At 45.2% G+C, this 136,881-nt stretch overlaps 6 protein-coding genes and 1 long non-coding RNA gene across 11 annotated transcripts; 4 read left to right on the top strand and 3 right to left on the bottom strand.

Annotated features, from left to right (window-relative positions):
• Positions 1-1,525: 1,525 nt before the first annotated feature.
• Positions 1,526-13,122, top strand: LOC112571586 (F-box only protein 7-like). Of its 2 annotated transcripts, XM_025250678.1 has the most exons (11): positions 1,528-1,675; positions 1,857-2,112; positions 2,282-3,014; positions 4,282-4,417; positions 4,926-5,012; positions 6,780-6,869; positions 7,510-7,562; positions 7,952-8,081; positions 9,516-9,553; positions 9,764-9,941; positions 10,997-13,122. In XM_025250678.1, exons 2-11 carry the CDS (start codon positions 1,994-1,996, stop codon positions 11,212-11,214), a joined length of 1,782 nt encoding a protein of 593 aa, XP_025106463.1. In that variant the 5' UTR covers positions 1,528-1,675; positions 1,857-1,993; the 3' UTR covers positions 11,215-13,122. The 2 variants fall into 2 exon arrangements, with proteins under 2 accessions (XP_025106464.1, XP_025106463.1); XM_025250679.1 differs by lacking the exon at positions 9,516-9,553 and having other exon boundaries at positions 1,526-1,675; positions 10,997-11,134.
• A 108-nt stretch (positions 13,123-13,230) lies between these two features.
• On the bottom strand, positions 13,231-28,187 carry LOC112571589 (NEDD8-activating enzyme E1 catalytic subunit-like). The gene is given in 17 exon segments (XM_025250683.1): positions 13,231-13,831; positions 14,280-14,398; positions 16,035-16,115; positions 16,118-16,134; positions 19,462-19,543; positions 20,021-20,057; positions 20,721-20,774; positions 21,178-21,291; positions 21,786-21,888; positions 22,207-22,362; positions 23,320-23,384; positions 24,072-24,115; positions 24,287-24,367; positions 24,806-24,888; positions 26,047-26,127; positions 27,056-27,170; positions 28,060-28,187. Coding segments are annotated over 16 exon segments (1,350 nt in total). The 5' UTR covers positions 27,158-27,170; positions 28,060-28,187; the 3' UTR covers positions 13,231-13,700.
• Positions 28,171-37,659, top strand: LOC112571587 (tRNA-splicing ligase RtcB homolog). 3 transcript variants are annotated; one of them, XM_025250681.1, is made up of 14 exons: positions 28,171-28,191; positions 29,349-29,460; positions 30,017-30,163; positions 30,402-30,450; positions 30,981-31,188; positions 31,848-31,897; positions 33,084-33,190; positions 33,456-33,615; positions 34,077-34,252; positions 34,488-34,676; positions 35,263-35,373; positions 35,824-35,943; positions 36,359-36,401; positions 37,077-37,659. In XM_025250681.1, exons 2-14 carry the CDS (start codon positions 29,371-29,373, stop codon positions 37,139-37,141), a joined length of 1,515 nt encoding a protein of 504 aa, XP_025106466.1. In that variant the 5' UTR covers positions 28,171-28,191; positions 29,349-29,370; the 3' UTR covers positions 37,142-37,659. The 3 variants fall into 3 exon arrangements, with proteins under 3 accessions (XP_025106466.1, XP_025106465.1, XP_025106467.1); XM_025250680.1 differs by lacking the exon at positions 28,171-28,191 and adding an exon at positions 28,393-28,445; XM_025250682.1 differs by lacking the exon at positions 28,171-28,191 and adding an exon at positions 28,486-28,646.
• A 9,753-nt stretch (positions 37,660-47,412) lies between these two features.
• LOC112571836 lies at positions 47,413-56,836 on the top strand. Of its 2 annotated transcripts, none has more exons than XM_025251163.1 (4): positions 47,413-48,015; positions 54,221-54,701; positions 55,950-56,088; positions 56,473-56,836. In XM_025251163.1, the coding sequence occupies exons 2-4, from the start codon at positions 54,228-54,230 to the stop codon at positions 56,682-56,684; spliced, it is 825 nt and encodes a 274-aa protein (XP_025106948.1). In that variant the 5' UTR covers positions 47,413-48,015; positions 54,221-54,227; the 3' UTR covers positions 56,685-56,836. The 2 variants fall into 2 exon arrangements, with proteins under 2 accessions (XP_025106948.1, XP_025106947.1); XM_025251162.1 differs by having other exon boundaries at positions 47,418-48,015; positions 55,947-56,088.
• A 3,716-nt stretch (positions 56,837-60,552) lies between these two features.
• On the bottom strand, positions 60,553-99,796 carry LOC112572083 (major facilitator superfamily domain-containing protein 4A-like). Its single transcript, XM_025251610.1, has 12 exons — positions 98,128-99,796; positions 71,510-71,705; positions 70,968-71,234; positions 69,866-69,983; positions 69,382-69,441; positions 68,767-68,999; positions 67,234-67,329; positions 66,784-66,864; positions 66,384-66,531; positions 64,992-65,062; positions 63,359-63,476; positions 60,553-62,346 (listed from the first exon to the last, which is right to left on the bottom strand). The coding sequence occupies exons 1-12, from the start codon at positions 98,472-98,474 to the stop codon at positions 62,138-62,140; spliced, it is 1,944 nt and encodes a 647-aa protein (XP_025107395.1). The 5' UTR covers positions 98,475-99,796; the 3' UTR covers positions 60,553-62,137.
• An 8,690-nt stretch (positions 99,797-108,486) lies between these two features.
• On the top strand, positions 108,487-118,748 carry LOC112571632. The gene is made up of 4 exons (XM_025250770.1): positions 108,487-108,894; positions 114,161-115,349; positions 117,018-117,311; positions 117,520-118,748. Exons 2-4 carry the CDS (start codon positions 115,029-115,031, stop codon positions 117,736-117,738), a joined length of 834 nt encoding a protein of 277 aa, XP_025106555.1. The 5' UTR covers positions 108,487-108,894; positions 114,161-115,028; the 3' UTR covers positions 117,739-118,748.
• A 1,208-nt stretch (positions 118,749-119,956) lies between these two features.
• Positions 119,957-121,135, bottom strand: LOC112571633. The gene is made up of 2 exons (XR_003100857.1): positions 120,862-121,135; positions 119,957-120,523 (listed from the first exon to the last, which is right to left on the bottom strand). It is a non-coding gene; the product is annotated as an uncharacterized LOC112571633 (long non-coding RNA).
• Positions 121,136-136,881: the final 15,746 nt, after the last annotated feature.

Raw genomic sequence — 136,881 nt, 5'->3', positions numbered from 1 at the left:
TCATCTTGTCGACAGCAGTTGAAGCAGCGAATGTCTGTTAAGTGTATGGCTTCGTCATTCAGGCCAACATCAATGAGGACATTGAATGCAGCGTTTAGTAAATATGGTGAGCGCGGAATGCGGGTCGCTATAGGATTCCACACTTGAAAAGCATACTTTATTATTGTTAATAAATTGTTTGCTGTTTGTATTTAGCTAGTCGAAATGCCTCACTTGGCTTGCGATCACAATGGGCTTTCGTAATGGCAGTCGCTCCTACGGTCATGTGAATGTGATGCTGCACCGACTGACTGCAGCTTGCACAGCGTTTAATTCATGTTTGCACAAATGGCGATTTCACCAGCTATACATCCCCACCCAACCTCCAACACCACCAAAGTTCCACATCACGCACGTAGCTTTCCAGGAAATAAAAGCTTTGGCAGCGTCTCAGTGTGATAAAACTGCTGGCCTCAGTCCTCGTGGAGGTTCACCTGACAAGTATGTATAGCCAAGTTAGTCGATCTGAGTCTGGACCCCACGCAACTTCCATGGGCGGAGCAATTAAGAGGGGAGGAGGGTAGTAGCAGTCGTATTTGAATCAACCGGTAGGCGTGCAGGCAAGTTTGCCCTAAAAAAGGCCTAAATAATCGGCGTCCAGCGGCACTGTGACAACAAAGGTGTCCAGCGTGACGAGAATGTATAGCTACCTATACTGCCTCAACGCCAGTCCGTCTTTTCCCCTTCTACTCGGCCTGGGACCGCACACTGTACTGCCTTGAAACTCGACGTCATCGTCTAATGTTTTAATTGATTGGTATTTTCCCTCAACAGATACAAAAAATAAGTTTAAAACATATTCCTATCCCCACCCTCAAATAAGTCGCACAAAGGTTGGGCCCCCTCTACGGCCGCGGGTCTGGGTACAGTCGACCTTCCTTGCGTACTGTCTGGTATACATTTGTGTGTGCGTGAGTTGAAAAGCAAAAATTTTTAAAGGATTAGAGTTTACCTGTTACCCAAAAAGACTGTGCCCACCCCTGGTCTAGAATCTATAGATCGACGAGAGGGAGGGGAAGACATGGGGGTCTAAAAGGGAACTTTTTAAAAATATATATACATGTATAAAGGTTGACTAACGTTCTTTACTCTGGGGATTTTTTTATGTCGAGCCAGGGGTACTAAAATTTTCATCCGTAACCATTATTTTCCCTCATTTACTAACCACTCACGTGTAAATAGCTCTATATGTTTAAGTATATTTGTTAGCTAAGACAACGAACTTGTATTACTGGACTGCTGACTGCTGTCAGACTATTTTTTTCCCCCTAAAACGAGTGGGGGGGGGGGGATTTAAAAAAAACTAAAACGAAGCATGAGACTACAAAGCTTCCGGTTTATTCACAGTCTTTTAATACGGCTCGCCGAGACTAACAGTGGAGAACTGCGCAAGAGGCTAAGCGTTGGTCTTGGCAGACAGACAGCAATCCACCTATACACATCCATATGCTAAGACAATGTATATTTATCGCTTTCATTTAGTTGAATCATCGTCTAAATTCTAAAATACTCAGGGAGCGTGCTGTAGAAATGTAATAGCCTCTCTCTGACATCCCTGAACTGCTTTCGACTTCACTTACCAAAATACATGGAAGAAAATCAGACGAGGCCTCTAGAGATACTGTCCAACTCCATTGTAAATATCTGTTTTTCTTAATCACCACTTTTGTACATATTCACCTTCCACTTACTTTGATATTTTACCTAATGTTTACTTCTAATTATTCTTATAGTACTTAATTACTTAATCATAAAAAAATTGTCATTGAGTGCTAGACCAGCATTTGAGAGTGCTCTCCCTGTTGCTCCATCTCTAGAGGCAGAAACCACAGAAGTCAGCGGCCAGCTCGTTCAGCATCTGACGACAACACTTTGAGTTCATGGTACATCTTATCACAAAGGTCTGCCATAATAAGATTCCAAAACAGACAGCGATGATAGAATAATTTACGTCATGAAACTGAAAGTAAAGTATTTGGGGGATGTCCGAACTCTTGAAGTGGCAGGAGAACCACAAGATATTATTCTGGCAGACCTTACAAACATCACAACAGACCTATTTCATCTCCAAAGGTGAGACGACAAATTTCACAGACATAAGAATTTTATATATTAACTGTTGTTTTGTTTAAATTATTGGAGATGTTCAGTTCTGTTTTAAATTGTTTGTTCTAGTATATGATTGAAAATATAAAAGAACGCTTATTTGATAATGAAACGATTTTTTTTAAAAAAATGGCAGGTCAGTTGTACTGAGTCTCAATAAAAAGGACGCACTGAGAGGAGATGAACTTACGCTGGCCCAGCTAGGCATTGTATCTGGTGATCTGCTTTTTGTTCTTGAAGCAGAAAGTCCATCAACATCTCCAGGTATTAGTTCTGAAGAACTCCGTAACATTGATGCTGGCGCTCAAGCAGACAAGCAGGGTTTACCTGCATCAGCATCCTCCTCAGCCTGTGAATCCATTTCCTCCGGCTGTTCTGGTGGTCACAGTTCATCTTTTCTTAGTCCTATAGGCTTGTTACATAGTCACTCTTATGAAAATGCTGGTGTGGGGAGAGAGAACACAGACAACTGCAGTACAGTTGCTAATGGAGGAATCCCAAGGAAGAATACAGAGAGTGACAGCCAAGCAGGGAGAAATGGACAGAGTAAGGATGAAGGAGGACCAGATAACCTCCATCGGCAGCATTTTGTAGATGAGGAGGATGCTAATGTTCCTGGCCCCAGTGCAGCTTCTGCCAGCCTTGAGGGACAGAATGACCCTGCATTTTTAGTACAGTCCCTGCCAGCTCAAGACCCAGAGGTTAATCGATGTCTACAAGAGCCTCTGTTGTGCAGAGAGTCTTCACCCATTGCTGTGCCAGTCATGCTAAGGGACCTTTATGCAGGCGCCCAATGTTGCAAGGTTGCTGATGCATTGTGGGTAGCTGTCCATGCTCTGATGATGGAGGTTGGCCTGAGACCCCAAGAGGTAATGCTTCCAAGCAGTTGCTTTCTTTTTTTAGGCTTAGATACATAATAATGTGTAACTTTTGTAACTTCAGGTTGGAATAAAGAGAGCTTATTTTGTAGATAATTTTTCATTTGTCTTAAGCTCTCTCTCACTTGTTTTCTGTGTGTATATAAAATGATTCATGAATATCTACATTTATGTGGATTCAGTCAAGAACACAAGTTAATGTCTTTATTGACTTAGTGGCTGATTTGATAAAAATCCAGCAACACAAATAATTTTGCTGAAGGCGGCTCTATTTATATCTTCAGGTTGAATATCTGAATTGTATATGAGCCTCAGCTTCAGTGCCAAAAAAAAAAAAAATTCTACACTTATTAGCCAGTTTTTTAAAAACTGCTTTGTAGCTTATTTATCATCTGAGAAGGAAATTAAGCATATATATATTGGGGGACCTGACACTTTCAGTTTTAAATACAGTGTGTTTAGGCTGTCTTATAATCTATTTAACAATAGGGTAAATTGAGAATGATGATTTAGAAACAGTTCATATGAATTTAACCATGTTGCCATAAAAACAGTCCAAATGACAACCAAATTTCAAAATATAGTCGCATCTATGTAGTACAAATTTATTTGCTCCCTTCAATGCCCTCTGTGGCATAAAATTTTCCTATAACATTTATTAATGAATTTTCCATTTTTAATGAATAAAATTGCAAAAAGATAGTAATCAAAACATCACAACTTAGTATCTGGACACATTAGAACAGTTTATAAGCAGTCTGGAAATCTTTATTGGTAAGGGAGTTAATTAAATTTCAAAATAACAGCAAGTAAAATTGAGAAAACTGGCTGAGTAGTCTCTCCTTGTTTTTAAAAAAGCAGAATATTGGAAAAAGTGGAAAACTAAAATGTCACTGTCTTTTAATTCAATTCAATTTCAGCTTTTCCCCACTTATATGGAGGTCTAGAGTAGTCAAAGCCCACATCTTATGAAAATGTAAAAAATTAGCTAGAGAAGTAGGTCACTAGGTAACTTTCAAGCTGTTTTTGCTCTGCCCTTTGAAGGAAGGACCCAATAGAAATATCAAGAGCACTTGGTTTATATTTTTATACAATTTTAATCACAAGTAAGCGTTCACAAGTAAGGACGTAAAAGCCTTCAGTAACTTTAGTTTACAATAAGAGCAATAAATTTAAACTTTTTGTAGCCGATTTTAGTCGTAGTATAAATAGCTTTTATGTAAAACACTGAGATGCTCACCGACTCTGGCATGTTTAGGATGCGAGTCTTTCTATGGGAGAACATTGGAATACAGAGGGATTTTACAAACGCACCTATAGACATACCATTGCTGATGCCAGATATAGCTGCGCTGTGGTTGGCATTCCAATGGGAGGCAGCCTAATTCTTCATGGTCAGTTGTGCAGTATTTTATTAACTTCAGCTCAGGATAGTCATAGTCCTTTTGAGCATTTTATCATATCCTCCTAACAAATTGGAATAAAAAAGATAAATTTAGAAGAAACTCAAAGAAGGTAAGTAGATGTGGAACAAATCAAGGAAAGTAATAGAAAACTAACAATGTCACAGCAAGCTGAAAGTCCTTGAACTGTGGTTGCTAGATCAGCATTACAGAATCCGATCTGTAAATTTTTCTTATTTTAATACCATCTTTTAGAAAACTTTAAAGTATTAAAACTGTTGCAGTGATATTCTGATCACTGATACCCATGAAATTTTTTGTATCAACTGACAGAGAATACTTAGAAGTAAGAAATAGCAAGTGTACTGTTTCCCCCACTTGTTTGGTAGAGTCAGAATATACCTTGTAAAATGTTGATGTTGCATTATAAACTCACTCAGGTGCATGTGTATGTAATGACTGTAGTGTAATGTAAGGATAATTGTGTTGTGCTTTATAGGGGTCATCTCAGGAGACCCTCCTTTCACAACAGAGAAGGTCCAGCTTAGAGTGGCTGACTTTGTATGTGGGAGTGGAGTCAGTAATGGTAAGTGGAACTTGACAAGTTTGCTTTTTGATTTAATACCTTTGTCATGAATGACTGATGTAAGTACTGGGACTGTTCTTTTTTAAATAGTAATGATGGAATAAGATCATTCTTTAAATGAAAATATTAGCTCTTGAATATTATTCCCTTATTTGTTATTGTCATGGTCAGGGCAGGTAGAAGGGGGATAGGGGTAGTGTTCCTCTGTCTTCTTACCCTTCTGCCGTGTGGGTCCACAAATTTTTGGACCTCACATGCAGTTTGGGCCATGCTCACCCCTTGTCCAGAGTCAAAGAGGCTGGTATTTAAGCATGACTGTGAACAGCCAGGGGGCTGTTAGCTGAATAGATTTTTGCTGAGACTCAGTCCCCATGAGAGCTCTGTTTGCCATGGCGAGGAGAGTGGAACACTGTGCTCAAGGGAGGCTGAGACACAGGATAGCTAGAGCAGATGTGAGGAAGGCGACCCGGGACCAGCAAGATGGGTATCGAAAAAAGGTTCTCCACCGCCAACTCGATAGTGGCCACGGAAGAGTACTGTGGAATGGCCACCTACTTACTGAGGGGAAGGAACATTGCTGCAAGGACTAACATCCAGTCGGTGTGGTTTTCGCTTCTCCAGCCGGAGCTGTTAGCCATTCCGTCCCAAGGATCACTGACTTGGAGCAGAAGCGTGAGATGTCATGGGACTTACTATATAAGGGCAAAATCTTACAGCAAGATGTTTCCAGCTTGTTTGTGGTTTTTCTTTTCCCCACTTCGACTGTGTGTTGGGAAGAAACGTTGGGCAGTGCTCTCAGTACATGTGTCATATGGAGTCATAACTGTTCATGCTCTGGTTAGTCAATGCTGGTGCTCAGTGTACGGTGCCATGTGACATTTGAGAAAAGTGATGGATAACTGTGTTATTACATTTATGTTTGTGCACATGAACAGAACTTCATATACATTTTGGGGAGGTTGACTGTATGTGCTTGCATGCATTGCTGGTATTAGTACTTGTGCCTGGATAATTTGTTTTGTATGTGCCTTTTGAAAACATAATTGTTTAATGTTCGTGTAAGAAGTGTCATAAGATTGTTGTTGCTGTTGATACCCTCTTAAATAATTATTTGTTTCTTTGGGAAGGGACACCCAAGCTAAAGCAATCTTGTGTTTTGAAAAGAATGAACATGTCCACGTGTGGTGTGTGACAGTTATTTAGTGCCTAAATTCCATATGTGTGCATGAAACAGTTTGAGTTTTGTTGTAACATGTGAAATAGATAAAATTGTCTGATACAATTTCAGAATTGACATAACTCAGTAGCATAATGATTAGTACATGATCTAGTGTAATGGAAAAAAGTAGAAGGTGGGACTTATTTCACTTACACCAGAAAATTGTGTGCAGTATATATATATATATACCCACACACTTCAGTGATATATGCAATTTATATATGTAATATTATACACCAAATAGGGTAATATTCACTGTAGTATTTGAAATGTGAAAACCACATTTTTAAGAATTGTTGATTTTGATCACATGATCCAATGAGTTATGAACTAGGATGCAAGGCAGAAGGTATGCCTATTTTTAGTTGTGCAGGTGCAAAAAGCAGATATATAGGGTGTACTTTTGTGCATATCATGTCTAGAAGAGTAAGCATAAGCAATTACATAGCCTTTGTCCAGATGTACACAGTGTATATACTATACAATGACCTTTATGGCCTTCATCCAGACGTATGCAGTGCATAATAACCCACATGGCTTGTATCTAGATGTATGCAGTGTGTACCGTAACCTGGAGCGCCTGTCACGCCTGGTAAAAGACATGATATGTCAGCCATTGCTGGCCCAGCTAGCAGAAGGTTGGTAAGCCAATATAGACTAGTTTATCAACATTTGTACAACCTCTTTCCCCTTCCCATGCATACAGTAAACTCATTGCTGTGTGAGGCCTGTCATGCCTCATAAAAGACATGGTCTGTTAACCATTGCTGGCCAGGTTAGCAGAAAGTTCATTAATTGGTATTGGTGACTTTTGGTAACCAAGCCCTTCCTTCATACTTACCCACAGACACAATCAGTTTATTTGATATGTGAGGTCCTTCATAGGTTTAGCTGGATTGTGAGTAAAGTGCTGTATAGGGTTATATCCATGATTGTGAGTAATGTGTCATTAAAAAATACAACTGTAACAAACAAACAACATTTTGATAATATACAGCTATAACAAGCAACATTTTGATAAGAACATACACCTATAGCTAACAAGTTTTGTCACCCAGTCATGTTTTCAAAAGTTTGCTTATAGGACCCTTCTAGACATCACTGGCATAGAATAGCACACAGCAACACTACCTCTGCACCAAATACATGTTGCAATATTTCTGAATGTGCGTTTGTCTATGCGCTGTTACTGTATATATGAATGCTATACATCATATATAGAAAGCCTCTATGTGCTACTATTGATTGTGAAATGCAGGTATGTGATGTTTGTTGCAGAGTGTGGCTATCCAGTCAGTCTTGGACTGCTGTGTTTATCACATGAACTCAAGGTAACCTAAGATGTTATGTTTGTAGGAAGACATGATGGATATGTAGATATGTAAGTCAGACAGTTGATTGGGTGACCAAGCAAACTTTCTTCATTTCTAATGTTCATACATTGTGGCATTTGAATGATTGCTCTGTTGTCTGTGTGGCAGCTGAATGATTGGCAGTATTTCTGATGTTTGTACTCTGTGGCAGCTGAATGATTGACAATATTTGTCATTATTGTGGCAGCTGAATGATTGACAATATTTGTTGTCTTTTTGGCAGCTTTGTGATTGATATTTGTTGCTGATGTTTATACCTTGTGGTAGCTGAGTGATTGATATCTGTTGCTACTGTTTATACCTTGTGGCAGCGGAATGATTGACAATATCCATTGTCTTTGTGGCAGCTGAAGGTACTGAGCTACCTGCCTGCCTGCAGTTTGGTGCGAATGGGGCAGGTGTGTCAGTTGTTTGCCAGCATGTATTGCGACCCCTGGCTTTGGCGTCGACTGTACCTCAGGGAATTTGGCCGTCCAGGTGGGTGGCTGACCAGCGTATGATTTCAAATGAATGATTGTGATTGCGTGCACTCTGCCACAAAAAGGCCAGGGCATGCTGAGCCATGAAGGTAAAAAGGAGACTCTGTCAGTGAGATGAGAATATTGACAATTTTATAATAGCTTTTTCCCCACATTTCTTTTAACTCAAAGATTTTATTTTTTGCTAAATCGGTTAAAAATATTAGCTCCTATACCTTACCTGGATTTTATGGTCATCAGTCACTTTTATCCCCAGTTCCCTATCATGCAGTGAAAGATTTTTAAAATAGTTTTTTTTGAACCAGTCTTTTTACATGTGTCCCTGGACACTCCACAGACTAAGGACACAAGCAAACGTTGTGTCCCACATGTGTTCTTTCTCACAACAAATTACCAAGACCTCTACATGGCCTTTACTTTTTCTGTTAATCGGGAGCTTTGAATATCTTTTAGGGGAAGGCTGGAACTTTTCTAGGAGCACACAAGAAACTCAAATGAATACCTCTCTGCTCTAATAAATACTTCTCTAATAACAACCGATCATGTATAACACATCAGTCACATAAGCTACTCTCAACCTTTCAGTCATAGAACTTCTACATACAAAAGTTCATCCTCCTATTCCATACGAATTCAAATCTCCAAAGTCTACAGTTTCTTGAATAATAAAAGATCACACTTATGTACAAGCAAAGTCCATGTCTGATCACACGTCAACACACACTTGAATAATATCCTGCACAGCTGGTGCTAACTGGGCAGACATATGGGACTGAGAAGGGTGATGTTACAACTTTTATAATCCTCTTTGTGTCCTCAAGTGGTTCCTGGAATCCTTACCATTCAGTGAATACTCTTATCAAATATAACTTCTTCTCTTTGTCACAAAAAGGAAAAAAAACAAGACCAATAACCAATATCCAATAACCAACTTTATTTGTCCCAATGGGCAGTTGAAATGGGAGGTGTGCTCTGTTTTCAAAATATATATATAAAAGTCATTACAATCACAATGCAACGGTATAGAGCTACAGACTTCTTTACAATTACAAAATTTCCTACCAAATATTAAGATTTCACATTATTCTCTCCCTGTATCTTTCTACTTCAACGACTTGCTTGGGAATGACAAAAACCGAGTTCACATGAACACTTCATTTTGTCATGCTTTCTTTCATAATTCATGCTTACTATCATTCATTCCTAATAGCATACAGCCAAGGGTGACAATCCATGCTTCTTTTTAAAAAAAAGAAAGAAAAAAAAAAGGTGGTAACCCACATTTCTAACAAAATGTGTACATTTTAGCTTGAGGCATCAAAATATCGGTATTTTTGTCATGCGCGCAGCTTTCAAGCATCTAATCTATCTCATTGTGTCTTGGACATTGTTATATGGATATGTGGTCTTCAGAAATTGTTCTTATTTTCAGCTGAAGGTACCACTAGTCTGGCCAACGACTGGTATACCGTAAGTATCAGCATCTTTGCCATGTGGGCTGTAGGTGTTGCATGCCACCATCTGTATGAATGGATATAATAGAGACTTTTATAAAGCATTTCAGGACCGGATGCATGAATAATAACGTTTCCAGTCCTTATAATCTAGTGTTTCAGGTTATCCACATACTCCATATTGATACTAACCAGTTAGACATCTACACTTTTATCTTCTGCGCAGCTCTTCAAGCAAAAATGGCGAGAAAGACTTCAGCGGTCAAGGGCCATGACACGAACACATCCAATCCGGCCATACTGGGTGGGTCCTTACCCAGTGCCCTTCACTCCACTTGTGCCACCACCTTATGCTGAGGGGATCATAGGGGGTGACTATGACCTTAATCCTGAATACTCTTCTGGTAAGTATAGGGTATTTGCTTACTTGTGTAAATAAGGATACAGTTACGGTAACTGTAATTCATACATTTTAAAATGCATTTCTTAAACTATTAAATCTTGTATTCTGCAGAAAATATTCTGTTTGTTCTTTGGTAGCAAATCTGAGTCAAAGAGGAGAAGTGGGTGGAATGGAGAAACCTTTTATTTTGGGTCACAAGACTCTCCCCCAAAATTAAATCTTTACGTATACAAGGTTGCAAAAATAAGTCAAATATACATAGAAGAAATCTGTAGGGAATTAAAAATATTACCAGTGACGTATATGTGAACAAATGAAAGCTGTCCACATCATGATGTTAGACTGAATGTGCATATTTTTCAATGCAACAAAACCCTGATGGTTAGTTATTTTTCTATTAAAATAATTCATGGCAGAATAATTCCTGGGCAGTCTAAGGCTTTCTTCTTTTATGTAATTATTCTTGCACAGCATGATGCACTGTGCAATACAACTGTATGGTAATCTTGTGGAAAGGTTTTAAAATTTACAGAGGAGCATAGTTAGGACTCAAATGCATGAAGAAAAATTGTTGGGTGGTTATCAGAAGTGCTACAACCATGTTTTTAGAACTTGAGGAGTGGAAAGCCTACTGATCAGAGGATCAGTCCGAAACAGAACTTGGGGAGTGGAAAGCCTCTTGATCAGAGGATCAGTTTGAAACTGAAAGTGCACACTAGCCAGTTTGATATCCTTGTGTCCCAGCATACTACCCCAGGTAGCCAGATGTAGACACCTGACATCAAAGAATGTTGGGGAAGGCAGCAAAGAGCGATGGGACACTGATAAAAGCTGGTCCTAATATGAGGGCTGCAACATCCAGTCATGAAACTCCCTTTTCCTTATAGGGCCTTTTGTTTCCATCATTCTGTTTATATTACATCAGTTAAGCATGTACCTTTATGAACATGATAATACTTGTAAGGTTGTTGCCAATAGCACCGTCCATTCCCTGCAAAGCCAGTCTGTACCTTTTGTTCATGTCTTCTTAACTCAAGTTGCATCATTTTTTTCCAGGTATTCCACATCCTCTCTTTGGCCGACTAGGCAGTAGGATGCCATTTATACCTCACCCTCGCTTCGATGATCCGTTTGGATTTGGTCCACCCCCTGACCAGCCACCAGGTTTTGGGCAGCATTGTGATGAGGCACTTGGGTTCGGGCAATTAGCCAGGTCAGCGTTCGGACCTCGCCGAAACCGTGTGTTCAACCTGCCCAGAATGTCACGGTTCTGAGCTGATAGAGTTCGATGTACATAATGGTGTAGAGGCATGAAGTTTGGGCTTGTAGACTGGTAGTCAACATCCCAGAGATTTGAATTCTGCAGGCTATTATTTACATTTCACGTGCTTTCTCACACATACCTTGTATATGTCAAGGCAAATATTTGTTCATAATTTTAGTCACTCTCCACAGTGCTTTGTCGGGTGCTGTTACTGTCTAGGTGATGTGACAATTGTAGTAGGTCTGTGTGGCACCCTTCCTTCTATAGCTGGTGTGACCTGGATGCATGCTGATGGGTATGAGCACTTGTTCAGATGTAAGAAGTGTATTGTTACCTTATGTGCATCTGATCAATGTCACTGGCCGGACGAGTTGATTTTGTAGAAAGCAGCGTTCAAGCTATAGGCCAAAATTAATCTGGCAGATGCTGGATCTTGGAAAGACAAGGTCAACACTGCTGCTTTTGTGCTGTCTACCCTTAGTGCAATGCATGTAATGTGAACTTAATATTCCTTTAAATTGTTAAGTGTTTTAAGTATTTAAAAGTAAATTTTGTTTTATCAAAAGAAAATTGTACAGGCAGTGAAGGATACACTGGGACAATTGTCACTAGTGGATGAGCAGCAACTTCAATAAACAAAATGATTGTACCTTTCTGGAAATGTAAAAAATTGTGCTCTTATATCAAACTGCCTTAATAATATGCACAAGATTGGGCATAAGTGTTACTATATAAGTGTTATGAAGTACCTAACCTGTGAGAGCTTATGTTTAGCTGATGCCAAAACTTTTGTATTTGATATCTGCATTTATTGAGGTATAGGTTTATTCAGAATACTGTAAAGTTACTCCCAAGTAGCCAAGCATGAGGCACATGCTCTGACAAGGGTCGTGAACAGAGAGCGCAACACCATCATTCTCTTGCAGGAGTCTTGCGAAACACAGCACATCCAAATGTTGTTTATCCTTCAAAGTGACCAACACAGAACTTATCGATGCTTTTATAATTATACAATAGGTTAAAAAAAAATAGGAGGAATATCTACTAACAGGATACAGAGATAATGACATCCAGCAATGTCAGACCAGAGGGGAGAGACTAAAATCCTTTAAAAGAAGAGCAACTGAATAACAGCATTTTGATCTGGGTGTACAGTGTAATACTAGCTGAATGGCTAAAGATTAGCTGAACTGCCGTGCTGCTATTTTATAAGCATTTAACCCTTTGAGTAATTTTGAGCCTTCTGCCCGAGCTCCTGGGCCAAAATTTTGACTGTGCAGACTGGTTCATTTTCAAAATGAATGTCTGTGGCCGAATCATCCGATTCAAATTACTGTCAGTGAGATAGAATCATTATCATACTCTACTTCTGACAACTCATCCAGCATATTATTTGCTGCATTGTATACACTTAATTTTGTGCATGTTTTGTCCCTGATTTCACCCCCGATGGGCCAGGGTGAGGCTCTGTACACTGCATGCTATAAAAAAAAAAATTGATCCAATATTATCCAAAACACAGTGAAAGGGAGCAGCCACACTGCACTAAATGTACTGATGTCAGAATGGTATGGCTTCTCTTCAAGGTGCAAAACACAAGTGTTACACACTATTGTACCAGTGGCTAGGCAATAAGTCATTTCTCTCTACCACCGGTAAAGTGGTGAGAGCTCAAAGGGTTAAGGCGAGAGACAGCTAGTAGTGTACTATGTACCTGCCCACTGGTCAGAAACAAATCTGCATGTGACGTTTGGTGACATGATGGATATATAGTCAATTTTTTTGAAACGAAGTGAAAATTAACTCTTGCTAGACAATAGTAAATGCAAGGTGAAAAAGAAAAGACAAGAGAAATCTGAGCTCTCCTATCTTGTCTATGCTTGTATTCATTGTAAACAATACATGCTGCTGCAAAGTCCATCCTGTAATTGTTAGCTATTTGTTACTGTCTGTTGCATCTGAAAATGTGCTCATCTGTGCAAACATAGGTGTGATACACACCAATTTATGAAAAATATGAACATGAAATATGTCCTTCATTTAATGAACATAGTCACATAAAAAATATTTAGGAATAGTTAACTATAAGCAAAGTGGAACATAGTTTCAATCTGACAATTCAGATGCAGGTTTGTAATAACTCTTTGCGAAACAATTTGCTTTGGCTTTGATGCTCCATCCTTTCACACAACTGACTTGGTTCAGAGAAATCACAAGATTCAGGAAGAGATTTCCTTAGCTTGACGGGTGATGCGAACCCAATATCAGATGTAAAATAGCTGTTTCTGACATTTAGTACAGTGTTGACTTTATGATCAGACATCAGGGGCAATCAGCCACCATCTATTCATACAAAGCTTGCAAAACACAGCATTCCCATCCACAACAGCTCACCAATGCCCTAATTTTGCTGGCTTTTTGTTTTTTTTTTTTTTATATATATATGTAAACAGAATTCATCTCCAAACTTCCATCAACAGTCACCACCCTATTCTCTTAGTTGGCAGCATTTAGTGAATTCTCAGCACTGGTGTCCATAGAAGTGCTAAGTGCCAGACGGAATATCAAGGAACTAGGTGTTGTGATGTCAGCTACGTACAGCTCCTGACCACTGGTTAGACCCAATTCTGGGACACAAGAACAACTAAATAAAAACCATAGAGATATAAATATAGATAAAATAGGGTGATGAAAAATGATGCTTAAGTTTTATATTTTCGTCCATCTGTCGCTTAAGTATTTTGGCTTGCTATATTAAGAGTCCTGCCATGCTGATCTCTTGCCCTCGTCTTTGAAATGAACATTTCTCCAAAAAACAAAAACAAAACTGGAAGCAGTCTATGGTTTGTATAAAACATAATACATCCATATAATGCTGATAATAACAAAATGTACACAATGCACACGAGCCTACAGCATGATTTACAAACCATGCATCTATGTAACAATGCACATGAGTCTAAATAAGGTACATAACATGTCTATATGTACAAAACACACACATCTATATGTACATCATGCAGACAAATCTACATCACAAAACTGCTGGCCTCGCACCCAGAAAAGAATACAAACCTTTAAGTGTCTTCTTAAGGTTACCACGTGTTTTCTCTTCAATGGATTTTACTGTCTGCATATACAAGGTGCGGTTTTTGCCATCTATGGACGTAGTAATGCCTGGGGATTTCATCTGGCTGTCAACAAAGAATGGTACACCAGTCTTAAGCGGCAGATATTTAGCAGTCATCTACCTCTTCAGGAATTTTAAATGGGAAGAAAAATGCTGGTACTTTGGAGTTATCTACCAAATACAAGATTTAGCATGAGTAGCAGGAAATGCCTATGGTAAATATTTTGCTAAACAAAACTTTAAAAAAAAAGTTTAAAAGAAAAATGCTTTAAGAGCCTGATTATAAACATGGCTAAAGTAACAAGATGACACAAAGCACAGATGGTGTTCTCTGTTAATAATAATAATAAAATATTAAGCATTTCTCACCAGATAGTGCTCTGGTAAGTAATAATAATAAAATATTTATTATTATTAAGCACATCTCACTAGACAGTGGTAAGTAAAAATAATGAAAATAAAATAGTTGGACCTCACTAAGTTGACCTTCCCTATCTCGAAAACCTCCCTATGTCGAATTACTTGTTAGTCCCCAGCTAAATTCCCACAAGACCAATGTATTTTAGATCTCAACTCAAAGACTTTTTGGCTCCCAACTTCTGTTAGTCAAATTTTCTTAGGCCTTTAGGCTATTTTGGGGCTACATGTGTTCCGGAAAACCAAGAAAATGGACACAAATTCTTACATTAATGCATTCCACACAGGATTAAGTGACTCTCTGCAGCAGGACCTCTATTTTGAGACCAAAAATGATCTGGACAAAAAAAAAAAAAAAAAGGAGTGGCTGGAAGAAGGGGAACTCATCAGCATCCTTTCCGGGCTCTGACTCGAGTCATAACCAACTGGGTGGCATCTAACATTTCTATATAGTCTCAAGAAAGACCTTTTTAACACATTTTACTTTCAACTTTGTCAGTCTCTTATTAGGACTACTGGTGCCAATGTGTCCTTTAAAGACTTTGTCGAAGTTGACAGTGCGGGGAATGTTTGTGGAGAGCTAATGGACGCTGATATTATTGTTGAGGTAGCAAACAAGGAATAAAACGAAAAAGAGAGTGGGGATGAGGAAGAAGATGGCAACAATGTTTATACTCAGCCAGTCCCTCAAGTCGAAAAGCCAGCAAGGCAGGCTATTGACACACAGTGCAGACCTTTTGGAATCTAGGCCAGATCTTGAGGAAAATGTGCTTCGGTCCTTGACGAGATTGTCAAGCGAGATACCAAACAAAGTTAACAGACATTTTTCTCTAAAGGCAAGATGTTTCATTGCACTGTTCGATAGTACATATTGTAGATACATAAAATGGTATGTAACCTACATGTATACAAATAAAACGACAATGGTTATAATAAAATAGGAAAAATACTGTCCTTGATTAACCCATGCCAATCACACCATTTTCCCCAACTCAAAAACTCCGTAAGTTGATTTTTTTTTTTGGTGGGGGCTCCTCTTTTAGTTTGACTTAGCGAGGTCCAACTGTATTATTATTAAGCACATCTTATAAGACAGAGCTCTGTTAAAAAATAATAGTAAAATTATTATTATTAATCACAACTCACCAGACAGTGCTCTCTCCTAAGAAAGTAAAATATTTATTAATATTAATGCTATTATCAATCACAACTCACTAGACAGTGCTCTCTCTTTAATAACAATAAAATAAAATATTTATTAATTATTATCGAGGACATCTTACTAGACAGTGCTCTCTGTTAAGTATGTGATGACATCCTGTAGCTTGTCCTCCTCGCAGAAGCACAATGCTTGGGGCTGAAGACTACACCTAGACAATCCTCCTGAAAATGACTCATGCACATGAGCATCCGTTGCCAGTAAATGATTAGGTAACTCAGAATCCTGTTCTGCATCTTACAAAGCAGAAGTTTTTTGTATGGTGTGTTCTCTACATGTAAGCATTACAATGTGCCGTCCCTTTTTTCTGGTCAATAGATTATTTTTAAAATAAAACTTTATAGCAACTCTTCAAAATCACTCTTGTCACATATTATTTGCAATGAAAACTTTGTCCTCTTATGACGCATTAAATAACATTTGTGATAGTTTCATGCCAGTTCTAACAAAAGTTTAAAAGTCCTACTCCATGGGAAGCTGTTGAAAACAGTATCTAATATCAAAGTATCATAGCATAGATTGTCTGTGGCTTTCTGCCTTGTTCCTTAAGAAATGGACATACAAGATCAAAGCTTTTGTTGACTAAAGGTGTCCATATTTGGCTACATTTTTTTTAGCAGTCTGTGAATTTTGTACTATTCACTTCTACGGTTGTTATGCCTCTAGGAAATTCGCTTTGTAAACACTTGTTTACATGATTTAATAGTTTAGTTCTGCTTGAACTTCTTTACCAGGATGCCTCAATGAAAAAATCGTACAATAAAAGATCATATTTTGCATCCATATTCTGACACCATTGATTGGGGTGATTTCCCTTTTGCTAACTGGCTGAAGATGACTTTTTTCCCATAAGCTGATCTCCACCTGGCTTAATCGTCTATTCTTCCTAAGAGAAACTGGCTATTTGCTACACTGTGTGCAGTTGTGTCGCATAACTGCTTTACTTTTGTCTTTTGTTTCTTCATTGGACTGTTATTTGATCTTCCTGTGCAGTGCACTGAGCTCGTCTTGTTGACAGGGAAGCACTCTATACAAGTACACTCTTATTACTGTAAAGCACTTTGAGTCCTGCTAGGGCAGAAGAAAGGTGACATATAAATGTGCTTATTACCAAAGATGGTCATCCATTTGTCCATAAAATATTTGCTGCATGGATAAAGTTTTACTTTCAGAAAATTTAGTGAATCTTCTTCTTCTTCTTGTCCTCTTCGTGCATCAGGTTGCACATAAGGCCTCGACCAGAGTCCGCCACTGATGATGATCGGCTGAAACCCGCTCTAGGTGACCCCATGTCCAGCCCTTTCCTTTTATCTCCCTTTCCACTGTTCGCCTCCAAGTTTCCTTTGGGCGGCCTCTTTTTCTTCGGCCGTCTGGAGTCCATCGCAGGGCGACTCTGGAGAGGTCTGCTGTCTGCTGGTGGAGCACATGTCCAATCCATCGCCAATGCCTTCGTTGAACTTGTGTGGTGATGGACTCAGTTCCAGCCCTTCGGTGGAGTTCTTCGTTGGTGATCTTATTTGGCCAAAAGATGTTAAGCAGGCGCCTGAGGCATCTGTTTTGGAAGACATCAAGACTCTTACAGATGGATTTAGTCATCTTCCATGATTCGGATCCGTAAAGGAGGGTGCTGATCACAGTTGACTGGAAGATTCTCAGCTTGATCTTCTTACTGATGTTTGTTGCCTTCCATGTGCTCCCGAGTGAGGCGAAGGCGTGGCTGGCTTTTGCCAGTCTGGCTCGAATCTCCACCTCCGCATCCCCGGTATTTGACATTTTGGACCCAAGATATGTGAAACTGTCAACTTCCTCAATCTCTTCTCCATTTAGTTTGATGCTGTCTTGGACTCTGGCGTTCACTCTCATACTTTTCGTTTTCCTTGCACTGACCTTCAAGCCAAGGTTCTGAGAAGGCATTTGTTTTTTCTTGCATGTCTTGGTGGCGATGCGACAACAGGGCAATGTCATCAGCAAAGTCCAAGTCTTCCAGCATTGTTGTTGCTGTCATAGTCATGGACCATTTGATCCCTCTCTTCTCACTGTCGGTGGAAGTCTTCATGATCCAGTCCATGGCCAGGATGAAGAGGAACGGCGACAGAATGCAGCCCTGCTTCACCCCAGTACTGACGTTGAAGGGGTCTGTGAGCTCCGTGTCACAGACAACCTGGGCTTTGAAGTCGCTGAACAGCATTGCAATGACATGAACAAGTTTTGCAGGGACTCCGTAATGCCTCAGGATCTTCCATAAAGACTCTCGGTGAATGCTGTCAAAAGCCTTCTCCAGGTCTATGAAATTGATGTACAGCGGTGTGTTCCACTCGTTGCTCTGCTCTAGAATCTGTCGCAGAATGAAGATGTGTTCGGAGCAGGATCGTCCAGGACGAAATCCTGCTTGCTGTGGTCGGAGGTCTTTCTCAAAAGTTGTCGTCAGTCTTGACAAAACAATCTTGCTGAAGACCTTGCTGGTGAGGGAAAGAGTAGTGTTATGCCCCTCCAATTATTGCAGTCACCAAGATCTCCTTTCTTGGGTAATTTGAAGATGAGCCCTGTCTTCCACGCAGCAGGGAGCTGCCCTGATTCCCAAATTTGCCTGAAGATTTCAGTCAGTATGGGAGCTGTCACATTCACATCTGCTTTCAACATCTCTGCTGTTATTCCATCTGCCCCTGGTGCTTTTCCGCTCTTCATTGTCTTGATTGCTGCTGTCACTTCTTCCAGGCTTGGCGGGTCTGTGCAGATGTCGAGGTTTATAGCTGCTGGCTGGATGTCTGCAAGCTGAGGGGGATCTGGTCTGTTCAGAACTGACTCAAAATGCTCCCTCCAGCGCTGTAGTTTTTCTGCCTCTCCCTCGATAACATTACCACAAATTTAGTGAATAGAACCCAGTTTTCTCCTATGTGAGAGATAGAAAAGGATTTCAATAACACCAACAGGAAACCCTAAAAAAATAAAAAAGAAATGTGGTGTTAATTTCATGTTGGTGAAGAAGACAGAGGAAGCTTTTGCACATTTTTTTCCACAAAGTACTATCTCTGAAATACTACCATTAACTCTCTTGGAATACTGTCACGTTAACCATCAAGTATGGCTCCAACTGTTTACAGTATCCTTCATCCACTGCTTTACGTTCTGTGCCTGTACATATCTCACCATCCACTATCTGTTCATTTATCATTGCTGGCCTGCACAGCAAGTGCGATCTTGGTCATGGTGCTGTGCATTACAAATACCCATTATTATTATTACGTAGAACTGTCAAAAACTGTATGCAGTTTTTCATCAGAACAATCCTGTAAGAGTTGTAAAAGTGACCAAGGCAGATTTCCATCAGAACAATCCTGCGTCCTTTTCCTGAGTGCATGTTGAGCTGTAAGATGTTACATGTACTTTTTCATCAAAACAATTTCATGATACCCATATGACCATTACACAGAGATGAAATAAGAACAGGTTGCATTGCATCAGAGAGAAGTTCACACCTCGTGTAAACTTACCCGTTTCTGTGCCTCAAATGTGTAAGTGTATACACCCTCTATGTCATTGAAGTTCATGTAGTTGTTCAGCGGCTGACAACAACTGTTGTGGAAAACACATGAGGTCAAGCACACTCAACAGCCCTCCAACATAGAAATCAGCTTCTGTACAGAGGCAGGCAAGCAGACAGGTGACTACATAAAGGCTACAGGAGTAGGTTTGACCTTTAGTCTGGTAGGAAAAATACTTCTGGTCGGGAAACTTTTGGAAAGCTGCATTTTTCTTTGAGCTATGGTAAGATATCTATGTGAATTCATAATTAAAGCATGCAAACAACAAACTACAGTCTTGAAGGAGATGCTTCTCTTCAAGACTAACATAAAGGGAACTGAATCCAATTTTTATAATAGCTTTCAGACACTGGACATTTACAAATCCTTATGTCACAGATATTTACATGATAAACAACTGAATTGATTTGGTGGGAAAGGGTGGTTATAGGTAGTAAAAACAATACTATAACTACTGTTCTCAGGGCTAAAAATTAGTGAAAAGAAATGTAAGAATCACCAAGACTACCTTGTGGCCAGCTTGAAGACCTCTGTAGCACAAGCCGCTGAAACAGCAATGGGTAAACAAATTCTAGCAAACCACTTTAAAGGTTTCACAAAAATGGGCTATAGTTTTAGTACTAGAACTAAAATTTTTAAGCTTACAGAAAGGACCATGTTTAGACAATGCATAACATAGCAGTCGATTCCTATATCTTTGTCAGCTGTTTGGTTTCTTACTCTTTCTTGCCACTGAACACCCTCCTACAGGATGGTAAGAGTGTTGTGCTGGATCACATAGCCAGACTAGACATGCTTGTGCTGCATCACTCTTGCCAGAAGGGGTTTTAGTGACCAACCAGGATGGCACTCTTGAACTTTTTCAAAACATGCCATAACACTTTGTGAAAGACTGTCAATGCTATATACAAAGAAGAGATCCCACTGACATTACAGGGGCTTTATCAGGATGCAACAGTTGAAGACTTGTTCACAATTGTGCTCCTGATTGGTCTGCAACTGGTCTGTTTTTCTTCTAACAGTTCCTCGGCAATGATCTTGAGGTGGTTTAGGATGCCTTTGATCATCCCTTTCTTCCCAATATCTGCAGGTCTTCATAGACAATGATTAGTTGTTAAAGACTAATTCTCCCCTTCGACTCAACTGAGACATTTGAAATATATAAGTAACTACAGCTCATATAAGCAAAGTCAAAGTCATCAGCCTACCTGCAATCACAGCATTGGTAGATGCTACAGCTGGTATAATTCTCTTCACCACACCTGTTTAGAGCCAAACAGTTTTGCTATTATGTCTCAATTATTGATCATAAAAAAAGAAAACCCAGACTGTGATAAAACTTCAATAAACTCTGCTCATATTCCACCCGACCTTCAAATAAAATTTAGAAGCAATTGCCATAAGACAGTAGAGATATAAAGATTATTAGGGTCTGAGGCTGTAGGAATGATATCCACGAGCCACTTTTAACACAATGAAAAAATTAATATATCAGAAGAAAAGAAACACGTAAATAATGGCAATATCTCCAGAAGTGGGAAGGCACATTCTAACACCATAAGTGGTTAAATCTTATTCATTTACTATTATGCTATGCTAAGTCTTTTCCTATTACGATGATACTGTGCTCAATCTAATTCGATCACTATGATCCTATTCAGGTACCTTGAGTAAGTCGGTATGTGATGCCAGTTATTCCATACTCTTCTGCTCTCTCCTCTGCCTTTTTCATGATCCAACTGACATGCAACGGATTGTCACCATCAATGGCCACACCTGCTGTTTGTGCACACATATTGATATATGAGGTGAATAATCTTAGAACCGTGTACTTTAAAAAGCATCTCAAAAGAAACACATTGTCAGCATTCTCCATGTCTGTTGTTTTCTCAGCACTACTTAATAAGAACCTACTTAATTCTGTGAAGTCACAGAATGTTATTAAAAGACAACAGTAAAAGCAAAACCTCTTTGCATTGTCTATATGTGTATTTAATTAGTCCTCTTTTATCAGTCATCAGTACTGTTGTTTATCCTTCCGTCCTCCTATGGTGTTCATGTCTCATTCTTGTCATGTCTATCAGCCTAGGGGTTAGGGAGATCAAAACAAATCAATAAAAAAGTTGTGTATTTCAGCTTTTTAACTTATAAAAGGCATTCATTTTAAATTTTATGCAGCTTGCCTAAAAGCTTGCGAACAAAATGAAGAGAATACATACTTAATTAAAATTTCTAAATACGCTGCAAGTGCTAGCTGATAACTGCTTACTTACCTCCAAATGGCTCTTCTTTTGGCCATAGTAAAATGCGGGCATACTCAATGCAGTGCTCTGGAAGACGTGGTGTATGTGCAATGGTACACAATGGGAAGTTAATCTTACAAAAACAAATGAAAAAAATGCAGATACATTCTAGAGAGCATAAAACATTTTGCTACTGACTAGGGGATAAATTTCTGCATCTAAATAGATTAACATCTCCCCAAAGCCAGAACTACCTATAAAAAGTAAGGAAACAGCTTTTCTTGGCCCATGCAGGTTTAATTAAAAAAAAAAAAAAATCATGTGAAAGTGTGTGAAGATGTAAGGTGAATCACCCCCTGGAGCAGGGAATAGGTCTACAATATAACAGTCCACATTACTGGAAAAAGGCTTGCAGTCTCACTTCGTAACTGCAGCAACATCGCATCTTTACCTGAGGTGGATAAAGGTCTAGTGTGCACTCTATGCAGGCTGTGATGCCAGGCAGAATGACACGAGCATTGCCTTTGAGACCTTCAGTTCCGCCATCCACCAAGGGGATTACACTGGTCTGATCCACCTCACCATTCTCGTACTTCAGCAGGCTGAACTGCTCAAAGATATCACCATTAAAATCCCTAGTAGTACAAGCATGATATTGCAATATAATGTCATCACTAAAAGTCAGTCAACAGCAGTGCTCACATGGAATTTCTATATAATATATATTGTCATCCAGACATGGAGATCAGTCCACAGAGAGGCGGAGACATCTGGCATGACATGGTCGCAACTGGAAAGGGACGCCAAGAACCGGGTCCGATGGCGGGGTGTGGTTGCGGCCCTATGCTCCACTGGGGGCGAATAGGATCAAGAAGAAGAAGAAGGTATATTGCCATCACTAAAAATTGGTCAAAATCAGTGAACTTGTCATCACTCTGCACGTCATCAATAGAAGTCCAAAGTGAACTCTGTATAATGTCAACACTCCAAGTTAAAAAGTCACATGCCTTCAAAATAATAATTACTACATTAAGGTCACAGGATAAGTACAGGTAAGTTTATACAGTAAGGCCCTGCACACATGATCAACACATACTAACATTTTTTGTGTAAACTTAACTGTGTGTTTAATAGTATGCCCCACATTTCTATAATGCTTCCTTTACACACATACTTATCACATATTTTCTAATTAAAAAAAAAAAAGGTTCAACAAGAGACTAGTAAATAAAGCAGTAATATTAGCATCAATTTGTCTTTTTCCTGATTAAGAAGGAACACAGAAACACAACTATCAGAAAGAGTCGCAATGAGTCATAAACAAAGGAACTATTTATGCAAAAGCATCTCACAGTGAGATGCCATGTAATGGGGTCACATGCTGCAAAATATAACATTCATTAAAATGGTAGATTTAGTGCAAAATTGGAATTCACATTTTAAAATATTTAGTAGTTTTTCAGACGATGATCATATAAGTGAATTCACAAAATGTAGGTGTATGGTGGGACCTCATTATATAATGTAAACATGAAACTGAATATTTAATGTAGAAACTGCCTACCAGCATCCCATTGATCCATCGCCGCGCCACAATTGAGTCCAATCCACACACCACTATATGGAACCCTATATATGATAAAAACAACATACTCTGAAGACAACGTTAGTAGGGCTGTACACTTACCTCCCCTGACATCCACAGAGGAAACCCCATGGGAAATAATTTACAATGGCCATTATGACAATCTTTACTGTGCAATTTATAAATTTTTCCTAAACAATCCAAGCTGGGAAAGAACTGTCAAGAGTATTATGTTCCCTGCATCTACTGATGATAGAGATAAGCCAGTCTTTAGGATGCAAACAAAAATACTTTAATAACAGCACAATCCCACTAAAATCAAGCTGCAATTGTAGCATAAATTTGACCAGACAAAATTGACATTAAGAAAAGGTGGTGATGCCATCTCTTTGTCAATACTTGTGCTTCTTACATTGTTGTCGGTTTGTTTTTGGCCTTTTTTTATGCAGCACACTGAGCATGCATCCCCACCAAAAAAAAAAAAAAGTGCTTCTTACAAATTATTATGCTTGGTATTGCGCCAATAGCACCTGACTAGGCTTCCATCAGAGAATGTTTGTGATCTTACATAATCTGTATGGACTGGCCATCCCTAAGAGAATGATCACAATCTTACATAATCTGTACTGACCTAAACTAGCTGGGGGATCACATGCAACAGCAAGCCACTTTCTTGAGGAAAAAAAAAAGCAAGAACAAATCAAATAAAACAGAAGGGAGTGATAACGTACCTCTGTAGAATGACTCATCAAAATCCTGAATCTTGGCATGATGTCTAGGGCAGGTTAAGAACAGGTCCAGCTTTAGTAAAATATGTTTGAACATGGAAAGAAAGTCTATTTCAAAATTGTTTTCACCCAATATCCCACTCACTGATCTGAACATGCTAACAAAAAACTGACCCGTCCACCCACTTACACTCTACAGTGTCAGGAGATAAGGATACGGTGTCACTTTACAGCCTGGAACACGAGTGTTGATGAACCTTGCTGCAACATCAGCCTTAGAGCTTCCCACATCTTTTGGCCTTTGAACAGAGATAATCTTGGCTGACTAAAATATTAGAGTACTTAGTCTCATCATCTACCAAGCACTAAGTAGAGCATTGCAATCAATATCCTGAGGTAAAGTGCACAATGTTAAGCCTACTGATCTACAAACAGCAGCACTGACCAACATCTACCATACTGTTCAGTCTGTTTAACCACAGCACATCCAACACTTCACTTTACTGATGCAACAAACTTAACATACTGATCAGTCCAGACAACCCTTGTACATATAGAAAAGTTTGCTGTGCTGCACAGCTAAGACAAAAGGAAAATGGAAGAAGGAAATACAAATGGCACTTTCAAGTGACATCTGATGCCACCAATTATAAGACATACAGTAAAACACACACACACAGGTCTCCAGCCCCAACTAACAAGTGCTAGCCTCGCTCACTCTCTGTACACCAACTCACCGAAAAAGAAACTGCCGATTTAGATTTGAGACGTCAATTGTATCCATATCAATGACGTGGACATCACGGAAGCCAAGCAAAGCCTGCAAAATAAAAAAAAAAACCCACAGCACATACACATCACTTATAATTTTTATGATACTTCACTCATTCTCCATCTTTGTAACACTGAAGCAGTGCTAGCTTTTCTTGTTCAACCAACACTGTTGGAAACCATCCCTGGGGTATACCTTGAAAGTGGGTAGGGGAGGAGTTCAGGTGGATGATGGAAGAACCAGAAAACATGAAGGAATGAACTGGTTGCTCCATGCAGGACCTGTTTAAGGCTTGCTCAAGACAGGCATAGGTGGTGCATTTTGTCAGCAGCTTTCTTTATTTTTTCTGACAAGCAGTAATAATGAATCGGTGTAATCTCTCATCAGTATGTCAAGGGATGTTTGTTTGTAAGTAGATTTTCTATTGTCAGTAGATACAATATACATTTAATGACAGGCAGGTCACAACAGCCACAAGGACCTACACTCTGCGAGCATTATCATCATGAATGAATCTGTACACATATATATAATCTTTATAATGTCATTAGCATAAACTTAGCAGGTAAGCTAAAATGAAGTGGCTGAAAGTTAAACCCACCAAAATAAAGTGGCTGAAAGAAGAGTAGACCAACCTCCCTCACTTACTCCCCCCCAATTCTTTCTCTCACAAAGGTACATATACCTTCATAACAGTGTGCAAAACATGGAAAAACAATAAACAGCATCCCAGTAAAAAAAGAACTTATGTTATGAGAAAACCAAGTTGAAAAGATTAAAAGCTGATGACAAAAAAGCAGCTAAAGAAATGAGGGAAATTATGTTTTACATGACTACACAGGCACTTCACCCTATCAGTTTCAAAGTAGAAGGTAATATTAGTTTTACATGACTATACAGAATATTAACAATGGTTTAATTTTAATTTGCACCATTAATATAGTGATAAGATTATTTTTTCTTCTCCCAGAACAGTGACTGCTTGGAGTGATACTAAAGAAACTAAAATATAATAATAAAGAATGCAATGATGGTTATACTGTGACCTAAATAAGGGGGAATTTTATATCTTAAGCATGCATACCTTTTTTTTTTTTTTTTTTTAGTAATTTACTGTTTTGTAAACTTGCCATTATAAAGCATTTAAGATAAATTATTGTCAATAAAATATTAATAACTTAACCAATGGCTGTAAGAGTAACTTACCAAGTTTTTTAGTAATTCACAACCCAGTCCACCAGCACCAATCACGAGAATGCGACAGGTTTCTTGGATGAATGTTAAGTTCTGTGTGAGGAAGACAGAACTAAAGTTTCCAAAAGCCTTCCACTTCCATCAACTACTTTTGTATTTCTGATGTTTAGCTTGGTAATGTGAAAGACACAGCCTGGCCATAGGCTGCAATTCCACTTTACATGCATCTTACTTTTTAACATCACATATATATATATATAAAGGAAAAAAAATCAGAAAACACAAATATAGTAAAACTGATATACAGTAGTAATAATAATAAAGGTTATTTTTATAGTGCCATGTTCCAGCCTTATGACCAATTTGTTTTTTGCTTGTGTTTAATTCGATGCCAGCGTTATGACCAAACTCACAACATTTTACAAATGATACTAACAGTAATAGTAATAATTATTATATGGAAAAAGTGAAGAAACCAGTCGACAGGAAAGAAAGGGTATAACATGTGGAAACAGGAATAATAAAAAGTGTAATGCAATATGAAGAATAACTGAGTGAATACAGTAGTCAATTAAAATAAATTCATAAATTATGGGGATAAAGAAATCTTGAAGATAGAAGAAAATGGAGGACCAGATTTGTCTGAGCAGCCTGGCAACACATTTCACCATCAAAGATTTCAGGTTTAAATCTGCAATTGTCATTGGAGAAGTCATTATAAAGAACAGATCAAGAATGCTGAGGATAAACCTGTGAAGGTCACACAAGCTATAGACAGTTTTGCTGCTCCAAGTTATCAAGAAGTTTAGCCACACTACATGTTTCATCTTGTTGTACAATGTGAATTTTGGTCTTTCTTCTGTACAGCATACTGATTCTTTTGTACAGCAGTGAAATGTGTTACATAATTTTCTTTATTATTAAATTATTATATTAAACTAGCTATGAAAGCTAATAGATTTATAATTACACATTTTAAAATCTGAAATTAAGACTTGCAGCATTTTCCCATGTTCCTTACATCAGAACTAGGTTCAAAATCTGGATGTGCAAATGGTCCTCCTCTCTCTAATAGACGTCTGATATGGTTCCATCGTCCTGAGCACTCTGTATCTGTTCCCATCACAGCTGATTACCTGGAAATGTTGCATAACAGTCAAATTAAAATAAAACATGTATTTTAGTTAGGGTTGGAACTGACTTGAAGCTTATTTAACCAACTTAGGCTGACTTGTGCCTAATCTGAGTAACCTTTTTGTGTAGGGTAAGGTCAAGCATTTTAGAATACAACACAGCAAGATAGATCACAAGAGAGACTGTGTATAAGGTATGCTGTTGGTTTTTTCCATGAAATGATAAAAATGGTAAAAATGGGTTTCATACCCCTTTAAGTAAAAGGTTCATTTTAATGGCGTTGGTTCATAATGTCAGTATTTCTGAATCAACTCCAACTTACCATTTCATTTGCTTTTTTCCTTTAAACAATTAATTTAATGTACAATTTGCCCAAGAAATGTTTCTCAATTAGTATTTGTTAAAATACTTTTTATATTTTGGCCTGTAAAATGTTAAAACTAATAAAAATCTCACCCAAGTTACACGAAAAATTAATAATGGTTAACAAGGCACGCCCAAAAAACAAAAAAAAAACCCCAAAAGAAACAAAAAAAAAAAAAAAAAAAAAAAAAAAACAACTTCTCGCATTTGACCTGCAGTAATGTGTACAGAGCTTGATGTCGTATTTAGCCACTCTTATTATTCCGTTTATCCAATGATGCTGAGGACGAATTCTTGGACAGACTCCAACTAAATAATTATAAATAAACAAAAAACACCAAACTCGTTCTTTTAAGACAATACTTTGTATGAACAGCTTTATGGTAAGCTGAAACTGACAGCAAGTGTTAAATAGTGAAATTATATTTTCTTCGTTGCAAATTCGTAAGATTCTAGAAAATGGCTGTGATTATTTAAATCCGTAATACCGGTAGAAGTGATAGGTAAAAAAAAAAAATAAAGCATAACCTGATACTTTCGTCGTTTTACTCGTTCCTGGCTAAAATAAGACTGGCGTAACAAGCCAAGCGGATGCTTCTCTGGTCCTGAGAGACGACAGGCCAACGAAACATGGACTGGACAAACTGATGTTTGGGCTGAGTAAGAGCGAAATAAATAAAGTGTAGTACTAAAACCTCTTGAAAAAATAAGTTTATCTCGTTGCTAGTATTGCTTTTTATTTCATGATAACTTTCAATAATCTCTCCACTAATATTAAAGTAAATACCAATTTCGAAGTATGTTTTTAAAGTGATCATCTCCATTTATTTCTATTCTCATTATCTTCAATACTTGAACTTGCCACGAACGGCAACTCTATTCATTTTAGCTGACGACGCAGACTGTTTCCACAGGTATTGAGAATAAGAAAGTCCACGTCTTTTATTGTAGTTATTGTATTCTAACCTGTAACAGTTTTTCTACCTCTATTATTTTCTTGATATTATCTGGTTGTTTACGTGGTGGTGTTAAGCGATTTTGATGAGAATTTGAAGCAAAACTGACATATGCCGTATAGATTTACCACCAAATTATTCAGCAGAAATCGGAAAAAAGTACGCGGCATTATTCATACTTTAAATCTTATTTTGCGTTTAAGTAATTGATTGAATGAAAAGTTAAGGGATAAATGTAGGAGTAATTTGGGGTGTATGCATATATATATATATAGCTGGTAAAGAGATTTGAAAAGATACTATTAATATCAGTATTCTTCTATGGAAGACGAAATGGGCCTTAAAGGTGCTAGGACTTACAGAAACCATGACTAACATATGGTTTGGCCACACTATTTAGCTTGCAATCTAAAGCGGCTACGGTATTATAAAATCTCATTCAAAGTGGAGTAGCTCGTACTTTGCAGTCCTTTTTACTAGACCATTATCTCTGCAGAAGAAACCACCCCTCAAGCTGTGCACCTTACGTACTCCAAGGTGTAGCAAGAGCGTAAGACTTAAAGCAGCTTTCAGTATGTCAGAAAAGAAATATAGTCATAGATTTTCCATCTCTGGGACAGGCTTATTGATTGTTATAAAAGACTGTCACATTTGCAGTAAGGAATGTAAGTGTAGCCAAATAAAGGCAGAAATACAGTGAAATACAGCACTAACAGAACTGGATTTTCACATTTGTTAAAAACTACTGTAGATTCTTTTATCATTAACTTCATAGTAACAATAATCAGCATTTGTTAAATGTGTGTGTGTATTCATGTGTGCCTGTATATGTCCATGCATATGTGACACTACATATTTCAGGTAACAAAAATAATCAACCAAAATGAGAACTTACAACGAGGAACTGAAATATATAGAGAAAATTTCACCAGTCTGCTGGAAAATCAACAAGGGATTTGTTGAAAACATGAATGTATGTGATCCTTTCTATTAAAAGATTAATAAAAGTAAGAAGAACTAGAGATATTACTAAAAACAACAAAAATAAAAAATTAAAACCATGAAATGTGTATGTTGGGGAACCAACTCAATTTTTATTGTTAACACAATGGTATATTCTCATTATTTCCTGGTAAAGTATAATGTTACATTTAATACCAGGTTTGAAAAATTTAACCTTTATTTAAAATCTGAAAAAAAGTTTCAGTTTTCTATTTTTTGGTACGTATTTATAATTATTGTTGCCTGCTGTGATAGATCCGCCATTAACATCTCAAGTGAGAAATCAAGCTAATTTAAAGTTTTTAATTGATCACTTCAAATTATGGCTTCTTTAGTAATGTGTACATTATAGTGGTCAGTTAATTGTAAAAATACAAAGTAGACAGTCATTTATTTAGTTTTATGTCTGCATCTTTGTCACTGCGCATTAAGTCAAACTGTGACTAAAAAATGGAAAAATATGACTACTGAAGAAGTCACTTTAATTGTGCTTGCATTTGTGTACACATATATATGTGTTTGAATAGGTTGATGGCTATTTTTATGTCAATCAACGCTTGGAGAAACTAATGTTTGATGAGCTCAAGCAGTCCTGTAATGCCAAAGGTTTTGGAGGCTTTTTGCCAGGCATGAAGCAGATTGCTAATGTAGCAGCATTGCCTGGTATTGTAGGGGTAAGCAGATTTTTTGTATTAATGAGAAATGATTCACATCTTAAAGCTTGATAAGTAATGTTGTAATTCAACACAGTCGTATAAACTCCATTTAAACAGGATTTATAAATAACATGAATATGAATGAGCGTGTATGGTTCTTTATTACGAGACAGGTAGAAGTGGTGACAAGTTTGTGAAAGGCAAATATTGCATATTATTTGATTTTGTACAACCATCTGATACTTTTGTCTTCTAGAGATCAGTTGGTTTGCCTGATGTCCACTCTGGATATGGATTTGCAATTGGTAAGAGCATTTGGTGCATTATGTAATTAGCATTTGATACATTTAGAATGTGGCATTTGATGCTTTGATAAGCTCCTTACTTTTAGTCATTCTGTCTGATGGTGGTGACAGTGACTCTCTTTCTTTCTAAAAAGGTTGATGTAATAAATGTGTTTCAAAATATTTTTTCCAATGATTGTTGAGTGCTATATTTTTGATGATTTTAACAAGGAGGTGAATCTTATTAAGAATTATTTATCAGTCTAATAATTGTGTAGAGTTGTCAATATATAGCATGCACCTAGACAGCTTGGAATCATTCACATGTAAATACTGTAATAAAGTGAAGCCCAGTAAGTGCATTGCAGGCACAAAGTGGTTTGATTGGTTCTGACATGACAGTAAGCCATCTTTGATATAGCAAGAAGAATGTGATTGTTCTGACATGACGGTAGGATTTCCCTAATTTAGCAGGATGTGATTGGTAGAGGATGAAGTGCCAGCAAGATTGATACAGAGAGTCCAGGATAAAGAGTGAGTTTCATTTTTAGGCAACCTTGCAGCCTTTGATATGAGTAACCCCAAAGCAGTTGTTTCACCTGGCGGTGTTGGGTTTGATATCAACTGTGGTGTGCGCCTGCTCCGCACAAACCTTCATGAGAAAGATATTCAGCCCATAAAAGAACAGCTGGCTCAGTGTCTTTTTGATCACATCCCTGTTGGTGTTGGCTCCAAGGGCATAATCCCCATGACAGCACAGTGAGAAAGATTAATCTTCTTAATTTTTAGTCTTTTTTTATTTTGTTGCTGTCTTACTAATGTTGTTATCAGAATAGTCTGTCTCTGTCTTGTATCTGAAGAGTCTGCAAGTTGTTTTCTTATTAACAGAAAGACATGTGTCAGGAACTTTCAGCCTATGTTTCTAATCTGTGATCTGACAGTGTGTGTCCTGTCTTGTCATGGATTTACATATTTAGATGTTTTACATGAGTTGCATGACAGCCCACATTTTCAGTGCTTTATTGACATATTTCCAACTTGTTATAATTGTATAGTATAAATCACTGGCATATACTCAATTATCCCTATGCTTACCTGTTGACTGATCTGCAATTAAAGCTGCAGTAACACTTTCTGACTTTTTCAGCGAGTTTCTCTTTTCCTATGTGCGTCATTGAATGCTGATGTGTTGAGTGATATTTTTTGTATTAATGAGTGATATTGATTCAAATTTTAAAAATATTTTTATGAAAGAAATATTATTACTAATGTAAATAATGTTTGCAGATTGAATTGGGTTGTCTATTTACCTTTGTTTTCCTTTAGTTAGTCTTCGTATTGTCAAGATGTCTTTCCATCTTGTTTGGGGTATTAATAGATATAAATATATTTATAAAGTGCTTGAACCTTATGTGCAGAAATTTGGAAGAAGCCCTAGAAATGGGAGTGGACTGGTCCCTGAGAGAAGGTGAGTATGAAGCAGCTAGTACTATTTTGAGATATTAGGCAAGGTGGGTATAATCAATAATTAATCAATCCTCCCTGAGGCGACAACAAGGGACCTTCATCTGGTTTTGTCTTCTGCTGGTCTGGGGGTTGTTTCAAGTGATAGACCTTTGCTTTTAAGGTCCTTCCCAATGGTTGGCTTTTATGTTTCTTTGGGCCTCCCTCTTTTCTTGCGGTGTCCATTGCAGGGCTGTTTTGGGGATGTAGCCTGGAGGCATGTGCCACACGTGACCTAGCCATCACCAGTGCTGCAGTTGGATTGCTTCTGCCAAGGTGCATATCCCAGTCCTGTCTTGCAGCTCTTTGTTCAGGATGGTGTTGGGCCAGAAGGTCTTTCGTAATCACCACAAACACTTGGTTTTGAACTATCTATCTATTCCTCTTCATGCATCAGGTTGCACATAAGGCCTCAGCCAGAGTCCGCCACCGATGTTGATCGGCTGAAACCTGCTCCAAGTGACCCCATGTCCAGCCCTTTCCTTTCATCTCCCTTTCCACTGTTCTTCTCCAAGTTTCCTCTGGGCGGCCTCGTTTTCTTCGGCTGTCTGGATTCCATCGTTGGTTTTGAACACTTCTAGCCTTTTCTCTATGGATGCTGTGGTCTTCCAGCAATCTAACCCATATAGGAGAACACTAAGCACGTTGCTTTTGAAGATCCTGATCTTTGTGTTGATACTGAGGCCAGTGGATCTCCAGATGGGCTTAAGCTTTGCAAAAGCGTGGTTGGCTTTGCTGATCCTGGTGTTGACCTTTTGTTCACAGTCACCATCAGCTTTCACCTTGCTGCCCAGGTATGCAAATTCTGTAATGTCCATTAAGGGACTCCTACTGATTGTGATAGGGTTATTATTTGTTACATTTTCCTTAGGACGTGTTTTTTGATTGTTGACTCCTAGTCCTATCATGCTGGCAGTCTTACTAAGGTTTTTGGTCTTTTATTAGCGGGTATAAAGCAACTAGTATTATTTGGAGATATTAGGCAAGGTTTGGGAAGTTTATCAAAGGAACGACAGAAGTCAGGTATCCTGCCATTTTGTGCTTGAAAATTTTTAGAGAAAATAAAAAAAGTAATTTTTTTACTTATAAAGTAATTTTATTTAAATCCTATTTTAACTTGCTTTTGCCATGCTCAAACTTAATATCATAAGGCTATGCCTGGGCTGAGGACAAGGAGCACTGTGAAGAATATGGCCGCATGCTAAATGCTGACCCATCCAAAGTCTCTAGTCGTGCTAAAAAGAGAGGGCTTCCCCAGGTGAGTATCAGAGCTATTGGAATTTACCAGTCTTCGAATTATAGTAATTGTATCTGAAATTAAATTTTTTAGATGCCAAATTGTGCATATTACAATCATGATGATGGGCATATTTTCCACAACCAGAATTCTCATACCAACTGGTTAGAAAATTAGTCATAACCCTGTGCTATTGCTGTCACTTACTTGGGTCTTCATTAGATATGAGTTTGGGGCATCTCATTTACTCAGGGCCTCTCTACATGGCATTTATTTGTGTTTGCAGTTAGGTACCCTAGGAGCAGGTAACCATTATGCAGAGATTCAGATCGTGGATGAAATCTATGATGAATTTGCTGCAAAGAAAATGGGAGTAGAATTTCAAGGACAGGTGTGTGTCATGATACACTGTGGCAGTCGAGGCCTGGGTCATCAAGTGGCAACAGGTAAGGAACTGGAACTGTCAGTCCAAGTTAATAAATAGGAAGTGAAACTGTGTGAGAGCATGTGTGTAAGATTCATACTCTCTGTGTGTGAAAGAGTATGAGAGAATGTGTATGTGAGAAAATATGAGAAAGTGTATGTGTGTGAGAGAGAGAGAGAGAATGAGAGAGCATGTGTTGAAGAGAGAGTGTGATAATGTGTATGTGTGTGTGTGGGAGAGAGAGTGAGCATGATAACGCATGCATGTGTGTGAAAATGTGTGTGAGAGAATGATGGTGTGTGTGGAAGATGTGTGATAGAGAAAGAGAATGTGTGTGTATATATACTAATATACTCATCCACATGAAAAATAGTGTAAGTAGTTTCAGTAGTTTGGGGTTGAATTATTAGAATCCTCTCAAGTATCTTGTGTGGGAACCAGTAATCAGGACAGTTGACTGTTTTGCATGGGTACATGCTGCAGATGCCTTGGTGGTGATGGAAAAAGCAATGAAGCGTGACAAAATTGAGGTGAATGACCGGCAGCTAGCATGTGCTCTCATTAATTCCATGGAAGGTCAGGACTACCTCAAAGGCATGGCATCAGCTGCTAACTATGCCTGGGTCAACCGTAGCTCCATGACCTTTCTGGCTCGACAGGTGATATGGTATTTCTTTTAGAATCATAAGATGAAAATCTGTAAGCAATGAGTGTGTCTGCTTTATTGTACAGATTTTTTGTGGGCAACATACTCTACTTTTTCAATTATTTCATTTTTTTTCATTTACAGTTTGATATTACAGAGTGGTTTGGGCAGCTTGTTTCAGCTGTTTTACTTTTGTGTAGTTAAATTTTTTTTTTAACCGGTGTGATTGTCTTGGTCTTTTTTTTCAGGCTTTTGCAAAAATGTTCAAGACTACTCCAGATGATTTAGACATGCATGTTATTTATGATGTCTCACACAACATTGCAAAAGTGGAAGAGCATTATATTGACGGACGTCAGAAGACTCTCCTGGTTCACCGCAAAGGTTCAACACGAGCTTTTCCTCCACACCATCCCCTGATCCCTGTGGACTATCAGGTGAGAAGCACAGTCAGGCATTGTTTGTTGAAAGCTCAAGGCCCACACCCTCTCAGGTGAATAAAGTGCTGGGTGAGTGACGCATTTACCATTCACTGTCATGCAGCTCCAAAACCTGTGGATGGATTCTTTTAGATTTTTGTGTGAAAAATAGACTGCATGATGAAAAGACCACAATGTTCTCTTTCCATAAGACAACAGAGGCACAGGTTGTAGGTGGGATGTCTAGCTATGAATGTAGACATACCTGCCATGTTCTGTTTTAATGATGTAAAAATCTTCCTGCTGAGGTAGCAGAGCATTGTGTACAGGGGAGTGTTAGTGAATGAGCATATTATCAAAGCACAGGGGAGTGTTAGTGAAAGGGCATATTATCAGAGTATTGTGTACAGGGGAGTGTTAGTGAAAGGGCAAATGTATCAGGAGAGTGGTGCATGGATCTGGCTGTTTCCTGTGTCCTAAATGTTCACTGTGCTTAGTATCATGGTTTTCTTGTTCTAGAAGTCCATTTTCTCACCTTTGCTGTATGCTAGCTGTCTTCAGGCTATGGTCATTTCCAATGTTTTGGTATTTTTTCATGAACCAGTTGACAGGCCAACCTGTGTTGATTGGCGGCACCATGGGAACATGTAGCTATGTCCTGACTGGGACAGATGTTGGTATGGCTGAGACATTTGGAACAACCTGCCATGGGGCTGTGAGTATCTGTCGTGCTGTATATTCACAGCAGCTTTATGCCACTTGTGCTCCACTTTTTAAATATTGTTCCTTATTTGCAGCATTGTTGATGGTGTGATGTGACATTTAGAGGTATTTTTATTAATTGTTATGTACTTTCATGGTAACACCATTGTTACAGTCTTGCATATTTGTTTGTGATCCAGACATTGCTATATGTCTGAAGTAATTTTGCTGTTGGTGGGGGTGATGGTGGAATGGTGGTACTGGTATTATACTTCTTGGTTCTTATAACGGCATGGCATGTTCTGACTAACTACATCTGTTTAAAAGCATTGCGCAGACCTGGTTTTTTTTTTTCCAAAAGGGAGTGGGTTGTCAGAATATGCTGTCTGTGTTGCATGCATCAGCATGGTGAGTTTTATTTGTCAATGTGTGACATAAAATTAACTTTTCAATCATGCACTAGGGAAGAGCACTGTCTCGGGCCAAGTCTCGGCGAAATTTGGACTACACCAATGTGTTGGCAGCACTGGAAGAGAAAGGCATCAGTATCAGGGTGGCTTCACCTAAGCTGGTTATGGAGGAGGTAAGTCTGCCTGGTTCCTCATCAAAGGCTTTGATAAATCAACTCAAAGCTAGGCAACAAAGTATTGAACACCATGTGGATGAAATCATGAGCACAATGTAGATGAAAAAGTTTTGAGCAAGAGATCAGTGAAGACATCTCTATTATAAGACAAGAGATCAGTAAATATGTCACAGGATTTTAAAAATTCATAAATATGTAATGCAGGGTACAGATCAGTGACTTCAAACCATATAAGTAAAATTTATTTTCTAGATATTTATTAGAAATGATCAGTGAATACTTTTCTGTCAACTGTGAACTATACAACACATTTAACAGTTGATAAGCTCATGTTCACACAATGTAAATACCCCAGGTAGAGGGTGTTAGAAACCTTCGGTGCTGATCTGCTCCATGGAATTTCATGTTGTAGGCACCTGAATCGTACAAGGATGTAACTGATGTTGTTGACACCTGTAAGTATTCAACAGATGTGTTGGTGCAATGGAAAGTATACTTGTGCATGTTTGTTTGGCTGTGTGGCCGGATTATTGGATAGATCAAGAGCTAAATATGTAGCCTTTTGATCAAATCGACATTTGCTTACTGGATCTAGAGTAGTGGTTTTCAAAGTGTAGTCCACAGATCACTCGTAGGCTGCACGCGTAAGTCAGGTGGTCTGTGGCTGACGGTCATCATATGTCAGCAAGGTGATGTTTATCACCTTAATATCTCATCAAAAACTACTATGTTCATTGCATTAACATTTTAATAAAGAACTTTGAAAAGTGTGTAATTTTATGCAAACTTATTACGAGACTTCTGTCACAAAAGTACATTTAGTTTTAAATTGTAATGCAAAAAATGTGGCAATTTAAATTTGAAATTCATGGTGCAGAGTGATTTTAGGTCTTGGTGGTTTGCCATATTTTTTACTTTAGTTAAAGTGGTCTGTGGTCCGCAGTACTTTGAGAACCACTGATCTAGAGAGTCAAATCACCCAAACATAGTAATTTTATCATTTTGCCATCACAAAGGCAAGTTGAAGAGACATGGCCTTCTGCCTGATGCATAATGATATGAATTTGGCTGTCTTTGAAACTTGTTGAAAAGCATGTTATGATCATGTTATGGGGAGTTTGTGATTGCAGGTCATGCTGCAGGCATCAGCAAGAAGTGCATCAAACTACGGCCAGTTGCTGTCATCAAGGGATAATCCAGGGTCATCTGGTGGGCAACTGAGGAACAGCATCAGATGAAACGAACAACGGCAGTGTCATGTGCCAAACAACAGACAGTGACCCCTCCAGCCACACTCTTTTCAGGTGCTACGGGAATCTCTTGAGCAACCTTGCAATTTTTAAACATTGTCATTATGTTGAGTTCTGATCATGACAAAATTTCTTAAGGTAATCTTTTGAGAGGAATATGCAGAAACTCATCTTCATTTCCCTCTACACACTCACACTCACATGCTCTCTCTCACACACACACAAACTGCTCAACTGAGAAATAATGAAATCCCCTCCATCATTATCTCCCTGTGATTGTTCAGCTAAATATCCTCAGATAACAGATGGCAAGTGCCTGAGCTGAGCTTTTGTTGTATTTCCTTATGTCAGCATGTCTGCAGCTTAGAGTCAAGCTGTTTGAGAAAACGCCTATTTTGCTGGTGCATTTCCAGAATGTTGTGATGGAGATGGATGCCATTAAAATAAAATAAGATAAAGAACATTTCAGTTTTGGTCAGTTATGATCTTGAGTGAATCTTGCGCTTGCAATAAGTGAGATCTGAGGGAAAGTGGACTGTTGTGTATGCTTTGTAAGTGTGCCTGCGTGTTCATGTGGTTTTGAATGGGAACTTGAACCAGTAAACATCCTGTAGGATTGAATCATGTATCATCCTGCTGGATTGAACCATGTAGCATCCTGTAGGATTGAACTGTGTAGCATCCTGTAGGATTGAACCATGTAATATCCTGTAGGCTTGTCTGATGAGACTTGTGTTAAGGGGACCTCCCTGGGAAGTTGACACTGTGTGATATAGCCAGTAGTTAGGGGGAACCAAACAAATATCAAAAGGCTAAATGTGTTCATCTTTGACAAGCCTGTGGTAGTGCCCCACCTTGGTGTACTTATTTAAAATCATGGTCTCATTGAGTGGCTGGCAAGAACTCAAGGCTGGAGTGAGGTAGCAGCTATTCCCTGCTCCCCAGCAAACCACCCATGATCAAGAGTTGTGTTCTGTTGGTCAGTTGATGCTGTTTCCTCATGAAATGACAGACCCTAATAATGATAAATAGGTTTCATCTCATGTCAGCTGATGCTGCCTCCTCAGGTAGTAACAGACTCTGGCAAATATGTTAATATTCCTTTAACCAGTTTGGGTTAGGGCTTATGAGGCCGTCTTGCTCATGCATACTAAATGGTGGTTTCAGTTTGGATTTACTCTAAATAAATGATATGTCACATGCAAAATTCTTTTTTGTAGAGCCAGATATAAAAATATATGGCAGTCAAAATGTTGGAACAATTTTATGCTGGTTTTTTTTTAACAACTATTTGAGTTGAAGGTTGCATACTGCTAATGTAATAGTAACCAGCCTGTAAGATGCTGCATTCAGCCATCAAACACTTGACACTGTTGTGTTCCAGACAAACTGAATTACTCAAAAGAACAGAAAAACAATCATGACTGACAACAACCAAACATGAACTATAAAGAGCCCAGATATTTTTCTGCAAAGGATAACATGCTAATCATTGCACAATTAAAACATGCATTTCAAGTCTGGTAATAAATGGATAAAATAGATACATTAAAATGGATTTATTGATTCTGTTTCTTCCAGCAGTGATAGACTTGAGGGTTTCCTCTCATGTCCATTGCCTGCCTGCCATAGGGACCTTGGTAGTTTCCCCTCATGTAGGTTGATAGGCACTCCTGTGATGCCATCTGGCTTAGAGGTTTCCAGATGGTTCTTCAACAGCACAGTCTAGCATGCTGCTCTGTGTGGGTGCGCGCGCGCTAAATGGTCACGTGAGACGGAGGGAAAGTGCTCACTGACACCGAGCAGACTAAAATTGTGTTTGACAGCGACAGGTCGGCCAACTTGTTGATACACAGATCGACAGGTGGGTCAAATAAATTGTTGATACCGACATTCACAGATCGACAAATAAATTGTTGATACTGATAGACAAACAAAATGCCGAAGCTGTGTTGAAATGTCTACAGAATGTTACTTCGACAGCAACAGCTTTAGTAGACATATTTGTAGCAGAGTTCAACAATTCCGAAGTGACTTGGAAACATTAGACAAAATGCTTTACATTCACGGGGACAAGATCGGACTTTAAGCACTTCTGCAGCTTGTGTTATGCTGCCTTCTTGTTCTGTTCTCCATTTGGTCGTGTCTCTTTGAACCACTCCCTTGTGCAGCCACCCTATAGCAGCTATAGCACCCTATAGCACCTTTGCAGTGCACTGTTGCACCTGCATCAGATTATTTATTGGCTCAGCTGACGTCAGCAGCCAAAACCTTCACAAGAGGTGGGGGAGTTGTGAAGAAGGGATGCTTGTCTGCCTGCATGACAAAACACTAGTTCACGAATAATCGCCAGCACCAGGATTTACAAGGCTCTTTTGTCAGCTTCTTGTTGTCGTTTGACAGGTAACCTCCCATCTCTCTACCCTTTATGACCGATGTCGACGTGAGAACAGCATGAGCTTGGTCGTCTCTTGCTCAGGTCTTTAGCTCAGCCTCTACAGTCTGGCAGAGTTCACACAATCCGCGGCATTTGCTATAGAGACCATGTGTTGGGGGAGCAGCCTCATCCCTGTTGTGTTATTGGTTTGTGGGTATTAGAGGTGGCACTCATTAAACTGTCCAGTTAGAAAACACACAAGAGACAGCTTCATGTCGGCTCCCGCCCAAGTATATTTAAATCTCTTAACCGGAACTAAACCTTTTACGTATTGTTCATTTTGGGAATAAGGCCAACACTTGCCTTATGTCACATCTCCCTTTCTTTAAAATGGACATTGTTTCAATATAACTTAATTAACATTAATTTTAATATTCTTGAATTTCCTATTCAAGTCTATGTGCGTTTGATTCGAGTCAATCATTTACAAGTCAAGTCTCTGTGGGATCTTGATGATGCGACCACTCTTGGTAGTCTTGACAGGCTGGTCTGGAGGAGCGATGACTTTGGACGCTGGCAACTTCCTGGCTGCGGCTCCTGGACATGGCTCTGGATTGGTAACAGGAATGTCTGGATCATCTGAGTGTAGACCAGACAAGGGGTCGGGATCCTCTTCGGACTTTGGGTTTGTTGGAATAAGGGACGACAGAGTCTTTGGGATAGGTCTGGGAGTCTCTGGATTGGGATCTCTGGGAATCAAGAGACGGCGGTTGCGTCGTTGGCGACCGTAGGGAGTCTCTACCTCATATGATCTGTTGGGCAGAGACTTGATGATTGTCCCTGGTGTCTGGGTTGGCTTCACCCAAACTGGCTGACCTGGTTCCAACTCAGCGGCTGGTCTGGCACGGTGTGCTCTGTCGAAGTTCTGTTTATGTTTCAACTTCTGCATCTCGTCTTTCTTATGAAAGTCCTTCCTTTCTTTTTCCCTTTTCTCGGAAAACTGAGATGGTATTGTGGGGACCATGGTGCGTATTCTTCTCCCGAACAACAGTTCTGCTGGACTGAGACCTTGCTGAAGTGGCGTAGCGCGATATGTGAGAATCGCTAAATAAGGATCATCTGCCTTCTTCAGGATTGATTTCACGGTTTGAACGGCGCGTTCGGCTTCGCCATTCGCTTGTGGATAGTACGGGCTGCTTGTTGTGTGAGTGAACTCGTACTGTTGAGCGAACGTTTGGAACGGCTTGCTGGAGAACTGCGGGCCGTTGTCTGAGATGACAATTTGTGGAATTCCATGGCGGGAAAAAATACTCTTAACATGGTTGATGACTGTTTCCGCCGAAGTATTCTTCAAGTGTGCCAACTCAATATAACGTGAATAATAGTCCACCACCAGTAAGTACTGTTCTTTTTTCAGTTCAAAGATGTCCATGCCAACTTTCTGCCAAGGGAATGCTGGTGTGACAGAGGGAATGAGTGGCTCAGGGGAATTGGCCTCTCTTTGATGCAAATTGTGCACTTCTGTACCATGGACTCTATCTGCTTAGAAAGCTTTGGCCACCAAACGCTCTCTCTGGCCAAGGCACGACATTTTACGATGCCTTGATGTCCAATGTGAAGTCTGTGGAGAATGTCTGTTCTCAGTACTTCAGGATGATCAGTCTTGATCTGTAGAGAAGAAGTCCATCATGTTCTGTGACTTCTGAACGTACTGTCCAAAATGCTTTCAGTTCTTCATGTTCTGGACTAGAACGTGGCCATCCATTGTGGAGATAATACAGCACTGTCTTACAAACAGTATCTCTTGCAGTCTCATTCTTGATTTCTTCGATGCGTTTTTCACTGGCTGGCAAGCTCTGAATCACTTGCTTGATGAAGATCTCTTCTTCTTCACTTCTCTCATCTGTCGGAGTGTTTCTTGCTGGGCTCGTGAGAGTGTGTCAGCAGTCACGAGATTCTTGCCTTTTGTGTAGACAATGTTGTACTTGAACCTCATCAGGCGCATCCGGAATCTCTGAATTCTCGGAGGTAGATCTTCAAGGTTCTTTGTTTTCAGTAGAGCCAATAATGGCTTGTGGTCAGTTTCGATTGTCAGATCACGAAGTCCTGTGATGTAGTCACAGAACTTTTCACACGCCCAAGTCACTGCGAGTGCTTCACGCTCAACTTGTGCGTACCTGCGCTCAGTTTCCGTCATACTTCTTGATGCGTAGAAAACTGGCTTGAGGTGACCATCTGACTGTTTCTGAAGTAATACTGCACCGAGACCGAAAGATGAAGCATCTGTTGAGACGACGGTCGTTTTGTCAGTACCATAGTGTGCCAACACTGGAGCTTCAGTCAGCTGTTTCTTAATTCTCTCAAACGATGTTTCTTGAGCAGTGTCCCAACACCACTCTATGTTTTTCTTGAGCAGGTCACGTAGCGGTTTGCTGTCGTTTGCGAGGTTAGGGCCTGCAAACTTCGCAACGTGGTTAACCATTCCTAACAATCTTCTGAGATCAGAAATGTTCTCTGGCTTGGGAAAATTTTTCACAGCAGACAGTTTCTCTGGGTCGATGGCGATCCCATCTTTCGAGATGATGTGCCCAAGAAAGGATATCTTCTCTTTGGCAAACTGGCACTTCTCGTCGTTCAGGGTAATGCCCGCTTCTTGAAGCGTCGACATCACTTTCTTCAAGTAACGATCATGTTCTTGCTTGTTCTTACCGAAAATGAGCAAGTCGTCAATGTCACAAATCACATTTTCATGGTTCGCCAGAAGTTGAGACATTCGTCGTTGAAATACTTCTGGCCCTGAACTTATCCCGAAGGGTAAGCGTGTATAACAGTACCTTCCAAAAGGTGTAATGAAGGTTGTTAACTCCTGACTTCCTCATCCAGTGGAAGTTGATGGAAACCCTTTTTGCAATCAAGCTTTGTGAACATTTTTTGCTCCTGACAGCTGGGCTAACAGTTCATCTGTTGACGGTAACGGGTAGTTCTCTCTGCGAACTGCTTCGTTTAGTTTGCTCAGATCGACGCAGATTCTGACTCTCTCGTCGCTCTTGGCACCACTACTATTGGGGCGCACCAATCACTGGGCTTGGTGACTGTGCGAATCACTCCCTGTTCTTCAAGTTGATCCAATTCTGCCTTGACTTTCTGTTTCAAGGGCAAAGGTAAGCGTCTTGGAGCTGCTACTGCATATGGAACAGCTTGTTCTTTCAAACGAATCTTATAAGGATCTTGTAGACTTCCTAGTCCTCTGAAGAGTTTTGGGAATTCTTCCTTGTACTGTTTTTCGTGGTCCTCTATAACTGTGTTGATTCTCTCAATCAACTTCAACGCTGTAATGGCTGGTCGACCTAGCAATGGTTCTTCAAGTGTTTTTACACATACACATCTTGCAGTGTAGAGACATTCTTGTATGTCAGTTTTGCCTTGAACATGCCTTCCACAGCTATCTCAACACGACCTGGACCATACAGTTTCTTGCGCACTTTCTGCAATGGTCGCTTGGCTGCTGGAACTGCGGTCTGAGGTACGACGGTAACATCAGCTCCGGTGTCAAGCTTAAATACATTCTCTGTGTCTTCCATCAGGAGACTGACTTTCCAAGGATCTGTTGTCACACTGCCCACAATCATACCCATGTAAGCTTCTTCGTCTTCTTCTTCCTCTCCACTGTGTGAATCTTAGAAGAACCTGAAGAGCGACAGACTGCAGCGTAGTGACCAATCTTGGAACATTTTCTGCATTTAGCGTTCTTTGCAGGACAACCATCTCTGTTGTGGGAACCTTTTCCGCATCGAGAGCATGGCTTAGTCTCTGGTTTTCCCCGAAGTCCTGGCTTCGTACCGCAACGAACTTTTCGCTGACCTTTCTGAATCTTGTTGATGGTTTTCTCAACTGTATTCTCGCTGTTGCTTGCCAACATCGAGTGTGCTTGAGTCTTGGAAGTCTCATGAGCTCTGCAAATTTCTATTGCTTCTGGAAGCTTGAGTGTTTTCTTCTGCAACAATTTTTTCACGCATAGTGTCATCTTGAACACCGATCACAAGTCTGTCACGAATCATGCGGTCAACATCCTTGAAATCACATGATTTTGCTAACTGCGTAAAACTGTGACGTAAGTATCAAACTGACTCATCCTTGTTTTGGTTTCGGCTATGAAACTTGTAGCTCTCATACACCTCATGTGTGCTACCCAAACAAAAGTCGTTGAACTTGTCGATGACAGTCTGAATATCTTTGTCGTTCTCCCCTTCTGCAAAGGATAATCCTTCATAGATTTCTTGTGCGTCCTCACCAATGCAAGCTAATAGAACTGCACAACGATAAGCTGAATCTTCTTTATCAAGGCGCGTAGCTACCTCATAGTTCTGCCATTGACGAATAAATTTTTTCCAATTTACTTCAATGTTAGAAGACAAATCCAGCTTTGAGGGAACAGGAACGTTTGCAGTGAAGTGTTTTCTCTGATGTGTCTCCGCCATCTTGCGAGAAATGTCACTTTGCGAACGTACGACGCAATATTTCAAAAATGAGAAAACGTGCCCACCTGAAAGTTTCTGGAGAAATCACACAGCTAGCACTTTGCTGCTCACTTCTGACACCATGTTGTGTTATTGGTTTGTGGGTATTAGAGGTGGCACTCATTAAACTGTCCAGTTAGAAAACACACAAGAGACAGCTTCATGTCGGCTCCCGCCCAAGTATATTTAAATCTCTTAACCGGAACTAAACCTTTTACGTATTGTTCATTTTGGGAATAAGGCCAACACTTGCCTTATGTCACAATCCCGTCCCTCGTGCTTTCCGGTGTCAGTGCTTCCAGCAATGTTGATGAGAGTATTCAGACATCTACACCAGCATCGGGAGTGTAGCCAGAGATGTACACAGACATTGGCCAGTGTAGTTATTAACTCTTGAATCAATGTGCACCACAACAGCTTAATAATCGAAGGGAGGCCAGGAGAAACGAGGTAAAGGTATAAGTCGTCCCCTAACTTTTTTTTTTTTAAGGTAGTTGGGTGGGTGGTGGGTGGATGAGATGCTAAAGACCTCGAGGTCAGCTTTACCCGAGACTGCAGGTGTCCGTCTCCTGTCCCTCACTGCCTCACCTGCCCGCAACTTCTGTCAGGTACTCGGTCATCATTGCCGACAGCGGGGTGGACTGGAGACATGGGCAGGAGCGAGGCCACACGGATATCAGAACTCTAACCACAGACGTATTAATACTGTTCGAGATTATTAGATGATTAATATTACATGTCAATCATGCTATAAAACCACAATTTAATAATGCTGTGCATAAGGAATAAAGTCTAATATTGCAGTGATAGTTATTAATACACTCACGATGAATATTACGGTGATAGTCAATATTACAGGACTAGTTCTAGGAAGCAGGCTCGAGGTTCCTGCCAAATGTCACAGTATGGCTCCAAGGGCACGCACCGGAAAAAGTCTGAGGCTGCCGGCATTGGATGACATTTTAAACATGACAAAAATCTGTTTTTTTCTAGGATCCCATAAAGACATGTACTCTAAAAGTAGCAAACAATGTGTGCAAGTGTACAAGTGGCGATTATTTCACATTATTTTGCACGTTGAGTGAAGTCAGCACTTGGTCAACTGGACTGATGAATGAAGCCGATACATCAGTCAGGTGGTCAGGTACAACTAATGACTAGAACTCCCCGAGGTACCTGCCAGGTAAGCTACAGGGCTGCAGCAGATATTTCTGAGAACGCGTTTAGTGAAGCTTACAATTGATGATCACATGTGAAAAGTTCATTTTCTTGCACCACTGGTTCTATCATCCTTTTTGAGATAAGTATTAAAATTTACTGTCGTCAAGACCAAGACGATGATTAGAAGACAGCGACTGTACATTGCCATTGATGACACATGACACCGTTCTTTCTCTGGCCTTAGATGACATAAATGAGAGCACTTTCTCCGACCCTTGATGTACATTGTAAATAGACATACAAAATATCTTTATTAATTCTTTTTATGAAATTGTTTTGTCTGCCAGCGGCAACACGAGAGCATCACTGGACACGAAACATTAGTACAGGATATAAAAATGAAAACTGACTACATACAATACATTTAAAGCAATTAAAGTTTATCTCACAATTTAAAAATATTTAAACATCCATTGTACGATGAACAAATAGGACAACAGTATGACATCAGCGAAAAAATGTACATACAAGTGGGGAGGAAAGGGAACAAGCATACATGACTACACACACACAATATACACTGGGCTAGTGGAGCGGACACACATGACTACACACACACAATATACACTGGGCTAGTGGAGCGGACACACATGACTACACACTATACACTGGACTAGTGGAGCGGACACACATGACTACACACATACACTGGACTAGAGGAGCGGACACACATGACTACACACTATACACTGGACTAGTGGAGCGGACACACATGACTACACACTATACACAATATACACTGGGCTAGTGGAGCGGACACACATGACTACACACTATACACAATATACACTGAGCTAGTGGAGCGGACACACATGACTACACACATACACTGGACTAGAGGAGCGGACACACATGACTACACACTATACACACATACACTGGACTAGTGGAGCGGACACACATGACTACACACACACTATACACTGGACTAGTGGAGCGGACACACATGACTACACACTATACACACATACACTGGACTAGTGGAGCGGACACACATGACTACACACACACTATACACTGGACTAGTGGAGCGGGCACACATGACTACACACTATACACACATACACTGGACTAGTGGAGCGGACACACATGACTACACACACACAATATACACTGGACTAGTGGAGCGGACACACATGACTACACACTATACACACATACACTGGACTAGTGGAGCGGACACACATGACTACACACATACACTGGACTAGAGGAGCGGACACATACATGACTACACACTGTACACACATACACTGGACTAGTGGAGCGGACACACATGACTACACACATACACACATACACTGGTCTAGAGGAACGGACATACATGACTACACACATACACTGGACTAGTGGAGCGGACATACATGACTACACACTATACACTGGACTAGTGGAGCTGACACACATGACTACACACATACACACATACACTGGTCTAGAGGAACGGACATACATGACTACACACATACACTGGACTAGTGGAGCGGACATACATGACTACACACTATACACTGGACTAGTGGAGCTGACACACATGACTACACACTATACACTGGACTAGAGGAGCGGACACACATGACTGTTGTTCACCCATCACTCTGTACTGACTACAGCGCTCACTGTTGTTCATGTGTTCATTTCAGTTTTGCCATCTATGATCTACCAATCTCTCCCTGAAAGCATGCACACATTCTGTCTCTCTCCCCACACCCTGGTTCGAACCAACCAACACACAGCCAACTTTGCCCTTTTGAGGTTGAACAAGTTTTTTGGGGGGAAGTTGTTGGTTATCCACATACACCCCCCTCCGCCAGTATCATACGCAGAAGCACACACACACACACAGAGATAGACACGAAACACACACACACATACAGGTAGACACGACACACACACAGATAGACACGAAGCACACACACAGAGATAGACACGAAGCACACACACAGACACGACACACACGACACACGATTACAGAAAGTGTAAAGACGGAATATGATAAATATTTCCCTTTTCTTTCCTTCTGTGGAGGTGCAGGAAGGTGTGGGAAGTGAGACTGTAAGTCTAGTTGTGGTCAGGTGAAGAGTTCGGTTGTCTGTGCACAATGGCCGCCGGATGTACATGTGGGCGCCAGAGACAAGTGGAGAGACCCCTCCCCCCCGATCACAGGCCAAACATCAGTCGCATGTGCATGTGACAGGCAGAACGAGGATCAGCTCGACCCACCGGCGTCTGGAACATTCTCTGTAGTGCACGTGCAACAGCAGACATGCGCGCGGAGCTGGCGTGAGAAGTCGCACCGCACCCTCTCCGTCTGCTTGGGTCCCCCACATCAGGTATCGTTTTTCTCTCGCCACTCCCCTCGCCTCACCTCTCTCCCTCCAAACCCCTCACCTTGCGCTGACACACACACACACGTGCACGTGCATGAGCGAGGCTGCGGAGGAGAGAGGAGGAGGCGAAAGGCTGAGGGGGCTTTTGTCTCGTGCGAGGAGATCCGGCAGCAGACTTGATGAAGATTAGATGTTGCACTCGCACACCTCGGCCAAAGGCAACCGTTGCAGGCTGGGCGAGGTGTCGCATTCCGTGGCACTGTGTCACGTGGCTAAGTCACGTGGCTTACGCATTCTGGCGGCTGATCGAGTCTTAAGAGAAGTCGGTGCCAACTGCGGACCACCACAACAACAACAACAACAGGCCACAGTGGGTGAGTACAGGCGGCGCCATGGGTGACTGCTTCTCTTTCATTGTTGGTAGTCGTAGTCTGACATCGGTGTTCGCTGCTCTTGCTGGCGGTCATAGTGTCTGAAATGTCCGAGCTTTTGTGCCTGACAAAGCGGCCATTTGTAACTTGCAGTCTCCTGTGGTCCTGCAGCACATGGACCTTCTTCACGCGGAGCTCTTCAGTCTTGTCAAAACGAGGCTTGGTGTGCAGGTGTGCACATAGGGAGGGAGGAGAATGCCGCAGAGCTTCACAACGAGAGTCACATCTTTCATTTTAACAGCATGACTTGTTTACTGCGTTAAAGTGCCACCATCCATAAAAGCCAAAAACAAACAAACAAACAAACAAACAAACAAACAAACAAACAAACAAACAAACAAACAAACAAACCCTTTGGAACTGTCACATTTGCTATTTCTTTATTCATGAGATCCTGGGGTACGAAGTGACAGCCAATAAGTAATGGACAGCCATTTTTATAAAATGCTGTGGCTGCAGTGTATCTGTTTTAATGTTCATGGTGAACAGACTGTGGAGACTGGTGGAGTCACTGGAGAATTCCTTTGCATGGTTTAATTTTGTTTATTATTCTACAACTAACCTAAGCGCATAGCGAGGCAACTAGAATGTGAAAAGAACACATTTCTTTCATCTGCTTTTTCGCGACTGTTCCCACCAACACACTGCGACTTTCACTTTTATTTACACTTCTAAGCATACAAATAGCTGTTACAGTCATAGTACACTGGCCTGTAATATACAATTTTATGAGCTCAGTATGAGTGCCACTGGTCTAATGGTGGTATAATGATAGTAATATCTCTTTATGTCTTTTTTCATATCTTCAGAAGGAATACCCGAGTGCTCGGCGTAGATAATCCTAATCTATATTTGCATATTTTTTCAGAGCTGTAATGATGTTTTAACTGTAGAAATAGCTCGGCTTTTGCTTTTTCTGTTGGGTTCCACATTTCTGACACTGGCTGGAGTGTATGGAAGGCCCCATCAAGCCACAATGTTTGCACACTGCGATGTTGCATTTGAATGTCTGCAGGCGACATCATCATCACTATCGTCACACATCAGCAACATTTCTCACCTGAAGATTTGAGGAAAACTTATATGTAAGAGAGTGGAAACCATGAGCATAGGAGACATGAAGTTGGCAGCAGGCAATGTCTTGACACAAAGAGCAGCTAGTTATGAGGCAGACACCTTCAGCAACTAGTACACGTCACACAAATACAATTTTACAGGTTAGAGCAAATGTAGGAGACACACGAGCACAACAAACAATACAGGTTGGTAACAAACAAAGGTAAGCCGAGTACACAGTGTGCAACATAGTCACGTGAGATATAACGAGCATTACAGGTGCTACAGACGAGCTTGAAATACGAGTGTAGACAGTAAATAATAAATACACTGGTGCGCAGGGTCAGGACATTGTATCTCTGACAGAATCTTTAGGCCACGTGTTCAAAGACATTGGCCGACATGAAAAATAACATGAATGTAGTGATAAGCTTAATTTGTTTTCAGTCTTTCAAACTGTTAAGAAAATCGTGATAAGTATGAGGACGTCACAGAATGCCACATCAGTCCTCATCATGCCCTCATGCCCTCATGCCATCATGCCATCATGCCACCATGCCCTCATGCCCTCATGCCCTCATGCCATCATGCCCTCATGCCATCATGCCCTCATGTCATCATGCCACCACCGAGTGTCTCCAGCAGAACTTCAGTTTCTTGTAAGTGAAGCCAAGTGCCGTGTGAGTCTGGCTTTCCCCACGTGTTCGCTCGGTAAATGTACATGTGAGAAGGTGAAATGGATTCCAGTCATCGCTGACCGTTTGATACATACTGTATATTAGTCTCGGTAGCCATCACTACCGGCACATGAAGTCTCGTTCTGATTTCAAGATGGCGCTTGTGTGAATAAGGTCCATGAGCAGGGACTCAGCTGGTGACACACGGACCTAATGTGTTTTGCGCAAAAGCAAAAGAAGAATATACAAGGACTAGAAAAAGACTTTAAAAAATAAAAGCAAAACAAAAAGTAAATAACAAAACCAGCTAAAAAACAAACAAAAACCGCAAATACCCAGAAAGCCAATCAGACCACGAACTAATATCCCTGGACTGCTGGCAGACGATTTTTTTTCCAGTTAACTGCTAAAACGAGGCATGATACAAGAAAGCTTCCGGTTTATTCACATTCTTTGTTACGGCTCGCCGAGACTAACAGCGGAGAACTTGGCAAGAGGCAAGTTTGGCAGACAGACAGCAGTCCACCTACAGTCCGTGGTGAGACTAACGTTTGCCGGTAGCGGCAAGTCTGTTATTTCACAGACAAAGCCAGGCCCTGGTCAGCCAAGGGCCCAATGGCCGCCAACAAAATAATCTGGAGGCAAGCCCCTCTCAGAAGCTCGATATTGTGTCTATTGCGTCTGATCATCTCAGATTGTCTTGGATTGTCTCAGAATATCTCAGGCTGTATGGGATATAATCAGACAACTGACCACTCACGACGTGTGGCGCTGGCCATACGCCCAACCTCCTAGCCTCCATCTTGTTACTTCCGTTATTTAACGTGTACAAGAGGAACCCGGCAGGTCCCTGTTGTGGGGAAAGGCCGACATGTGAGAGGCTGGCTAAGCCCTTCAAGTCAGATGTCAGTCAGCCTTTGTACTAGCCGCCTGCTCTCTCCATCCCTTCGTCGCAGCTACCTCGTCATGGCTAGATGCAGGGCTAGCTGTAGTGCGGGCTGCAGGGCTAGTCACAAGTCAGATGTGATTGAAAGAGGATGATGATGGTGATGGTGATGGTGATGATGAGCATAAAAAGGACACACATATTTTGCATTCAGTGCCAGAGCTCTTTCAGTGACACTCAGGGGTGGGCAATTAATTTTCCCAAGGGGCCGCATGAGAAATTGGGATGGTTTTAGAGGGCCGGACTAATATAGTTAACTCAGTCTTACCCAATATTGTACTATATATATATACTGGCGGGCGGGCCAGCGGGCGGGCCGGTCAGAGACAGGAGGCGGGCCGGATGCGGCCCGCGGGCCGCCCCTTGCCCAGGTCTGCTCTAGAGTCTGCTTGTCAGTGCCAGAGCTCTTACAGCCTCATTTGCTGACGTTCTAGACCCAACTTGTCATGTGATTTCAGGGTCAGCTGTGCTGGCAGCAAGGTCCCAGTTTTTAAAGGCTATTGTTAGGTTATCTACAGGTCGTCACTGTAGGATATTTCTACACCACTCTAGGCCATTCCTCGACTGTTTGCACGTGAGGAGCGACCCGCCCTGTCTAGTGCCTAGTGTCTAGTCTAGTGCCTAGTGCCTAGTGCCTAGTCTAGTGTTAGTGTCTAATGTTAGTGTCTAGTGCCTAGTGTCTAGTCCTAGCAACGGTAGGCATCCACAGGGCGGGCCCCGAGGTGTCAGCCCTGGTTTGTGCCAAGAAAGATCGTAGCCAAGAAGAAATGCAGCCAGTAAAATGTGTGCGCGCGCGCGTGTGTGTGTGTATGTGTGTGAGTGTGGGGGAAGGTAGGGGTGGGAGTGCCCGCTGAGTGACAAAGTGAGGAAGAATTCTGTGTTCAGATTTCTAACCTGTAGAGTTTCATTGCACCTCAGACACTCCATACACATGAGACACAGTGTCAATATACATCAGTGTCAGTACACATCAGACAGTGTCAGTACACATCACACAGTGTCAGTACACATTAGACAGTGTCAGTACACAGCAGTCAGTGTCAGTACACAGCAGACAGTGTCAGTACACAGCAGTCAGTGTCAGTACACATCACACAGTGTCATACACATCACACAGTGTCAGTACACAGCAGTGTCAGTACACATCAGTCAGTGTCAGTACACATCACACAGTGTCAGTACACATCACACAGTGTCAGTACACATCACACAGTGTCAGTACACAGCAGACAGTGTCAGTACACAGCAGTCAGTGTCAGTACACATCACACAGTGTCAGTACACATCACATAGTGTCAGTACACATCACACAGTGTCAGTACACAGCAGTCAGTGTCAGTACACATCACACAGTGTCAGTACACAGCAGTCAGTGTCAGTACACATCACACAGTGTCAGTACACAGCAGTCAGTGTCAGTACACATCACACAGTGTCAGTACACATCACACAGTGTCAGTACACATCACACAGTGTCATACACATCACATAGTGTCAGTACACATCACACAGTGTCAGTACACATCACACAGTGTCAGTACACAGCAGTCAGTGTCAGTACACAGCAGTCAGTGTCAGTACACATCACACAGTGTCAGTACACAGCAGTCAGTGTCAGTACACAGCAGTCAGTGTCAGTACACATCACACAGTGTCAGCACATCACAGTGTCAGTACACACACAGTGTCAGTACACATCACACAGTGTCAGTACACAGCAGTCAGTGTCAGTACACATCACACAGTGTCAGTACACATCACACAGTGTCAGTACACACACACAGTGTCAGTACACACACAGTGTCATACACATCACACAGTGTCAGTACACATCACACAGTGTCAGTACACACCACACAGTGTCAGTACACATCACACAGTGTCAGTACACATCACACAGTGTCAGTCACACAGTGTCAGTACACATACACATCACACAGTGTCAGTACACATCACACAGTGTCATACACATCACACAGTGTCAGTACACATCACACAGTGTCAGTACACATCACACAGTGTCAGTCACACAGTGTCAGTACACATCACACAGTGTCAGTACACATCACACAGTGTCATACACATCACACAGTGTCAGTACACATCACACAGTACACATCACACAGTGTCATACACATCACACAGTGTCAGTACACATCACACAGTGTCAGTACACATCACACAGTGTCAGTACACATCACACAGTGTCAGTACACATCACACAGTGTCAGTACACATCAGGTACTCGAGCCTCGTTCGTGTTGACAGTGGGCTTTAGAGGGAGTGTGTTGGCACCTGGGGTGTTGCAACTGTGGAGGGAGTAGGAGACAAAGGGAGGGTGCAAGATATGGGAGGGCGAAAGAAACCAAAAGCAGAAACCATGGAGACACTGGCAAAACATGAACCCTGACCCTTGACCATAACCCTGTTGATGCTCAACACAAGCGTTTTATTGTTATTGTCTTTACCTGCTTGCTTTCAACAACAACCACTGTGACTTTGTGTTCACTTTCTACACGTCACACACAATTCAGCCTGTGTAGTCTGTATACACGTGTTAGCACACAGAGCATAATACACACAGGCTCACTGGTACACAAATGTTAGTACACAGGGCATGTTAGTATGATCTTATTGAATATACAAGAAATGTTAGTACACAGGCATGTTAGTATGATCTTATTGAATATACAAGAAATGTTAGTACACAGGCATGTTAGTATGATCTTATTGAATATACAAGAAATGTTAGTACACAGGCATGTTAGTATGATCTTATTGAATATACAAGAAATGTTAGTACACAGGCATGTTAGTATGATCTTATTGAATATACAAGAAATGTTAGTACACAGGACATGTTAGTATGATCTAGTTATTTAGTATACAAGAAATGTTAGTACTCAGGCATTTATTTAGTATACAAGAAATGTTAGTACACAGACATGTTAGTATGATCTTATTTAGTATACAAGAAATGTTAGTACACAGACATGTTAGTATGATCTAGTTATTTAGTATACAACAAATGTTAGTACACAGGCATGTTAGTATGATCTAGTTATTTAGTATACAAGAAATGTTAGTACACAGGCATGTTAGTATGATCTAGTTATTTAGTATACAAGAAATGTTAGTACACAGGCATGTTAGTATGATCTAGTTATTTAGTATACAAGAAATGTTAGTACTCAGGACATGTTAGTATGATCTAGTTATTTAGTATACAAGAAATGTTAGTACTCAGGACATGTTAGTATGATCTAGATATTTAGTATACAAGAAATGTTAGTACACAGGCATGTTAGTATGATCTAGATATTTAGTATACAAGAAATGTTAGTACACAGGCATGTTAGTATGCAGTGTAGACAATGTACATCGATGTAGTCCAGCATGCCCTGCTAGTCACACCTATCGGTGTACACGGCAGCTGAGGACGGGCAGTGACGCAGAACGTGTCTTTCAGGGCAGCCATGTCACCCTCGTCCCTCATCGTCATCCTTGGGGTGATGACGGCCAGTCTGAGGTCACGTGGACTTTGCGCAGTTATCCTCCTTCTGACCTTGGAAATTCGGAGAAGGAGCTCGCGCAGCTGCGAGAAGAGGACGCGTTTTCACGAGATCTCCACGCCGCTGCCCCACAAGACCTCATCCGTCTTTGACAGAATAGAGAAAGGTCAAGCAGAAGACAGAAACAAACTTCCGGTTGGCGGGGAGACTTCACGCGTTGATGACGTGAGAGAAGACCTTCAACCGGACCTAACGGTCAGTGACGCTGAGCGCGAGCATGCTGACAGATGGCGTGACGTCACGAGTGACGTGGCTGGCGGCAAACAGAACGGCGAGGAGCCAGTGGACTGGACAAAGCAGGGAGAGTCCCACATCCGGGTCATCGAGGTCAATCAGACCTTGTACCTTAACAACAGTGGAGTTGATGATGAACAGCAGGTAGGTAGCATAATGACGTATGTACATGAGTGCGTGTGCGTGTGCATGCTTGTGCGCATAAATGTGTATGTGCGTATAAACATGTGAACATATTATTTGGCTCCAGTGAGGGCACGCCCATCGTCTGTAGACTGTGAACAATGTGTGAACCATGTGCCGGAAAGCAGGTAACACAGCAAGACCTTGTGTAGCGGAGTGACGTCACGTGTGGGACCGTTATCTGACGGCGGTGCCAGAAATGAAGCGAGTTGCTTGAGAAAAGTGTTTTTATGTGTCTGGAGGCTTGTCTGTACGTTTGTCTGTACGTTTGTCTGTATGCTGGGCCGTCTGCCACAGTTGTCAGGGTTACAAGACTTGAATTCCGCACCATTCGCGAACACAAGACAGAGCTGTGTGAGTGGCTAGTGGTAGGGCGAGCTGTGTGCACTGTCTACTGTGTCTGTTGTCTAATGTGTCGACTGTCTACTGTGCTGTTGTCTACTGTGTCTGTTGTCTACTGTGTCTACTGTCTACTGTGTCTACTGTTTACTGTGTGTACTGTGTCTACTGTCTACTGTGTCTGCTGTCTAACGTGTCGACTGTCTACTGTGTCTACTGTCGACTGTGTCTGCTGTCTACTGTGTCTAGTGTCAAGTGTGTCTACTGTGTCATTCTGTAGCCAGTCAGTAGCTCTGTAGTCTGTAGTCAGTCTAGCCTGTCAGCCATCATTCTGTAGTCTAGTGTCTAGTCAGTCAGTAGCTCTAGCCTGTAGTCAGTCTCAGTGTCTGTCAGTGTAGCAGTCAGTAGCTCTAGCCTGTAGTCAGCCATCATTCTGTAGCCAGTCAGTAGCTCTAGCCTGTAGTCAGCCATCATTCTGTAGCCAGTCAGTAGCTCTAGCCTGTAGTCAGCCATCATTCTGTAGCCAGTCAGTAGCTCTAGCCTGTAGTCAGCCATCATTCTGTAGCCAGTCAGTAGCTCTAGCCTGTAGTCAGCCATCATTCTGTAGCCAGTCAGTAGCTCTAGCCTGTAGCAGCCATCATTCTGTAGCCAGTCTGTAGCTCCAGCCTGTAGCCAGCCATCATTCTGTAGCCAGTCAGTAGCTCCAGCCTGTAGCCAGCCATCATTCTGTAGCCAGTCTGTAGCCAGTGTAGCTGCTCTGTGACATGACATCATGCGAGCTTAGCCAGTGATGGCGACAGATGTAAGAATTTTTCCCAAGTATCACCAAAGATGTGAGTGAAGTCCAAACTGTCTTCTGTGCACCAGCAGTTTCAGCCAGTGCGCATGCCAGACAAATTTGAAAACTATGACGTCGACGGGGACGGCCGAATCACGTTGTCCGAGCTTCGCTACGTCACTGGGGCCACGGAGGGGGCGGCGGAGGCCTTCAGTGCTGCAGATGTCGATGGTAAGTACACTTACTACAAACACTCTTCTTCGTCGTCTGCTTTCTCCTCGTCGTCAGACATCTTCAAGTGCGCGACGACCATGTTGAGGCTCTGTACAATGACTGTGGTAAAGTAGTGTGACGTACTAGTGGAGGGCCTCACATGCTTTCTTGAACGTAACGTCATGTGATTGTCACTCAGAGAACTTTTGTAAGACCGCTGCTTAGATAAAGTATAAGGATGTAACGCCTGTAACACTGTGGGCCGTAGTGAAGTGCATCAGATGACTTCTGTAACGTGTGCTTCAAAGATAACCTTTGTAACACTGTGTTGCTGATATAAAGTAGAATAGCTCATGTAACAGTCGTAACACCATGTGACGTACCAGTGGTGTTGTGCCTCAGGTGACGGCTTGCTGGACGAGGAGGAGTTCCAGGCCACCATGTGGGGGAGGGATGCTAGTGAGCCCCAGCAGCGCACTGTCATCCTGATGCCGTCAGAGGACGTCAGACCCTCCGAGATTCCCCGAGTCGCTGACAGTCCTCCCGTCCATCCCCCCGTACAGTCTTCTCGACCCCCCGCACGATGGCGGATAGGGCGAGCCTGGAGTGGTTAGACGGCGCCACTGGCTTACTGGCGACTGCTTTGCTTCAGGTGTCATGAGCACGTGCTTCCCCCCAGGACTTGAGAATCTCTTGTTCTACAGTCTGACGTACACACAGCTCACACTTTACACGCACAGCCAGGTGACACAGTTTACACACACACAGTCAGGCGACATACACACACGTCAGGTGACAGAGCACACACACACAGTCAGCATACACACAGTCAGGTGACAGAGTTTACACACAGCTCACACTTTACACACACGTCAGGTGACACAGTTTACACACAGGTCAGGTGACACAGTTTACACACACAGTCAGGTGACACAGTTCACACACACACACAGTCAGCATACACACAGTCAGGTGACAGAGTTTACACACAGCTCACACTTTACACACACGTCAGGTGACGCACAAGCCGTCAGGTGTGAAACAAGCTGAAGGAAGGACAACCTCACACAAGTGTCGTCAGTCGTCACAGACATCAGAGGAGAAAACCTCACCTGCCATCCTGTAGCCTGCTATCACTGTGTTTGTGTGTGTGTGTGTGAGGTGCGTGCTTCGCCTGTTTGCCCATTCTTTGTCGCACGCGAAGAGTTATCTGCCCCTGAGAGTAATGCGATGACGTAGGTGGCGTGGTGGCCCCGTGCCATGAACCCTTTGGTGGCCACAGTTGGGAGGAAGTCACGAAGCGAGGATAAGTCTTGGTCGTGGGGCAACATGGGGAACGCAAGGACCTCGTCTTGTCCAGACCTCGCATGGTTGACCCCGAGAGTGGCACTCGTCTAGTGGTCCTCGCCAGTCAGTGCCACTGACCTCACTGACATGTCCATAGGGGTCAGCTACGTCAAGATCGGCGCAGTGAGGTTAGGGAGCAGTGACGTGGTCCTAGCGCCTGTGAGCCACCACGAGACTTTTGTGGATGTCACGCGACAGTGTGGGAAGACAGTGGACGTCACGCCACCTGTAGACGACTGTTCCCGTCACCAGGGATGTTGTCTGGAGAGAGAAGCGCATGGGTTGTAATGCATGTAATGCACTTCTCTTGAGCTTATTGACTACAATCTGCTGTATGAGGTAATGCCTGTAATGCTCTTGAGTTTATTGACTACAATCTGCTGTATGAGGTAATGTCTGTAATGCTCTTGAGTTTATTGACTACAATCTGCTGTATATGGTAATGCCTGTAATGCTCTTCTCTTGAGTTTATTGACTACAATCTGCTGTATATGGTAATGCCTGTAATGCTCTTCTCTTGAGTTTATTGACTACAATCTGCTGTATATGGTAATGCCTGTAATGCTCTTCTCTTGAGTTTATTGACTACAATCTGCTGTATGAGGTAATGCCTGTAATGCTCTTCACTTCACTTGACTGACTAGTGTGTTGTATGTTACACCAGGTTGTGTGGAAGGCTGAGTGCAGTTTTACAGTTTGTGTTTACTGCTGTGACCGGCCGACACGCGCTGTAAAGTCTTTCTCCTGATGTTCTCGTCTAAACTGTTTCACACTAATGTAGGCTTGAATAGTGACGATTTCACACTGGCTAATGTTTCACACTGTCTAATGTAGGATGTGAAAAGTGACGATTTCACACTGTCTAATGTTTCACACTGTCTAATGTAGGCTGTGAATAGTGATTTCACGCTGTAGAATGTAAGCTCTGTATAGTCAAGATTTCACACTGTGTAGTCACTATTTCACACTATCTAATGTAGTCGCTGTGTAGTCACTGTTTCACACTGTCCTATGTACACTATGCATTCACTATTTCACAGTTATCGTCACTATCTTCACTCTCACTAGTTTTAGTCACAGTCCAGCAGGCCACCCTCTCTTTATTTACCACGTATACGTCACAAGTGAAATGTTGTGTCGTGTGATCACAACATTCACCAGGTCACAGAAGTCACAATCAACAAAGACAGAAGTCTACAAATCATTGACAGACGTTTATATTCAAAAGGCAAGCAGCCAAAAGACAGGTAACCTACAGGTAAGTGCTATAGGTGTAGAAGGTAAGTGATATAAGTATAGAAGGTAAGTAATACAGGTAGAGAAGCGCCATCTACAATCTACTCCCTCATCCCTAGCCTTGTCATCATCTTGTTGACGACTGGCTGCTGTTTGTCATGTTTTGTTATTCGGGTGTCGTGGGGACGAGGTGCAAGCAGGGTGGCCACCCCACTCTCCCTCTCGCACCTGGTCTAGTGTCACTGTTACTATTTATAGCTACAGGAGTGACGTGCACACATCAGTGCTTTCACTAAAGAGCAAGAACAGCCTGGAGCTCCATCACAGCTTGTAACACACGTAGTGCCGTGAGCACAACATCAACCAACGCCTGTAAATACAAAAATAACATCTCAGCCTTGTACACAACCAATGGCTGCAAATGCAAAGATGACATCACAGCCTCCTACACAGAACCAAGGCTTGCACACAGAAAGATAATACGTAACATCACAGCCTCGTAGGCACAACCGATAATACGTCACCGTCTGTATAGTTTATAATTTGCATGACAAAGGTCAGTGGTGTGTAGCTCCTGCTACAAAGCAAACACATCAGGACAAAGAGTGAAATCTTCACAGTGAGTGGGGGACACATGGTGGGTGGGGAGGCGAGTGGGGCTATGATGTAGGGGAGATAACCCACGAATTTCTAGGTCCGAGAGGACAACGAGCTATGGAGAGATGTCTCTACTCACTTGACAGGTTTCTCTCCTTCTCTCTCTCACACACACACGGACACATTGGCACTCACACTCGCGCGCACACACACATGAACACGCACGCACAGACATATCACACACGGACACACAGACGACCCACGTGCCCCACACAGTTTCGTCAGTAGGAAGAGGATGATGTCATTTAGTTGATGACACACTGCTGTTGTCTACTTGTGTTGATGTGCAGTGGTGTGGTGTAAACAGTTGATGTGTTGCTGTGCAGTGGTGTGGTGTAAACAGTTGATGTTGTGTTGCTGTGCAGTGGTGTGATGTAAACAGTGTGATTGTGTTGGTGTGTGCAGTGGTGTGTGTAAACAGTTGATGTTGTGTTGCTGTGCAGTGGTGTGGTGTAAACAGTTGATGTTGTGTTGCTGTGCAGTGGTGTGGTGTAAACAGTTGATGTTGTGTTGCTGTGCAGTGGTGTGGTGTAAACAGTTGATGTTGTGTTGCTGTGCAGTGGTGTGGTGTAAACAGTTGATGTTGTGTTGCTGTGCAGTGGTGTGGTGTAAACAGTTGATGTTGTGTTGTGTGTGTGTGTGTGTAAACAGTTGATGTTGTGTTGGTGTGGAGTGGTGTGTGTAAACAGTTGATGTTGTGTTGCTGTGCAGTGGTGTGGTGTAAACAGTTGATGTCAGTCAGTAACAAGGCGGTGTATTGATCCCATCGTAAAATGACATGGATGACAAAGTCCTTGATTTGAATGTTGTCTGGCTACTCAAGGCGGCAGTGATTGGTCCAATAACAGTTTGTTATAAACATCATTATGTAAACAGTTTGTTGTAGCAGCCACTGTGACAGCCTGGTGTCCACAACAACAACAACAACAACAACAACAACAACATGAGTGTGTCTGGCAGGAGAGCACCAGCAGGCCTGCAGTGGACACCAGGAGGCAGGTCCACACTCTGAACGCTCACACCTAGAATATGATGCTAGGAGAATATTATAAACTGTAACAGTGTCTAGTCATCACTGTAGTAGAGTGTAGTGTAGAGTGTAGAGTAGAGTGTAGAGTAGAGTGTAGTCCTAGTAGAGCATACAGTCTGAGCTGTGTGAGGTGATGTGTTATAACAACCACACTGCTCTACATGTATGGGATACAGTATCATGACACAGTCGAACTGTAAGACTCCCTTGTGCCAGGGTCTACTGTAGTCTATTGTGCCATTGTCTACTGTAGTCTATTGTGCCATTGTCTACTGTAGTCTATTGTACCATTGTCTACTGTAGTCTAACCTGTTGTACCATTGTCCACTGTAGTCAAACCTGTTGTCTACTGTAGTCAAACTATTGTACAGGACACTGTAGCAGCTCGTCCACACAACCTGTGACGTCACCTGTGACCCACAGAAGGTTAGACGACAGAACACCCAGTGACCTCTGTTTGAGAGCCAGCAGACGACAGACCATCGTTACCATCCAGTCCTACAGCTGGCTGTCGAGAGAAGTTGTTAAAGTGACACTAGAGCCGGCAGACGACAGAGAGAGAGAGAGAAAGGCGAAAAAGAGAGATATGATACGATCAAAGGCCGACGGGTTAAGGTTAGGATGACAAATAACCGTCTGGCATAAACATTGCTCACACGTGACCAGTGACCAGTGGCCACTGCAGCGTGACAAGTCAGTGAACGCACCGTGACGTCTGTCTGTGCACCTAAGCAACACAGTGTGACATCACACCCACAAACATAGCAATCCCACCTTGCTTCGCTGTTGAACATGATTGCAAATATTGTTTTCATTGAGTAGAGAGTGATATGAAGAGTTGGAATCTCTTTCTGACTGAAATAAAGCATTTTCTGAAATGTACATCAAGAAGAAAAACAGCCTTTTGTGCACAAACAAACAATCAACAAACGAATACACACCTTCGGCGTAGTGCGCGCCATATTTGATCACGTGACGTTGAGCAGAGTGACAAAGTATACTCTAGGAGTCTATATTAAATACGTCACTAGCAGTTTAGCTAGTGTATAACAACAACAGACAAGCAAATGCTAAAGACAGGATCCCTCGGCCGCAAGTTATCCTTTTCGCTGTGTAGGAAAAAGCTGACAATCCAACATGTCCGCCTCGGCTGGACACCATTTCTGTCTACGTTTTTGTCTACAGATGTCGGAGGGGTTGGGGAGTAGACGAGTAGTCGTCCTGAAATATGTCAACTTGTGCCCGTAAAAACTGAGTTGAACTAGTGCTGTAGAAAGGCGCGACTGAAGTGAGTGCCGGACTACTTTGTGAAAGTCACATACTTGCGCCCAGGGACTACATTGTGGAGCTTGGCTACGTCACACTAACTGCTTGTCACACAACACAAACACATTACGTCAGCACTACTGTGAAACGTAACCCCACACACACCGCGATATAGCAAGAAATACACCAACAACCTCCTCGCACAACCTTAGTTGACCCCGCGTGTGTTTGTATGCACAGTGACCTGTGGTGACCTGTCTACTGTCTACCTGGGGTCACCTGATGTGAGTGGTTGTCCCTCCCTAATTACTGTAATCACAGGCGGAAGTCACTAGAAAAAAGCTCTAACACCATGGCATCTTCTCACAGTAACTCTCCTTTAAAATAAAATCAGTTTGGCTGACGTTGCCACTAATGGGATCCCCAGCCCCCGTAATAAACATGAGGCCGCCATTCCAAACGGAAAGGGCGGTAACTCGTACAAACGTAGTTCAACAGCTCGTGCAGACCACGTGGCTAGTGACGTAAACCTCACGAGCCGTCTTGCGCCGTTAAAGTTCTGACGTCACGGATGACGTTGGACTGCAGTCGAAAGTCGTCGCCAGACGTCAGGTCGGGGTTGCTGTCGCTCTCCTCCATGCGGCTGTAGTACTTGACGCTGCTGGGCCGGATGAGAGTGCTCTCCCCTTCTAGGATGATGTGCTTGCTCGACAACCACATGAAGGAGTCGGACTTGCTGGCTGCAAGCACACAGCAGACACATGTGTCATGATTAGTGTCACTTGGCGGTGTCCTGTGTTACATGTGTCATGGCTAGTGTCACTTGGCGGTGTCCTGTGTTACAGACATGTGACATGTGTCATGATTAGTGTCATTTGGCAGTGTCCTGTGTTACATGTGTCATGGCTAGTGTCATTTGGCAGTGTCCTGTGTTACAGTGTCATGGCTAGTGTCATTTGGCGGTGTCCTGTGTTACAGACATGTGACATGTGTCATGATTAGTGTCATTTGGCAGTGTCCTGTGTTACATGTGTCATGGCTAGTGTCATTTGGCAGTGTCCTGTGTTACAGTGTCATGGCTAGTGTCATTTGGCGGTGTCCTGTGTTACATGTGTCATGGCTAGTGTCACTTGGCGGTGTCCTGTGTTACAGACATGTGACATGTGTCATGGCTAGTGTCATTTGGCAGTGTCCTGTGTTACAGACATGTGTCATGGCTAGTGTCATTTGGCAGTGTCCTGTGTTACAGACGTGTCATGGCTAGTGTCATTTGGCAGTGTCCTGTGTTACATGTGTCATGGCTAGTGTCACTTGGCGGTGTCCGGTGTTACAGACATGTGACATGTGTCATGGCTAGTGTCATTTGGCAGTGTCCTGTGTTACATGTGTCATGGCTAGTGTCACTTGGCGGTGTCCGGTGTTACAGACGTGTCATGGCTAGTGTCATTTGGCAGTGTCCTGTGTTACAGACATGTGTCATGGCTAGTGTCATTTGGCGGTGTCCTGTGTTACAGACGTGTCATGGCTAGTGTCATTTGACAGTGTCCTTTGACAGTGTCCTGTGTTACAGACATGTGTCATGGCAGTGTCATTTGGCAGTGTCCTGTGTTACATGTGTCATGGCTAGTGTCACTTGGCGGTGGTACCAGTTCCAAGCTGTGTGACAGTAACACTCACACACACACTCAAACACACACACCTAACACTCACCAGATGACAGCTACACCTGTACCTGAGGGCGAGGTCACTGACCTTTGTACTTGGGAGTCTGGCGGCCGGCCATGAGTAGCGCCCAGTAGACGAGGATGGACACAAGGCTAAAGGTCAGGCAGAAGGCGAGAAAGCTGGTTGGACCGAGACTGACCACCAGCTGCACACACAAAGTGACATGACATCCACAGCTGACAGCGCCACGGCCCCCTCTCGTCATCCACAGCTAGCGGTTCTCTCCCCTACATTATCATGCCACTTCCCTACCCTCCTGTCTACTCACTGTCCTCCTGTCCACTATATCGTTACTGTCCACTATATCTTCACTGTCCTCCTGTCCACTATATCGTTACTGTCCTCCTGTCCACTATATCGTTACTGTTCTCCTGTCCACTATATCGTTACTGTCCACTATATCGTTACTGTCCACTATATCTTCACTGTCCTCCTGTCCACTATATCGTTACTGTCCTCCTGTCCACTATATCGTTACTGTCCTCCTGTCCACTATATCGTTACTGTCCTCCTGTCCACTATATCGTTACTGTTCTCCTATCCACTATATCGTTACTGTCCACTATATATTCACTGTCCTCCTGTCCACTATATCGTCCTCCTGTCCACTATATCGTTACTGTCCTCCTGTCCACTATATCGTTACTGTCCTCCTGTCCACTATATCGTTACTGTCCTCCTGTCCACTATATCTTTACTGTCCACTATATCGTTACTGTCCTCCTGTCCACTATATCGTTACTGTCCACTATATCGTTACTGTCCTCCTGTCCACTATATCGTTACTGTCCACTATATCGTTACTGTCCTCCTGTCCACTATATCTTTACTGTCCACTATATCGTTACTGTCCTCCTGTCCACTATATCGTTACTGTCCTCCTGTCCACTATATCGTTACTGTCCTCCTGTCCACTATATCGTTACTGTCCACTATATCGTTACTGTCCTCCTGTCCACTATATCGTTACTGTCCTCCTGTCCACTATATCGTTACTGTCCACTATATCGTTACTGTCCTCCTGTCCACTATATCTTTACTGTCCTCCTGTCCACTATATCGTCCTCCTGTCCACTATATCGTCAATGCTACCTCCTGATTCACGCGCCATATCCTCACCGGTTAGTGTGCCGGTAGTTTTGCTAGAATATCTATGATTTAGTTTAAGAACGAAGGGTAGGTATGTTAGAAGTTAGAATAGACAATGCTGTAGCAACAGACATTTGTCTACTCCCAGAGCTAGCTCCTGGCCTGTTAGCAAGGACCAGCCACACCCAATCCCTCCTCCCAACAACCTACTAAAGGAGGTTGATTTGCTTCAACCCAGAGATTTCGCATTTCACGTGAAGGGTTTGGGAGAGAGAGAAGACCAAAATACCCGGAGAAACCCATTAATGGTCAGGACTTTGAACAAGGCGACTTCAAAATGTGTACCGAGGCGAGATGCGAACCTGGAAGTTTGGGTTAGCAGCTACTGTAGAGTACGAAAATGTCCCTACAGAGAGTAGTACACAAACTAGAAATGGTCATTGGTTCGCTGATCCTGTTGGTGACGTCTGTCACACTCATCCCATCATGCACACGGGCAGGCAAAGATGACTGTGAGTGTGTGTGAGAGAGACAGAGACAGAGAGACAGAGAGTGGGTGAAGGCTACTCACGTTGCCCACGATGATTGGACACAAAGCCTCCCCCAGCGCCGCCACGACCACCAGGCAGGTGGTGATGGAGTCTGAAACAAGTAGAACTCATGTAGAGCTTACACACACTGACAGAAAGGCAGACAGACAGGCAGACAGACAGACAGACAGACAGGCAGGCAGGCAGGCAGGCAGGCAGGCAGGCAGACGGACAGACAGGCAGACAGACAGACAGGCAGGCACACAGACAGGCAGACAGACAGACAGAGAGACAGACAGACAGGCACACAGACAGGCAGACAGACAGGCACACAGACAGGCAGACATACAGACAGGCAGGCAGGCAGACAGGCACACAGACAGACAGGCAGGCAGACAGACAGCGAGACAGACAGACAGACAGGCAGGCAGGCAGGCAGGCAGACGGACGGACAGACAGGCAGGCAGACAGACAGACAGACAGGCAGGCAGGCAGGCAGGCAGGCAGGCAGGCAGGCAGGCAGACAGACAGACAGCGAGACAGACAGACAGGCAGACAGGCAGACAGACAGACCCACTGTCTATTGCATGTTGTTGAATGAGAACGGAAAGTGTGGGCGGATTCGAGTGCTTTGAGCGGGTGTGACATCTCACGACCTCCGCTTTGTCTTTGGTGTCACGGTGTCATGGAGGGCCCCCACCCCTATGAATGTTGAAGATTAAGAGAGAGACAGAGATAGAGAGACAGAGATCTGATGCCTGCTACTCGTGTCCCTGACTGACGGCCCCTGACCCTTGTCTCCAGCGCTGTGTTCCAGTCCTGTCCAGACACAAGGTGTGCAATGTTCAGGTAACACATGGGGTCAGTCTGCCGAGGTTTTAATTTTTGTGGAAGTTTTGCAAGTTTTGGACAGAATAGTAAGATGATGTCTTGAAATGAGTGTCAGATTCTAAGTAGTACATTTTATCTTTCCAGACTTTTTGTTTCTCGTTAGTTCTGTCTCGCGTGTTGGCCATGGGTGGGCGCACTGAGTGCAGGTTCTGGAGGAGAGGCAACAGTCAGTGCCTCGTGTTTCTGATGGAAGCCCCACAAGCGGACGTGAACTTTGAGTTCAAGACTTTTACTGCGGACAGGAAGGCTTACTGTGATGTATTTTCAAACATATTTAAGCCTTTGGTTGTTGATTATCTTTTTAATTATATTCTTTTTTAATTTATATTTTTGTTGGTATTTTAATCTAGTATGCATGCCTCTAGAGCCGTGAGTGACACATGCTGTGAGGTGTGAGTACCCGGGTGTCGAGGACAGTGAGGGACCAGCGGTCAGGTCCACTGAATGCACGACGCCGGGTGCACCCGGGAATGTCGGGTACACTGAGCGACACGGTGTGGTGGTACTTACGGTTGATGTCGGGTACACTCAGTGGTACTCACGGTTGATGTCGATGTACTGCTCACACATGGACATGACTGTGGGCGACATGCTGGACACAAAGAGCCCCACGCTGCACGTGCCCATGTAGATGACCACGTGACTCCAGCGGAAAATGAGTGTGATGAGGAGCGCCACCGAGCAGCCGATCTGTGAACACACCAGCAACAGGGGCTGACGTACTCTCTGTGCTTGTGTGTGTGTGCACGTGCGTGTAATGTTTGTGTGAGGAGAGCGAAAACGAGAGAAGGAGAGAGAGAGGAGAGAGAGAGAAAGAAGGGGGAGAGAATAAAACAGTACAAGAAGCAGACAACTTGGAATAAACCACGTTCAAAAAGGTATAAAGTGTGAAGGTGTGTGTGCTTGTTGTTTCAAAGCGAGCTGCAGGTGAGCTCTACTCACCACGTTGACGAGGAGCATGAAGGCGGCGGTCAGTCGGGCAGCAAGGGGCACAGCAATCATCCGGCCCGAGGCGAAGAGGCCCTGAGCAAGGGGAACAAATCACGTGACTGGGATACCTTCTTCCTTGGCCTTCAACTCACCACCCCTCCCGCTTGACCCGCTATGTCGGCTATGAGATGTAAGCAAGTGTCATCAAATCTGACAGCTGTGAGAAAAGTATGGTGGCTGACCACAGATATACTTTCTCTAGATGACAGACTCCATGTTAGCTTACTGGACGTTGAGTGGTTGCGCGGCTCGCTGCCTCCCGGAAGTTTTATTACAACGCTCGCCAGGTGTCTCCAGTAGCTTTGCACTAGGGGTCACACTCTCCACTAGGGGTCACACTCTCCACTAGAGGTCACACTCATCCACTAGGGGTCACACTCACCCACTAGGGGTCACACTCACCCAGAAGCAAGCGTCCAGCACCGCCCCCTCGTACTTCTTCAACCCCGGCAGCTGCGACTCGTGGGCGTAGGTATAGATGTAGTTAGCATACGACGACTGCAATAATAATAATAATAACCATCATCATCATCATTATCATCATCATCATCATCATCATCAAGAATACCCACTCTTTACGCTGTATTCCCTTCTCGGTCATCTGCCACCTTACAGTGTTCTCTGACAAGGACTAGTGACACATGGCACTACCACAGATGTGTAGAGACAAGGACTAGTGACAACACATGACACTACCACAGGTGTGTAGAGACAAGGACTAGTGACACATGGCACTACCACAGATGTGTAGAGACAAGGACTAGTGACAACACATGACACTACCACAGATATGTAGAGACAAGGACTAGTGACACATGGCACTACCACAGATGTGTAGAGACAAGGACTAGTGACAACAACATGACACCCACACAGATGTGTAGTAGACACAGGACTAGTGACACATGGCACTACCACAGATGTGTAGAGACAAGACTTAGTGACAACCACATGAACACTACCACAGATGTGTAGAGACAAGGACTAGTGACAACACATGACACCACCACAGATGTGTAGAGACAAGGACTAGTGACAACACATGACACCACCACAGATGTGTAGAGACAAGGACTAGTGACACATGGCACTACCACAGATGTGTAGAGACAAGGACTAGTGACGGTTGGCAGACAAACTCAGGGCAACACCAACTTCCGTTTGTGTAGTTTCAGACGAAAGGAACTTGCCGTGCAGTAAAAATGGAAGTTTTGTAAATGAGTTTAACGAGAGTGAGGGCAAACATCAGGACTGTAGAGTGAATCATCTCTACATGAAAACAATGATGTTGTGTGTGTGATAGGAAGCTGATGCCTAGATGAACAATGTCAACAATATTGTGGCCACGATTAATTGGCTGGATGTTGATGATTTCTCACGAGACAACACCTGACTGGGGCGTTACCAAAGGTACACAAGTTATTGTTGGTAAACAAACTCAGACTTGACTTTGTGCTTGAATTGAATCTGCTCTGACCACAGGATGTGGACGATTCTGACATGCGCAGTGGCGATGAGGTGCGAAGACCGCCAAGATGCACATCCTGTCTACACGTGTCTGGCATTGCTGTGTATGGTGGAGACAATGGTGTCTACAGGTCTAGTCATATACACCTACACACTTGTGTACACTTGTATACACTTGTGCTCAGGCTCAGCGTGCTCTTTAGGACTGCGAGTCCAAGCTGTGCACATTTTGAATTTATTATTATTATTATTAAAGTTATTAACAGGACATAGGTATGTCAAGTAAACATAGTTTACACAGGTAAACACATGAAGTATTAACTTGGTAAAGACAACAAACAACAATGTATTCTCAGTGCACTCCGTGATGACAGTTCATATATATATATCTGTATGTGGACTTGCACGGGTAGAGTGAGTACAGAGATCACGTGGCTACATGAGGCACACGAGCGGCAGATAACTCACCTGAAGCCCATCAAACAGGAAGAGGCAGACACAGGTAAACAGGGTCACCATTGCCGTCTCTCGGGTCCGCACGAGTAGATCAGGTCTTTGACCCACCCTACCACACTGTCCACTGACAGACCTGAGGCGAGAGAGAGACAGAGAGAGAGACAGAGAGTATAACGTCACCACGCTGTCCACTGACAGACCTGAGGCGAGAGAGAGACAGAGAGAGAGACAGAGAGTATAACGTCACCACACTGTCCACTGACTGACCTGAGGCGAGAGAGAGAGACAGAGAGAGAGACAGAGAGTATAACGTCACCACGCTGTCCACTGACTAACCCAATCATCATATTGTCCAGTAGCAGACCTGACCTCGTGAGGTCAAAGGTCTGTACACAATCCTGTAGAAGGCGATTGTCAGAGATTTCCGTAGGCCTGTCGACGTGGACGACGGAGGGGGATCAATGGTTGAAAGTACAAGGTACAGAAAGACACCACAACACAATCACAATCACAATCACACCGAGCTTCAAACGTGTCAAAGGAAGTGTCATCCACAGAGGAAGCACAAACACTTGCACACAAACTCTGCGGTTGGGCCGCGTGTAGTCACGTGGGTGGTGCGGGTACGTGAGCTGTTGGCCGGGTACTTCCTCTGTAGCCACTGCTCACACGACTTGTCTTCACAGTCTGTCATTGTACAAACATGTAGTGTACACATGTAGTGACATTTAGAGACATTATTCTGCCGCCTGTCAGCAAACAGACCTCGTCATCACACAGGCTGCTGTGCTCAGGCGCTCGTCTTTGTTTGTTTGTCTCCCCTGTTGCTAGCGCACAGCAACCAGCAACAGGTTGCACTCCTCTACATTTCACATTTTACAGACAGAAACTTAATATTAGATGAGATCAAACCACACACAAACACAGACAAACATACACACAAACACACACAGAGGAAAACACACACAAATACACACACACACGTAGTTCCAAGTACACAAGGGGATGTAACTGACAAGAACAAACACACAGCTGGTCACGTGGTTCCACTCACACTCACACATACACAAGCGCGTGTCATTGACGCACTCAGCTGGTCACGTGGTCTTACTCTGTGTCTGGGAGGCCACGTGTGGGTGGTGGACTTCGCCGTACGATACACCCTTTGGCTTAAGTCCCCTGAATTTCTCCATGAAGATGACGTAAGCGACAAGGAAAGCCACGCTCAACTGCAACAGTAGACACACTGGCCAATCAGAGTGCTTACCTACTACAGACTGGCCAATCAGAGTGCTTATCTACAATACACTGGCCAATCAGAACGTTTACATACTACAGACTGGCCAATCAGAGTGCTTACCTACTACAGACTGGCCAATCAGCGTGCTTACCTACTACAGACTGGCCAATCAGAGTGCTTATCTACAATACACTGGCCAATCAGAACGTTTACATACTACAGACTGGCCAATCAGAGTGCTTACCTACTACTGACTGGCCAATCAGAGTGCTTACCTACTACAGACTGGCCAATCAGAGTGCTTACCTACTACAGACTGACCAATCAGAGTGCTTACCTACTACAGACTGACCAATCAGAGTGCTTACCTACTACTGACTGGCCAATCAGAGTGCTTACCTACTACAGACTGGCCAATCAGAGTGCTTACCTACTACAGACTGGCCAGTCAGGCTGCTTACAATATACAGACTAGCTAATGTCATGGCGCTTACACAGTACTTAATTCATGCTGGCCAATTAGAGAGCTGGTCAACCACTGGCTGATGAAATCAGGGCACTTACAGTACACAGGCTTGTCAATCATGGCGCTTGTGCTACACAGGCGGACCAATCGAAGCATTTCCTAACACGTGACATGGCAAATGTTCACGACTCTCAGACTCGTGGCTGCTGACGCCAGTCTCTTAACAAGGGAGACTATCGCTACAACTCTAGAAGGACCCACAACGCCATGCCACTACTATTTTTTACATACCGGAAAAAGGGCCTGAAGTAGGGTCAGGGGTTGAGTGAGAGTTAAGGTTTGGGTTAAGAGAGGCTGAAGGTTAGAGTTTTATTTTACAGTTTTACGGGGGGTCATGGCGTCCATAGTAACCGATGTCGATGCCTCGTGAGCTCTCCTAAAGTTAATTTAGCGGATCGGTCTGGTGTCAAGGGAGGGAGATAGAGGAGACAGGAAGTGACCTCTGACCTGTAGGGTGCCGAGGATGTAGAAGGCCATGGGCACGTGGCTCATTTGTCGGTACCGGAACACTCGTTGCGGCTGGGGAGCGATGTGTACGATGGCAATGTTGGAGGCGTTGGTGGTGGCTGTCTGATGTTGTTGTGGCTGTTGTGCCCCTAGTGGCGACTCGATTGTGAAGCCGTCAATGTAAGGGGAGCAATCCTTGTTTAACAAGAAGGCGGAGGCGATCATAGGGCTGACGAAAGCGCCAAGGCCGTAGAAACAGTGCATTGCCTGGGGTCAAAGGTTACAAAAATAATTAACACGTGTCCACATTTCAGTTGCAGAAATAAGTCAGTAAACACATTTTATTTGTCTCTACAGCTCTCAGCTCGCACAGCCACCACCGTCAGACCCTACAGACACCGTGCAGACATGCGACAATGACGTCACACGGGTGTATACTACCCCGACATAACCATTATCACGAATCTCCTTATTCTGTCTGTCCCTCTCTCTGTCTCCTTCTCTCGCTCACGTGTCTCGGTGTCACGTGTCAGGCCGCGTACCTGTAGGAATGGAGACACGTGTTTACCGAAGAGCAGGATCATGCGCAGGTTGGCCACACAGTCCAGGCAGCCCATGCACCACCCCATGATGACGAGGACGACGATGAGAGAGGCGAGGTTGGTGCATGCTGGGATGACAAACATGGAGAGCGAGATGCAGATACCCGAGGCCATCATCAGACTGTGGTTGGGTAGTCTGCAAGTACAAGTACAGGTACACGTACACATACACACGCTAGTGTCTACAGTGTGCAAGTACTGCAACATTTCAAGTGCAATTACTGTAACATTTTCAAGTGCAAGTACTGTAACGTTTCAAGTGCAAGTACTGCAACATTTCAAGTGCAATTACTGTAACATTTTCAAGTGCAAGTACTGCAACATTTCAAGTGCAAGTATTGTAACATTTCAAGTGCAAGTATTGTAACATTTCAAGTGTGCACGTACTCTAACATTTCAAGTGCAAGTACTGTAACGTCTCAAGTGCAAGTACTGCAACGTTTCAAGTGCAAGTACTGCAACATTTCAAGTGCAATTACTGTAACGTTTACAGTGCAAGTACTGTGACGTTTAAAGTGCAAGTACTCTAACGTTTAAAGTGCAAGTACTCTAACATTTTAAGTGCAAGTACTGCAACATTTTAAGTGCAAGTACTGCAACATTTCAAGTGCAAGTACTCTAACATTTTAAGTGCAAGTACTGTAACGTTTAAAGTGCAAGTATTGTAACATTTTAAGTGCAAGTACTGTAACGTTTAAAGTGCAAGTACTCTAACATTTTAAGTGCAAGTACTGTAACATTTCAAGTGCAAGTACTGCAACATTTCAAGTGCATGTACTGTGATGATTAAATTGCAAGTACTTTAACATTTTAAGTGCAAGTACTGTAACGTTTAAAGTGCAAGTACTCTAACATTTTAAGTGCAAGTACTGCAACATTTCAAGTGCAAGTACTCTAACTATTTTAAGTGCAAGTACTCTAACGTTTCAAGTGCAAGTACTGTGACGTTTAAAGTGCAAGTACTCTAACATTTTAAGTGCAAGTACTGCAACATTTCAAGTGCAAGTACTCTAATATTTTAAGTGCAAGTACTCTAACATTTCAAGTGCAAGTACTGTGACGTTTAAAGTGCAAGTACTCTAACATTTTAAGTGCAAGTACTGTAACATTTCAAGTGCAAGTACTGCAACATTTCAAGTGCAAGTACTGCAACATTTCAAGTGCAAGTACTCTAACATTTCAAGTGCAAGTACTGTGACGTTTAAAGTGCAAGTACTGCAACATTTCAAGTGCAAGTACTCTAAAATTTCAAGTGCAAGTACTGTGACGTTTAAAGTGCAAGTACTCTAACATTTTAAGTGCAAGTACTGCAACATTTCAAGTGCAAGTACTCTAACATTTCAAGTGCAAGTACTGTGACGTTTAAAGTGCAAGTACTCTAACGTTTCAAGTGCAAGTACTCTAACATTTTAAGTGCAAGTACTGCAACATTTCAAGTGCAAGTACTGTAACATTTTAAGTGCAAGTACTGTGACGTTTAAAGACAGCCATACAGATGACAGTCGGTCCTCTCTATACGCAACATTATTTACTGAGAAGTCGCCAGGCCAGGTTGTGTTGCCGCCCTCTGAATGTGACTTCATTACACTAAAGCTAATTAGACTGTAATTGCAGCTAAGTGGTCTGAGAGTGTTGTATCCTGAATGTCCACGATGATCTCGCTGGTGTGTGCGTGTGTGTGTTCATCCTGTGTGTGTTCGCTCAGCCTATCATGCTGCTCCTGCAGTGCCAGACCCAGACACAAGACTAGCACCAGTCCACCCACAACACACCCACAGAGATGCCACTCAGCCCCACAACACACCCACAGAGATGCCACTCAGCCCCACAACACACTCACAGAGATGCCACTCAGCCCACAACACACCCACAGAGATGCCACTCAGCCCCACAACACACCCACAGAGATGCCACTCAGCCCCACAACACACTCACAGAGATGCCACTCAGCCCCACAACACACCCACAGAGATGCCACTCAGCCCCACAAACACACCCACAGAGATGCACTCAGCCCCACAACACACCCACAGAGATGCCACTCAGCCCCACAACACACCCCACAGAGATGCCACTCAGCCCACAACACACCCACAGAGATGCCACTCAGCCCCACAACACACTCACAGAGATGCCACTCAGCCCCACAACACACCCACAGAGATGCCACTCAGCCCCACAACACACTCACAGAGATGCCACTCAGCCCCACCCAATGCCAGCGCAGATGTTCATCATTTGTCTGTGACAGTCGCAAACCTGATTTATTACAGGTGCCCCCACCCCCAGGTCCTGTCAATGGAACATCAAAGCCACTGGGCGCAGTCTGGTGTCACGCTACTTGTTTCTGACGAATGACTGAAGGTAAGGCTGAGAGTATGAGGCTACACAGTTCAACACAGTTCTACACAGTTCTGTTTTCTCTCTCGTTAGTAGAGCACCGCGCAGTCCGCCATCTACTGGGACAGTAGAGAAAGGATGAAAATGTGCGTGTGCTTGTCTTGTCGCCTGTATTTGCGTGCGTGTGTGTGTATGAGAGAGAGAGAGAGGAAGACAGTGTGTGTGTGTGAGAGAGAAGACAGTGTGTGTGTGTGAGAGAGAGAGGAAGACAGTGTGTGTGAGAGAGAGAGAGGGAGACAGTGTGTGTGTCATGTTTCTCCTGTCCCCAACCCCGGTGGTATCTCGTGCCCCAAGTGTTGTGTCCCCTGTTGCCAGCCCATGCTGTGTGTCAGACCCCACTGCAGGTCTTCACCTCCGATGTTTGTAAAGAGAGCAGATGCCTAGAGTGAAGCCAGACACACTTCCTCCTTCACTGCGCATGTGCAGCAGCCGCCATGTCGACGATGGCACAGTTCAATGCCCAGCAATGACAGCAGTTTGTCTACAGTCAGCATCTGAGGCGAGAACACTGCACAGGTCCAGTGCCATGCCATCGGCCAAGTTCCGGACACGGCAGTAGCCCCCCGCCCCACTCACCAGGGGAGACGGTGGGGAGGGTGAGGAACCTTCGCCATCAAACCACTGATGCTCCCAACGCCGGGACAGAGAGTTAGCAGGGGTCACGGGGTCAGGGGTCTCACTCTCCCAGGCGCAACAAATGTCACTCCCTGCAAATATCGGCAAAACTTCGAGGGAGGGGAGGGCAGAAGTCGAAGACTACAGTTAACCCCCCTTTGCCCGTGTGTGTGGCTCTAATCCCCTTGCGCTCCCCCCACAGACGTGTAGGCAGCCATCTGGTGGGTCTGCTGACCGGCCTGATAGACGAGCCTGTCGGGCGGACATGGGATTAACCCATTAATACTCCATCCCCCCGCGGTCTGAAGCCTCGGCACTTGGCCACCAGCCTGCCCCCAGCTTCCTCTACAACTCTGCTCTGCTATCGGCATAAATGTAGCCACCACCACCACCACCACCACCACCGGGAACCCACTGGCCTGTCACAAGAAAGAAAAGACATGAGAGAAGAAGATTCTAACGGAAGTTTAAAATATTCTGCGAGGCGGTCACTGCTGACAGTGTCCCCAGGTCATTGACCTGCTGTCATCTACTGCACTGATCTGTCTTACAAGGACCAGAGTGGTTGTGAACCCAGCCTCAACTAGTTGACACTGACATGACTGCTGGTGTGACCGTCTGACATGACTGCTGGTGTGACAGTCTGACATGACTGCTGGTGTGACCGTCTGACACGACTGCTGGTGTGACAGTCTGACATGACTGCTGGTGTGACCATCTGACATGACTGCTGGTGTGACAGTCTGACATGACATTTTAATTGATTTGTCACATTCATGGCAATGAGGTGGCCTGTCAGTGTGTTTGTGAGCGTGCACTCTATGCCTGTATGGTAGAGAGACTGAAAGTCCAGCAATGTCCTGCCCCACAGCTGCAGCGTTCACTTCTGACATCATGTGACAGGCTGTGTTCACCCGCCAGATGTCGCCTGCTGTTGCATGCTGCAGTTGCTTATTATTTATCTTTTTACAGCAGACTGCAAATTAATCTTATTATGTTATTTATTTTCTCTTCGCAAATCTCTATGAACAACACCTTTTGTATCACACGCAAAAAACACACTGACGTACGCGCGCGCTAGTTAATGATTGCGCGCTGCCTGGTGAGATGACACGCACAATTAATTGAGGTCAAAGTTGACTGCCATTCGCCACTTGCTTTGGGATGAACCTGGAGCAGCAGAAGCCCTGATGAAGACAGAGACTACGCGACACAAGACAAGTGTTAGTCACGTGACAGTCTATGTGCAACATCACTGATGTCAATGACACCTGAAGCCTGCCTGTCACCGTGAATACGTCACCTGTACAGTCGATACTTGCGCCCTCCACTTGTTGTGGAGGACAAGTGGTAATTATGAAGATCTTTTATTAGCTGATTAGACGAGATCTGAACCCAGGATAGCCAACCTTCACTGCATGGGTGACAGGCGCTAAATAGCAATCAGCTCAGTCTGCACTGTACACCGCAGTTTAGGCGGCGCAGTGGCAGTGTTAGACAGGTATCACTGTGTGTGGCCTGCTGACAGGTATCGCTGTGTGTGGCCTGCTGACAGGTATCACTGTGTGTGGCCTGCTGACAGGTATCACTGTGTGTGGCCTGCTGACAGGTATCGCTGTGTGTGGCCTGCTGACAGGTATCACTGTGTGTCGCCTGTTAACGGAGGGCTACCTCGGGGCTCGTCATTAACCTTACTCACCACTGCACCCTCCCTTCAGTCCATCCACTCATCCTCCTGTGTTTGTCTGCAGGCTGCTGGTTCCTTCTCCTACGTTAGTAGAATTCTGACCCAGACGTGAGTGAGGCGAGCTGGCACACTCTCAGGTGGTCACCGGAAGTAGGGAGGGAGGGCAGGTGCAGCACGCTCTGACCTCTGGCTTCCATGGGCGAGCACAGCGCCATCTCGCGCCGTGCAGACGAGTCAGGCGAGGGCTTGTAAAAATTTGATTAGAGGGAGACCATTGTAACAAGCGAGGTCTGGGGAAGGGGTGAGGATGTGGCAGTCCGGTGCTCTGCCCCTTGTCACGTGCCGTACAATATTTATCCAGGCTTAGCTACCAGCCAGTCTTCCCCCCAGGACGGCGCACGTCACATGCAATCAGCAGAGCTATCGAGAACCCCACGCCATTGGTTCCGTTCAAGATCAGGCGCAGTAATCTCCCTTATCTCTTGATCATCGATTTCAACAAGTCGTGTCCGGCGTCACGTAGTCGCCAACGTGCTCAACCCTAGTCGTGACTTAGTCGCCAACGAGCTCAACCTCAGTCGTCAAAGCGTTGGACGTCAAGGTGCAGAACGGAAGTAGTCATTGTTTTAGACCGGAAACAGAATGCACCGCAGAACTTTCCTTGCTGATAATTGTAGCTACCTACCATTAGATGCCGTGACGTAGCCTTAGTTGCTGGCACGGCGTTAAAAACAAACAAACAAAGCTACCATCATACACCCCCCTCAGCCCTCACATCCACCCCTCCACCAAACAACCAACAAACACTGCGACCCGACTGTAGGAAAGTCTCAAGAAAGAAAATGTCCGACGAGTGCCGCGAGGAAGACAGGTCCCCCCATGGTGTTACTGGCAGCATTACTGGATGGTGTTACTGGCAGCGTTACTGGATGGTGTTTAATATGGGCAACAGTGAAGACACTGTGACAATGAACAAACGAGAGCAGTGAACAGGGAGGAGACGGCCAAGAGACAGTTGATCATTCAGTGAACAGCGCACAGCGCCGCCATGAATTCCACGAGTTGTCTGAGTTCGTCTTTTCCTGCGGGCGGCTCACCAGCAATGCTCGTGGAGTGGGACTAGCGACAGGCGGAAGTGACGTATACTCCGATCATGGACGTCATCTGCACTTGACATTTGACCCTGGAGAGAGTGGCGGATGGCGGTGGGGTGGTGACCTCGGTACCTGTGGCACGAGTCAAGTCGACCTCAAACACTGCTCAGCGCTCACTGATTGACAGGCGCGCGACTCCGCCCACTTCCCAGTGATTTCACATCACACGGAGGTCGTCGTGGAGGGCGGGGTCCAGGCGTCCGAGAAGAGAGGCGAGAAGACGAGAGACAGTCGTAAACGAGTACTTGGTGGCACAGTGACACAGAGACCATAGTGTCACAGTGACACACAGAACATAGTGTCACATTGACACAGAGACCATAGTGTCAGAGTGACACATAGGACGTAGTGCTACACCACTGAAGGATATACCACTACAGTGACGTAGAGAACGTAGTGTTATAACAGTGTTACAGCAATACAGGGAGACACAAAGACCACAGTGTTACAATGAGGGCAGTTTGTGACACAAGTCACGCCTTCCTGTCACGTTGCGTGTCAGTAAAGTGACACCTTCATGTCACGAGGCGTGTAGCTGACATGACAGTAAGGTATGACACGTGTCAGTGATAAGCTGCCATGACAGACACTATTTGCTGCCAAGTCCTCCAGCCCTGTCCTCTCGTTGCTTTCTCTTCCGGGACAGCAACCTCCCCCAACCCCTCGTCACACACACCCTCCGTGTCCCCACCCACCTACCCCACCTCCTGCAAGCTGTGTGACGGACTGGCGCATGCGCGGACGTAGGCAAGGATACCAGGGCACAGGATAACTATCAGGGGAGACCACTGGCGTCCCACGCCGGGGCCAAACAAGCGGCTTGAGCCCACAGGGAGGCCACTCACTTCGCTTCAAAGGAGAGAAAATCAATTTCCTTCTTCATTTGCTTTGGAAGAGAGCGACATCCTGTAGCGTCACTTCCGCCTTCATCAGAGAGCCACTAAAGGGAGATCATCCGCCATCACCACTTCAAGAGGGGCGTGGGTCAGCCTCAGCCACTGATATCATGCTATGTACACGTGTGGTGACACAACTGACATCATGCTATGTACACGTGTGGTGACACAACTGACATCATGCTATGTACACGTGTGGTGACACAACTGACATCATGCTATGTACACGTGTGGTGACACAACTGACATCATGCTATGTACACGTGTCATGAAACACAACTGACATCATGCTACGTACACGTGTCGTGACACACAACTGACATCATGCTATGTACACGTGTCATGAAACACAACTGACATCATGCTACGTACACGTGTCATGAAACACAACTGACATCATGCTATGTACACGTGTCATGACACACAACTGACATCATGCTACGTACACGTGTCATGACACACAACTGACATCATGCTACGTACACGTGTCATGACACACAACTGACATCATGCTACGTACACGTGTCATGACACACAACTGACATCATGCTACGTACACGTGTCATGACACACAACTGACATCATGCTACGTACACGTGTCATGACACACAACTGACATCATGCTACGTACACGTGTCGTGACACACAACTGACATCATGCTATGTACACGTGTCGTGACACACAACTGACATCATGCTACGTACACGTGTCGTGACACACAACTGACATCATGCTACGTACACGTGTCGTGACACACAACTGACATCATGCTACGTACACGTGTCGTGACACACAACTGACATCATGCTACGTACACGTGTCATGACACACAACTGACATCATGCTACGTACACGTGTCATGACACACAACTGACATCATGCTACGTACACGTGTCATGGCACACAACTGACATCATTCTACGTACACGTGTCATGACACACAACTGACATCATGCTACGTACACGTGTCATGACACAACTGACATCATGCTACGTACACGTGTCGTGACACACAACTTACATCATGCTACGTACACGTGTCGTGACACACAACTTACATCATGCTACGTACACGTGTCGTGACACACAACTGACATCATGCTACGTACACGTGTCGTGACACAACTGACATCATGCTGCCAGCATCACGTGTCATGACACACAACTGTAACATGTTTATAATACATGTACAGACACAACGTCAATAACGTTCCTGCTACGTGGCCACCACAACGTATACCAAGAGTCGGGTCGTCAGAAGACTTGCCTGTGGACTGTAGCGCACCTTGTCCGCCATGTCCCTGGCAGTTACTGACTGACGTTAATGCCAGCGTTACCGGATGACGTTACTGGATGACGTTACTGGCAGCGTTACCGCATGACGTTACTGGCAGCGTTACTGACTGATGTTAATGCAGCATTACTGGACGGAGTTACTGGCAGCGTTACTGTGCGGGGGATATGATGAGTAGTCTGAATGTTCAGGCTGAACAGTTCACGAGTTGCTGACTAGTGAACACTGAGGCAACAGTGAACACACTGTGACAATGAACAAAGGCGAGCAGTGAACAGGGAGGAGACGGCCAGCAGACAGTTGATCATTCAGTGAACAGCGCACAGCGCCGCCAGACTCCAGGAAAAGCTCGGCTCTTCCAATTAAATTACTCTCCCCCTCCGCACGCCCAGTGCGGCTAAAATCGATCGTCTGCTTCCACTGGCTCACAGGCTCAGAGACAAGCGTCCTCCCCTTCCCCTCCCTTCCCTTCCCTCCGTCCCGTCGCACGCACACGGCTCCCTGATTTAAACAGCGCCACCTGAACTCTCTTCATCAGTGTGATCGCCCCTACAATGACCTCAGCTAGGTCATCTGCATCTTGACTCAGAGCACTGATTGCTGATCACTCCTTACTACTGATTACTCTAATTACTGATTACTGCTAACTAACTGCTGATTACTCTAATTACTGATTACTGCTAACTAACTGCTGATTACTCTAATTACTGGTTATTCCTAACTGCTGATTACTCTAATTACTGATTACTGCTAACTAACTGCTGATTACTCTAATTACTGATTATTCCTAACTGCTGATTACTCTAATTACTGATTACTGCTAACTAACTGCTGATTACTCTAATTACTGGTTATTCCTTACTAATTACCGATTACTCCTCACTCACTACTGATTACTCCTTACTAACTGCTGACTAATGAGGGTTTTCCGTTCAAACCTCATGTGATGGCGGTCACTGCTCATCAGTAAGCGCCGCCTGGTGGATCCCCGTGGCAAATCTGTTACACAGGTCTCACCCACCCACCTACCCGTATGTGTTGCCATGACAGTGCGCACCTGCCAAGGTAGAGCAATGCAGACGGGAGGACATCTTGCCCATTCAAGAGAAATGTTTCCTCAGCGTTTGAAGAGAGGAGCGGGCAAACAGATCTCCTTGGCAACTAATCAGGGTTGGCGATGAAGGCCGTGAAGTCGGGTGGGGAGAAGTGGCGGCGGGTGGGGTGAGGACTACATGTTGTCGGGACAGGCTCTCCTGAGACCGTGTGCAGCAAGTCGACCCTGGGTACCGTGTGAGGTGTGGTCCAGCTGTTGAAGACTTCCTGTATCCTCACGACCATGATGTACACTCAAATATCAGACGTGTGGAGGAGGAACCATTACACACTGCCCACAACCATCCCATCAATGGCCTCCCTGTTACCGGCCACAGTCTTCATCCTCCATCTTGGTTGCCCATTGTTACAGCCGCAGTCTCAACCCTCCCCATCAATGGCCTCCTGGTTACCGGCCGTCGTCCCTACCCTCCCTCTGCTGCAGGATTCGGCTTTGAAGACAGCGCCGTGCCGTGGCAGCACGTGTTAATCATGTTAAGTGCAGGGTAGGGGGCGCTCGTGTGCTGGTCTCTGCGCCACTCTCGCTGATTGCGAGACTGCGGACCGGACGCACGTCCGCCCAGCCACACACTCAGCCACACAGACCTCAGTGTGAGCGACACGGCCTGGCTACGGTCTCTGAACACTGCACCTGCAGTCACCCCACCTCCCACATCCCCCCTAAGTGTCGACGTCAGCACACAACACCAACACCAACACCTACACCTACACCTTGTAATGGGTAACACAGACATGACATTGTCTACGGTAATGCACGGTGTAATGAGTAACAAACATGGCCTCTGCTGCGTCACAAAGTCACAGACCTCTGATTGCGAGAGGAGCGCGGCCCACACTGCGCTTAGCACCCAAACAACGATTGGACTTGCACGGTGCAGGAAGAGGGCCGCACACACCCGGCGTACACACACACAAGGGTGCACACACACACACACAGACCGACTACACAAGCCTAATGAGTGAGTCGTGCTCAATCTTCCAGCAACACTCACGACCAGCGCCAGACGTCACCACCAATGACCAGCTGCAGATGAACGCGAGCTGTGGGCCAGCGAGCACACGGACAGCGAGTCTGTCCAACAACATTGCAGCCACCCGGGGTACGAATGTCTTTGGTTTCGCTCCAGTCCCTGTACAGCACCTCTCTGACTCTACGGTACACTGTGTCCATAACTCTACGTCACACTGTGTCGATCATAACTCTACGTCACACTCTAGCGATCATAACACTACGTCACACTCTAGCCTCTAGCGATCATAATACTACGTCACACTCTAGCGATCACAACTCTACGTCACACTGTGTCGATCATAATACTACGTCACACTCTAGCGATCATAACTCTACCATACAGTCTGCGGATCGTGCGAAAGTACGTTTGGGAAGGTAGATGCACTAGTAGACATAGTCGGGTTGGACTAGTCAGACTAAGCAGCACTAGTAGACTCTAGTTTATCTGACTAACTAGACATAGCCGGGTTGGACTAGTCAGACTAAGCAGCACTAGTAGAGTCTAGTTTATCTGACTAACTAGACATAGTCGGGTTGGACTAGTCAGACAAAGCAGCACTAGTAGAGTCTAGTTTATCTAACTAGACAGCCGGGTTGGACTAGTCAGACTAAGCAGCACTAGTAGAGTCTAGTTTATCTGACATAGTCGGGTTGGACTAGTCAGACTAAGCAGCACTAGTAGAGTCTAGTTTATCTAACTAGACAGCCGGGTTGGACTAGTCAGACTAAGCAGCACTAGTAGACTCTAGTTTATCTGACTAACTAGACATAGTCGGGTTGGACTAGTCAGACTCAGCAGCACTAACAGACTCATTGGCTACAGCTAGCAGGCTCTAGTTTAGCTGTCCAGTGTAATTCTTCCTGTCGTCATCCCGGTCCTGTGGATGCTCGACACTTCCGGCTGCTGCACAATGGCGGGTGGCAAGCACGGGGTCACGGCCATTAGCTGAATAGACCAGCAGGAGGCGTGGTCACGTGGTCTGGGCTGTCTCCTACACCTACAGCAAAGGTTAGTGTGCAGCTGCAAGACGACTGCCTGTCGATGTGAGTGTAAGTGTGTAAACATGTAAACATGTAAGTGTGTAAACATATAAACATGTAAGTGTGTAAACATGTAAACATGTAAACATCTAACACGAGCTTGCCCAGTGACACAAAAGTTCTCGCACTGACGAGTGTGACTGTCACAGCCTGCAGGTGACACTCCGGCCTGTACCTTGACGACAACATGGTGATGGATGGTATGTCCTCCCGTCCTAACAGCACTCAGCGCCACCTACTGAGCAGCTTATACAAAGTCTGTGTGTGCCGAGTGCATCATGCATCATGTCATCTCGTCGTCGGCTCTCCACGAGATATGGCGATGTCAACTCACAGACAAGCCACATCACCAGCGCCTTGCATAACCTATGACCCCGCGGTAGCCTGCTTCACACTCGCCGTCTCCTCACTCACTCTACTCATCAGCAGTCGTCAGTTTTAGGATCCACCTCCTTTGTGAGCTGCAGGCGTGTTCTTTAGGTAATATGTGTGGTTGTGTTTATTAATATTTAACTCTTGTTTGACCTCTGGCCTTAGCCGGGGCTCCCCTCGCTGACAGCTACATTAGGTTGCATCTCGCTTATCCACTCTCCGAGTTCAGTGATTTGTGCATCGTGAGTACTATTTAGCAAAGCATGATTCGATTCCAGCATTCGAGCTCGTAGACGGAAAGCCCGGCACTCGCTAGTAAACGAAAAACTCCATTAAACATCGACTTTATCTTGTAGACAAAGACAAGCTGTACACAATGGCAGCTGTAGACAGCTGTAGACAGCTCCTCGCGCTTTACTCACATTCAGTGTAGGAGACGTGGGGGTGAACTGGTGTCTGGTGTGGGTGGGAAAGGACTAGAGAAGCCTCGCCCGAGGGACTACGGCACGTGACGGCACGTGACGACACGTGATGCCAAATTCCAGCATCGAGGAGGGTGTCGCCCCAATCACCAACGCGCTGTATTAGAGGTCAAGAAGCTCAGTTCCACGTGATGGCCACGTGAGAGATGACGTCACCCCACAGTAGGTCACACGTCAAGGTGCGTCCTCTCACCTGCGCTGCTCAACATCTCATGAGTGGGACCCTCAACGAACATCACACTTCCGTTTCCATGGGTGGAAGGCTGATTTGCAGCCTGCGCTTTGCCCACGACATCGCTGTGATAGGAACTAACAAAGAACCCAAGGATCTTACCAACAGACAGACAGACAGACAGACAGACAGACAGACAGATGGGAGACGAGCTTTGATGAGCGAAGTTTTGATCATTTGCAGCAGCAAAGCAGAGAGCTCTATGAGCCGGGAACATCTCCGAGAGGAAGCAGCTTCAAGTACTGGGAGGCAGGTCCAAAGAATGCAGGTCCGAGCCAGATATCCACATGAGGATCTCAAGCAGGCCTTCTTTGGTCACGTGACCCGGCACGACACCCTACCGACGAACTGGCTGACGGACGTCAAAGGCTGGACTGGTGGCCATGTACAGGACCTGCTCATGTTGCCTGAAACAGACAAGAGCGGCTGCATCTACCCATGTGCCACCACCCCACCAGCGATGGGTACCAGTCACGTGGCGAACTACTGACTGTGAACATGGCTACTGTGAAAAGATGCAAAGCTGAAGTGGCACCTATGTTCGGGTCCTGTTCATGGACTTTTCCAGCTCCTTCAACACGGTCCAGCCACACCTTCTTGTACAGCGCCTACTAGACCTGGATGTCAACACTGGCCTAGTTCTATGGATCAGATCATTCCTGAAGGACCGACCACAGAGGGTGGGTTTCAGAGTTCCACCGACAGGTACTATAGGGTCCAACAGCTCGTCTGACGGAGTTTATTTGTCAGTGGATGGAATGATTCTGTCAGATGAGCAGATCCTCAACACGGGTACCCCTCAGGGATGTGTGCTTTCCCCATCCTGTTCTCTGTATATACAAATGGGATTAGTATTAACAGTGCTATTCTCAAACTTGTTAAATATGCAGATGACATGGCCCTTGTGGGCTGCCTGAAAGACGAGCAGTCCCTGTCACAGTACCTGGCCTGTGTGGGGGAGCTGGAGGAGTGGTTTGACCGCAGCTTTCTGGATCTGAACGTTGACAAAACGGAGGAGATGGCCTTTGGAAGAGCCTACGAAGGAAGAGATGGCACAACCCCTCTCTCCCCACACTCCAAATCAAGGGACAGCAGGTGCAGAGGGCTGCTGTGTTTAGGTACCTTGGTACAGTGATCGACGGAAAGCTCTCATTTAGTGATCACGTGAACCAAGTGTACAAAAAGGCCAGCAACGGCTGTACCTTCTGAGGAGACTTCGCAGCTTCGACGTCAGCTCTGGGGTGCTGGAGACTGTGTACAGGTCTCTTGTTGAGAGCATCCTCTCATTCAACATCGCTGCCTGGTATGGTCATCTACTAGTCAAAGACAAGGCAAGGCTGGCCAGAATCATCCACCAGGCAAATAAAATTATTGGTCAAGCACAGCTGCCACTTTCTGACTTGTACCTTCATGCAGTCAGAAGGATGGCACATAACATCATTTCGGACCTGAAACACCCTCTCCACACCAGCTTCCAGCTGTTGCCCTCAGGCAGGCGCTATAAGGTACCACGCATAAGGAAAGCTGCCTACCAGAGGTCCTTCGTGCCAGCAGCCATCACCATCCTAAATAAAGGCACAAGGACTCAGGAGGAATCAAACAGAGACTGAAGAGGAGAGAGTGCTGACATCTGTTGTCAGCCATCACCTCGTGTGTCATTCTTGTCAATGACATTTTCTGGACGCAGCCGCGGTAAAGTTGAAGAAAAATGAACAATTAGCAAAATAAACAACTGATCAATGCGTACGTGTCATCTACGGTGTCACCGATCACCGCAACTAAAAAATATATCCATGGTATTCATATTGCCATGGCATAGCGTCGCACGAACTGTTTCATCCTACACTTTGTGCGAGTTTGTTGCCTGTCTCGCGGTAAGTCGCTGCGATCTGCGCGGTTCGGACACGATAGGGACTGTCATTTCTGGTAATGTCATCTGACACCACAGACACTGTTACTTCTGGCACCACAGGCATTGTCACAAGAGTTCTGTGGTGATGGTTTGGAAGAGTAGCATACCACCCTGGCGTTTCCTCTTCACTGTCGTCATCCTGAAGGTATGGCGCCTCCCGCAGTTGAATGTCCTTTATCTTGGAGTATACCAAATGATCGTCTAAGTACACAAGAAGGACTGAAATTAAACAGTTCGGCATGGTGGTCTGCATTAACCTCTGGAAAGTGGCTGGTGTGGACGTCAGACCCATTGGCATCCTGGAACGGGCGTGTTGCCAGCGGCCCTAGCCAGTCCTTTTGTTGACAATGTCTTCTCAAGATGAGCTTCATGCACGGCTGCCTGTACTGCCTGCGCCACATCTGCGGTAGAGTCCATTATCCGATCAAGGACGTTCTTCCCTAGTAGAAGCGACACGCGCCTCCTGCGCTCACTTGTGACCACATCGACCAGGTCCTTGACCACCAGGATAGGAACGTCCTCAGACGCTGGCCGTAAACATGTCCACCACCGCCACTCCTGAGTTTGTTTTAGCTGTAAGTCCTGTATGTGCCCTCGTGCCACTCGTCAGTGACCGTCGTTACCTCACTGCCGGTGTCGAGCAACGCCATCACTCAACTGCCATAAATGACAACCTCCGCCGTCGGACACTTTCCAGTCAGGCCAGCTACACTTTATTTCCCTGTCATCCTGTTACGGACGACGGGGCAGTCACTTTCCCTGACCGGTCGGGCTGCAGTCCTCCGAGATGGTGTCAATCGCCGCCACTTCGACGCTCTGCGCGCCTTCTACCTCGCCTGCTTAAATTCTGGAGCTTCGCGGCGTATTCGTCGACCACCTCATCACGTTGCTGTGGCACTGATGTCGACATCTTTCCGTTCGCCGTACGCCTCCACTAGGACACCCAAGATCTTTCTCGGCGTATCTCTTGCGTCATGCGGAAGCATCAACACTCGACGTCTGGCAGGTCCCTCCAGCGAGCTCAAGATGTAACCACGAGCCGCATTCTGACACATCGGGTTTATGGCGAGAGCTAACTCGACCTCTGTTTCAATCTCGTCGACACTCGTTGGTCCACCGGCAAACTACTGAAAGCGGACTAACTAGTATGCTCGTAGAGCCTCTGCCCACCCAACGGATAGCATCATGGTCCTCTCTATGTACTAATCTTCTGTCGTGGGCTTCTGCCCGTGATGAACAAATGTTTCTTTTTGTTCAGCAGTGCTTTTAGGCCCTTGGTCACCCAAGGTTTGTTGTTAGATAAACATACACTGCCTTGATGGACTGGTGCAATCAACACTATTTTACTCCTCACTTTTACTCCTAACTGTGTGTTAAATGTCTGTATGGGTATGTGAGCAAAGACAAATTTCTGTCCTCCTGGGCAGACAATAAAGTCTGTTTTGATTTTGATTTTGATTTGATTTTGAATGGATGTCAAGAACATCAGAGAGATCCTGCAGGTACCATGAGCATGAGGCAGGATGAGACAATGAGCCAGACATCACACAAGAGCAGACTGGCTTGTTATTCTTGATGAGGCCACAGATGTGAAGGCGAAGGCTGGCGATGATATCGTCCCATGTGTCTGGTCCATTCAGGACCAAGGGAATGCTACGGATGTGAACCTGAAATCTGGTCACATGATCAGGAACAAAAGTCTGCAAGTACCCATGACACCTCCTTTGTGTAGAAGAGCGCCATCACAGGAACCGCCAGGTGTGCGTCAAAGGAAGAAGCACATTGGAGAAAGATGGAAGCGAACTGCAGGACGGACAGAACCCTGGACACACTGCGCATGCGTGTAGGTAGCTGTCAGGTAGCGGGTGGTAGTCACTGGTGTCACGTGGTGCACGTGGTTTGCCAAAGATTGCCACTGGTGTCACGTGGTGCACGTGGTTTGCCAAGGATTGCCACTGCTGTGGCTACGTGGACACCAAGCACGGCGCCGCGCTTGTAGAGGGCGCCATTGATTGACGCCATCGCCACTTGCTTGGTCAGGCGCGATAGGCGGAGACAACTCTGGCCTCAAGTCTGTGAGCTTGACTCTCTCCCTTGGCCCCAGCTCTTGCTAAGGACTGGCACACGAAGGGAATAAAGTATTTATTGCGGTGTGAGCGGAAGAGCTTTGTGTTGAGACCTGGCTTGTGATCGATAGTGGCGCCACCAAGCGGCAGACACAATCGTTAGTTTGCATCACTCGTGTGTTGAGCCCTTGTGGCCGCTCGTGTGCGGCTCTGGAACTTGCAGGCAAGTCGGTCCACAGACAGCGGAGTGGTGGAGAGAGTCGAGGCTCATTCCAGGAACATCAGGCAGCCAGCAATAAGTAGAGAGACCGCCATCTTGTGTGTCGTGGTCACGTGACACTAAGCGACACACAAGCTAAACCCGAGGCTTTCTGACAACGACAACAACCAAACATCGCCATGTGTGCTGCCCATGGTGAGATCTTTGTGGAGGAAAGGTTTTTATTAGAAGAACATGAAACACACCTTGTAATGCTGTCAACGTCACAGCGCGTGCAAAGCTCACCTGAAACATGGCAGACACCAAACGCACCGTGTGACAGCTGCAGGTGGAAGGACGCACGCAGTTCAGAGGTGGGGGGGGGGGGAGACACACATGACCAAGCAGACTGACAAAAATAAATTTTCTTTTCAGAAGAAAATTGTTGTTAATATGTAATCTGACGCAGAGGTCAAGGCTGGGAATAATCAACCCCTGCATCTACATTCAAATGTTGATTCTACTGACAGCAAGACACGGCAAACATGGACACGCGGTCTAACTTCCGGTTCAGAATTTCATTCTACTGACAATAAGACAGTGGCACTAGGACTCGGGCTCCCACTTCCCCCTTCTTACCCTGAGCTGCCCTCAAGGTCTGTGGCTTCATATACCTCAACGCCCGAGGGGTACGTGGCATCTCGTCACCTCACTCCTGTTCGGGTACTCAATGTTTTGTACTGAATCTTGTTGAACTCTCGGTGTTTCTAACCAGACACCGACCGCAGGCTGGTGGCTTTGCACTTCTGTCGTCTCGTTAGTTGAGTGTCAGACTCGTGTTTCTACTCCCGCTGTCCAAGCCTCGCCTTTTGCACTTGGTAGTTGGTGGAGCGATTGGTCGGGTTAGTTACAGTGAACGAGACTCTACCCGCTAAACCGTTCGCCCTCACTGTGGTCTTAGAGGAACAAGTGGCGGTTAGTGCGAGGGTGGGTCCAGACACCTGATCGCAATGGACCAACGCAGTAGACCCTTTGGCCTCGATGAGACCAATGACAGAGGTCTGCGGCTTCTTGAGTTCGCTCAAAGCCACCGGCTGACCCCGGCCAATACTCTGCATCCTCAAAAGAAAAGGTCGAGGCTGGTAGCAGAACTCTCCAGATAACTCGATCCATAACCAGATCGACTTTATCTTCCTGCCGAGACGTTTGCAATCGAGCATCAACACGGAAAGAGGGCATGGCGGGGCGATGGTACTGATAGTGTCCACACCCTCGTCTCGGCAGGTACAGCGTCTCACACACAATCCTGACATTGCCTTTGACCTCCATAAGCAGCGACACCCACAAGTTGCCGAGCTCTTTCGGGGGCAAGATGGAGGCCGATTTCTCGCCCTGAATTTGACTGGCTGTGACGTGGATACCCTGTCTCCGGCCAAGCAGCTGTTGTGGCTTCTTGCTGCTCCAGACCCTGACAAACGAGAGTCAGCAGCAAAACTCGTGTCATGTCTTCTTTACAGAAGAGGCTGTACGAGACCTGTGGACAGACAACTGCTCTGACCTATACAACATCCAGCTGGTGGCAGATCCGCACACCCTTATAAACGATCTGACTGTGGAAACGAAACTGTAGATGTGTATGTCTTACTGTTTAGCTGGCCATCACCTGTGAGAAGGTGGGAGTCCCAGCAGAGTTGCTCAAATGTAAAGAGGAAGACACACTGACGGTAGTCACTAACCTGTATCACAAAGTTGGGAGGAGATCGAACATAATGGACGCAATCACTGGCAATACCCGTGTCGAAAAAGTGGAATCAAAGGTGGAATCACAAGTGCCATACGATCAGCCTGATGGCCTCCAGAAAAACGTTCTGCTGAAGTCGGACACGGATGGTGGAAGAAGCGCTGTTAACCGAATCTTAACAGCCGCAATTGGATCAAAATACTTCAACGTGGCAAAGATCAGTATTATAAATTTATTGTCATCAACAAAGCCTTTCACACAGTCTTGCACCGGGGAGTCTGTCACGTGATGCGGACATTCAACGTTGACGAGGGCACAGTGCCAATCGTCCAGCCGCTGTACGCCACCCTCCTCTTCCGCTCGACGGGTAAGTGGGAGAGCGACTTCTTCCGACAGCGGTTGACACCGTGGGATGAGTAAAAGCAGAGATATGCTGGAATGATGGGCAGCTCTAGGAGGCACAGAGTTCAAAGCCATCGACTGTTACAATTACTATTTACTGTTACTTCAGGTGCATGAAGCAGCTGGTACAGACATACAAGCGCGTCGCCCGCACTGACTGATGACACACATCCTACATTCTTCATGACAGAGAAAGGCAGAGCTCAAGATTATTGTTAATAAAATTCTCCATGAGAGAGAAGCAGCTGAGGATCGCTGTTGAGAAAGTCTCCAGGATAATATTACACTTCACTCCATTGCTCTCCCCTCTCCGTTCCCTCTCCAAGTCCATGGCAGTTGCAGAGTCTGTCCTTTGACCCTTCGGAACAACGTCCACGTGAGGGACAATCACAGTAAATACTCTCGCGGGCTGCTACAGCGCCACTCTCTCAAAAACTGGCAAGGCCGACAACTCGGGCTAATGTGCAGCGGTGTGACGCTCATCAGGTCATCAAGGGGGCGCACTCAGGCGTGTAATCTGCATACAGCCAGTCACGTGACCAGCTCACCGCCCTGCCACACATTAGGGAAAAGGGAATTGCCATGGAGATGTTATCAACACACACGCCGCCAGCGCTCTAGCAACAACTCCAACTTGTTTGTTTCTAGGACGGTAACTGTGGCAGTGACCCCTTGTTTGTTTGTTTGTTTGTTTGTTTCTAGGGGGTAACTGTGGCAGTCACTCCTTGTTTGTTTGTTTGTTTCTAGGTGGCAACTGTGGCAGTCACTCCTTGTTTGTTTGTTTGCTTCTAGGGGTAAGTGACAGTGACTCCTTGTTTGTTTGTTTGTTTCGAGGGGCACCTGTGGCAGTGACTCCTTGTTTGTTTGTTTGGTTGTTTGTAGGGGCACCTGTGACAGTGACTCCTTGTTTGTTTGTAGGGGTAACTCTTGCGACGACTCCTTGTTTGTTTGTTTGATTCTAAGGTAACCGTGGAATAATAAATAAATGTGAAACTAATAATCTACGCACGTACACACGTACATGGCTTTATGGTGTGGTGTCTGTAGTCGTGACGATGTCACGTGACCGCAGGCTGTCACAATGTGCGCTGTACAGGACAAGACTTCCCCCCACAGGTAAGATTTAATGGCGCGATGATGATAATGCTGTCGTTCATCTAATGGTCCTAGATGTCGACGACATGTTTCTGTCTATCAGTTACCTGTGCTGACAGCGATGACGAGGGCGATCAAGGTGTTGTGACAGTTTTGTTATTTGTAGGAGGTGTGGCCTCACTTCTGTTGTGCTGACCCAGTTCATTGACTGTAGCACTCCTCCTACCCCCCTACCTCTCCTCACCGCTGATTGATAAGCTCCGATACGTCACGTGAGGCTTTTATGCTTTTCCTTTTGAAGATCGATACCAGCTGGTGACGCACACACCGGGGTGGTGGTGACGATCAGCGGCTCAGATTTTGTGACACTCACAACTCGCGGTTTCTGCTTTCAACACCAAACCGTTAGCAACTGTAGCAGAATGCTAACGGCTTCCTTACCCAGGGTCAATAGGTCACATCCTGTAACACAGGGGACGCTGCGAGCTTCCGTGTCTCACCGGCAGTAGGCCTCAGGGCCGCTAGGTGGCGCACAATGACGGCTCAATATTTGTTGTCAGCCAATAGCGTGTTAGAGCCTGCTGCACATCCGATGCCATCTCCCCGGGGTGGAGGTGCGGGAGGGGCGAAGCTACCCAGCTTCCTGCTTCTGTGAAGTGAAGTGTCGCACTGAGACCACCTCACCTAATGGCTGGTCACTCTACAGGCTCACAGCCCACGTGATGGTCACTCTACAGGCTCACAGCCCACGTAATGGTCACTCTACAGGCTCACAGCCCACGTGAATGGTCACTCTACAGGCTCACAGCCCACGTAATGGTCACTCTACACAGTCTACAGGCTCGCAGCCCACGTGATGGTCACTCTACAGGCTCACAGCCCACGTGATGGTCACTCTACAGGCTCACAGCCCACGTAATGGTCACTACAGGCTCACTACTGTTTGACAGGTTCATCAGCCTACATGACGGCTGCCCTGCTGTAGTAGAAGCGAGGTGTTTTACTACCCACGATACAGAAGCCATCGGAGTCTGTGGAGGCCATTGTCAAGAATACATAATTAAGCTTGTAGAGACTGTCGTCAAGAATACATAATTAAACTTGTAGAGACTGTCGTCAAGAATACATAATTAAGCTTGTAGAGACTGTCGTCAAGAATACTTAATTAAGCTTGTAGAGACTGTCGTCAAGAATACTTAATTAAGATTGTAGAAACTGTCGTCAAGAATACATAATTAAGCTTGTAGAGGCCATCGTGACGAAAACGCTTCATCTTGTCTAGTAATGAAACCAAAGAAATAGTTGAGGTTGTGGTGCTTATCGCCGACATGATGAAGGAGGCTGTCGAGTGGTTCATCAGAAGATGTCCTGAAGCCTTTACTGTCCAGCCTCAGGGAGACACTGGCACTGGCCAGCTGACATGTGACAGACACATTCCAGCTCACGGTGGGGGCGATGAACAGACTGGAGGCTGTTTGCTGTGTCGTCAAGGAGACACGTGTTAGGTTCATCAAAAGAGAAAAAGGTTTGAGCCATCGTCAAAAGGACCCGCTGCACGCAGTGTGGCTCACCGTCAACAAGACAGTTGGAGAAAGTCTGGTCAGCATGTTGGTGTCAGCTGTCAACAGTCCACTCAGTCCATCGGCTGTTGCTCTTTGTGCAGATGACGGATGACGAATGTCATGGTCACAAAAATGTCCTCCATGGCCTGGGGGCCGCTGCCAAAGTAGTGGGTGGGGAGGATGGAGCTGCAAACTTTGGGGGACAAAGGGAGGTAATTTAGTCGGCATTCAAGATAATCAGGCTGCAGCATCAGGCACGGCGGTCGAGTGTGTGTCGGCCGGCTTTGTATCTGGCCGGCTCTTTGTCGGGTGTGCAAGTACTCAGGCCAGAAAGTTGCTGCTCGTAACCAGGCTCTTGGGTAATGGAAGCGTGGTGTGTACTGGGAGTCTGTTGACCGGGTGGGGAGACAACTGCAGGCCACCCTGTGCACTAAGACTGGGCAAAATAGTCCAGGCCATCATCCGGGTGTCTGGCTAACATTATGTATTCTAGTCACACCTCTAAGAGTGAGAGGCGGAGGTATACATTATAGGAGGAACAAATGCAAGAACAGTAAGAGTACACCATCAGACGCTCTTTTCTCCTTCACTCGCTCTACCGCCACAGACGAGACTGTGAGGCGAGGTCGCTGGTCTCCTGTGTTGACAAGGCGACTAACTGCTCCTGATCTTATTTTCTCCAGAGTATATTTGATCACGTGTAGTGTTCCTGTCATGTTGATAGTCACATGACCGTGTTAAAGGGCTGCATCCCTCCAGACAGTTCACATCTACTATGATGTCACTGTTCACACATTTTTCGATGACTGTCAGTAGAACATGATGGGTGTCACCTGTGTCACAGTCCATGTCACGATAGCTTACAGGTGAGTGTGAGTGACAGACTGGATGTAGTGTCTAGTGTAGAAGATTGCAGGTTCAAGAATGCAGCAGGAAGTGTGAGCACTGTTCACCCTCGAGACCGGATGAGGTGTCTGCTAACTGATCATTCCAGCCTCCGACTGTTGGGAGAGAAGGCAGTGGCCGCAGCGGGCTACGAATGAAGAAGACTGTTGTTGTTATTGTTTACAATATTGTGGAGCCAGACTTATGTAAAACATTTGTTGCAAGAATTAAGTAAATTGCTTGATTTGCACTGAAAAAGCCACAGAGGAAAATAAAATTATAACAAAATAATCATGGGTAAAAGGTAAAAGGTCATCCTTTAACCTTTTCAGGCCGTTGGGGCAGCGGCGGCGTTTGGGGTGGCAAATGGGGCGGCCGCCCCAGGCCCCGCTCTCGAAGGGGCCCCGCGCTTCAGCCCCGAGGTCATCTTTATGACTTATGCCAGCTGTGGTAAACAAGTTGTGACCAAAAAATTGACGTTCAGTAAACACTTCTAAGTTCTAATTAAGCAAATTATTGAATCCATGTCTTAACTTTAAACCCAGCAATAATAACAAGCAGTTTATTAAATCAAATCAAATTAAATCAGACTTTATTGTCTGTCGAGACCCCAAGACAGAAATTTTTCTTTTGCTCACACGGGCAGGCATACATACTCATACAGACATTTAACGCACACATAATCACTACTATCTTTTCATCACCTGCAGGCAAACAACATTACAAATTGTCATCTATGTCATCTATTGGCCTGTGACAGAAATCCCTGCATTTCATTAATTATTTAGATTGAGAGCTCGTCTTGTTTGTGCGAAAGAGAGGGCACATTCAACAAGGTGATGGCTGATAATGGATGTCAGCACCCTCTTCTCTTCAGACTGTTTTTGATTCCTCCTAAATTCTTGTGTCTTTATTTAGGATGATGATGGCTGCTGGCACGAAGGACTTCTGGTAGGCAGCTTTCCGTACACGTGGCACTTTATAGCGCCTGCCTGAGGACAACAGCTGGAAGTTGGGATGGAGAGTGTGTTAGGTCAGAAATGATGTTATGTGCCATCCTTCTGACTGCATGAAGGTACAAGTCAGAAAGTGGCAGCTGTGATTTACCAATAATTTTATTTGCCTGGTGGATGACTCTGGCCAGCCTTGCCTTGTCGTTGACGAGGAGGTGACCATACCAGGCAGCGATGTTAAATGAGAGGATGCTCTCAACAAGAGACCTGTACACAGTCTCCAGCACCCCAGAGCTGATGTTGAAGCTGCAGAGTCTCCTCAGAAGGTACAGCCGTTGCTGGGCCTTTTTGTACACTTGGTTCACGTGATCACTAAAAGAGAGCCTCCCGTCGATCCCTGTACCAAGGTACCTGAACACAACAGCCCTCTGCACCTTAAGTTACCGTCATCATATTATTTCGCTTTAAGAAAAAACCTCTACTGTCACAAACGGTGGGAATGGTTACGAACAATGAAAACGCTAAATTCGTGAAATTGATCCAGCCTATCTAACTGTCTATAAATCAGTGTTTCCGGCATCATATCAATATGGATGTTGATACACGTACTCCATTACCCCGGCCCCGCGCGAATGGTCGGCCCCAGGCCCCGCGTGTTCCTACGCCGCCTCTGCGTTGGGGAATGAGGTGTTAGAGATCACACTGTTCTTGCAGCCAGTCTTTTTGCGAGGGTAGTGCTTATCTCCTCTCACCCGCTGCCTTACCCTCCCCAACCCTCAGTGGAGTCAGGTACCCATTGGGTAGACTGGGGAAAGTTTTCTGTGCTAATCAGGAATCGAACCAGCGCGCTCTCAGTTGGGACGCCAGCGATCTAAGCACAGCTGTGAGCACTGACAAGCGGAGCACAGCTCCACACCTGCTCACCAGCTGCAAAACACTGGAATAGCCTTATCACCGGCTTCACTAACGACAGCTCATTAAGGGGACAAGCTCCACCATGGACATAGGGTACTAAGCCTTACTCCATGACAAAGGTTTGAATCGCTATGTAACAAAGATGGACGACTGTGCAACACACACACACACACAGATGTGTTTACTGTAACACCAGACAGGTTTACTCTGTGGAGCTCGTGTAAGAGTCAGCAAGTAGTCGATTCGTGTCTCCTTCTTTTATCTTTGCTACCCCGGTGGCTGTGACCAGTCGTCTGGCTCTGACCTCATCGCAGTTTACGGTTCCATTGAGGTTTACGGTTGGAGTTTACGGCTGGAGTTTATGGTTAGAGTTTACGGTTCCATTGAGGTTTACGGTTGGAGTTTACGGCTGGAGTTTATGGTTAGAGTTTACGGTTCCATTGAGGTTTACGGTTGGAGTTTACGGCTGGAGTTTATGGTTAGAGTTTACGGTTGGAGTTTACGGCTGGAGTTTATGGTTAGAGTTTACGGTTAGAGTTTATGGTTAGAGTTTACGGTTGGAGTTTACGGTTGGAGTTTACGGTTAGAGTTTACGGTTGGAGTTTACGGTTGAAGTTTACGGTTGAAGTTTACGGCTGGAGTTTATGGTTGGGGTTACGGTTGGAGTTTACGGTTGAAGTCAAGCATTGCCTGGCCGTAGGCAGCATGTGTTTATACCTAGTGGGGTTTGTTTCCTGTCTTGTGAAAGCATTTGACCCCGGCACAGGGATACACAGGACCTGGGGAGCCTAAGGCAATCGTCTTGTTGTTTACTTGTTGTTTGTTGACCTCGCCTGGCTGTGGGCATGTCGTCTGGTGTCAACCATGGCTGTACTCCAGCCAGATGAGTGTCGGCAATAATCTCCTTGTGTTAGTTGTCTTGTGACAACAGCAAACTATTGTCGGTGTCGTCGGTTTCGAACGAAAAGTAGGAAAAGCCATAGTATGTCTGAGAAAAGACAAACGGGCTACAAAAAACAAACCAACCAAAAACAAACAACAACAGCAACAACAAAACCAAAAAAAAAAAAAATTAAGTGGGCCGAGGAAATATTAGAGCAAGGTGAGGATGACAAGAGGCGACGTGTTTATTAGAGCAATCATACAAAGATGCCGGACATCTACGACATCTACAAGAAGCTTGTGCTCATAAGAGGAGTTGTAGGCACAGTGAGCCACTTCACCGAGTAGTCTCCCTGTGGTGATACACTCAACCTGGGCCACCACCGCTGTAGTGGAGGAATGAGAATATTTATGTTTATGTAGCAAATGCTGGCATTTACACAGCTGGGTGCCACTCGTGGTGCGGGTGTCAACAGACCATCGGCATCCAACACCAATCAATACACACCATTAGGATGAGGCTGTCCTCACTCACTGCCTCGTCATCTGTCCTCATCTCTCATCTCATGCAAGGCAGCGCGTGTGTGGGAGGGTTGTACACTTACGTCATGTACTTCCCCTGAGGACAGTTTGAGAGACCTGCCACCGGGGTACTCAGCTGCCACTCAGGTACTCATTTCTAATGGCGTACTCACATCACTCAACTCTCACCCACACCAGCCACTGGCCACGACAACCATCATTGCACTGTTAGAAGTGAGTGGTTCAACGCGTCTACATGAAGGCAGACAACAATTTTGTGTAAACTGTAACGGTACTGAGCGCCCTGTGGTTGCCATGGCGACACTGGGAGTGGTGCAGTGGTGTAAGGGACACATCTGTCTGAGTGAAATCGTTGTTTACTTGTTGTTTACTTTCCTCAGAATCCATTTTGTCCTAGAAAACGTTACACACACATACCTGACTGGAATATAAACAAATCTTTGCCACTGAGGTGATAAACAATAATACAGGGTTTATGCTGCATGTGTTTACCTCTAAACTGACAGTGAATGCTCTTTACTACAGCAGCCCAGGTTCTCCTTCTACGTCACACACATACGCACACACGCACACACACACGTCACACGTATGCACACTTCGTTGTCTTGATTGCCACAGGAGAGAGAGAGAGGTGTAGTAGTAGATTAGCGACAGGTTATTGGTATCCTCTACACCCTCTACACCCTGAACACACACACACACCCTCTACACCCTATGTCTACACCCTGTGTACACACTTGTACATCTACTACAAGTGTATATACACATGGATGTGCACCTACCTGCACACGTAAAGTAATGAACTTTCTAGAAAGACGAGACCATGTCATATCGGTGTAGATAGAAAGCTGTAGATAGACAGGCAGAAACTGAGGTACGTGACATGCAACAAGAGGTATGTGACGAACAGCAGGTTAACAAGGCGCGCAATAAGTAATAAGTTACGTCACAAGAAAACAAAGCTAAGTGACGAGTGACCATAGCTACGTCCTAACAAGACACGTGACAAACAACAAGGTAACAAGTCATTGGACGATGCACGTGACAAGTGACGAGGTGCGTGACAAGTAGTGAAACAGTGGAGAGAAAGCGGAAGTGACGTACTTGTGCGCCAGGCACCCGGCGGAGATGGAGCCCACCAGGGTCATGATGAGCTGCACGAAGAAGACCCAGTTCATCTCGCGCTGGTCGGCGTACGTCTGGCAGCCCAGGTCGAAGACGGTTGGCCCCAGGAAGCCCACGCACACCCCGAAACTGCCGAACGTGAAGCAGTACGTCAGCACGTACACGTAGTTGTCCACAAACAGCTTCCAGAACGACACCCGCTCCTCCACCTCCTTGGGGTGGATGGTGGTGTGCTCTATCCACCCCGCTATCGCGTGCTCTCCGTTCTCCTTCTTGTCTCCCTCCGAGGCTGGCACCGGTGTGACGTCACTTCTGGTGGCGTCCATGTTGTGCAGGATATGTTTCACTTGTGATCGCAAAGCCAGGAGGTGAAAGTGATGAAAATAGCATTCACAGCAGAGCGGCCCACCTTCATCCAAACTACAGCTTCACGCGTTAGTTGCTGCTTTTGCTGCTGTTGCTATCGTTGTGGCCTTCGTCGTCGTCCCCCTTGAACTGTCATCGACGACAAGCTGTTGGCGGCAGTTTGTAGCAAACAGTTTCGCTCGCACGCGGGTCTGTGTAAGCTCTCGTCCTCGGGCTGCCGGCTAAAAACGCGCAGTCGGCAGCGAGGCCAGGACCACTCCCTCCCAGCTGGGGAGGAAAAACGAGGCTGGGGTGCAAGGGATGAGCGAAGAGTTAGGTGCCCGCTACCCGGTACCCGGTACACACAGTCACAGATCGATTGAAGACTCAAATGTTTTCTCTGTCGCTCCTCACTCTTGATATCACCGACCACACCAGGCGGCGTTGACACTGTCTCACTCGCTACCTGGTCCTGGCTGTGACGTGTCGCGCACACATGACACAGTCTCTCTCTCTGACGAATCACAGCCTAGTGACACTGTGATTCTCTCTGCGTATTGCGAGCGCGTGAAACTCTGCCTGACACTATCCCATCACACCCGTCCTCCTGCAAGTCACTTTCCCCCACAAGTAGGACCAGTCACGTGACGATCCTCCGTAAGTTCAAAGGTCAGCCTCCCTCACCCGAGTCCACTTCTCCTAAAGCAGGACGAGACAGTCACACTACAGGCAGCGGTAGGATGTCCGGTCGTGCGTCACGCATCTATACCTGTGTGTGTGTGTTTGTGTGTGAGGACTCAAGCGTGATGGGCGACCTCGCGAAGCTAGAAAAGTGAGGAGACCAACCTGGCAACAAGCGCAAGCTGACCCCTCCCCTCCCCCCGAGCTTGCCAGAAACTGCGGTTAAGAGGACGTGGGCCTGAGGCTGACAGTGTCTGGTGGTGCCACCAGTGTGTCGCTGTCATGCAGGCACTAGACTGGCCGCCACATCAGCGCCAGCCCCACACGGCTGCTGTAGGTGGGCGAGGTGTGGGATGCTGGCCTCACATCAGCTGCTACAAGCCGCCCGTCTGTGGCCCTCGCCGCTCCTGTCGCATCACCAGACTGAAGCACCCGGCAGCACAGCTCACCGTGGTGCATGCTGGGAGTCTGCGAGTGGCTGGCGACAAGATGGCACAGGCTGGCTGCTCCCTCTCTCTGTGTTACATGCGCGCGCCGCTACAGTAGCAGCAACTTCCTCCGCCCCTCCCTCGCCTTCCACCTCACCCCTCTGCTCTCACCCCCATCCTGAGCCTGTGCAGTGGCTCTACCCTCATCAACCACTCCTCCCTCACGTGGCAGCTAACCACCCCCACGAGGCGCGCTGGCTGGCGGCGCGATGTCGCCGGTCGAAGTCAGGAGGAAACTCAACCAACGCTCCACTCACTTTCCTCCGTCCGCCTACAGTGAGTGAGCGTGTCTCCTTCCGCCCTCGACACGTAGAGTGAGCTTGTCCCTCCCTCTCTACACAAATAGAGCTTGTCCCTCCCTCTCTACACACGTCACACTGAGCTTGTCCCCTGTAGGGACAAACTCTACTTGTGTAGAGAGGGAAGGGACAAACTCAGTGTGACGTCTGTAGAGAGGGGGAGGGACAAGTTCTACTTGTGTAGAGGGGAGGGACAAGCTCAGTCTACGTGTGTAGAGGGCCCCCCCTCTCTCTACAGACGTCACACTGAGTTTGTCCCTTCCCTCTCTACAGACGTAGACTAAGCTTGTCCCCTTCCGCCCTACACAAGTAGAGCCTGTTCCTCCCTCTCTACACACGTCACACTGAGCCTGTTCCTCCCCTCTCTACGCACGTCACAAAACAGTAAGCAGCAGCAGAGAGAGAGGAGGCAGTTGTACCCCGGAGGTACATTTCCGTGGTACTGTGGTATATCGTCCACAGGTGGCTCTGCACACGTGTTGCCGGACTGGCTGCGCCACGTGTATTACAGTAACGACACCCTGACACGCACAGCTGCACCCAGGGAATAATCAAGGTGAAGAGCTCGGCAAAGAACAGAACATTAAGTTGGTGGCACGTGACCAGTCAGGCACGACTCAACACTTGCTTGTGGATCTCGGGGTCTTCAACATCCGGGTAGCTTGACTTGGGAGTCCGCACATGGCCACTTCACTAAAGTCCATCCTGGCTGTTGACTTGGAGGGCGTCTTGTTGACAAACAGCTTGTCGCTCATGCTTAGCTTGTCAATCTTGCTTGATTAATTAAACTAACCTTGCTACAAGCCAAGCTGTCTTAGCCAATGTTGTGACCATGTTAGCTGTTTAGCTATAACTAAGTGTCGAGGTGAGCGACCAGACTACAGCCTGGCTGTGCGTCTAGTGACGTCACACTTGTACATCTTGTCCCGGAGGCATAACTTGTGTCTTGCTGCTTAGTTCCCACAGTTATGCCGAGAAATAATATGGCAAGTCGAGTTTCAGTCTCATTGTGATAAATACATTTTATTGGGGGACCACATCGCCGGCTTCTACATGCGCAGGTGACTGTCTTCCGATTTCTCCAAGGAAAACATGTGACAAGGATTTTGTATCGAGGGCCATTGACTGTACAGGCGCAGGAAGCAACAATAATGCAATGCAATATTCATATGATACACAAGTTTGAATACAATGACTGTCCTCAATACAACTAATTAAACACAAGGATTGATTTTCCACCGTAGACTGTCATCCTCGGTGAGTGTAGGCAGCAGCTCATGCGCAGTCCATCTGATAAACATCAGTTAGATACACCTACTCTCAATGTGGCTAAAACTGTCAAGAATAATAATAAACATGACCTGAGATACCGTATGTAGAGTTAAAGCAAAAGCTCTCTATCTACTGTTTCTTTGATCTTCCTGTTCCTGCCATCTACACAAAGTTGTCGTTGTCGTAGCGTCCCCTAGCTACAAGCACTGGGCACGCCCTCAGTCACCACACCAAGCCAAACCCAAAAGCAAATAACTTGATTCTAGCATTCAGTACACAGGCTGGATCCCCCCTTTACACCGACATCAACAAGCACTTTGTAAACATTATGAAGCAAGTGTCATCAGCTGTTTAAATTAGGCTTCAACCAGCGAGAAACACATGTGATCACTGTTTGTTAGTGTCTGTCATTTGTTATTATTGAGTGTCTGTAATGTATTGTCATTGAGAGTAATTTGTTGTCACTGAGTACAATTTGTTGTTATTGTGTGTAATTTGTTGTCACTGAGTACATTGTGTAATTTGTTGTCACTGAGTACAATTTGTTGTTATTGTGTGTAATTTGTTGTCACTGAGTACAATTTGTTGTTATTGTGTGTAATTTATTGTCACTGAGTACAATTTGTTGTTATTGTGTGTCTGTAATTTATTGTCATTGCGTGTCTGTGTATTCATCCGAAAACAAGAGGACTTGTGTTATAATAAGATATCAGCGTTTTCAATATTAAAAATAAACAGGATTTTCATGTTTTAGTCCAGTCCTGACATGCAGCTGTAATGTTAACTTTATAATATTTATAAATACTAACAACAAGCATCGTAGCTCTCAGGTAGGGCCGGCATTCTCTTGTCCCCAACACCCCACCATCACAAAAACTAGAATATTACTGTGTGTCATTTCGCTTTTACAGTCCGAGGCTGATTTTGCAAAACCCGTAACTGATTCAGATATCAAAACGACACCATCTTCCATAAATAAAGTAAAATGAACAGTTCTACGTAGTCTACAGGTAAGGAGGCACCATGTTGCCCATTCTAAATTATCTCAACAGCCAATTCCTTGATGAAAAGGGAAAATAATACAGGACGACACATATCTCTTGGCTTTACTGCTCGCTACCGTTAATCAGTCAGCTGTGCTGTGCACCTGGCTCTTGCAGAGAAAAGTAGAGAAGCAGCCGCCTACTGATCCTCCCAAGTGAGAGAAGTAGAGAAGCAGCCGCCTACTATCCTCCCAAGTGAGAGAAGTAGAGAAGCAGCCGCCTTCTGATCCTCCCAAGCAAAACGATTCTGGGATAGTTCAGTCGCTTCTAGACCTCGCATAGGAGCAGAGAATCTCCCAGAAGAACGTGCGAGGAGGCAGGAGCAGCATTGAACTGATGATCCTCCACTCTAGCTTGTGGACACACCAGGGTATCCCTGTCACACCCTGGGTGGTCCTGTGGCGCAACGTAAGCGCCTGTCGCCAGTCTACCGAGTGTTGACTGTCCTGGGTTCAAATCTCGTCTCGGACACCCTGTTCTTTCTGCGCATGTAACATCTGTTGACAAGGCTGACTGCCTTGTCGTGATATAGTGTCAGCTGCTGTGAAGAGCTTCAAGTCCCTGGAGGCCATGTTGTTGAAAGATTGCAGGTGCTCGCAGGAATCCACATCAGGGCTGCAGCAGCGGCAGCAGCAAGGGCAAGGTCGACAGGACGCATGACGTCAGCTTGTTGATACAACAACGTGTGCATCAGACCAACGACCATGTGTACATGCCAAACATGGGGGGGGGGGACACCAAGCTGGTCTGCTCTGGTCATGTGACCTGGCAAAGACGGCCAGTGTTCACATGGTCGACACCAGAGAAAGCAGGCCAACAAGGGGATGACACAGCTGTGACACAGAGTGAGGTCACGCTGGAGAACCTCACAGCTCCTGCCTCCATCAACTACGGTCGAGATGACCCTAACCCCACCCTTGACCCCACACCAGCACTGGAGGGGGAGGCGTGGCTGTGGAGGAGCCACCATGTAGGATGAAGACCTTCTGTGCCGCCAGCGACTTGACTGGTTTCCAGTGAATATATCCTCCGTGTTCAATGCCGCCTGCACGGAGCTTTACAATTCAGTCAAGTGTAAACAGCGCTGTGACGACCGTGACATGTTGATTGTGTCAGTGCTGGCGGTGCAGCCCTCGTCATGACGACGTGCATGTGTGACACTCCCTGCAGCAGACAGAAGGAATAAAGGTTTTTGCTGAAGGCAAAGCAGTGATGGCCGTCAGTTGGATGATTATCAGTCACGTGGACGAGGGTAGAGAAGATGAAAGCTTTGATGATCTGAGAGAAATGTGATAAGATCTCGACACGTGCGGCGCAGTGGACTGGTGTGAGTGGAGAATAGTTTAGGTGGCGAGGGGCCAGCTGCAGCTTGACACCTACGGCGTCCACGTGCGATGACCTACGTGTCTTAACAATGCTTAGGCACAAACTTGTAAATAATAATAATAATAGTAATAATAATGATGATGATGATGTACATTGTGCTTTTCTAATGAATTGCACAGAGCGCTTTACAGAAATGAAGTAAAAACTATGGCGGACCACCAAGGCCTGATGTCACTCTGTACATTAATTTCAAATTTAAATTTCCGCATTTGATTCCTTACAATTCAAAACTAGATGTACTTTTGTGACAGTACTATAGTAACAAGTTTGCATAAAATTACATACTTCGCAAAGTTTTTCATTAAGATTTTAAGGCGATAAATATCATTGTTTTTGATGAGATATTTCGGTGATAACATCACTTTGCTGACATATGACGACTGTCAGCCGCGGACCACACTTTGAGAACCACTGGTGTAGAAGATGCTCGGCTTTAGGCTGGGGTAGGGGGGAGGAAACCTCCATGCTGACAGTGAACGCTGTTCACTTTATTACTTCCTCAGTACCTGTACTTACGGGGCAGCTGACCTCCTTGACCTCAGCCTACGCCCCTGAGGTTAGAGAATGAGAGTGACGAGGGCGGACAGGTGAGGTTTGCTGTGTTTTCTGTGATGAGCCAACTGCCTTACCCTCATCTTGTGACTTGCACTCATTCTGTCTGTCTTTATTTCTGTAGCTTTTGTAGCCGAGCACACTTCCCGAGTGACCATTGCCTTCTGGGATTAATAAAGTTGGTCAGGTGTCAGAGGTCACGTTTCCGTCCTGACAGAGAATGTCTGTTACATCATGAGTAACGGAAGGAAACAGGCTTCTAGAAGGAAGAAAGTGAGAGAAAGTAAACAGAGACTTTGCCTGACAGTCGACGATGCGCGGCACATTGACTGACACCTGCACAGATCGACAGGAGCGCACAGCGGGGGAGGGGGGGCGGCCAGGAGTACAGGTGGCGCACTGCATCACTGCATCACTGCATCACCGTCGGCGTCTGCACAGGTAGCTGCACAGGTAAACAACACCAGGACGGAACTCGCTTCACTCTTGTAACCTGTGTGTGATTGTGGCCTGTGTGTGATTGTAGTCTCTGTGTGATTGTAGCATCTGTGTGATTGTAGCCAGTGAGTGTGTGTGTGAGAGAGAAAGAGAAAGAGAGAAAGCCGATCCAAGGCAAGGCAGAGTCTACATATTCTAACATCTTCCTATTTCACCTTCTCGTCGATACACAGATGTTACTACCATTACCACCAACAGCATCTTTATTTTCCATCTGATGACTGGCGGCGGGCTACATACGTGTACCCAGCACCCGTTGATTGCACCATATACACCCCTTTGCGGCTGACCTACATACATCACGTGACTAATTTGTCTACAAAAGTCTCCTTTCAGTTTGTTTACATGCATCCATCATCACTGAGCAATCACTTGCACAATCACTGATTGAGTCAACTAGGATTGTGGTCGACTTCACCGAGGGCTGTGGTCGAATCGACCAGTCTGGACTAATACACACTCGCTTCAGTCCAGCTTGTGTCAGCGAATGTTTGTTTGTTGTAAGAAAATAAACTGTGTACTGAGCTCACTCTATACTCTATACTCGATAGCGCTCTGACTACATGTGCACGAGTTTCAGAAACCTGTTGGGGTGTAGTCAAGCAGAACTACCTACCCCACCCTGTTTCACTGACAACAGTTGTTTTCATTCCCTCTTGCCAGGTGTAAGCAAACAACTACGAGTCTCTGTGGGACACGCCTGTGTGACGTGTCGTGCCCTTGATGGTCATTCCTAGAATGTCATTCCCTCCCTGCTCACCTGATAAAAACCAGCCTCAACGGTTTGCGGTTTTTGCAGATGTCGGTAGATATCGGCGATATAAACCTGACCTGTACATTTCAGCCTCCAACACCCATCAATGAATTAATTAGTCACTACGATTCGCACCTCCGATCAACGATCGCCGCTAACAGTGTACTACGTCACGTTGGTACACCATTCACAACATTGCCGGCAGTCAACACCACACAGCGTACTACGTCACGTTGGTACACCATTCACAACATTGCCGGCAGTCAACGCCACACAGCGTACTAACACAAATCATAGCGACAGTTGAAAGTCTACAGTTCTCGTGCTACAGTAGCAGCTTGTCACAACCACGAGCAATGCGGAGTCAGCTCCGAATAATCCAAACTGTGGCTCATTCTCTCTGATTGGTGTTGACTGCAGGCAATAATGGTGTGCCAACGTGACGTAGTACACTGTTAGCGTGACGTAGTACACTGTTTGGTGAGATAGCTTCACGTTTGACTTAGTCTTACATTACGTGATACCAGGGCCGCCGAGAGCCAGCCCGGGCCCCGGGACAGACGACCTCTCCAGGCCCCTTGTACTTGTGATCGTAAATTATTTTTCCAGTATATAATGTATGTTTACAATTCGAATCTCAATATCTACACTCAAACTCAACTTCTGCATGTGTAATGCTTGGGTGTTCTGTCCTTAGACCTTTCGTTAAAAGAAAAAGAAAAGGAGAAGAAGAAAAAAAAATCTACTGACCAAGGCCGGGCCCCCTTGTCAGCCGCGGGCCCGGGTACACCAGACCCCACTGTCCCCCCCTCTCGTCAGGCCTGCGTGATACTGTCTTTACGTGACACTGTCTTACTTTACGTGATACTGTCTTTACGTGACGCTGTCTTACATTACGTGATACAGTCTTACTTTACGTGAGACAGCCTTACTTTACGTGATGTAGTCTTTACGTGACACTGTCTTACATTACGTGATACTGTCTTTACGTGATGCTGTCTTCTCTGTTGCACCCAATGGCCAAATCATCAAACTCTGGCAGTCACGTCTTGCCTATCATTCTCTCATTTATGGCAAACATTAAACAGCCTACTCATCGTTTTCGGATAATTTTCTTCTTTATTCGTTCTCTTCACATTTGTATTATTACAACCTCAGTCTGTCATTCTCACAGAGATTGATTAATTGATTTATTTGTTTATGCCACGGCCACTACCCTAGTGAGAGGGAGACAGCAAAGTCATGTTACAAACAGTTAATGATACACTAGCTGACTAGCTGACTAGCTGACTAGCTGACTAGCTGACTAGAGTAGCAAGTGACCACATAATTATCCACTGTGGACATTCTCACTGAGAGAGAGAGTAAACACTCCTCGTCAGTCATTTAAGCTTTTTGTATAAATTTTGTTAAAAAGCAAAAAATAAATGACGATATGCAAAGCAAATTATGGGTACAAATGTAAGAGGGAAGGATACATATGTTTTCATCCAAGTTTCCTTCACTGGTGAAGCGGTTCCTGCCCCCCGGTGGGTCGCCAGCCTCCGGCCTGTGTCCCGGACTCTCCAGCCTCCATCTTGAATGACCAGAGTCCTCTGGCATTGGCATCCTGGAGAGCTTCCCATACTACCTTACCCGCCCAGACGTTTCGGGGGCGAAAGCGGGACACGTGCCGATGATGGTGTCGTCACCGTCAAAAAACGCCGAAAAAAGTGATTTTTAAAGACAACCGGGACATTTGATGGACTTGCCAGAAAGCCAGAAAGCGGGACATTGGGCGTTCCGCCCGATATTCAGGCGGGACACGAGGTCAAAAGCGGGACTGTCCCGCCAAATGCGGGACGTCTGGTCACCTTACAGGCCCCCCCTCATCCTAGATGTCTGATCCCCACACTTATTTATTTACCCTCTAGACAACTGCGAAAGGACTCCAGGGAGGTAACTGCAAAGCTAGCACACAAATGTCAGTAGCTTCCCCTGATGCAAGGCAAAACAATTGCAGCATAAAATAATACGTAGTACAAATAACAGATTTCCTAACGGAGAGAGAGAGAGAGGGAAAAAAGAAGTGATAATAACAAATTTAATAAGAATTAGTTTTATTGAGGCCACTTGGAACTTGGTGTGTGTATGATGGCTACACTGACAACAATTATTGTAACAGATAAGCCGACACGTGGCTTCTACAACCTGCAGTGTACTGATTTCAGTTATGTCACTCACCACGCCATCGCTCTCGTGGCCAAGTTGGTGCCAGGATTTCCCCAGGAGAGTTCAACTCCCCTCCCCTGGACCTTCGGGACAGTGACACTGAGATAACATCTTTCCACGCCCACCCCTCCGCCTCGTGCACGGGGTTCAAACATCTTTTGACCTCCGCAAACCCCCCACAGGCTGCGCTTTCTTTGTCTGCTAAAAAACTTATTTATATTTTGTGTGTTCATGTTTTTTCTGTTAATGACAGTTAGCATTTGAAAAGGCGGCGACATTCGTGTAGATGATTTAACTGAAAATAACGAAAACCGAAAAGAATGATTTCTAAATCAGATGAAGAACTTGCGAGTGTAGCGGGAGCGCTGTTTAGGTCAGCGGGTACAGCGACTGTGCTTGGTCCCTCCACCCCGCATCCCCTCCACCCCGCATCCCCTCTCACCCCACGCGTGGTCGCGCGAGCGGCGCGAGACGGACAGCAACAGCGGGTGACATAGTGCCCAAGCTGTCCGGTACAAACATCGGGTGACGTAGTACCCAAGCTGCCCAGTACAAACAGCGGGTGACATAGTGCCCAAGCTGTCCGGTACAAACATCGGGTGACGTAGTACCCAAGCTGCCCTGTACAAAAAGCGGGCGAAGAGCAGCGCCCGCACCTTTCTTTCGGCCCGAGAACTGGTCCTGCTGGGTCTAGCAGTAAGTGACGTTTTGAGACTGAGCTAGCGAGAAGTACCTCAGTGCCGCTACAGTCAGCAGGTCAGTAGGTCATGCTACATGACGTGTGCGAGGTGAGCGGCGTTACCATGATGACAGGTGTAGCCGGTGTGTAGCACTCGTCCCCCACCCACCCGTGTCCTCGAGATACACCGTGTCACAGCTCAGTGAACACACAACACACACACCGCCAGACACACAGCCAGCCAGCGTACACCGAGGTTTTGAACTCTTTGCCGACGACAGGTGGTCACGCTTGAGAGACTTCAGGGCGACTGTGGCTAGGACATGGCTGTACACCCGCTCGTCCGCTGTGACAAGTTTATTCTCAGTCGTTAAACTGCCGACTTTCATCTCCTACCTGCCAGACCTGTGTAGTCAGTGCGAAAGTCGATCGGCGTGAGACGGACGCACGGACACAACAGTTTTTGATGTGAGTGGCTCATCAGTACACACCACGTGACTAAGCGATACCCTCTTTCATTTGCGACAAGTCTCATGAGGTGAGTGGTACATCGTCAGTACTTTGTACAATAGCAAGTCACAAGGTTAAGGCCGTGTATAATAATGTATATTGTATACTGTAGGTATGGTACAGGATTTACACCTGACAGAGAGACTAAAGCTTTTGGCACTCAGTGTAGACAGGGCAATTCTTCCCCCGCTGCGTGTGTACCCGCAAGTCACACCGCAAAATCTGTTCTGGTGTTATGTAAGGCTAGATATGTTATTTTAAATTCTTCTTTGAGAAAAGATAGCTAAGCTAAAGACTTATCATTTCAATATTCGTCGACAAACGTGGAGCAGCACATGTAACAGTAACAATTCCTGAATATCACTCGTCGCTTGATGACCTCCGGGATGCCACAACCCCGCACCGTCCGACCCCCGTCTGTAGACAGTCTGACAACTCCTTGTGAACACCTGGAGAAGAAGAGAGACACATCAAGAGGAGAGCGATGCAGAGACAGATGTTGACATCTGTAGGGGGCGCGATGGTTGTGACAGTGATTGTAGCCTTCAAGGGGAGAGCAGCGGAGACCAGAGTTCTCTCTCTTTGAAGGTACAGCTGTCTGTAGAGCAGTCGTTCACATTACAGCTTCCACAGCTGTCAGTCGCCTCTACCCATGTTAATATTTATCTTATCTCGGATACCCTTTCACATGGTATTTTATGCTATATTCAGCAATTAGGTTTGTTTTTATTTAGTCAGGATATATTATTGTTTTGCTTAAATACAGTGCTCTGCGCATTTAATTGAGACATTTCCGTCATTTGGAATGTCCTAAGCATGATTTCACGAAACAAAAAATTTAAAAAAAAAGGAAAAAGACTTCATGCAGTGTGACAAATGAAGCGGGGAGAAGGGTGGGCCTCACTCGCTCTACTGGCTCGCTCCACCCGACTTTCCCCTCTCACACCCACTCGCCCGGTTATTCGCACGTCCACACACGTACCCACTAGTAACCACTCCTACCGCGTGTGCAAACACAACTGACAGCACGGTTATACAGTAAAATTATTATTAATAACAACACAAACTAAGTTAAATACTATCATACACACTATCAATGTTCTAACGAGACAACCTCACATAAGGACCGTGAAATTTTAACAAAGAAAGAAACACACTTTCCTCCACAGCCCGGTGCGCTTCGTGGCTCACGTGACGTCCCCCTGACACGTACACCTCCCCACCTCCCCCAGTGTGGCACACAGCAGTCTCACACAGTCCTCTGACAGGCTAACCCTCCACAACCAGTAGTGGCACACTACTGGCGGAGATCACAGGTCGCACACATATATACACCCATATACACACATCTATATGTGCCCCAGGCAATGACGATGACGACGACGTTGGAAGTGAGTCTTCTGACGCACTGTCCCTAGCCTACTGGCACTGCTGCTCCTCTGGTTGCCCCAGGCAACGGACGATAGCTGCGGTGACGATCGCAGGCGACAGTGGTCCGGCACTGGCTCCAGACGACCAAGACCCCAGGGTTACACAGGTACAGTTAGTCGCTACCCCCGATGGTTGCTCCAGGCAACGGGTGGCAGAGTTGCTGTTGCCGGTTCTGACGATGTATCCCCTTCTTGTCGTCTGCGAGGACGGAGACCCTCGCTTAGTCTCCACGGTGCCAGACTGTAAGTGCCAGCAGGTAGCGCCACGTGTCCACGTGGAAAGGGCCTCCCTCACACTTGCTGCCTACAGTTGGTACGACACTGCCAGACGGTAGTCCCTGCTGGTGCATTGGAAACAACGCCTTCTACCCTAAACTATATACTGCTCCAACACGTGACCCCTTTGCACCGAATGTACCCGGCCCGGACGCTATCGCTCTAACCTGAGGCAACTACTGCTCACCGCGCTATACCCGTCTATACCCGTACACTGCTACATCCTACCCCCTTCCCCCCGACTCTGGGCCTCGATCGCCTCCATCAGTCAAGGCACCTGTCAAGTCGTAAAAACGGGGAGAAAGGCTTCCCTTCACTGTCCGCTGCCCACCTATGATTACCTACCCGGCCTCAACTGGTTCATGACACGCAGATGTAATGTACGGACATCATAAACACACCCATGTCCTCACATCACTCGTCACCCACCCACCCCATGTCCTCACATCACTCGTCACCCACCCCATGTCCTCACATCACTCGTCACCCACCCCATGTCCTCACATCACTCGTCACCCACCCCATGTCCTCACATCACTCGTCACCCACCCCATGTCCTCACATCACTCGTCACCCACCCCATGTCCTCACATCACTCGTCACCCACCCCATGTCCTCACATCACTCGTCACCCACCCCATGTCCTCACATCTTTCGCCGTTTAAAAGAAGTACATACTATGTCTACGTGCCCCCTCCCCAGTGGGTGCCTGCACCCTGGGTAAGCTGCAGTGTGAGCCTGCCGTACACCGGGTATGGTGTATGTTGCCATACGACATCAGGGTGTATAAAACTGTCACAGCTTAAATGGTTGCGGCCCCTGTGTGGGGTGGCACAGTGAAGGGGCTGAGGGTGTGTAGGGTGCAGCATGTCACGTGTTGCTGCCCTGGTCATAAACTCAGGTACCCAGTTCTTACTGTGGGTAGCGCGAGCTTTCTTGTAGCACAGTCGCATGGCTTGTAGGTGCAAGTGTGTGTGTATGTGAGTGTGTGTGTGTGTCTGCAGGAATACGGACTTGAGAGTGCATCTGTGTGTGTGTGAATGCACTTTACTGCAAGGTGCTTGACGAAATAACACGTGACACGTGACATCCCCTGACCGACACGGAGAGTGGAAACAGCTGCGAGTACAGTCTTCACTGTGTCCACCCCATACTCCATTGTGTGGTGTGAGTGAGTGAGTGTGAGTGAGTGAGTGTGAGTGTGAGTGTGAGTGTGAGTGAGTGTGAGTGTGTGTGTGTGTGTGTGTGTGTGTGTGTGTGAGTGTGTGTGTGAGTGTGTGTGAGTGTGTGAGTGTGTGTGTGTGAGTGTGTGTGTGAGTGTGTGTGTGAGTGTGTGTGTGTGAGTGTGTGTGTGAGTGTGTGAGTGTGTGTGTGAGTGTGTGTGAGTGTGTGAGTGTGTGTGTGAGTGTGTGTGTGTGTGAGTGTGTGTGTGAGTGTGTGTGAGTGAGTGTGTGAGTGTGTGGGTGAGTGTGTGAGTGTGTGTGTGTGAGAGTGAGTGTGTGTGTGAGTGTGTGTGTGAGACACAAAGACAGCCAGGGTTGTCATCAATATCTTGTGACAGTTGTAAGAGGATGTGACAGGCTACACCACGTGTCAGTGTCTGTCAGTCACGAAGGTCTCTGTTTCGTCGTTTGTTCTGTTGGAGGGACTAACCTGACTTCAATGTCAGAAGAACGGCAAGGTGCACGTGACAGCATCCTGTGCACCCGTTACACCACCCTGACCTAGTAGTCCAGTGTATAGACAGTCTACTCACTGTCCCTGACCTAGTAGTCCAGTGTATAGACAGTCTACTCACAGTCCCTAGCCTAGTAGTCCAGTGTATAGACAGTCTACTCACCTAGTAGTCCAGTGTATAGACAGTCAACAATTCCTATAGCAGCAGACTCCTACATGTGTAGCACAGTGTGTACACACTCTACATGTCTAGTATACAAAGATGAGTATCTACATGTCAGTCTACAAAAGCCACTCATGCATGATGACATGAAGTGACATGCGTGGCTATGGCCAGTGTAGTCATGTCTAGTGTCCCACAATAGACTGACATGCCACAGACCAGTGTGTGTCGACACTGGGACAACCAGTTGTAACCCTACACTGGCAACACCAGTTCTATATTTACACCGGGGAAACCGGTACCATAAATAGACTGGACCAGTAAAAAGTCGACCACGTGATCGATGAATGACGACCTTGACAGTCAGCTGTGACCCCATGTCACCAGTCAGCCAGTCAAACGACAGCACTCTTGCTTTCCTGGGCAATGCTATGGCAACCTACGGTCGGTGTAGTGTAGTGAGTGGGTGCCACGTCATCTGTAAACAACCTGTCTACACGGTGTGCACTATGTGCTCTAACAGTCTGTCTACACGGTGTGCACTATGTGCTCTAACAGTCTGTCTACACGGTGTGCACTATGTGCTCTAACAACCTGTCTACACGGTGTGCACTATGTGCTCTAACAGTCTGTCTACACGGTGTGCACTATGTGCTCTAACAACCTGTCTACACGGTGTCCACTATGTGCTCTAACACCTGTCTACACGGTGTCCACTATGTGCTCAGTGACTATCATGTAGCATCCAGTGTTTGTCCAGTGTCTATACAGCGTCTGTCCACGGTTTGTGCAGCTCGTGTAGCGCCACTGCATTGTCTACCTGCACTACCAATGTTTATTTTAATGCGGGTGTGTTGACGACTACACTGCAGCTAAATATGGAAATAGAAAGGAGAGTGAGAGCCGATAGCGTGTGAACACTTAGCTCACAGTATTGCGACATATTGGATACCTGTGTAAACACTACAGTCTACACCATGACATCACCAACTGCCACAACAAAAACTCATCACGTCAACAGCTACCACAACAGCTACCCACCACGTCACCAAACCTGCCGTCCAACAGCCGCTTGCGGTACACGTTACCGCCACGTACCGCCCGGATACTGGATACTGGCGCTCGCACGGCATGAACACCGCTGGGTCCTACCTGTCGTCTACCTGTCGTCTACCTGTCCAGCGACACTACACTCACAAATACGCAGTTAGTCCGCCCTCCTCCCTTCTCTGCTTCCTTCCAGACTAAACTCTTGCTGCTGCCATCCTCCGCACGTAGCGTTGTGTGTGGTAGTAGACTACATAGACTATAGTATATAGACTATACTAGACACTGTGACTATAGCAATGATCGCTGTGTCTTACGGTTGGCATATATTTTAGCTGGTTTATCTAGCAGCTGGTATACGTTTTAGCTGGTTTATCTGATAGCTGGTATATGCTTTAGTTGGTTTATCCAGCAGCTGGTATATGTTTTAGCTGGTTTATCTGATAGCTGGTATATGTTTTAGCTGGTTTATCTGATAGCTGGTATATGTTTTAGTTGGTTTATCCAGCAGCTGGTATATGTTTTAGCTGGTTTATCTGATAGCTGGTATATGTTTTAGCTGGTTTATCTGATAGCTGGTACATGTTTTAGCTGGTTTATCTGATAGCTGGTATATGTTTTAGCTGGTTTATCCAGCAGCTGGTATATCCTTAAGGTGGTTTATCTAACGGACTACAGCAGATCATTGATCTGTTTTGCAGATCGTCGCCGCGAAGTGGTGCAGGGTGGTGGTGTAGGGTGGTGCAGGCTGTCGACATCCATAAAACGACATTTTCCGGGCGCCACACGGCAACATCGGTGAGTGAGTGACGGAGCGAAGCAAGTCCGACCCTGAAAGTCGACACCTGGCAAAAGTTTGAGACGACCGTAAAGCCATCTCTGTTGTGTGTGTACGTGTGTGTATATTTATACGTGTGTGTATATACGTGTGTCTGTGTGTCTGTGTGGGGGGACTGGGCTGAGGGCAGCAACCGTCCACCTCTGCAAGTGGTGTGCCATGTGCACGGGCAGGTTGCTGACGCCGAGTGACAGCAGGCAGGATGATAACATGGATGTATAAATATCAACGGCACGCGGCTGACAGTCTGACATTTCGCCGCTGCTACAACTGCGCGTGAAGGACTCGCTGTGTCGCAACACATCCTCCCCACCTTCCGGATTTAGCCGGTAACCTCAAGAAGAGAGAAAGAGAGAGAGAAGGTAAAAAAATGCACGGGTGTCGGAACTTCCGCCACAAACCTCTGTCGGAAGCCTGGGCTGGAAACGACATGCTGAAGACGACACACGGCCTGCAGCACGAGTCGCCGGCGTCGTCGCTGTCATCGGCAGCTCTCTCCTCGACAGCGCTCTCCTCCTCCTCGCACTACCTGCCCCACCCGCCCGTCCAGTCGCGGACGACGAGGTGCGGGTCCTCGCGCCAACTGTGTGACACCATCTACCTGCTGCCCACCCGCCTTGCCACCCTGATGCTGGTCATGGTGCAGGGCGGGACTGCTGGACTGCTACCTCGTGCACTACAACAATCGTTACTGGTTCGCCTGGATCGCCGGCGACATCGCCGTGGTCTTTATGTTCGTCGTCACATTCTCCATCTCGTACCGCCAGATGCAGGACGCCCTCCAGTGCATGCGGAGCGGCGCCAACCACCTGGCGGCCAGGGGCAGCGACTCCGTGGCCTGCTGCATGGAGGGGGTGCTGGGCATGATGCACGACAGGTGCGAGGAGGGGGTGGCCGGCAAGGAGGGGCCCCCGTCCCCCGGGAAGATGCCCTTGACCTACTTCGCCTGGCTGGTGTACGCAGCCTTCCTCAGCATCCGGGTCGTGCTCATCTACAAGAACTTCGCGCACACGCTACAAGAGGACACCTTTCTCGGCCCCAGCACCTTACAGGTGAGTAAAGCTACATCTTACAGATAAGCAAACAGGTAAACAGTAAACGCATAAGCAGCGCAGCACTTTACAGGTAAACAAAACCAAACTTTACAGGTAAGCTCACCAGCATTTCACAATCCCACACATGACGGAAGCAAAAGCGAACTTTGGCGGTAAATAGTTCTGTACTTTATTGGACACAAACCCGCACTTGTGTATGTAAGGTACACGAACTTGTACAGGTAAGCTAACAGGCACGTTATTGTCACAGACCTGCGTTTACAGGTAGCCTACACTGAAGGTGAAAGGTAAGCTACGTGTACAGTAAGCCAGTCATCGCCTCTACCGGTCGCACACTCGCAGTTTCTTGCTCATTGTGATCAACAGTCAGGTAGACCCGTGACTTCACGTTGTCCGTTATAACTCTCCTCCCCTCCCCTCCCATGCCCTCCCCCTACAGTCGGCTGCCATGTGACCCACTGCGTCGATTGTGTGACAAGACGTCACAGGCATGCGGGTACCTGCTTCCCACCCATCAGCCACTGCACCCGCGGCACCCGGGCTGACGGTGACAGCAGGCTGGCCCTACTTCACGCACGCACAGCGAGAACTAAGTGACTTCAGTCCCACAGTGCGCTGTGACACACACATACATACACATACACATACATACACACACACATACATACAGACATGCACATACACACACACATACACACACACATACACATACATACACACACATACACACATACACATACACATACACAGACACATACTCACACCCCATACGACCACTCACACACGCGCGCGCATGAGATGCACCCAGGCACCTGGTGACACGCCACACTGTGTGCAGTGCTGTGAAACACTCGTGACGTCACCATGCTATGCACAGCTGGCCCGGCGGGTCATCAGACCGGAGACGAGGAAGAGCAAGTGAGAGAGAGAGGGGGAGAGAGTGAGACTACGATCTCAGTCTAGCACACTGCACTGTATGACGAGTTGTTTTTGCTCGAGGGCAGAAGTGCGTCTGACGTCTACTGTCATCCAATCTGTCATCAGCGTTCACCGTCTTTTATGATCCGCCACCTTTGACCTGTGTAATGAATGCAGGACACAGCAGGGAAGGGCCATCACTCGCTATACCTGAGACGAGGAGACGATGAAGGAAGCACACCCTCCGTGTACAGCGGTGGTCGAACTTGCCTGCAGGCGGAGCCTACGCTCGTATGTCATGACGTCACAAGAAGCTAGAGGTCGATAGACAACCAGTCAGAATCCTTGTAACATCTGCACGTTACACAGACATCGACATTTACCCAGGGAATACAACTGTACGTGGAGTGACAGAGAGAGGGAGGGAGAGTGTTTGCCCTGAGGTCACAAACATTAACTCCTTAGTTTACACAAACAGTTTAACAGCTTTATGTCTTAACGGGACATGACAAAATGTGTCATGGCGTAATGCTCATGGAAGCAGAGATGTACAGCCCACCCACATCACAGACATGTAGAGCCTGCCTACCCACATTACATAGAGCCCACCCATCTCACGGACATGTAGAACTTGCCTACCCACATTACAGACGTAGAGCCTATCCACATTATAGAGCTGCAATACTTGTAGTAAGAGCTGCATGTACTTGTACATCAGGTGACAGAGCTGTAACACCTGTATTCCAGGTGACAGTAGCAGCTGCAGGTGCAGTGTTCCTCGTCTTCCTGTTGGCTCATCATGATGCTGCCCCCGAGTCCAGGCGGCGACATCGCATTGACGTGCTGACGTGGTCCGTGCTGCTGGACGTTGTGGACGCCGTGGACCTGCTGGGCGTCTTCCTGGACACCGCGGCCCGAGACAACATGGCGGAGTGGGTAGAATGGACAATCATGAGCATCGTCTGCCTTAACTTCGTCCTCCCAACAGTTCTGCTCATGGTGCTCAGCAAAACACACTTCGGGGCGCGCCCACTATCCAAGGTACGCACACACGTTGACCTTAGAAGTACTATCCAAAATGTGTCACAAAGCTGTCACGGTGGAGCATTGTCACAAATGTGTATGTGGCTCAAACTTGACTTCTTTGACTACACTAAACCTTTGACTACACTAAACCTTTGACTACACTAAACCTTTGACTACGCTAACGCCTTTCACTGTGCTTAAAGCCAAACCTCGGTCTTTGCAGCATCTACAGACACTGCATCGGCTGCTGGTGCTGTTGGGAGTGAACGGTCCTCTGCTGGCGGCCCGTCTGTTCCTGTGGCAGCACTTACACCTGCCCATCTCCACCTTCGCCATCAAGAACGTGGGCGTGCCCTTCCTGATGCTGTACTCCATCTACGACTACGCTCACCACCAGCGCCTGCAGGCTGGCCTGCACGAGGTCCAGGAGATGATCAGCTGAAGTGGGAGGGGAGGGAGAGGGAGGGCGGAGCCAGGTGCTTGTTAGAAGGACCGCCACCCTGTCAGCAGAAAACTATTTGAGCAGAACGAGTCTGTGACGAATGCATACACAGTCTGTGACAATGACAGAGGCAGGCGATGATGTACAAAGGGAGGGGTCAGTGACCTCTACAGAACACACAAAAAGAAAGTGAGAAAGTGGATAGCGATGCTATAAACAGACGTAGAGACGATCGGCGAGGAAGCTGTCGTTCATGAAAACCATGGAGCCCAATGATGGGGGCGATAAGCACAGAGAGGGGGTGTCAACAGTTAGAAATCATCGACGCTAATCATAATCAGAAGCAGCGGGACTCTTAGAGTCACAACAGGAATGGAACAGGGTGCATGTGCCTGCAGGGTATCGGGGTAGGACTAGAGACAATCTGCAGGTAACTATTTGTCGTCATGGAGACAGGGCCAGGGCTAGTGTCAGACGTGCCTCAGGTGAGGCTCATTACACGTGTCACGTGTGTCACATGTGCAACAAGCACGGTCAGAGGACCCTGAGCAAGCTGGAGAAATGTGCAGCTAGTCCCATCCTCAGGTGTAAAGATTTCTGGATAAATGACAGCCCACCTATACACCACTGCTGGCCGTCTGCTAATGCCCTCGGCATGCTCCTGGTCGACTGGCGAACCCTGTGAAAACCGATTTGCGGACTGCGCCGACACCATGATTGTCGACAGTTTAATTATCTGATTATTTCTGGCGGGGGTGGTGGTGGGGGAAGGGGAGAATGACAAAAGGCATCTACCTCTACTTCTCCCTGGTTTAGAGACAATAAACCGAAAGCACAAGAGATCCTGAGGTTGGAGCTTTTCTTACCTCCGTCAACGCGAGAGCTCGCACCGTCCGCTGTCTCCTCGTGTTGCTAGGAAACCGTTTGCTCACTTGCAAGAGTTTTGTTCTATCCCGTAAAGTGGAAAACTTATTGGTCAGCGATCCTGTGTATGTGGATTGGGACTAAAGGCTGATAGCTCTCCCATTTTTTCATTCGTTTTTCTTGTTACTGTTATTGTTGTTATTGCAATTATTACTGTTATTCTTGTTGTTCTTCACTCTGTGTCGTGCAACAATTCAGAACAAAGCAGCTACGAGGGTCGTTCAAAAAGTTCTGAGCATCACCCAGAAAGAAGAGCCATAGCTGAACATTTTTGTTGTGGAAACACACTACCACTTCTAATAAAACTAGAAAAAGTATCACAAATTTCTCTTTTGTGTGCGGGTGAGGCTCATGCAAAGGTGAAGGGTCGTGCGACACAGTTACAAATGGACAAAACAGAGGCCAGAGCAGTCCTACAGTATCTGCAAAACAAAGGTGTGACACACAGGGAATTCCATGAAGACATGGTACAGACACTTGCTGAGGACTCTCCCACCTATAAAACTGTGAAGAATTAGTGCTGCTGAAGTTTGAATTGCTACCCCACCTCCCGTACTCACCACACAGCTCCATCTGACACCTACCTGCTTCCTAAACTCGTCCCGCCTACGTAGTCGTCATTGCAACCAATGATGAGGTCACGTGCTGTGGAGGAGTTGCAGCAGGAGGATGGGATTGCAATGCTTGAGCATCGTTGGACCAAGTGCATCGATGTCAAGGGGGACTATGTAGAAAAATTGTGAAAAACTGTCTTCTTTCTGCAACTTCTTCTGGGTGAGGCTTCGAACTTTTTGAACGACCATCGTAAGACTGATTTTGGGAATCAGTCGACTTGAAATGGCCAAAGAAAATGTGCCAGTAACCCGTAGCAACCTGTTAAAATTTGATTCACTGAGCATCAAGTTTGGGATGAGAGAAAATCTGAGCCTTGCTGACTTCCACAATTAATCACAACAAAGAATTGGCAAGGTCTTTGAATTCACATGGAGTCCATTTGGATCCAGCGGACTTGCAGATGGATAACTCAAGCTTCTTCATGAAAATGTTTACGTGACAATGATATGCAAATTATATAGTAGTTATTTTTTAAAGTCTCTTATCAAGGAGTTATATATTTTTGTATACGTATTGTCGCGTTACCACCCCCTGGCCGCCGGAAGATGCACGCCCGAAGTCCGCTCGCACAGCCGGAGACGAACGCGCAACCCCCTCCGCTCGGCCGGAGACGGCTTGCTGACATACCATTCGAACCACAGGCTGAGCGCAGACCACAACAACAACGGTGACAAAGACAAAGTTTACAAAACAGACAGGTTTATTAACTAAACATAAAATAACATTAATAGGAGGCAAGCATCAAACATAATTCACAATACAAGAGTTGCCCTGTGCACAGGCATGTTACAGTAGGCAAAGAAGAAAAAAAACAAAAAAACAAAAAACAAAACAACGAGGGAAGACAAACCACCCGCACGCACTGCTGGGTGGCGAGTCAAATGTCCGCTCAAGGTGTTCGCTGGCGGCAGCCCATCCTCTCTGGCCCGCATGCCGCTACAGCGGTGACCCCCCCCTCTCTCCCTCTGGACCAGCTGTCCTCCCCTCGGTTCTCCCGTCCGGGTAGACCTTGGTCACGTGAGTCCCTGCTCGCCGACCTCCACCCTAGGTACTCCCTCGATGGCCAGGCCGCACACTCGCGCAGCAGGGTCGCGCTCACGCGCCGACGAGGCGGTAGGCGCAGGGTCGACACAATGGCGGACATTAGCACGAAAGGCAATATGCAGAAACGACGACATGGACGAAGAGCAAATCCAACATGAAGAATATGAAGAAACACGTAGAAAATATACAAAAAAAGAAAAGCCTGTAAAGAGAAACAATTCATTCAATCAGCAGGCGGCACTCTAGACACTGCTCAGTGTCCAATAACATCTTCTAGCATAAGTGTACATACATGTGACCGCTAAAACGCCGGTCCTTTAAACATACAAATCCATTAATAAAAAACCGGGTGCGCGCCACATGCGCCGCGACCCGGCCAACACAAATCTACCCTAACATGGTGAGGCACAAAGTCTTACACTAAAAAAAAAAACGGGAACATAACTCGACAAGTAAACCCTCTCACTCGCACTACCAATGCTAACCCGGGCCCTATAGACTAAATAGTGTGGAACTCAAGAGAAGATATACTCTGCTCACCCAAATCGGCTTGTGATGGTGAGAGACCAGCGCCGCCGCTAGGCCACGGTCCTCCACCGTCACCCCACGTCCGGCGCCGTCGTTGCTGGATGAAGACTCTCCAGAAAAGACAGAAAAAAAACGCGCCCAAGGACCCAACGCGCGCGAAAAGCAAAGAAACAGACAAAGAGAAAGGGGGGGGGTTGCTGTCCCATCCGAAAGAAAAAGATACCTGTGACGCCGCGAGTCAGGGCTCTTGGCTCGCGAGACGGATAGGGTTACACAAGGACCCGGTAAACCGTCCCTTGGTTCTCCCCATCCGTACGTACACACCCAGCGACAGGCCATCGCAGTACGGAAAGCACAACACGGACAGCAGGAAAATCGCCGACACGCGACATATCCCCCTCTTTAAGACGAAGCCTCGCGAAGTTTCCAAACCATCGCGTGTCAAGATTGAAGGCAAGCCCTAAAAGGAAAACCACTCACAGAGTGCCACGCCCACAAACGGCAGAAACTCAAAACCAGACCAAAACCATCAAACCTACCCTCGCTCCTAGCAAGCCTAGACAACATCAAAACTCAGATTCTCCTTCCAAAGGAATACAAAGATGGAGCCTATTCCAGACTCGTAGTGCACAACAAACAAGCCAACCTGAATGCACGACGGCCAGGCCTCCACGACCTTACGGAGCAACAATCGCCTACGTGACATCAGAAAAAAAAAAAAAGCCCCAACCATCCGCAGACGAGCGTACAAGCTAAAAAAAAAAAAATCTCAAAAAAATCAACCACCACACCTATTCACAACAAAAATGTTCGTGCACGCCCACTTATGAACCACGGCCCTCTCACTATATCCTAAGCAGAACTCTCCACTGACCCCGACGGCCAGTGACGCTTGCTTCTGCCGCACGCAGAACACGCCGGAGAAGGTGGAGCCGCTCAGGACACGTCCCCACCCCGGGGAGAAAAAAGGCACACAGCCCAGTCCTGAGCGCCACGCAGGGCTCGAGATGCGGGAGGACGCACCACCACGGGAAGCACACAGCAAACCCTGGGACATCAACATCTCCTCGCACCCACGAGGCTCGAGGTGCGGGAGGGACGCACCACCTCAGGGAAGCACACAGCAAGCCCTGGGGACATTCAACATCTCCTCGCACCGACACTCTTCTCTATCACTGCCGCCACTCCATACCTGCCCGCTCTCGACAGCTGGCGCGAGTTCCCTATCACTCCTCTATCACTCCTCTATCTGCAGCAGCATTCCTATCCTGAAAGAAACGGCTCTCCGTTTCCAGCCAGCCTTCGCTTCTCGCCCTCTTCGGCCGGCTGCAGTGACACGGCACTGCCACCAGTGCCCGCGCCTTCCCAAGACCTACGTCTCCCACCTGCAGTCGCCTACTCTCCGCTTGAACGCCTCTGGCCTGGCTCCCCTGGATACTAGGAAAATCTACAACTCCTATTCCTCCTCTCTCACTCACCTCTAGAGGAACACAAACAAACGAACAAAAACTCCTTCCCACTGGCCTCAACGCCAGTCACTGCTCCACTAGCCTCTCTCTCGCTAGCATTCATTCCATATACCGCGAGTTCAACTCCTCTCGCTCCCTGACCAAGACGGACTAAAAAGAAAAAAAAAACCCTAATAAACCAATGTCAGCTGGCATCCCACCAACCACTGAGCTGCCAGAACAGACAAAAGAGACAACCTACAGTCCCAACGAAACACAAGAGGTACTGCAAGAGCACGTACCGCACTGGAAGGACAGGCAAACCTTTGCGCAGTCCGACAACAAAACAAAAGAAACTTGGGTGAGCGTGCTAAGGTTCCACACCATCAGCCCTCCCAGCCCCAATAAAAAACTCACACTCTCACACGCTGTGCACTAACTGCACACAAACCAAAACTAAATACAAAGGACGTTACAAAACAGGACAAGTCTACGCTCAAGGGTTCGAGGACGTTAGGGTAGGGTGTACCCCGCATCTCCACCATTTGTCGCGTTACCACCCCCTGGCCGCCGGAAGATGCACGCCCGAAGTCCGCTCGCACAGCCGGAGACGAACGCGCAACCCCCTCCGCTCGGCCGGAGACGGCTTGCTGACATACCATTCGAACCACAGGCTGAGCGCAGACCACAACAACAACGGTGACAAAGACAAAGTTTACAAAACAGACAGGTTTATTAACTAAACATAAAATAACATTAATAGGAGGCAAGCATCAAACATAATTCACAATACAAGAGTTGCCCTGTGCACAGGCATGTTACAGTAGGCAAAGAAGAAAAAAAAAACAAAAAACAAAAACAAAACAAACGAGGGAAGACAACACCCGCACGCACTGCTTGGTGGCGAGTCAAATGTCCGCTCAAGGTGTTCGCTGGCGGCAGCCATCTCTCTGCCCGCATGCCGCTACAGCGGGACCCCCCCTTTCTCTCCCTCTGGACCCACCTGTCCTCCCCTCGGTTCTCCGTCGCGGGTAGACCGCCCTTGGTCACGTGAGTCCCCTGTCGCCGACCTCCACCCTAGGTACTCCTCGATGGCCAGGCCGCACACTCGCGCAGCAGGGTCGCGCTCTCACGCGCCGACGACGGGGGCGGTAGGCTCCAGGGTCGACACAATGGCGGACATAGCACGAAAGGCAATTATGCGAAACGACGACATGACGAAGAGCCAAATCCAACATGAAGAATATGAAGAAACACGTAGAAAATATACAAAAAAAGAAAAGCCTGTAAAGAGAAACAATTTATTCAATCAGCAGGCGGCACTCTAGACACTGCTCAGTGTCCAATAACATCTTCTAGCATAAGTGTACATACATGTGACCGCTAAAACGCCGGTCCTTTAAACATACAAATCCATTAATAAAAAACCGGGTGCGCGCCACATGCGCCGCGACCCGGCCAACACAAATTCTACCCTAACATGGTGAGGCACAAAGTCTTACACTAAAAAAAAAAACGGGAACATAACTCGAACAAGTAAAACCCCTCTCACTCGCACTACCAATGCTAACCCGGGCCCTATAGACTAGAATAGTGTGGAACTCAAAGAAGATATACTCTGCTCACCCAAATCGGCTTGTGATGCAAGGGTGAGGACCAGCGCCGGCCGCTAGGGCCACGGTCCTCCACCGTCCCCACGTCCGGCGCCGTCCGTTTGCTGGATGAAGACTCTCCAGAAAAGACAGAAAACGCGACCCAAGGACCCAACGCGCGCGAAAAAGCAAAGAAAAAACAGACAAAGAGAAAGGGGGGGGGGTTTTGCTGTCCCATCCGAAAGAAAAAAGATACCTGTGACGCGCGAGTCAGGGCTCTTGGGCTCGCGAGACGGATAGGGTTATACACAAGGACCCGGTAAACCGTCCCTTGGTTCTCCCATCCGTACGTACACACCCAGCGACAGGCCATCGCAGTACGGAAAGCACAACACGGACAGCAGGAAAATCGCCGACACGCGACACGTATCTCTATTTTAAAGAATGCCTTGTAAGAGCCAGCTCGGAATTGGAATAATTTTTGGTTTCAAATCTGTTTCCCTGACTTGATCTTTGTTTTTCTTGTGAGACATGGTGGCGTGCTGCTGATAGCTGATGGATGAAAGTGGCGGCTGAAGGCACCGTCTGCTGCTGAAAACACAGACAAATGGGTGCTCGGTATACCGGAGAAAGTATCCGTTGACACAGGTGCGACTATACTGACAACAAAGACTTACTAAGGACCTTTCAAGGATCTTAAACCTCTTGTGAGGCCCTTTGATGACGCCTTCATAATGTGCAGACAAAAGTAAGTACATGCCACCTGTCGCTCATATTTCATTTAATTACAAATTTAGAGATTCAAGAAGGAAGCTTTAACATTGTCACGATTCGCGAGTCAAAGTGAATGTTGTTTGTTGTTTGTAGTTGTTTGTTGTCTCAGGCCATAGGTGTGAGTGTGGTACCAGGGGAGAGCAGTCACGCCAATGCTGACGCAATCTCTACGTCAATTATTTGACGTCATTCAATGGGTTTTGACGTCAGAACAGTCTGAGCGTCGTGCAGTGGACTTGTGTGTATGAGGACAGACCTGCCATTGTGTTAGCAGCACGTATTAACGGATGCTGTCACCGCATCTACCGAAGGGTAGTGCTGAATCGCCATCTTCTCTACCGAAGGTGTTATTGTCTCGACCGTTCGGACAGTCAGAGCTGAGCTGCTTGAGGAGTAAGACCTCCGAGGTGTAGCACGACATTGATAATGGCCGCCAACGTACATCCCCATAAGAGGTGGAGCTGAGTCATCGCGTCGTCTGCTGAAGTGGAGTGCAGTGTTCAGCGGGAGATCTGTGTTGTGGACAGACTCACGAAGTTTTAGCATCACATTACAACGGATGCTAATGCTTTGCTACCGAAGGGTGAACCTGAACGACACCTTCCTCTCGGGAAGGAGTATAGAGACTACACCAGCACGACGAGAGTCAGCGGGGAGACATGGAAGTGAATAGAGCGACACGGAGACGACAGACATTCACTGCCATCCGTTGTGGACTTGACTTTTGAGAGACATGCAGTGGACATGTGTGTATGAGGACGGACCTTCCACTGTGTTAGCAGCACGTATTAACGGATGCTGTCGCCGCATCTACCGAAGGGTAGTGCTGAATCGCCATCTTCTCTACCGAAGGTGTTCACGTTTCGTCCGTTTAGACACGCTTGAAAATAATTCGTCTTGGACATCACCCGCTTGGAACTGATTTGGATTTATAACCGACCGAACATTAGCTCGGGTACACCCCTGTGTTAACAGCTGCCTTGGATAGAATTCGCCGGTCAACAGTTCGAGGGAACAACCGTGACAACCGTGACGGCGATACCCTGACTTGGATATAACTCTACGATCGTCTGTTGGGCGGACTTGTGTACCGACAGTGTGTGTACAGTGGGTGTGTGTGGACACAATCATCGGACTGCTGGCATCAGGTTATCTGAAGAGCGGATGTCAAAGGTCGGGAGAATTATTAACTTTCTACGGACGGTAGACAGTAGGTGGTACAACTATTTTATCGGGTTTTTTTTTTGCCATTTTTTCTTAAAACATCAAATGTGTTAACTGTTGGCCGAACCTTTCTGTCTGAAAAAGGTAGAAGAGAACGGCAAGCGAGTTTTACATGTAGATGTATATTCACGCTCACATTCGTAACGCACTCTTCACTAAGAGTTACATACATAGACACAATTATTTCAGCAGTTGTCTTGTCAGAGCTAAAGATGTGGTGTATCTCATATAAACTATGTACTTATACATTTTGTCATGGCCTGAAGGCTAAATGCAAAAGAAAACACGACAAAAGCAACCAAAAGAAAACAAAATAATAATGGACCCTGTTAAAGAAAGGATTAATGAATAGCTAGGTGAATAGCTAGGTTTATAGGGTCTTCCTTCGACAGCACACCTGCACAAATCCTCGACTGTACAGACGAGTTGGAATGCCGGGTAGTGAGAGGACACCTGGCAGCGTTAGGAGAAGGAATCATTGTACAACCTTAGGTCAAAGTCAACATCAAATCAAATCAAACTTATCTGTCGAGGAAACCAAGACAGAAATTTTTCTTTAGCTCACAACATAATATGACAGCAACACATACAGACATTTAACACACACACGTACACACGCACCTACACATTCTCACACACAAATAATGGATGTCGGCATTCCCTTCTCTTCAGTCTGTGTTTGATTCCTCCTCTAGCTCCTCTCAGTTTCTTTTTTCTTTTCCCTCCCTTTGTCGGAATGTCACTGGAATTCACACCAGGGGCCTGTGTGGCCTGGTGCTGCAGCGACAGCAGAAAGTTGCGAGTGTAAGGCAGCGTGACGACGTCACATTGTAACCGACGGAAGGTTGACAGTCTCCCGTACAGGCACACGTACACACAGGCATACACTGCACACAGTCAGACACAGTGCAGTACTTGTGTCCATCTGTGCACACGCTGATACAAGCAACATTCCGTAGAAATCAATCAAGTTGAACACGTGAAGGACGAATGTGAACTGGTATCACAAGTGAACTGGTATCGCAAGTGAACTGGTATCGCAATATCACAATGTGTGGCAGATCTATCTGTGATCCCGCTCTGGTGTGGGATTGAATAGATCTGCTTGGTAGGGCGACACTCAGTCACCGGAGGAAGGTGATGTCAGCCAGAGACCTGTTGGCCTCACATGTAGACTGTTTCTATATTGGTAGGGGTGACAGATCCATTCACTGAAGGAAGGTGATGTTGGTCAGAGAGTTCTGAGAGTTCTGTTATCTTCACTGTACTCTGTTTCTGATATTGGTAGGGCGACACTCAGTCACCGAAGGAAGGTGATGTTGTCAGCCAGAGACCTGTTGGCCTCACATGTAGTCTGTATCTGATATATTCACTAGATCATACGAGTGTAAAACTAACGGTTACATCGCCATTTGTAATGGTCGCGGTTGGCAAGAGAAAATTCTCCCGTACAGGACACTCACACACAGGAATACGACACCTCACACAGTCAGACGTGTTGCAGCATCACTCATGTCCATTCATGCACGAGCTGAAGGGAGCAGAATTCCCGTAGAGAACAAGTTCAAAACGTACAAAACGACAGTGAGTCGGGGTCAAGCCACAGAGGAGCGCCCCCTCCTGTGTGGGAGGATCAAGACTGTAGTCACGTGGGTATCCTCCATTCAGCTGTCTACAAACATTCCACACTCCCATCTCAACACGTCGTTTCTTTGTACTTTTAGTATTACACAGCGTGTTCGAGAGGAAGTGTATAACACACGTCACGGCAAATCCTGACTTGACACATTGTTACCTTGGTGTTACCTTCATTATGATAACATACTCACCGAGGCTTTCAAATCAAAATCAAATCAAATCAAATCAGACTTTATTGTCTGTCGAGGAGGCCCAAGACAGAAATTTTTCATTTGCTCACAAGGGCAGGCATACATACTCACACAGACATCTATACACAGTTAGCAGTAAAGATACATTGTCATGGTAGTTGGATCTCCGCCAAATGGTCAAATGGACTTTACGACAATAGTTACAACAAAACTTGCCCTGTAATAGTGACAGTAATACTGACAATACTCACACTTATCCTCCGACTGCACAGTTGTGAAAAGCGAGATTTCCGTGAATACACTCAGTGCTACAATCCACCTCCAGACACGGAGTGTCATCATTATGTGATCAGGTCTGTCTTCACACTTCTTCGTCTCATGCTACAAAGATCATAGGTTATTCAAAAGCACATACATAAGAGAGAAATCTGTAAATTTTTTTTAAAACATTTTTGTGGTCAAGTCAAGAGAGAATAGACATGCTTAACAAAGTATGCAAACTCTTTCTCTATGTCTTCAATTCTTTCTGGTCTGAACGCATGGAAACGTGCAGACAGTCCGCTTGTGTGTGTGTGTGATAGGATAAGCAATCTACACATGTATATTTCATACAATGGTTTCCTTGTTTAATAATTATTTTTGATGCCATTATTTTACAGCTACTATAAGAATTTAAAGATATAATTTGTTGCTCAGTTTGAAGATATTTGTTGTGCTGGGCGGCAAAGCCCTGACAAAATCTGTTCTTTGTGTATTTTTGTGTTGTGAAAGACTCCACGCGGCCAGAGAGACCAGCTCACGTACACTCTTGTTTAGGTAATGTGATACTGATTTATACATCCCTTGGAGGGCTGACTTCATCTTGTCATTGAACTCGTTTTTCTAAAAACATTGTTTTCATTGGGATTCAATGCTGAAGAGAGTGACGTCCCTTCATTTAACTACCTGACTAGTGTCAGCTCTTCGGCACAATTCGTTTCTGCCCGTTTATCTGCGACAGATTTTGTGTACCAGTGCTCAGTGACTCTGTGATATCATTATCTATCTTTCTGGATTGATTGCTGTGTCTTCGCAACTTCTATCAATTATCTGGAGCATTTTATTTCAACTCTAACGTCCGCGCCATCTTGCCATATTTTAGCTGTGTGCATCGTCTGGATTACCTGTGCCTACAAACAATTGTAACTTATCCTGTACTGCTGATCATTGCGTTTTTCCATTTTCTGATCTGTGGACCTGTGTTTTATCGTTGAAATTTCTGCAAACTAGATCTTGGATCTCTACGTTTCACTGATGTCGCCGATGATCAATGCCTGTTGTCATGGATACGAGGTTTATGTCGTCCTGCTCATGTTTTAAAGCTGCGAAGAAAGAGACAATCTTTTAGTAGCTGTTCTAAACTTTTGTCCCAGTACTACTCCCTCAGCATAGAAAGCACAAGTGTTTGAATTCCTGTAACTGTAATACCTATGGAGGAAGTACCTAATATGTAATGACACGCATGTCAGACGTTTGGCTACATTGAATAAAATGTACATTTAACGGACAACATGAGCGCTCACCGAAAATCGCTGGAAATAGATCTTAAAGTATCACAAAAAATATTCCAGTGGTATTTTATGACAAAGAGGCACGAGAAACATTATTAATGTTTTTCTCTTAATCACAACTGGATTTGTTGAGAAAACAGATAGTGACGAAATGGTAGTATTTCTAAACTAACATCTGCATGAGTTGAATTTTAAAAGGAAAGATGCAATCCATAGTAAAAGAAAACAGCCCAGGACACAATGAACTGCTGCTGAATGTTCTCTTCGACACTCAGATGAAGTTATTTGTACTCATTTGGGAATCAAAGATAATGGCAACATCACAGGATGGAATCATGCGCTTTATCAATATTGACAGTTGTCGTCTGCTGTTTGATGTGGGCACCATAGACTGTCTCCTCAACAATGTAGCTGTTAATCCTAATGGCCGATATCTTGTGGGAGTGATGGATGATGGGAATCTGCATATCTTGAGCCTACAAGCTTTGTGGGCAGACATCAACAAGGTAGACTTTATCATCACAGTTATATGGATAGGCTTCAGATATATAATTGGCTCTGTCATATAGTTTTGCAAAACTGTCAACACCAGTAATAGAAGTATTTTTCCATTTTAGTTACCTTGTAATAATATAGTATTGGTACATAGCCTAAACTCTTTACTCTGTATTTAGTATTTCCATTCTGGTCCCTACAGTACCTTGTAATGACATAGTATCAGTACATAGCATAACCTGAACTCCTTACTCTGTACTTATTATGTTATCTTAATTACCTTAAGGTCCTTATCATTGTCACAACACATTCTAAGCTTCATGCAGACAGTATGTGACAACATTTTGAGAACCCTAAACATGTCTGCTGAACATGCATCCCCGCTCCCCCTTTTAGGCTCTGTGGGACAGAAACATTTGTGTACAACATAATGATGCAACATAATTTCAGCAAATAACAAGGTTTTTCTTGTCGACAATGGAGTTCTTAACCACTTTATTTATTGTTACAAGGTGTGAAGGCAGCTTTAGTGGTCCTGTAACAGGACACCAGGCTACTTGCGTGATGCCTGACGCATTCAAGGTCTGCTGTGTAATATTGGGGCGTGTTTTATGTTGGGCAGTATCATAGGATATTTGTGTGATTGGCATTCTCACATCGTATTATGTTGTGCAATGTTATCAGGTATTTGCATGGTTGTGGCATATGTACATCATATTGAGTAATGTTATTAGGTATCGTCCTCCCTTCTACAAACCCCTGGATGACTGTCTTTGGTGGTTGTTCGTATCTGGTGACATGGCTGAGAACCGCTGCTCTATAGACACACATATATTACCCATCAGCCTCTCTGTACCTTCTATACCTTTTAAGTTTGAGTGGAGGGATCTCGATTTTCCTCGTCGCCATTTCCCCCTATTTCCTTGTCTACAGCTTCTTTGGCCCGTGTGTGGAAATCAAGGTGTAAGTCGCGCTGCCCTTTGAGAGACAGCTGCTCCATGAGGTCATTCAGAATCTTCAGGAACGGTAGATGTTTGGGCGAAATATGGTAGGCTGAGTCCTCTTCCTCCTCCGGGCGACTTCTTTTCCGAGTGGTAGGCTGAGTATGGTTACTTGGACCCGCCTGGTAATAATAATAAAAAGGCATAATAATAATAAGACAATTAATGTTTCTAGGCATGCATATGTGTGTGGGGGTACATTGGATGTGTATGTGTGCGCAAGAGGGAGAATCCAAATCAATATAAATCAGTTTTCTACATGTAAACAATAACATTGTCACACTTTCAGCACTATTTGCTTTCGAACCCGAAAGAGCGAGTGCGCTTACCTAGAGAGCAACTTATGTCCTACAGACCTACACGACAACATAATGTAGGTAGGTAAACGGTACGACCTACAGAACCAGCTAAGTTAGGGAAACAACGTATTTCAAATTTACTTGTTCTTATGCATTCCCTTTTTATGTTGTGGTAAATTATAATAATCTTCTAAACATACTAAATTGCCTCGAGTTGTGTTTTCATTGGGGTGATACATGATGGGGACTCGAAAAGCTAATTATAGAGTGTAGATCAGCAATTTAGTCGCTATGTCAGGGTTCAACGAGGTCACATTCCCCTTATACGCATGGAAATTCACCAATTTGAAAAAATCATAAAAAATAACTGAAAGAGATAGAAAAAAAATTTTTAAACTAATAATATGAGATCAAGCTGTGTGAAACAAAAATGTTTACATCTGAATCCTTCATGAACAGCCACTTATTAGGTAATCCAAAGCAAATTAGGTATGTGTAATTGAATTTTAAAAAACTTTTCACGTAGGGTTGCACAGCATATATCATGCTAGCACAAGTTACACCTCCAGGAATCACACTTTGATAACCGCATATAAACTTGAAATGAAAAAAACATTGTTCTTGTAAAAAAAAAAATCAGATTGATGCATTTAATAATATTATTATCGGTTCGCTATAAAAGTACAGAGCCGCGCGAAGATAATTCACTACGAGTGCATGGGAAGAAAATGTGCCCCGGTGTTTTAAAAAATTCATATCTGGTAAACTACACCATTTGAGACTGACAACAACAACAGGATTGAAGAAATACTGACACATGACTCCGAGGATGAGTTTGACATCCATACCACTAACAGACAGAATGATGATATAATACAACAATTAAAAAAAAAAAATAGACAAACTTTTAAAAGAAATTGAAAATAATAACAAACTTTTGCCAGCTGCTGACAGTTTTAATAAAAAATTTAAAAAGTTAAGAACTACAAGTGCACTGTCGACAGCACTTTTCAATTTTGGAGAAAACACTGGAGTCTCTTCAGTTGTTCGACGAGGTATTATTCCTGTTCAGCCATCAGCAATTGCCCGTCGAACAACATATGTTGGGGGCAGGCGGTGCTTGCAAAGTGGCAGAAAACCAATCAATGCAAAATTTTCTAATAATACAAAAAAGAGAAATTTATCAGAAAGCTGTCAGCTCCTGCCAAGAAAAAAACACAAAGCAGCACACAGTATTAGCCAGTGTGTTAAAAACAATGAAAGCTTAGGAAAGTGCCATCATGCAAAGTTATCAACTTTAGGAATAATTTACAGAGTGAAAAATGATAGGCTTTTATAAATATAAATATAAATTCCATGTTTCAAGAATATAACTATAAAACTCGTCCAATTTATTCAACAGTATCAGGGTGTGAAAGCTTGCTTTAGAAGTAGACCTATTCTTACAGGATATATTTTTTCTTCTTGTGTTATAAGGGGGATTCCTGTTGCCATTTTTTTTCTATTTATTAATAAACTTGCCGTTAACATGATAATCAATGGAGAATGTAGTCATGTTCATGGACACGTGTGTGGCAAAAGATTTTATCTTTGCTGCTTTATTAAATTATTCATTTTCCTTGATGTGATACTTCATATTTCTGAATCTAAAACTTATGAAAGTAAAATTTATTGTAACACTGTTGTAACTACAGAATTGGAGAAAAAGAAAGATACATGTGGAATGGTTTTGACTGCTGTAAAATTTATATCATGTAAAAGGTATGTTTATGTAAAAAAAAATATGCCATCTAAATAATGTTGGGTATGAACACCTCTCAATACTTTTATGGGACTTTTCGAAAAAGAACATGATGTAAATTATTTTGTGAACTCTGCTGAAATAATCCAATCTCATACAAGTTTAAAAATCTGGTAGCACTAAGAAAGATTTTAACAAAATTTATAAGAATAATCTAATTGCCAACATCATAGCAAATTCGGTGAAAAAGAATTCAGATCAAAGTTGTTATTGTGTACATAGTGAACATTTAATTACTTTCTCTTCATTTACTCTCTGTGTATTATAGTTCTTCAAATATACAGTGCATTCATCACATATTTTATTATTGTGTATAATACAGTTTGTTCTACATGCCCTCTGAGGGTTCTGAATAAACTTTTTTGGACTTTGAGCTTTGAGTATACATGTTTCAGTATGGTTTTACAAATGTCTGACAGAATGAAAGCGAGGGTGGAACAAAAACTTGTTTATGTTATTGTTGACAAATGATAAATCTTTATTTACGAGGGTAACAGAATAAGCAAAAGTTGAGGTTTTTTTTTTTTATACATCTAGCCCTGTATGAATATATGAGAAACATATACATTTTATATTTAAATGTTTTTTTTTTCACTTTTTAGAAAGGAAGCGACTGAAGTTGTTGCTTAGCACAGCTTTTGCCCTCTGTCTTTCAGTTGAGTTTCAGTTAGTGCATTGCTATACTAAAAATGTCACCTCACTACAACATCAGCCCTTTAGTTTTCCTATGTTTTAAACGTGAACTTTACCTATACCCCTCTATTGCTGAATACTAGCTCCATCGTTTGAAATTACAAATCACTTTGCAAAGGCGTGTCCAACAATCTCGCAGTGACTGGGAGTAGTTTGAATTGAGAAAAGAAACACACATATAAAAATAAAAATATGTTCTTTCAAAAGCAATAATTATTATTACTGTGTTGATGCAATTTTAAACATCTGTAAGTGTAAAATATGTACATTTCACTATCAAAGTATCATAGTAGAGATTAGGTGTCTATCAATAAGACTAGACTTTTAAGACTATACACAGCTAGATTATATGACTTCTCTCGGCAATCAATAGGTTTTAATGAAAGCCTTGACAGAAAATTGATCATATTAGAGAACGAAAACATCCCAATGCAAAACTGAAAAGAGAACCTCCCTAAGTTTCTGCATTTTTAGCATAGCATAGCATAATCGCATTCGATTGAAGAGGACAGAAAAAAGCCCACGGCCTGTAAAGAGTGATGGAAGGGAAGCAAAAACAAAATACATAAAATAACTAGTTCCACCTAGATTTTAACATTGTCGATCAAGTCAAACAAATGGTCGCTTGCAAGCACTAGATTATATGGTTTCCAGTGTCAATCAATAGGTTTTAATGAAAGGCTTGATAGAAAATGGATCATATTAGAGAACGAAAAACATTCCAAAGCAAAGCGCAAATGATCGCCACCCCAAGTTTCGAACACAAGCTTTTAAATACCGAACTTCGTTCGTACCCACTAGACTACATAGGTGAACCTTACAAAGCTTTGCAATCTAACGTACTTGTAGAAACATCGTCTCGCTTGTGGTGGATGGGCCCTCGTTGATTTTACCTTGACCTGTCATCAGTTTAAGGCCTTGAGCTATTTTGCCTGTCGCAATTCACTTTATGCCACCCTTCATAGTATTTAAAAGTTGTAGAATTAGCCCCCCAGAACAAGTTTCATAGCTGTCAAAGAGTGAAGCGAAGGTTGGCTTAGAAGGGAAGTGTGCAAGGTCGCTGACGTCACGCTTCCGAAGGCTTCCGAAGCTGCTTCATGGTTCAGGAAAAAAAGATCAGCCTTCCTGTGTTGGTCGTTTGGTGAATGTAAGCGAATTTAAAGAGGGGCGGTAACTGTGTAAAGACTGTGTCTCGAGTTTTGATGGAGTTGCTGGACCTGAAGCAGACGTGCTACAAGTGAACTTGGATCACAAACTTTTCCCGCCTGAAGGCTGGATTTACTGTTAGTTGTTTTCCGATATAGTTAATTAAATTAATAAGATTTTGTGATTATTTATTTTTCAAATATTATAATTATTTCTTAAATACAGATTTTTGTCTTTATCCACACACTTTTGTGAGCCGAAAGTGACAAAGTTCCTTAACGCTTACCTAACAAGTTTAGAAAATCACAAATCACATTGTTATTGGAATACATTATTATCTCTTCTGCTGTCATACCTGGTCCTGCTTGTCAGAGATGGTGCTAGGGGCAGGGCTGGGTCTACCATCGCCCGGCGACAAGAAGTGCAAACGACAGAAAAGTTCCTGTTGAGCACAGCAAGCGATGTGATGAGTGTAGAAACGTGTATATATGTACCTGTAGTGACGTTTGTGTAGACAGGGTGTCCAACTCAATCACAGGGGGCCGATCTCACATCATACACAAGGTTGCAGGCCGAACGTTATTTTTTAAGTTCGATAACTTTTAATAAGGTGACCAGACGTCCCGCTTTTGACCTCGTGTCCCGCCTGCTCATCGAGCAGGACGCCCAATGTCCCGCTTTCTGGCTTTCTGACAAGTCCATCAAATGTCCCGTTTGTCTTTAAAAATCACTTTTTTCGGCGTTCTTTGACGGTGACCACACCATCAGCGGCACGTGTCCCGCTTTCGCCCCCGAAACGTCTGGTCACCTTAGTTTTATTGAACAGTAGAAAACTGAACTTTTTGTTACTAACTTTATTTCAACAAAATCATACTTTAAAACAAAGTTAAAGTGAGAACAAACCAAGGCTTAGCAGTTTGTGTTTGGAGTAAGTTTCTGTGTTGCGGAAATTCTCAGGATGACTGCAAGTGTACATCAGTAAGACGACTCCTGTGTGATGCTTTGTTGATCTTCATCACTTCAGGATCAGCATATTAAGAGTTGGCTAGGAGAACTACACTCTAAACAAATAGTAGTCACTAAGATAGTAAACAACTTTCTATCAGTGGTGACTAAGATAGTAAACAACTTTCTATCAGTGGTGAATAAGATAGTAAACAACTTCCTATCAGTGGTGAATAAGATAGTAAACAACTTCATATCAGTGGTGAATAAGATAGTAAACAACTTCCTATCAGTGGTGAATAAGATAGTAAACAACTTCCTATCAGTGGTGATTAAGTAAACAACTTCCTATCAGTAGGTTCTGCTCCGTGAGTGTTTAAGCATGGCCCCACCCGATGTTGTGTAAGATAAACTGGGTACCCAAGCGTCTGTCTTAATGTCAGCATACGGACCGCAATATTCTCTCGCACTCACGCACAAAGCCACTCGCAGGACACTCAGTGACGTCACGAGTGAGGGTCAGCACGCTCATCGCACGTGCAGCTGAGGTGATAGGCGAGGACAGGAATGAACTCTTTTGTCGTGCATTGAGCAGTCAAGCGTGAATAAAACATGATTACGACAGCGTGTGAAAGGTTTTCAGTCAGTCAGGGCTTCTGCTTATGCGAAAAAGTTGCGTACAGTACATTGAAAGTTCGGAGGACCCCTTCAATTTTCGTCAATGGGGTCCCAGGGGACCCCTTCAAATTTGGGCGAAGAACAGATACAAAATTGGGTAAGTGTAGTGTCTGACATCGTAGCCCAATCTATTGTTGTCGTCTGCTACAAGGTGAGAGTTACTTCCCTTGCACTGAGTTTTTTTTTCCCTTACCGGGAAGAGTTCCATTAACCTATTTGCAAGATGTCGTTGACAGCGTGGTTAAAATCATCGTCTCAGAAACGGAAAGAAAGTGAGCACCCCAAGTACAGTGAGCATAAGCTCATCACAGATGCTTGCACAGACTTCATGGCACAGAAATCTCGCCGTTTCTGACTAGACATTACAGTGCTTTGGTGTGTCTGAAAGACAGTTGAACAAAGTAGTTGATTTGTTGGGCTTTTTTTTTTCCAGCTTTGTAATGGGACCCCTTAGAGTTAGCCTGGGACCCTTTAGAAATCTGAAGAAGGGGTCCCTGGGACACCAAAGAATTTCGCCTTAGCAGAAACCCTGCTGTCAGTTTTCTAACATCATTGAT

The sequence above is a fragment of the Pomacea canaliculata genome, linkage group LG9, assembly GCF_003073045.1.
Source record: "Pomacea canaliculata isolate SZHN2017 linkage group LG9, ASM307304v1, whole genome shotgun sequence".
In the NCBI taxonomy this organism is placed as follows: Eukaryota; Metazoa; Mollusca; class Gastropoda; order Architaenioglossa; family Ampullariidae; genus Pomacea; species Pomacea canaliculata.
The sequence above is the reverse complement of the archived record's forward strand: the minus strand, read 5'-3'. Positions and strand labels throughout refer to the sequence as shown.

Coding starts and splice junctions, on each gene's coding strand:
- LOC112571587 (XM_025250681.1), top strand. CDS start 29,371: ATGAGAACTTACAACGAGGAACTGAAATATATAGAGAAAATTTCACCA. Junction 30,164..30,401: donor CATTGCCTGGTATTGTAGGG/GTAAGCAGATTT, acceptor TTTGTCTTCTAG/AGATCAGTTGGTTTGCCTGA. Junction 34,253..34,487: donor TGACCTTTCTGGCTCGACAG/GTGATATGGTAT, acceptor CTTTTTTTTCAG/GCTTTTGCAAAAATGTTCAA.
- LOC112571836 (XM_025251162.1), top strand. CDS start 54,228: ATGTCACCCTCGTCCCTCATCGTCATCCTTGGGGTGATGACGGCCAGT. Junction 54,702..55,946: donor GAGTTGATGATGAACAGCAG/GTAGGTAGCATA, acceptor TCTGTGCACCAG/CAGTTTCAGCCAGTGCGCAT. Junction 56,089..56,472: donor CAGTGCTGCAGATGTCGATG/GTAAGTACACTT, acceptor GTTGTGCCTCAG/GTGACGGCTTGCTGGACGAG.
- LOC112571586 (XM_025250678.1), top strand. CDS start 1,994: ATGAAACTGAAAGTAAAGTATTTGGGGGATGTCCGAACTCTTGAAGTG. Junction 5,013..6,779: donor TGGGAGTGGAGTCAGTAATG/GTAAGTGGAACT, acceptor GCTTGTATCTAG/ATGTATGCAGTGTGTACCGT. Junction 8,082..9,515: donor CAGGGAATTTGGCCGTCCAG/GTGGGTGGCTGA, acceptor TCTTATTTTCAG/CTGAAGGTACCACTAGTCTG.
- LOC112572083 (XM_025251610.1), bottom strand. CDS start 98,474: ATGGACGCCACCAGAAGTGACGTCACACCGGTGCCAGCCTCGGAGGGA. Junction 69,442..69,865: donor CGTGGCCTCCCAGACACAGA/GTAAGACCACGT, acceptor GTACAATGACAG/ACTGTGAAGACAAGTCGTGT. Junction 67,330..68,766: donor TCCTGTTTGATGGGCTTCAG/GTGAGTTATCTG, acceptor TTATTATTGCAG/TCGTCGTATGCTAACTACAT.
- LOC112571632 (XM_025250770.1), top strand. CDS start 115,029: ATGTTCGTCGTCACATTCTCCATCTCGTACCGCCAGATGCAGGACGCC. Junction 115,350..117,017: donor TCGGCCCCAGCACCTTACAG/GTGAGTAAAGCT, acceptor CCTGTATTCCAG/GTGACAGTAGCAGCTGCAGG. Junction 117,312..117,519: donor GGGCGCGCCCACTATCCAAG/GTACGCACACAC, acceptor CGGTCTTTGCAG/CATCTACAGACACTGCATCG.